The sequence below is a fragment of the Mya arenaria genome, chromosome 2 (genome assembly GCF_026914265.1).
Source record: "Mya arenaria isolate MELC-2E11 chromosome 2, ASM2691426v1".
Taxonomy (NCBI): Eukaryota; Metazoa; Mollusca; class Bivalvia; order Myida; family Myidae; genus Mya; species Mya arenaria.
The window spans coordinates 50,399,913-50,543,520 of record NC_069123.1 but is presented as its reverse complement, the minus strand read 5'-3'; the positions used below and the strand labels follow the sequence as shown (position 1 = coordinate 50,543,520).

Sequence of the window (143,608 nt, the reverse complement as noted above, 5' to 3'; positions counted from 1 at the left end):
TACTTGTTTAACACCGTTACAACATTGAAAATAATTTGTGGCGTTGTTATTCAGCAGTAAACATGATTTAATATCACCATACATATTTTTATATCATTTAACAATTTCCCATTGATTTTATTTGTAGTTATATCCAAAGACCGGCTGCCATATATAATCGAATGCCTTTCTTAAGTCAATATATACACAGAATAGTTTGGTTTTATTGTGTTAACATTAAACTGACTATAACTGCATCTATGATAAAAAAATATCATGTTTTTTTTTTGTACGGAAACCAGCTTGATTTTTAACAGCAATTTATTCAAAAGTTGTAAATCTATCAATATTGTAGTAAATAGTTTACCAAGACAGCTAGAGCTATTTTCTGGGGACAACATTTCTCCTTTATTTTTTAGACTGTCACGAGTTTGGATTTCAGCAAACCATTTTTTTTTAATATTTCTTCACAGGTTTCTTAACATTTTTGTCATAAGTTCCATAAGTAGTGTTTGTGGGTGCACTAAGAATATCTCCTTTTTAAAAACAACAATGTTTTTTTTCTTTCTTTATGAAATACAATGAGACCACTGTCAAGAAGCTTTTCAATATCATTCATTTTCTGCATATCTAAATAAGTTAAAAATGCATTACACTCGCTTTTTTGCTAATGTCTAATCATTTATGAGTTCATATACAGATCTTTTTTTTCTTCCACCAGAACTGACTTACAATAAAAGTTAATAGAACAGTAAACATATGAAAGCAATGGACAAAAGTCAGCAATTTCAAAGTGACCAAACAGTTTTAAACAGTCCTTCAAGATCACCATGTAATCTGTCACAGAAGCATTTTTACATGTATAACTATCAACATATTTGCATGAAAATGATGCCCATTTCTGATTACAAATTCATTGCTTTTACAAAATTCTATAAGGTAAAAACCTTAGATGTAAACAACTATGTCGTTAGAAGAGCCGTTTAATACAATATTGGAAGAAATTAACAACTGTGCACTATTTTCATCGAATTCCTCATTTTGATTAATATCAAGTTACATAAACATACATTGAATGTGGATATTGTGATGATAAAAACACAATCGGTTTAGAAAAACAGGGAAAGACAATTCTAAGAGAACACGCGATTCCTCAACACCGACTGGGTAAGTACATAAATCGGAAAACTTTCGGCACTATTTTTGAAATACTTTTAGTTAGACTTGCCCCACAACAACACAATTTTCCATCAGCAAACTAGGAATCAAGACCAATTGGTTGATGTAAATGGTATTTTTCAAGACTACCAATCTGCATGAAAAGTACGTTATTAACCAAGGCTCAAGGACTGCCATTTTTGTCATCGGAGTACCTAAATATGGAAAAGTTTTAATCCATTATTTATTTAAATGTATTCTTTTAATATTTTTGCTACATACTTTGTTTCAGTAAATTAATAATTTATTTTATTTCCAGCTAGGTTTTTGTCAGTTAAATTTGACAATTTATGTAAAAAAAATACAGACCGTACCAGTAGGCTGTATTTGTGGCAGGCATGAAGTCATTCCCCCGCGTGCCATGTAATGTCATTTGAACATGAAAATCTTTGAATGATAGCAGCACTTGGAATTCTTACCGGAGTATCGTGTTCTTTGGAACTTGTATATAAGGCAAGCGTCTATATTGATTAAAATCGTAAATAAACTGATCACTATCGGAAAAAACGCTTTTATAACGGGCGTTCCATATTTAGGTACTGTTCCGATTTAGATACTCACCCAGGACAGGGAAAACTGCGAGACAAGAGAAAAAGTCGTGTGCACTAGAAGTAAGTTCCTTCCATTTATCCGGCCATTATTCATCGATATGATTAAAAAAAATAATGTGTATTCCATTATAAAATACTATAAGGAATGTGCCACTGTGTTTTACATATAGGGTCATAATAAAGATACATTTATAGTTCAATTTTTGTAGTTTAATAAACCTTTTTGTACTTTTAATAAGGATTGTGAAATTATAGGTGTATTCGTATGTATATTTGACAGTTTACTAACATTTGCTCAGTGACCAGCGTTTGACAAGAAGAGAGCCCGGGAGTGCAAGACTTAAGATCTGGTTTGGGTCCCCAAATTTTGTATCTTGTAAGTAATTAAACAATTTTTCATTTTATAGCCGTATGAAAGTTCGGTCTGAGTTTTGCACACATTTTTTTCTCATTTCTGTATGACAATGAACTGTGAGATTCATTGATATTGACGCATACTCCTAAAACTGAAATCTGACAAATTTCTGACAGAAACAGAACGGGTCTAAGTCTGATGACCCTAAGTATGTTTCTGATCAATGATAATTGTTCATTTTTAAACAGAGAGGGAAACGTCAAATTCGATGGTCGCTTGAGGAAAAGCAATTCCTTCAGAGGTGAGTGACAGGGAATGGCAATTTACAAGAGTCAGTCTTGCGGTTATGGAAGAAGTTTGCAAAATTGTTACATGATAAATTTCCTTGGCAGAACAGAAATGGTATATGTTGTTTTCAATAAAAAAATGATAATAGTAGCCATTTGAACATTCACTTCTTCCGTCTACTGAAATTATATTACCACAGACACAGGCTTTTAAGCGACCAATAACAAAAATGTAGGGATAAAAGTAGGAGTATTTAAAAAAAGATGAAGAAGAAAAAAAGAAGGGTAACGAGTGTTAAGAGCAACATGTAGGGATAGTAGGGCTCTCTTCTTACCTTTTCGAATGCAAATAAAGGACTACTAAAACTATTCATCAATCGTGATGTACACGTAATTGTCTTTGTTTAGAAACCAGTGCTTCAAGAGGGATTCAGCCACAGAATAAAGAGACGAACCTGTAATTGGTAAAGTTTTATTAGATCTTATTACTGAACACAAACAAAAACAATGAATATGATTGATCCGTACTGTTGATGCATCTTAGTGAGCGGACGTATATTTGTGCTCTAGTATGATTCTAGATTATAATGGAAGTTATATATACAAGTGAGAATTCTTATATTTGGTGGATATATGGATATATTAAAGGATTTTCAAATGGCGTAAGAATTTATGTGACATTTATAAGGGAAATGTGTTTAATTATGAAAACATTCATAAACAATGGGAACAATAGAGCAGTGGTAATATTGTTTTTTTCATCATGGTCAATTACATGTAGATATATAGCTCTGGGCACTAAAACAGTGATATCAGTGATAGATAATTGAAAGCGGATTAGTTTTCAGTACCTGCCTAAAGCCAATACCAATCAAGTTGTATGATTGTATGGTGGGCAATTGTGGGTACATTTTCTGTAACATCCAAGCTATTGCACATATTTTGGTGTTTGATCATGGGTGTTGAACTCGCTACATACAGAGCGCGGATAGGGGTATTCAGCATGCCTGCTATGAAGATTAAATCTGCAAGAGAGAAGTATTACCCGTTTGTGACAGGTACTTATGCTAACAGTTTCCCTGATTACAGTTCAAACTGTGTACATTTGCCGTCAAACTTTACATGGCTATGCATCATCTAACGTACAGTTACACTGTGATATACAAGGGACAGTACTCCACCTCACAAGTACATCATCAACTGGCGTCTATTACATGTGGTACCCGAAGTTGATTATTATGCTATCCGGCGATGTAGAACTCAACCCAGGCCCTATTAACGACAGATCCCCGTCCGCAGGAGGAGCAACACCACCAGGATATTTTCAGCCACCAAGCCCTTATGTGAACCCTGACACGCAGTATATCCTTACCTCAATGTCCACATACCACGAAAGCCCGACGGAAACCTTACCGGTCGACTAGGAATTCGGCCGAGGCCCTAGTTTTCATTCGCATATTTCGTATTTAGTATGGAATATTGTTGGCAATGTTAAGCTTTATACACGACCTATATTTTTGCTTATATTACTTGTTTTGACATTGTTGCTCTTTTAGAAACGTGGGATTGTGAATCATTATGTTTAAATGAGTTTTCTTGTTATACTCCCTTTGAATGTCATGCAAGGAAATCTGAAAACAAAGGTCGTAATATGGGCGGCGTTGTGATATTTGTAAAAAACACCATCGTGAAATATGTTTCAAGACTTAATAATGATTTTCGACACGGAATTATCTTAAAATATAGTCGTGAACTATTTAATACATCGAAAGACATATTATCGCTGACGCTTTATATCCCTACTGAAAGTCCGCCCGCATATAAAAAGGATAATGTAAAAGGAATAGAAATTATTGAAGAAATTATTAGCATATATTCTACTAACGATTATGAAATACTCATATCGGGAGATTTAAACGCTCGTGTTGGTAATGAACAAGAAAAGGTTAACTTAGATAGAAATGTTCCATTGTTTAAGGAATATTATCGTATTTTTGATGATGATAAAATAGCAGATCGACCCTCCAGTGACACGTATACCAATGCTTTTGGAAGACGTCTAATAGAAATGTGTAAAAGCTATGCATTATATATATATATATATATATATAATGGCCGTGTAGGTTCGGATAAGGATAAAGGCATAATTACGTTTATAAACCATTTGGGAAAGAGTGTAATTGACTGGTCGGTAATATTAACATTTTTGAAAATGTCGAGACTTTTCAATTGAGGATATAGCGGAGTGTGATCATTTTCCAATTTTACTAAAACTTAAAAGTAAAATAGCTAACGTTAAAAATGTCGATAATATTGTACCAACCCCTAAACCTCATTATACATTTACAGACAATAACATTGTATTATTTCAAAGAAAACATGATGAAAATATCAATGAAGGAAACTTTGAATATATTGACAATATGATCATTAATGAAAGTTGTCCCATTACCGATATCATCAATAAATTAGAATATAAGTATAGCAAATTAGAATATAGCATTGATGCGAGAAAGATCATGCCATTAAGAGGTAAGAATAATAATGTTAATAAAAAGTGGTTTGAAATTAAATTTACATTTTACTGACCGTTCCAAGGCGGTACCTAACAATTCTTGATAAACATACCAATTATATATATATATATATATATATATATATATATATATATATATATATATATATATATATATATATATATATATATATATATATATATATAGTATGTATGCACTGTGCTGTTTGTAGAGTTGTGTGCTGTTCTATGTTTCTTGTTTGTGAATTTGTGCTCTATGTCTTTGGCGTTTGCCCATTGCCACTTAACCGGGTTTATGTTTAAACCTTTTGCTACTGAGCATGTTTCTGTAGCTTTTTGCATATATATTGATAAGGAATGTAAAACTTTGAAAACGAAAGTCTCGATGAGTCTTCGACGTTTTCGTGAATCAAAAAAAAATACATGACCTCAATAATTATTTAAAAGCGAAAACGCGATATTAAAATACATGTAAAACCAAAAGGAAATCTTACAATGAATTATGTGTGCAAAAACTGGTCGATGTTTCAAAAAGTCAAAGCGACTTTTGGAAAACACTTAAAGGCTTAACACAAAGTAATAGTACTTATAAATCACAAATGTCCACAGAGCAGTGGTTTAATCATTTTAACGAGTTGTTTAATCCAGAATTGCCGGACGTAGAATTAACAGGAACAACTGAACAATTAGCCATAAAAGTGATGTCGAATCATCAATATTGAACATGGAAATTACAGACGATGATATATTTGATGCCATCAGATCGTTAAAATCTTTAAACACAGTATTAATCGTATAGTAGTATATGTATGTAGAATTTTTAATCGTATATACTCATCAGGCGACTTTCCTGAACAATGGACATCAACACTGATGATACCCATACACAGGAAAGGAGCTAGAGATGTAACCGATAACTATAGGGGAATATCCTTAATTGACGTATTTAGTAAAATATACATTTACATTTTAAACAAGCGTTTGACTTTTGATTGTGACGCGTTTAACTGAATCACAGGCGGGTTTTAGAGCAAATTACTCGACAATGGATAATGCATTTATTTTAAATGCTGTTATATCGAAATACCTATGTAAAAACGTGGTAAATTGTTTGTTGCCTTTGTCGATTTTAAAAAGGCGTTTGACTATGTTAACCGTAGTAAGTTATATATGTCATTGCTTAATCGCAGAATTAAAGGTAAACTATTCAATGCAATAAAAAGTATATATATATGTGTCTGTTAAAAGTCGAATCAAAAATGGTTATGAACTAAGTGAGAGTATAAATTGCCCTCTAGGATTGCGTCAATGATGTAATTTAAGTCCCATTTTATTTAGTCTGTATATTAATGAATTGTATGACTTTCTACATCAAAATGGGATACGCGGAATACAGATTTCACCTGATTTCATTGAAATATTCATGATTTTATTTGCTGATGATGTAGCGCTTATGTCTGTTACTATTGTAGGTCAACAATCGCAACTTAACCTGTTGTATGAATATTGTGAAAATTGGAAACTAACTGTTAATGTTAACAAAACAAAGATTGTTCTTTTTTTAAAAATGGCGGCTGTCTTTATAGATACGAACATTGGTATTATAACAATGAAAACAAATGAATGAATCATTGCATTTAATGAAGCGTGAAGAGTGAAGACATGGAATGTTTTTCTCCGGGGAATATTAGTGATTTAAATTAAATAAAACTGGATTATTAAACTTATTTTGACATCAGTGTATTGTGTAAACATCAGGCTTCATGTCAGATAACGAAAAAAACAAAAACAAAAAAATCTAGCAAGAGGAAAAAGAGTGGAAAGAGAAAGGCGAGTAATTCACTATCGAGTAGCCATCTTGAAAACAGTGGCCATGCCGCTGCGGGTAACACGTGCATAAATTTTGATCCGGATTTTGCCAATAATTCACAAGCATATGTAACAAGTGTTATGAATTCCAATCAATCACCAGTGCTTAACTATGGACAACCATTTCAATATGGATTCAACCCTCAGTCACCGGGTGTATTCGCGGCGTCAACACAGAGTAACGCCCCACCCCCATGGGCTCTAGAAATTATGTCGGACATTAAATCAATTAAAACAGTTATACCTAAAATTGACCAAATTGAACAGGCCCTAGGAAGTATCAAATTAAAGTTGTCGGCTTTTGATGAGAGAATGAGTTCGGTCGAAAGGAAAGTCAACGACATTGAAAAGGCATGCAGCTTTGTAAGTGAAGAAAATGACTCACGAAAAACAGAGGTAAACTCAATTCAAAAACAAGTGAAACAAATAGACACATTTTGTAAAAGTGCCGATTCTGCGATACATTCATTTCAACAGGAAGCAGAAAGGGCCAACGAGGCAAACGCTGTGACCATAGAACCAATAGTGCATAGGACAGTCAAGAGGAACCAGAATTAAGACTTATATCATGGAACATTAATGGTCTTTCGAGAAATTTTTTAGACACTGACTTTTTAGACATTGTTAATAAGTATGATGTTATATTTTTATCAGAAACTTGGATTGTTAAACACACTTGTTTAAATCTAAATATTAAAGATTATTTTTGTGAGCATTTAATTGGAAATAAGTCGTACAATACAAAGAAAGGCCGTTTTAGCGGTGGCCTATCAATTTATTATCACCAATCATTAAGCAAGTATTTTGAAATTGCAGATAAAACCAACATGATATAATTTGGATAAAGTAAAGTAAAGATTTATTTAATTTTGAAGAAGATGTATATATTTGCAACACATACATTCCTCCAAGTAACTAATATACTAAGAAATGATCAATTCGATTTTTTCGAAGAAATAGAACTTGGTTTTGAAAAGTATTCTCAACTTGGTAAATGTTTTGTTGTATGGGATCTTACTAGCAGAAGCTCTAATGTTATGGATTACCTTACATTTGACAGGTATATTGACAATGATAATCAGCTGTCAGATTATGTTCACATTTCACCACGTGATTCAAAAGATCACGTGCTAGATACACACGGTAAACGCCTGATCGAGCTATGTCAGTCCACATCTTATATCATTGGTAATGGTCGGCTGCACAGCGATCACGGTGTTGGCGAATATACATTTCATTCAATGAATGGATCAAGCGTAGTGGATTATTTAATACTTAAGCCTCAGGATATCATACATGTCTCGGACTTTCAAATACTTGATCCAAACGAATTTTCCGATCATTCAGGGATCGTTTTTAATAAGCGGGTTGAGAAAAATAATACCAATGATAATATTATTAATAATAAAATCAAATGGAATCCATCAAAAATGAGGAATTTAAAAGAAATTGTTACTAAAAATGATCAATTGTCTTTACTAGTAGAACAATTAAACACTAATATAAATATTGACGGAATTTAAATGCGTCAGACTTATATGACCATTTCAAAACATTATATAGTACCTCAGACTATAATGAAAACCAAGAATTAAGAACAAACATTAGCGATGAGTATCTTGACAAAGAAATAACATTGGCAGAAATTAAAGTAGCTGTTTTTTCCCAAAACAATAATAAAAGTAGCGGTTTGGGTGGAATAGTCGCGGAAATTTATAAAACTATATTTACAGATATATCACCATTTCTATCGAAACTATTCAATCGCATCTTTTTTACAGGAGAATACCCCAGATCCTTTGGGGATGGTATAATAGTACCTGTTTTGAAGGGCGGGAATGTAGACGAGCCAAAGAATTATAGAGGAATAACTCTCATTAATATTCTTTCGAAAATATATTCTCAAATATTACTTAATAGACTAACAACGTGGAGTAGTATTAATAATAAAATTATCGAAAATCAATTTGGATTTCAAAAAGGAAAGTCTACGATTGATTGTGTGTATATTTTACATTCAATTATAGCAAAAACAAAGATGAAACTGTATTGTTGTTTTGTTGACTATGAGAAGTGTTTTGATAAAATCACAAGATCACATCTATTCTATAAGTTAATAACTGAAAATATAAGCACCCGTTTCGTAAAGGCCATCAATGCGATGTATAGTGCCGTCAAGGCATGTGTACGATATAAAACAAACCTATCTCCATTCTTTACATCAAATATCGGCGTGAAACAGGGAGACCCAAGTTCAAGTTTGATATTTTTATTTTTCGTTAACGATATTTTATCAAATATTAATCATAATATAGAAGGAATTTGCACCATAAACGATGTCAAATTATATCTGCTTTTATTTGCCGATGACGCTGTTATTTTTGCTCAGACTCCTCAGGCCCTACAATCAATGCTTGATGATTTACAAGTCTACTGTGGAATATGGATCTTAAAGTTAATACATTAAAAACTAAAATTATGATATTCGAAAGCACAACATTTCCTTTATGCCTTACATAATTTATTTATCGTTTATAATCAACTAGACATTAACATCAAAGAAAAAACTAATCTTTTTGACAGTCTCATTGGGTCAATTCTTAATTATGGTTCAGTAATCATTGGATTCCATCCAGCAAAAAAAACATTGAACTAATTCATTGCAAATTCATGAGAAAAGTTTTAAACGTCAGGAAAAGTACGAATCTCACCGCCTTATATGGTGAACTAGGAAGGCACCCAATGATAACTGAACGAAAAATAAGAATGTTTAAGTATTGGATACGAATTTTAAAATCTAATAATACATCATTAATCAAAAATACATATAGAATGTTAAGAAATGACGTTGACAACAATAATACATACAGTGGAATGAATTGGGCATATCAAAAAAAGAAAATATTAGATGAAATTGGAATGTCAGAAATATGGTTAAATAAGATATACAACCGATTTCGATCGAAATAATACGACAAAGAATGATTGATATTTATAAACAGTCGTGGAATACAGATATTAATGATTCAAACAGACTAGAAACATATCGCTGGTATTAAAATGAACTCAAGCAAAAAAAAATATCTAGATAGTATACACATAAATAAATATAGAATTGCCCTTACAAAATTTCGAGTTTCCTCACATGACCTATTAATCGAAACGGGAAGACATCATAACATCCCAAGAACAGATAGAATATGTACTTTTTGTAATATGAATACCATCGAAAATGAATACCATTTTCTTTTAGTATGTCCAAAATATCACAATCTACGAAAATAATTCTTTAAACCATACTTTTGCCATTGGCCAACAAAACAAAAAAATATTACCCTTTTGTCCTCAGACAGCGGAAAAAACTATGCACTGTGTTAGTAAATATCTATATCATGCATTTTTGTTACGATCGAGAACCTAATTATGTTGAGAATTGATATGATATATAGTATACTTCTCTATTGACTATGTCTTTGCTCTTCACGATGATTTGTTTCATATGATTTATTTCATATGTTTTGCATTTTGGCTATAGATGATATGTCATTTAATGCTGAATAAATATTATGTTATGTTATGTTATGTTATGAATGTGTAAACTGTTTTAACTATGTTGGGGTCCATTTTACTTCTACCCTGTCACTGAATAAAATGGCCGACAGCATGGCTATTAAAGGCAAACGGGTTCTTGTATCATTATGAAATTCTCTGTATGATTTAATGCCTTTACAAAAACATAGTTATTTCAAAATTGTTGACGCAAAAGTTGTACCTATATTACTGTACGGGTCCGAAATTTGGGGATTACATAGACATGAAGGTGACGAAAGAGTGCACAACTATGCCTGTAAAAGGTTTCTTTCTGTACCTCTATTTTCATGTAATGTTCCAATTTTAGAAGACTGTGGTCGATTCCCGTTGTATATTTTTTTTCTTGTAAGCGTGTTATATGCTATTGGTTAAAAAATTTAAGTATGCCAAAACATAGATATGCGTCCAAATGTTATGCGATGTTGAAATCTTTGGATACTGTTGGTTATGTGAATTGGGTAACCCACTTAAGAAAACATTTATTTTCAAATGGCTTTGGTCATGTTTGGGAAGCCCAGTGTATTACCAATAAAAATGCTTTATGGCAACATACTTACAACGACTTAAAGATCAATATGTTCAGTCATGGCGTAGCAGTTTTATAAATAGTGCCAAATTGCAAGCTTATATCGGCTTTAAATCCAATTTTGAGACTGAAGCGTATGTAAATTTTATCTGTGTTAGGAAATTTCGGAACGTATATGCTGTTTTCGAGCTTCAGCTCATACGCTGGCAATTGAACGTGGCCGTTATACGTAAGTTGAAAGACAGTTAAGGGTTTGTTCCCATTGTAAAGATGTTTTAGAGACAGAATATCATTTTACTTTGGTGTGTCCTTTATATGATACAATGAGACAAGAATATATAGAAAGAAAATATTATGAGAACCCAAATATAATTAAGTTTAATATATTGATGTCTTGTAATATTGAAAATGTTGTGAAAAAAACTGCAAACTATTTATACTCAGCTTTTGAAAAGAGAAATTCACTTTTCCAGGAATAAACATTACATATTTGTTACAATTTTTGACTGTTAGTATATGGTATTGTATATTTAAGTTGTCAATGTCATTGTATCAAAATGTACTTTATCTATGTTATGACAGATACTATTATTTTATCCATGCTCACTAATTTGCACAAGTAGTTTCCATGTATGTATTGTGCGATGTTTGCATGGGCTGGTGGCCTTCTAGCAAATAAACTGTTTGTTTGTTGTTATGTCGGAAGATGGTAAGTATCATAAAATAATAACAAACTTACATCAAGCCTTTACATTTAGAGCATTATATCCAGTTGGCAACATTACAAAGTTGAATAAGTAAGCATTAAACAAGACCAGACTTTTGTACACAGAGAATGTTAAGTATGATAACAATGTCAATGGCATGCAAGTAATACTTGCACCACTAGGTTATGGTTTATATTCATGAGTATTTAAAAGAAGCAACAATCTGAACTGCATTTACATCGCGATCGATTTTTGGTCCCCTATGTACTATTGAATTGTGTGCATCCATTTGGCATTTTTTACAGTAATGGTAGCTTATTAGACTAACTGATACCCAAGAGATAACATCTCATCCAAGTTCAAGTTATTATTACCCATTTCAAAAAGAACACCCAAGATTACAGACACTATGACACAAATCTTCCAGAACAATTTTTTTTGCAATCTTCAAGAGAGTTTTAACAAATCTACTAAACTGCAGTCACTGCTATATCACATGTATCATGTATGAATAGTTTCTCTTAAATGAATGAATAATTCAGTTCTGAAATAAAGTATTAATTTCAAACGTTTACAATATAGTCAAGCAATGGGTAAGTGTGTATTATAAAGACAGAATGAAAATGATGGCTGTTCATAATATGTGTGGCTATCTAAACTATAAGTTGATTGTTAGCAACTACTAGGTCAGCATTAAGCAAGCATAGCGGTGCACAGCGACTAGTATTAAGAATTATTTTGCTTACAAATAATAAATGAAGGTATGTTTTTTGCATTTTTTTCTCGTATATTCGCTAGTCTATGTCCGACTGGCGAATATACGAGAAAAAGGTATTTAAATAGTATTTGTCGCAAAGATACATATGTGTACATGCATAAACAAACATTTGTCGGTCGAATTTTTCTTATGTGACCTTTAAAACCACATATATAGACATAATCTGAATCCCCAACTACTGACTGGTTAGCAGTTGAATATTCGCGAATAATCGACGGGTAATGGTCGAATATCCGACTGGCGAATATACGAGAAAAAGTTATTTAAAACAGTGTTTGTCGCAAAGATATATATGACAAATGCATAAACAAACATTTGGCGGTCGAATTTTTAAATGTTACCTTTAAAGCCATATATATAGACATAATCTGAATCCCCAACTACTGACTGGTTAGTAGTTGGATATTCGCGAATAATCGACTGGAAATGGTCGAATATCCGACTGGCGAATATACGAGAAAAAGTTATTTAAAACAGTGTTTGTCGCAAAGATACATATGTGTACATGCATAAACAAACATTTGTCGGTCGAATTTTTCTTATGTGACCTTTTTAACCATATATATAGACATAATCTGAATCCCCAACTACTGACTGGTTAGTACTTGAATATTCGCGAATAATCGACTGGAAATTGCCGAATGTCCGACTGGCGAATACACAAATAAGTGAATTAAAACAGTGTTTGTTACGAAGATACATATGTGTACATGCATAAAGAAACATTTGGCGGTCGAATTTTCCATATGTGACCTTTAAAGCCCTATAAATAGACACAATCTGAATCCCCAACTACTGACTGGTTAGCAGTTGGATATTCGCGAATAATCGACTAGAAATGATCGAATATCAGACTGGCGAATATACGAGAAAAAAGATATTTAAAACAGTGTTGGTCGTAAAGAGATATATGTGAAAATGCATTAACAAACATTTGGCGGTCGAATTTTCCATATGTGACCTTTAAACCCGTATATATAGACAAAATCTGAATCCCCAACTACTGACTGGTCTGTAGTTGAATATTCGCGATTAATCGACTGGAAATGGTCGAATATCAGACTGGCGAATATACGAGAAAAAGTGAATCAAAACCGTGTTTGTTACGAAGATACATAGGTGTACATCGATAAACAAACATTTATATATATATATATATATATATATATATATAGAGAGAGAGAGAGAGAGAGAGAGAGAGAGAGAGAGAGAGAGAGAATCTGAATCACCAACTACCGACTGGTTGGTTGTTGGATATTCTAGATTAACCGACTGGAAATAGTCGAGTAGCTTAATATCAACATCAACATCTAACTCTGATTTTTCGCATCCCCAACTGGCAACTAGCAGGTGGTTGAATATTCGAATCCCCAACTGGCAACTGGTAGATAGTTGAATATTCGAATCACCAACTACCAACTACCTTCCAACTTAACCGTCATAAAATACGACAGTACGACGATGATAATGCGATCAACTTTCGTGTTTTCACCATCGTACATCGCCATGGCAAAAGTTTCAGCGTTGCGTTGTTTTACAAAATTTCGTCAAATAAAAATGTCGGCCAAATATTTTAGCATTTAAATACACGCAATTAAACATTTCACACGTGTAGAAGCAGAAAATTGCAAAGTCTTAAATAGGCTAAGAAATATTTTCTGTCAAAAAGTTATTTAGAAATTTGCGTCACTAATTTGTTTGTTTACATCGGCTTTGACCCATGTGAGAACCCTTTTAAGTCACGTGATTCCCCACCCTTCACTCGTCATGCCAGATTTTTTACGCAATAATCATGAAACTTTGCCATATTGTGCCGGTGTCGATAATACATGTACATAATCATCAGGCGAGTTACTATCCTAGTGATCAAATATTCTTAACAGTTAATTTTTATGAACATGAGGTTCATAACAAAAAAACTAAATGAATACAACTAGATACCATCAGACAAGTCGAGCCCGTGGAAAGTGTCTTTGAATGGTCAAGATACAACTGGGGGAAGGTTTAGTTCAGACGGACGGGCGCTATGGCACACATACACAGAATTGTCATTATGTAGGTTATCTCAAAATCGGCAATTTTACCACTATGACACCAGAACTTTAAACAAAAGTGAGGGATTTCTTGACCTTTTAACAATACGTTGATAACATCACGTGCTAGTGCCATTCAACCAATCACGCAACAACGTCTTTAGCGTAACGCTCATGAAAATAGCGGTCTTCAAACAAGATATATATATGTATAAAATTAATTATGAACATTTGCTCAAGGGCTAAAGCTTTTGTTATCTTCGTATGGACAGTCCTTGTTAATTTGCCACACTTTCTTTCGACATACATTTTTTTGCAAAAACATGAGCGAGTCCGTTTAAGCGTAACCTAGACCCTAGAGTTACAGACCTTGGTATTGCGCGCAACACGCCACCTTATGAAAACTCGAGGCTAAATTCTGGAAAATCATATAATGCATGGTAAAAATACAGCCCGGACAAGGTTCAGTTCGGACCCGATAACCAGAAATTTAACAAAATGCATGGTCATGATACAGTTCGGACAAGGATCGAGACCGTTGAACTCGAATGGTGACCTTAACCTGGGTCTTGTACGCAACACGTCACCTCATCATAGTTTAACTTCATGGCAAATGTTTTATAACTAATGCATGGTCAAAATACTGCCCAGACATGGATCACTTAAACTCGGAAGCGTGACATTGACCTTTTGAGGTACAGACGTGGGACTACACGCCACATTATAATGGTGAAGCTTTATTGGAAATCGTTTATATAGCCAGGACATGGCTCAGTCTGAACTACCGCACATGGAACCGCCATTGTGACAACTATGTCTCTCTCCGCACGCAGGATCGACAAAGTCTTTTCTCATTATAGGTCTATATAAACTTATTTACGGTAAAGTTTTTGCATTAATATATTCAAAAAATAAAACAAAAACACCAGTAGAAATAACATCTTTATTGTTGTTTCTTCTGTAACAGTTATTATAATTTACAGCCAAATTAGAAAAAAACTTGTCTATATATCAACATCAGATGAAAGCATGGTATGTTATCACAATTAGGGTTAACTTTCAAAAGTTTTTTTTTTTTAGATTTAATACAATTAAAACATTGTTACAATAAATCTTAAACATCAGCCAACGCTTTAAATGAAAACTACTATCATTCAAGTATAAGAAAGTGATATATTTAGCAAATGCATTTTTTACAACTTATGTTTTTCCGCTTAAAACTGCATTGTTAGCTTTTTCTTAATGCAAATCAAGTTAAAAAGAGGATTAAATCCATCCATAATAATAAGATGGTATTCAGGCAGACAAGAATGTAAAATGATGACACAATCCAGTGGCATTCCAAAAGTGCTGCCATTTAATAGTGAAACTATGTTTCCTGCAAAGGTATACATAAATTATAACTTGAAATAAACAACAGTATAAGGTTTCAGTACAACAGCCCCATTAGTAGTGCCATTAATGAAATACAGTGATCAGGGGCCCTCTCATCAGAACTCCCTAGAAGCAATCACATCAAGAGATTTTCAACAGAAGTTGTCACTGTTGAAGTGTTCCTTGGTTCGAAATTTTGCTCCTTTGATCTTGGATGAAACAAACCGATCTAGGATGGAACAAACCGATACTATAATAATCATTGATACTAGAAACACACACACAAACATGATGCTTTTAATAAAATGTGTCCCTTTTCCAGCAAGTGTGCAGAAATGGTATCAGGCTGCACAAACGTCTAGTTTTGCATTATCAGAGCTGTTATTTGTTTTGCAAAACTAAATAAAAATTTCAGATCAAACAGTTAGTTATGCAATGTGTAAAGTTGTTATCTCTCAAGAGAAACACCTTTTTGATTTAAAACTAAACACACATAAATACTTATCACAATAAATGGGAAATAATTGAACAAGAAACAGAAATGGCACCAATACCGCAATGTGTGAGCATTCCATTAACAACTCTTACACCTTCACACCAGACATACACCTGAACACTAGACATCTCACAAGACATACACCTCAACACTAGACATCTCACAAGAGCTACTTGCATTGTTCATTCAGCACAGTATTCGGTACCTGTAACACTGCTCAAGGATTGTTATTGGATAGCAAAAAAATATTGAACTTCAAAGAGAATATAAGAGATCAATCTACAATATGATAGAAACTACATCTTAACTGGTGTACTGGACTTGTTTTCTACTGATCAACCCTTTATTGGAGCAAAATGCAGCAAGACACAAGCTATCACACGTTGCAAAGCCGAGAAAACAGTAACCAGTGATAAATTTCAGTGATGGAAACAGCCCTAAGACGAGACAAAAATGTTCATAATTGAACTTTACAAATGGGTTAATCATTATTACCCTCCCGAATTTTAGATGCATTCAGATGAATGGGTATCTTAGCCATGTTAATGGAAATATGCCACAAACTGTGACAAAGATGTGTACAAAAAACACAAATGCATAAATGTACAAACTCCCTTAGTACCCTTTTGTTTGATCATTGGAACTCTACTGATAAACTAATTCGAGCAATTCAAAACAGGTTTATCGATATTCAACACAGCAGGAATGTTCAAACATGAACATTTCTCCAGGAGACCGGGTATATAACACAGTGAACATGCGCACTCAATTGCAAACTAATACATTGTCATTTCAACTCCTGCCTTCAACACTTAATATGTAAAAATAATGCTCTCTATTCCTAATTAGATTTTAACTGATATTACCTTCTAATGAAACCATTAATCAGCCTTTACCAAGTACTTCGCTTAATCGTATAGACTTTACAATTTAACTCATGTGACTATAATATTTGGTTCCCGCCTGGTGAAAACATAATCTTGGTCAGTTAGAACATATAATGTAAAATCTTATTGACTAAGCAGGACTGGCTTGCTTTTCCTGCTCCCACCATCCCATCTCTATCAAGAAAATTTTACACAATAGGTTCAAATTATTACATAATCAGTTATTATAAATGCAGTTTTGTGTGCACAATTTAAATACTCTAAGTCTTAATCCTACACTGAACAATGGTGATGGACAAATATTTATATTTCCAGTGTGTCTCTGTAGAAATCGATCAGACAATTGTATATAAATATAACTGTTCTGTAACCAATTTAAATAAAAATGGAACAGTTTCTGGTCGAAGCTAAGTGAACGACTCTTGCATAGTAATGAAACAATTGTTATTCAAAGAGTTCCTGCTAACTAGAGTTAGGGTAACTAAGTAGGAAAGAACATGAAAACAGTGTACTACCAGCAATACTCACACACAGTCATGATATGATAAACAATTATGATGTAGCCAACAAGATGAGGTTACATCCAACTATTTGTGATTGGGTTCAGTGCATATCCGCTAGGCAGAAAAAAAAACATACCGATGTGAAACACTGAACTTGATTTACTTTAAAATAACTATATATATTTTGGATTTTACTTGCACTCTTAGTCTCTAGAACTTCATATGAAAAAAGACCCATAATTCAAGAGACAATGCACAGACAAACTCTGCATTTCAAATTCACAGTGAACATATCACTATGTAGGCCAATGTTAATGGCCAGAATGGAGCAACTTTCAAACTGACTTCCCTGAGAATACAAGGAATCTACCAACAATGTTAAGAATGCTTCGACATATACTGTATAATTACATATAATAATAGTCCAATAGATACTTTACACCATGTAAAATTGACTTATTTCTAGTTCATCAAGTGTAATATTCTCAACCTATACTAAATGTCGATGGAAAATCAAGTATGTATAATTTGCCTTGCGCTGGAGAGACATTACTCACAAGGATAAGCATATACAAAATAATCGAACAACCAAACACTTCTTTTACAATATGGATTTCAAAACTGACTACATTATTCTTCTTCTGTCCAACTAACATCTTGCTTGTATCAGCGTTTGAACCATTTCATAAGCTCCAGCATAAAACACCTTAATACTTCCTATGCCCACAAACATAACACACATACAGATGATACAGTATAATATAAACACAGCTTTTTTATAGCAAGTTATACAATGAAGTCTTAATTCCAATCGACACAATAATTTAAAAAACTTAGCTATTGGGAGTAATAGTCTTAATAAGTTATCTACGATGATCCTTGGCTTCAATTATACGAAAGAAAATTTTAATAAAAAAAAAATCAAAATAAAGTGATTGGCACTAGCTAGCATTACAAAGTCATCAATTACAATCCATGTTTGGCTAACTGCTGATGGAGTAAAAAAAGAGAACATGAGTATTAAACTGCAACCATTATTCAAATTTTGTTACAACTTTGTAAGAAAGTAGGCATATTTGAAAACAAAACAAAAATGTAGGTAAAAACAACTGTCAAACACCCCTATTGTTATAAAAATGTGAACATGATAAATACAGAAACGAGTGTCAGAAGTCTAATATTTATACAAGATGTTTGACTGTTTTTTGTTCTTTTCTCAAACATAAAACATTTAAGATTATCTGATATGAATAGCATTTTTTTTCCTTTGGTTTATTTTATATTTTAATTTTAAGAAAAACACATGATTGAAAATATGCAATTCTGTCATACATGTACATCTAGCTCATAAACCTCTGAAACCACAAGTTTGCATTACTAACATAAATATACTGAACAATAGATGAAGTCTTTGACAGATGAAATGATCGAATCAGAATGCTTGTGTAATGAACAAAATAGTATTTACAATGTTCATGAAACAGTAGATACAAATTATTACTTTTTAGCAAATACATAGCACATTGTAAAAAAAGTTTCATGTAAACACATGTAAGTTTTATGATCATGGTAACTCCTAGTCCTTACATCAGTCAAGTCACTAAGTTGGCAACAAGTTGAAACAATAAATAAGGTTATAAATATTTGTTTTACTGATCACAGGCAAAACCAGGGTGTTAACATGTTTCAACAACACTGAACACTTTGTTGCGCAATCAAAAATATACAAGTCATCTGTGAACAGCGGGTGACAGTGATGATAATGTGTCCTCTCATAACTCAGAATTGCATACTTTCCACATTAACGTAACACAAAGCACCATCATCCATGTGTCCGTCTCCTGGCTGACTTGAGATCAGCGTCGTGGGCCAGACATGCCACCTCCACCGCCCCTTGGCCCCATGTTCCCAGACCCACCCCCTCGTCCCCCTTCTCTCATCCCAGAGGAACCCCCTCTCGGACCCATGCCACGCCCAGCACTACCGCCCCGGCTGTTGAATCCCCCACCCCCCATACCACCGGCACTCCCTGACCTGGGGGGTGGGCCACGTCCCATAGTGCGATCCCCACCACGGGGCTTCTTCTCCTCAACATTAAGGCGGTGATCATGTAGTTTGATAGCCTACAACATAATAGCAATGTTTTGAATTGTGCAAGTGGCACAAAGTCTTAAATAAACATATTTCAAGGACTGGTACTTAAAATTCCTCCAATTATCTAAAATAGCCGTTTTAAATATGGAACATTACACAATGTAAATAGATGCAAATGCTCATATGCTTTTCTCAGTTTGTTAAGGAACATCGAGGTATATTTTTACAGTTTAGAGGCACTTGCCAGGCAAATGCAACTTGTCATTGCTAGTATGCTTGCCAAGTTCCAAGCATGTTAATAACTAGAACCATTTTTGAGGTATGGCCAATCTAAAAGTAACCCACCTCAAGTTACCTTAATAACTTTGAGGCTTCCCAGGCTTAGGTTTAACCCTTTGATATTAAGAAGTTGGATAGGTATTATTATTTTGCATGTCTTCCAAGAATATTATACATTAGTGGACAAAATTGGTATAAATCTTTCAAATGATGAGTGTATCAAATATGTGTCAGATGTGTTAAATTAAAATGGCATTTAATGGGGGCAATAATGAAATTGAACGTGAATACTTACCACACCTAATGCAGACTTTTTCAGGATGGCATCGACAGGATCATTGCTTTCAAAAACCACAAAACCAAAGTTCTGAAAATAAATAAGAGCAATTACTGAAAATCACTATATAACACATGTTATTCTCTTGATCACACATGTCATTCTCTATATTACACATGCCATTCTCTATATAACACACATCATTCTCCATATCACACATGTACTCATTATCACTCAAGTAGTTCTCCTTAGTTGTGTCTGTTTTAGGTTTGCTTTAAAATCCAAATAAATATGACATCAAAATAAACATGAAGCTCCAAGTGCATCTGCCATGTGGCCTGTTTGAAGCAGCTACCAGTTTTTTAGTCCAGGTCACCATACCCTTGACCTTTGAGGCAAAAGGGGTCAACTACTGACCATTACCAATGCACATACTAAGTTAAAAGACTCTACAATAAGTCATTTAAAAGTATAGATTGGAAACAAAATGTGACAATAACAATATGACAGACAAAAAAATCCCAATGCTCATGGCTAGACATTAACAACTTTGATGTGACAAAGAAATCCCTATGGTCATGTCATGACATTAACAACTATGAAGTGACACGGTGACAGACAAAGAAATCCCTATGTACATGACTTATGACATGATAGACAAAGAATTGACTATGTACATGGCTTATGATGTGACAGACAAAGAAATCCATATGTACATGGCTTATGATGTGACAGACAAGGAAATTCCTATGTTCATGGCTTAACATTAACTCACATCTGATTATCAATGGTAATAAAAGTTTGTTTCAGACAACCTTGTTTTAATACTGAATACTGCATTGATTAGGCAAAAACACAAATCAGTATTGATTTGAATATAAGCAAATATTTTTTAAGAAAATGTCAAAGCAAAAAATACCGTACTAATTGCATTGTTTTATTTAACACAGAATTCTCATAATGCTCCAATGCAAAGCTGAAAGTTGTCTATTAGCTATTACAAGAGGAATTTTGTGTTTATTTCAAGATATTTTAAAGAATGTCGAGACCTCCCTCAAATTTCTAAAAAAACATCCTTAGCAAAACAAGCTTAAGCATCTTTTTTAACCCTTTAGCGCATGTATACGAGATTGGCCGACATAGCTCATTACCAGATGTATACGCATTTGGCCGACCGTATCCATTACTGGATGTAAACGCATGGCCCGCATATTTCAATAGGGTCATTTCAATATTTCAATTTTGCATCTTTCTTTTTGTAAACAATATCCCGGATGTTTATAAAATTAAAGTTTAACCTTTTGTGTATTGATTTTCCCTTGAAAATATCGTCTGCTAAATTGAGAAGGTGTTTATACTCCCAATCGCAGGTGTGATATCCCATTGTGACGTAATAAGACCACGAGCTAAGTACTGTATGGAATTTCCCCCAAATTCATTGATGCGTAAATCATTAAATATATGTCGTCAGTTCAGTTTACCATTAAAATCAATTGAGATTATATTTACTTAAAGGTAATATTTTGTTTACAAACAAAAGAAACAATTAGTAAATGAGAAAATGATGGGTAAATTTTCTGTGAAGCTTATATAATGTCCATCATAGTTTTGGCTGTAAAATAGGTCATGTGCAAGCGTTTTGTTTGATCTAGATCTTTTTATTCATACCGGAAAATCATTTATCGGCTTTCTTTTTTTGTAAACAATTTTATGAGGGGGTAATAAAGTTAAACAGACACCTTGGACTGGATCTCTCAGCTGGATGACACTGGATATTCCTGACATATTTCTGTGTATTAATACACAAGAACATAAATTGTCGGCTTTTTAATCCAGATGGGTCTTTTTTATGATAGGGGTAATAAAAATTAGATCGATCCCAGCATTTTATTACCCTTTGATTTAATGCAATTATGACATTTCAAAGAAATGTTACAAATCCATCTTGAAAATACATTCACAGCTGAAATAAAATAATTTAATATTTCATCATTGACACCATTTATTAGATAATTTAATTATCTATAAAAAATGAATTCACATAAAAAAGATTTGGACACAATTATTTGGAGTAACATTGATTTTAAGGTCATACTGCTGTATTCATTTTCTCATTTTCAAATATCCAGAAAAGTACCTATGCAGATAAGGACTGCTTATCAGTAAGATGGCTATTGACTGGGAGGTGTAATCTGGCCACTTGTCTATGTGCTAAAGGGTTAATCGCCAAATTACTTATAACTTGTTTACAAAATATGAAATAATTTCAAGTGAATATCATCAAAATATTTCCTTCAATGGAAACTCTTCACAATGAGAACACTAAAGAAACTTTACTAAAACAATTTTATTGAGCTCTGCTTGATCCTGTTAAAATGGACTATGGATGTTGTTCCGAGAAATTGGGACTCAATGTGTCTGCCATGCTATATTAGATGTCATCTATTTTTAAACAAGAGATGTTAGTGAAACATTTATGCCCCCTTGGGAGCCAAATTGTTAGTAGGATTTGGACACTTAAATAAAATATGGACAATCAGAAAACCTTTTTTCAGCTTACAGTCACACTGACCTTGACCTTTGACCCACAGACCTCAAAATCAATAGGGTTCATCTGCTGGTCATGACCAATAAGCCTACCTAGTATGAGGTCCCTGGGTCAAAGCGTTCTCAAGTTATTGATCGGAAACCGTTTTTCATGTTAAGGTCACACTGACCTTGACCTTTGACCCACTGACCTCAAAATCAATAGGGTTCATCTGCTGGTCATGACCAATACACCTACCAAGTATGAGGTTCCTGGGTCAAAGCGTTCTCAAGTTATTGATCGGAAACCGTTTTTCATGTAAAGGTCACACTGACCTTGACCTTTGACCCACTGACCTCAAAATCAATAGGGTTCATCTGCTGGTGATGACCAATACACATACCAAGTATGAGGTCCCTCGGTCAAAGCGTTCTCAAGTTATTGATCGGAAACCATTTGGTATTCCGACCGACCGACAGACAGACCGACCGACATGTGCAAAACAATATACCCCACTTTTTTCAAAAGGGGGCATAAATATACAAAAAACCTAAAAATGACTTACTGGGACCTTTCCACTTCCACTCTTTGTATTGATTCTCAGCTCAACCACTGATCCATACTCTGTAAATAAGACGGAACATGTTAACAGATTTGTAACTAAAATACACCAGGTGTTTTAAGAACGCTAGTACACTGAAGAAACAGAAGTGATGCCAAGCGAAGAGTTTTAATTGTCTGTTGATGTTTATTCCACTTATACAATGGGCATTATTGGACAGTAATAAATGCTAGAAATACAGGCATTGTTTCATATTAGTATCTTAAATTTTTGAGTAATAGCCAAGGTTAAACTTTTTGCAAGACAACAACATCAAGACTTCAGAAAACACCTAGACATAGATTTGTCACTGGGTACTAAAATCATGCTATGTCATTATAACATTTTATGAGAAAGTGTCCACCAACCTTCAAAGAATGCTTTCAACTCCTTCTCAGAGACATTATGTGGAAGGTTTCCTACAAATAGTTGGTGACTGTCTGGATAACGTGTGCCCCGCCTGTCTCCCACCTCGCCATCTTCCCGCCCCATACTCATCCTGTCACGGTCACGACCTCGGTCAGGACGATCACGACCACCCCTATATAGAGAAGTAAATTTAATGGCCGCACAATTATTTTTTATTTCAATTAATTTAATTGACATTAAAAAACACAATAATATACTAAACACATTGGGACACCTACATTAAAATAAAAGCTCTGTTTAAGTTGTCATCAGTTAGTCAAGCTGGCATAAGACAGTAGGCAACCATCACCAAACTTGACATCTGACGCAAATTACATGCATCACTGCCCCAATATTGTATTGATTGCGTTTGGTAAACACTTGACCTCTTGCTTATGACTAAATTGTCAATAATACAGCAAGTTGGCACAATCTCACAAAATATGTTTGTTTACATTTCACATAAAGGGACGCTACTCACATCAATTAATAGATTTAAATAAAATGGCAGTAGAAAATCAGCTACAATTAGCATCAGCAGACGACAGTAAAATATAAGTGGTTAATTATTTTTCGTTGCAAAAACTGTACAAGCTTTTATGAAGTATGAATTTGTATTTAAAACAAATAGACAAGCACCATGTGAAGCGGCATCATTGTCAACCGTGGATATGTGAAGGTTTGAAAAACTCCCTCTTTAACAACTTACCGCCACAAGCTTACACCAAATAGTACAAACTGTTGCAATGAAATTGTTGTTCAACCCATTTTAAGAAGTGTTTAACTAACTTGGGTTTTGAGAACATTACAGGGATACAATATATGGCAAATCTTTACACAATTTGTGTAAAAGACAAATTATTTGAGGGCTTGGCAGAGAGCGAAATCGGGATAACTGTTTTAAATTTCTGTTCATTGGCAACTTAATACAGTATTGCAATAAACTATTTATGTGTTGTGTACCATTGTTATTTCAATATATTACATGTGTTGTACTATTTTATAACCTTTGCCATTTTAGATGAAATGTTTTCCCCCCCGAATTTCCACGCATTTTTTGCCTGTGTCCTATGTACATAACTCTCCTTCTTTATTCAATGATTTACAGTATGCCTTTTCAAAAAACGACCTATATTTGAATTGAAGCTCAGTTCAAGTTATCATCAGTTAGACAAGCTGGCATATGACAGTAGGCAACCGTCACCAAACATGACATCTGACGCAAATTACACGCATCACTGCCCCAATATTGTTTTACCTGATTTTAGTTTACACTTTAATACTTGCTCAGACTTAATGGTCAACAGTACAGCAAGCTGGCACATTAACAGTAGGCAACTGTCACCAACCTTGCATTCTGACGCAAATTACACCATCATTGCATAGGCATCTTTTCACAACAATCAACAGTCAATTATTAAGTCCCAACATGACTAAAATACTAATTTTATATTAATTTTCATAAAAATGGATCTACATTTAAATTGAAGCTCAGTTCAAGTTATCATCAGTTAGTCAAGCTGGCATAAGACAGTAGGCAACCATCACCAAACTTGACATCTGACGCAAATTACACGCATCACTGCCCCAATATTGTATTATTTGAGTTTTATTAACACTTTGACTTTTTGCTCAGTCTTAATGGTCAACAGTACAGCAAGTTGGCACACTAACAGTAGGCAACTGTCACCAACCTTGCATTCTGACGCAAATTACACCATCATTGCATAGACATCTTTTAACAACAATCAACCGTCAATTATTTAAGCCAACTTAAGTAAAATCATTCTCTTACATACCTTTTTAAAAAATGGCCCTATAGTTGAATTGAAGCTCAGTTAAAGATATCATCAGTTAGTCAAGCTGGCATAAGACAGTAGGCAACCATCACCAAACATGACATCTGACGCAAATTACACGCATCACTGCCTCAATATTGATTTATTCCAGTTTTATTAACACTTGACTACTTGCTCAGACTTAATGGTCAACAGTACAGCAAGCTGGCACACTAACAGTAGGCAACTGTCACCAACCTTGCATTCTGACGCAAATTATACCATCATTGCATAATAACTTCTTTAAAATATCAAAACTCCAGTGTTAATTTAAGCTTAATTCGACTACAATTTTTAAAATGCAAGTAAATAATTTATGCCCCTATTTATATATACATAATTTTGATAAAACTCGTCTCAGACATGCTAAGAGTACCGTGGTGCCCGCTGTTCCTTTGGAGCTGTGGGGCTGGTGTCTTGTTTCATGTCCTGTCTGGTGCCAAATCCAGGGGCAGGTTTGGGTGGAGCCTGGGTCTGCACTGGCATCTGAGACACTGGGGCAGGTGCTCCCATTGTATTTTTGCTGGCCATGGCTGCCCAGGAGAAAGGTTTGTTTTGCCGGGGCTCTTCTGCAAAAGCAAGGCATGCGTTGCATATTTAAATCATCTTTACATGTTTCTGCATTGTTAAAGTGATCATAAGCAATTAAACCAACGCGGAAGTTTCAAACTTGATTAATTCTGCTCAGTCAAAGCTATCATCAGTTCCAGACATTAACATTTACCAAATGACTATAATAAGAGCCGTCGTAAGACAGCGCTCTCGACTACGCCGCTTTGACTTAGAATACAATAACGATGTAATAATACCAAGTTTGGTCTCTTTATGTCAAAACCTTACTAAAATTATTCGATACATAAGGTGACGTTGATGCTGCCCTCCCACCAGCCCGCCCAAACAATGACGCAAGTCATTCAAATAACTGGATTTCCCATTATGAAAATGTGGTTAAGAATATACAAATATGCCTTTAGTATTTAGTCAATTGAATGAAGGGTATAGAAGTTATTAAACAATATCCCAACCTGCCCTAAAACTTTAACCTAAGTTCCATAGTCAATCAGGGGCCATAATTTGTAAAAAAATAATATGGAGTTATTTAACCTCATTTTGTGATGGCTCGGAACATCTGTGTGAAGTATTAAGTCAATTAAATGAATGGTATTGGAGTTTTAAGTGAAAATCCCAAATTGCCCTAAAACTTTAACCTGCCCTAAAACTTTAACCTAAGTCAATCAGGGGCCATAACTTGTATTTAGGATAATATGGAGTTATGTATCCTCATTGTGTGATGGTCCTGAACAACTGTGTGAAGTATTAAGTCAATTGAACAAAGGATATAGAAGTTATTAATAAATATTCAAACTTGCCCTTAAACTTTAACCTACGTTCCATAGTCAATCAGGGGCCATAATCTGTGTAAAGAATAATATGGAGTTATCTAACCTCATCATGTGATGGCCATGAACAACTGCGTGAAGTATTAAGTCAATTGAATGTAGGGTATTGGACTTATAAGTGAAAATCCCAACTTGCCCTAAAACTTAAACCAGACGCTGGGGCGACTAGTATAGCACATCTATTCTTCGAATAGTCGAGCTAAAAATGGTACGGTCAGGTAATCGGAACCAAAAACTTTTTTTCCCAGGCCTACTGCAGGGTTCCCCCTGGGTTCTAAAAAGTTGTCGCCACTTTTTCGCGGGGGGTTAAGGGGGCCGCGATAGGCCCCCTTACGGGTCCAGGGCAGCGCCCTTGTGGGGGCCAAGGGGGCGAAGCCCCCTGAAGCTCATGGGGTTTAAGCATTTTGAGAGCCTTAAATTGCATTTAATTAGCACATTGTCGTGCAAATAATAACATTTTGTTGTACATGAAGCACAAGATATTAATAGCAAATTGTTATTCTGTTGACAAAATTCATTGTATATGGACTAGTATATAAATAAAAAAATATTGCAAAAAATGTGACATAAACATCAATATGTTGATTTCAGTCTAATGCCTGCATACAATTAAAGAATACATTTGTGAAATTATGAGATAAATTAAAAATAAACGGAAACTCAAAGAAATATACATTGTCAAACTAGGGCCATAACTTTCCTAATAGAAAATTGTCTACCTACTCTTTACTCCAGCCAACCTATTAGAAGCCTTATCAAATGGGGTTTAATCCTATTTATTTGATTTCTGTTAATCTTTTTGACACTTTTTGAACTCTTAGAATGCTGCATTTATAGCAATTACAAATTGCGACAAAACCGAAAGCAAGTCTATTTTTAGCGCGTAAACGTCATTACGAAATTTGCATATCACGTGACTTTCTGACAACATAAAATTCTACGATTTGCATATTTAAAACTAACACGATAATTACGCAACAACAAGGCTGTTGAGCTAAATATTAAAATTGTTTGCTAATAAGAGACATAACAGTTAAAGGATGTCATTGTTTATCCGTGAAAGCAATAAAATTCTGCAATAATTAGCGAGGTGTTGACTGGGCCGTGACTGCTTGCCCTAATTATCGGATTAATTTTTGTTGTCGCACCAGCAGATGCGCTTGATTTATGACAGTGACAGAATCGATTATCATGCAGGCCGCATGGTCACCACTTACGTCATTTTAAGAAAATATTTTAGAAAAAAATCGTTGTCGCCATAAATTCGCCAAATTTGAAAAGTTGTCGCCACTTTTGCGATTTTGTCGCAAATGGCGACAATGGCGATCGCCAGCGGGAACCCTGCTACTGGATATGGCTAATAAAATAGATCTTTTCAAAACCCAGCATACTATTCAAATAGACGAAAATATTCTTAAAGCAATTTGACAACATAAAACAAATTCATGTCATGAAAAGCAATTCATTTTGAAGAGGCTGTTTAGAACCGTATTGACTAATATACTTTTAAGCACTACTAATTTTTGAAATCTGACTTGTTTGTAGGTTATTTTTAAATGCTAGTACTATGATAATAAAAATCATAAAACTACTGATTTTTACATCAATTTCAAACAACGAACTATATCAAAATTGGTTACAATCTCCGAATCTCAAAAATATTTGGATGGGTAAAATTTGGTTCGGTTGGTAAAAAAAATCGATTTTACCAGAAGCATGGCCTGAATTTTTTTTGAGGAATTAGTCTGTCAGTTCAGACAGCATCGATTGGCCAATTACACAAACATTGCAGTTGCGAACTATAATCATTCTTGAGTATTGTAATTTCTTCTGAAAGTCTATCAGCTACTATGAACCAATGGCAACCCACCCTGTATTTGCTGGGGCTCCTCAGGCTGCTCTACTTTTGGCTCCTCCTTAACAGGCTCAAAAGCCTCCATCTGGACAGGCTCCTTGCTCTCCAGGGGCTCCTCAGGCTCTGATTTTGGTGATGGGGGCATTTCCACAGGCTCCTCCTCAAGGAGACCAGTCCCATTGCTGCAATAAGAAACAGCAACTTATTTAATTGGTCAATACCAGTAAATGTCAGATGGACAAAGTCTTTCATTGTACATTATCAAATATTGACAATCAAGTATCCAACTTTATATACATAAGAGAGGTCCCTATGGGTTTAAAGTTAAAGCCACGTTAGACCCCTTTGCCAGTCCAGCGCCAAAGTAGGGCTCAGAAGAGGCAAGCCCCCCTGAAGCACTTAATTTGCATTTCAACATACCTATATATGTAAATGAAATTAGACAGATATTTTGGAACTATACTGAACAAAAAGTGAGGGATGTGATTGTCCTGGCATGTAATTTGTTGATGCACCCTGTACAGCGGCAAACTGGCTTTTCAAAACCCCTTAAGAGGGCTATCCTTGCTTTAGATTTGAAGTAAACTTTTTTTTCAGTTTTTATTTTCTTTATTTTTAGGTGGGGTATTTACAACACCTTTTTTGGAGCCATTAGGACAATTTAATTGTATACAGAGTGTGTATACCACGTAATAAATTGCGTCGCGTCATACATTCTACATCAGAAGTCAACATTTGGCTTAAAATGAAGACTTGAATCATAGATAACTTTTCTTTTACAACACCTTTTTAAATGAAACAAAGGGCAGTCTATGACGCTTAAAGAGCCCCGCCTTCGATTTATAACCGGAGTTTGATAAGGTGATTAGGTTTCATCAACCACCTCGACAAACCCGTTCCCAAAAAATGTGTTTTGACAGTGCTCCGTCATCCGGCGTATTGTGAAAAGGTTTGTCGAGGTGTTTTAAGAAAATAAACTCTTATTCAGACTCTAGTGAAAGACCGAAGGCGGGGCTCCGTAAGCAGCGTAGACTGCCCTATATTTCATTTAAAATGGCGAAAAAATAGGAAAGTTATCTTTGTTGTTTAAAGTCGAAGCAACGTGCCTTCCAACGTAGCATTTATGACGCAATTCATCACATGGTATAAACAAACTGGTATATATAGCACATTTAAATTCATCAAATTATGGCCATTTTTGCAATTTGGTCACAAATGGCAACAAAGGCAGGAACACTTCACTATCTTTATCTAATCTGATATTTATCTATATTCAATATAGAAATCTAATTTGCAACAAAAAATAAGCAAAAAGAATCACAAGTCCAAATGACTATCAGTGGATTTCATAGCCACACATGAATACAGTTATATTCTTAAGTTTTGTAAGTGTTTGTTTACCTGAGAGGCTGGGCATGGGGCTCATAGAACTGCTGGTTGTCTGCTATCAGGTCTGCAGTCTGTCCTACATCGACCGGCTCCACAATCTCACCCTCAGAATCTGCACACACAACACACAGTGAACAAACAACCATTTAACAACAATGCAAAAGCATTTTTCTCATTTCCACATTATATTACGTCTTTTTGCTTGGAACTCACTTGTTTCATAATATTCTGTGTATCAAAGAAGGATGGACTCATTTAAAATTGTTGTTAAAAGAACAACCATTTCTCATTATCAGTGTTTTAATACTAAGGCCACTCCTTTTTTATTTTTTGGTTTACAAGAATTTTTGGAAAAAATGTCCACTGGGTGGTCGGAAAAAAAAAAAAAAGAAGGAAAAAAGTCACAAAACATACTCTTAAAGGGTGAAAATAAGAGAGCAACATAACAACGTTGAAAATTTATATCATTCACTTGACATTTAATAATTTTAAACTGCTATTTATGCATGTTTTAATACACTCAAAAGTTTCAAAGTTCTTATTAAACACACAGTTTAAATCTTACATACTGTGCATATAAAACATCAATGAAATTGACTATAAAACATGTTTACATGTATACACTACACTTTTTATCAAAGATACATTGAATATCACTCAGCAAGACATTTGTTTAGCTTTAAGGGTATGCTAAAGCAAAAGTGAATGCAGAACACTTAAAAACTGACACATACTAAATTGAAAAAGGGAGAATTTTACGCATTAAAATTGCACTGTATTAAAACAATACATTACATTTTCTAAACATTGTTTCAGTTATTTTAATATTGGAAAATGTCAATAAAGTGAAATAATTACCAGTTTTGTAAATAAGGAAGTAACATTTTAAGAAGACATTTGAGGTTTTCATATTGTGAAAACAATTCCTGAAAAACTAAAAACCAAACTAGACCTAGATTTGAGTTTTAATAACCTTTGCAGGGTCCTAGTTGTGTGTAAACCGATCCATGCTTAGTCCGAATATTTAACATGGGATGTTCAGCAAATTACAACATCAGTACATGAAAATCACATAGCAAATTAATAAATCTAGCATGTGACTTAACTTTATGTACCAATGATAGTAACAGAGAAATCCATAATTATGTATCGGATATTTTCATATTCTCCCAACTCCGCCATTTTGTGTATACATGCTTTCACAGGGCATCTATATTTCATGCTTGTTTATTTTTCACTTTAAAGAGTATTCCTTGGTTTCAACAACAAACTTTATTTATAGTGAAATATCAAGTTCATTACAAATTGAAATGGACTTATTCAAAATAGTTTTCCGTGTTGTTTTATCTTAATGTTTTGCACACAACTCCTGGCATAAGTATATGTCATTGACACATGTGCTCTACTCTTTCATTGTTTTTACTCTACTATTAACCCAAACATGAATAAACATGTAATCTAGAATAAACACAAGCTTTACACTGACTCAATGACAAGTATTTCCAAACCATTTTGTGATTTAAAATCCATTAACACCACCGACCAAACTTGTGAAACTAGTTCACCGGTGTCAACTTAAAAAATTTACTTTCGATTTCACCACTCACACTTAGTGCACTGTTATTTGATATTTAACCATAAAATGTTATAAAATGTTTTTCTCACACATAATTTACAGATATTTGTGTCTATTAAAATGATGGCAGCCGCAGACACTTTTATTTTTTATCTATTAACAACAATATTTTTATAACCTAAATCGGCGGGGAAAAACAACAATCACGTGACAGTTATTGTTTGTGTCGGCTGTCCAATTTGCCAATGTTTTTATTGCTATTGTTTTTTTAACAACTCCTGCATATTTTAATTAATTATTTCATACAAAGAATGACTGCTATCGTCAATTCCGCCATTGCCACCGGCGCTGCCATAACAGTTGACTGGCTCACATGCTATTACTATAAATGGGCGAATACGCCTCGGAACAACAAACCAGTCAAGATCTGCTGCATTCATACTCTTAAATGGTCGTTTTTCTTTTGTTTCGCACCAAAATCAATACGGTCGGGAAAATAATTTTGCAAAAAAAAGTGAAATTCATTTTTTTTTTTTTTGTACTTTTCGGAAAATTGGACCCGCCGGTTTTGTAAACCAATTTATATAAAAGTAGTGGCCTAATGAGTTTACAAAACTGCAAAATTTCTCATTGCCAAGATGTTATTTAGTATCATACTCAAAACACATAATGGAATTTCAAACAAAAAGTCAATGGCAATATAGTTTTGTAGCTCACCAAGACAAAAAGAATTCTTCATCTTAAAACTATATAGCAAGTATTTCTAAAAGGAAGACATACCCTGGGCATCCTCCAGAATTTCTGTGTCTGTGTCATTGTCATGGAACACCTCGTCCTGATAGCGGAAGATATCATTGTGTACGTAGTACTTCTTTGGAGACTGTGGTGCCAGGACAAAGGTCTGCATGAACCGTCTCATCGGCTGACCATTGTTGGACAGCTCACCTGTCACCTAATATAGTAAATCAGTTAAAACATTTAAGCTGCATGACTAAAGATATTTTTTAGCAAAGCAGTACTGTACATATTAAAGGTGTTTTTTTTAATAAACGAGGCAATAAACACCCACACTTCCACAATCAATCTGCTTCAGAAATATCCCTACCTCCTAATATCTTTATTAATGGACATATTTTAACCGAAGCAGAACAGAGATCCTGAAATACTGCCATTTGGGTTTAAATCACTCTTATTTTCCAATATCATAGTTATATATTTTCAGTGGTCAGTATGCTAACTGGTGCATACTAAGCTTGTATTTATAGATTGATTTGCTGGTTGTCCTCGGACAAAAGTCTTGTAATCTTGTGTATCATAAAGCAGAATCCTCTGCTTTGGTCTACCTAAGGCTTACCTGCACTACAACAGCATTGCCCACCGTTGCTTGGCTGTCCACCTGACGAATCTTAGCATGGCAGTCACGGAAATCCAGACACATGATCTTTTTATGGATCTCCTGGTGTAAGACAAGATCGAATATTCAATTTGAATAAATTTCAACTTCCTTATAAAATTTTAAGTTTATTTAAAACATCTTTACTTTAAAATAAAAAAAATAACTTTATTCTTTTTAAATGAGCTATTTTTTAGAGCGCCTTGTTCATGGTTTATAAAATGCACTTTTTGTTATGTTTTTTTATGAAATAAAGTGTGACAAATCAATATGAGTGATAAAACTAAGATACTGATGGCCGGAACCCTTCAACATGTAATTATAGGCTCAAATATTGTCTTTCAAGTCCACCATTTTGAAATGTGTAAATGCAATGCAACAAAAAAGCTATAGCATGATTGGTTACTTGACATAACCTTGATGCTACTAACGTTTTCAATAATTTTTTATGTCCAGCTGAATTTGAGTTACTGTGGTCAAGTGGACAAGGAATCAGTTTTCTTGACTGTGTCAGCGTATGTTCACCCCCAACTAAAACCAGTAGTTTTCAGTACTTTCAGTATGAAAGAGCAAAATAATTATAATTAAGTGTTTTCAGTTGCATTACTAGGAAAATGATTTTTGATGCAAAAACATGATCGAGTCCCTTTAATAATTGACAATATTTTTGCTACATTATCAATAGAAACTGAAGCTCATTATTTCAGTCCAAATTTTGAGTTTTATTTCTGTGAAATTAAAATGCGTTCATTTTCCAATGGCACACACAAATACTGCAGAACCCTTACTGGCTGTCCAATAACTGGTGGCTGCTCCTCACCTGGTTTCTCTACACCACCATGAACAAAACTGGAGTTATGACTGTAAAATCTACAACAACAACACAGCATTGAAATTCATGGACTTCTTCTTTCTTCACAATATGACCTTCTCACAAAAATAGACAATAACATTTATATAGAAAAATTAGAGTTGTTAACTTCAACAGTGGAAATGTCTAATGAGATTTCTTAAAACATTTTTTTTTCCATATAAATATGAACTTAAAAGACAACTAGACTAGGTTTACAATGCAACATTGCTTACCTGTGTAAATGCAGTGGGGCCTCATGCAGCAGGGTATAATACTGCCTCACAAATTCACGGCCAACACACTGAGGACTAGGAGTTTCCATGACCATGACGTTCTTCAAAAGGGAGCAAGAGTCTAAAAAGGGACAAACAACATTGACTTATTTATTAAAATGTCACTTGTTTCTCTTTCACATGCATTAATCTGTGGTGAATTAAAGACATGGAGTAGTGTGCAGTCTTCATAACTGTCGGTCCAAAATTTTAATTCTTAAATGTTCAAATTGAGACTCTAACACTTAAATTCAATGCATGACCTAGTGCAACAAGAATACCAATTCTATGAGTTGCTCTGTAGGGTTGGCATCAAGTTGCGCAGGCTGAGTGAAATGAGGGAGAATCACAAAACCTGAATACAATTTTTTAAAAAAGCTTGCATCTCCATAGTATTAAGCTTCTGACATTTTTTAGAGTCCATTTTTAGCAGAAATTGCTTTGATAGAGAAAAAAATGGATATTTCCGTTCGAAAATTAATGTTTAATGGATAAAACACCATTTTTTAAAATTAATTATATACATCCAGGGCTCTCACTAGGCTGAAATTTTTGGGAGAAGTGACTTCTCTCTTCAGTCAATTTAGGGAGAAGTGGGAGACTTTAGGGAGAAGTGATACTTTTCGTAACACCTGATACAAAAACTATGCCATACCACACACTTAAGTTTATATTCACATTCAAATTAATTGCTATAAGTATAACTATATAAAATGTTCACAAATAATGTATCATTTTTGGCTCAGCAAAACTGTATTTGTCAATGTCACATAGTTTATCTCCAAATAGCATCTAAAATGAATCAAAAACCAAGACAGCTAAGGATTTGAAACAATCAAAATGACCTTATAAATGAACTGTCAATATAGTAGGGGGACGAATCTTATTTGGTACGTTCGGGATGGGTACGAATGTCACATTCAGCTATGCTGTTATATACTTGTCTCTGGCTAAATAATTTTCAATATGCTGACATTTAAGAACCAAATGACATATAAATCACTGTTCTTGATGAATTTTTTACCAATACATAATGGGAGGTTGAGAAATTTACTCGGAAAATTGTTTTGACAAAATGGCGATCTGGCCGATTTTTTAAAGTCATAAACAGGAGGAAAATACTGTAAGTAAACACTACATAAAGCAAAAAAAGAAGATATTTTTGTGTTTTCAAATCATTTTTTTATCATTTCATTTTATCATGAACATTTCACTAAAACCAATCAAATATTTGTTGATACGTCATGTTATTGATTTTCTTAGCGCCACCTTGCCGATGGCCCGAGATGGCTATGACCGTCTGCTTCAAAACAACAATGTTTAAAATGTCTTGCATTGTTTGATCAATACATATATCAATTACTTTTTAACTTCTTTAATGCTTGACAATATTTTTTATGATTATGTTGCCTTTTCAATCCGATTAAGACGAACTTATATCATTTGATCAGGGACTTCTCAATGTACATTCTGATTGGTTGACCATCAATAGCTCCGCCTACTGGCGATGTTTTGGTAATTGGATGGCACGGCCCAATTATCGACTTAGGAGAATACCTAATTTTATGAATGGCTAATTGCGGTGTTTTGACTAATGTGACAGTGGTCAAATATTCGCTGATTGACAGATTTACAATGTGCTAATTTTTTCGGCGAAGTCAATGTCGCTTTGATGATACAAATGGGCGAAGTCTGGGAATTTTAGGCGACCACTTCGCCCAAGTCGCCCCCTCGCGAGAGCCCTGACATCTGTTATCTTATTTATGTCAACAGACTGGTTTCCAAAGATTTTCACAAAAATTGGCTCGTTCTAGGACAAAATATAGTCTTTGGATGATTTTTTTTTTCTATGGCAGTTGTGACGTCCACCATCCAAGCAAAAAGTAGCGAACGGTCCTCATGCAGAGAATCCTCGCAGCAACAATTTTGAAATTATCTCCCGTTATAAATTCAAAATTCTACGAAAATTTTATTGCCTACAATTAAACACATATTTATTTATGTCATTATGGCAAAAAACATATTCAGATATCATTAAACACTTATATGTGTCGATTGTTTATCCAGTATTACGATATCTGAAAATCTAGGTCAAATCCGACAGGTTGTGTACATGTATAAAAGGGAATTCGTGACCCAGAATATATTTAAGTTCAAATAACGACTCTAATGACGAACATTGTGAACAATTTTGTCGTTATTATTCAACATCTATGCATGATATTACTATGTATTATTTCAGGAAGGGAATTGTAGTGTTACAGGGATACATAAGAAATGTCAAAATAATAAAAAAAAGTATCCCCCGAGCGCTTATTATTGTAGCTAACAAGCTAAATCCAAGATAGATCTTCACACTACAGCAGGAAAAAATAGCACTTCCTTTGATGTTGAAACATATCCTGGAATAATAACCAAGCACCTCCATATCATGTACAGGTGCAAAGGAGTCTGCACTACGACTTAAAACGGGTAACCTGGTCATTAAAAAACGTCTCAAGTCAGTTTTGCTTTCCTACCTCTGATTGATAATTGGTTTCAGAAAAAAACATGCCTTAATTTCTCTGTAAATAAATCTGACGAGGTTTTCGAATAAATTTAATAAATTCTCAACACAGCCCTTAACTGTAAAAGAAAAAGAAACGGCGCGATTCTCGCAAGCGAATATCACAGATTCAAGAATGGTGGGGAACCGGCGAGGACATGAAAAAGTAAAAATTACAAACAATATCTTACGGAAACAATAATTATACCTACTGCAACTGATCTGTTCAATCAATCACGAATATATATTTAAAGATACATTAGAAAATAAAGACTAAAATGATTAACGAATAAACAATTTATGTTTTTTTCTTTCTTTTCTGTTCTGCAAGCATGCGTGTGCGCAGCAAAATTTCTTCTCTCTGCAACGCGCATGCGCACACAAATGTACGCCCCTTTAGATTAAACTGCGTAGAAAAAATCAAAAATGAAAAATATTTTCTGGAAGGAAAATTCAACACGTATACATACTTCTAACATCAGAAAATATTTATTCAAATGTAATTCCTGTCATACCAACACATTAATCGATGTTGTTAAAGAAAGAAATTCAATTTATTATAGAATATTTTTAATATCCATTCATCAAAGACCGGTCCGCAGAGCAAAGCATAAGTTCGTATTTAAGGAAATAATTCTTTAGATATTTCTCTTCAAATTATAAGGCATATCAAATGAATTTTAGATCATTCAAAACTGATATTGAGAATAATTACGATGACAGCTTTAAATTAATTCGAAAATAACACACATAAAAATCGCTGTTGTGCGCATGTCAGTTGCTCCTGGAAACGGGTAATCAATATCGTTTACAAGATTGAGAAATTCATTTAAACAAACTGTATTTTTCTTTAAGGTAGCAACGCAAATAAAGTTTCGGAATGGCTGGCACTGCCTACCACATGGAAGCCTTGCGGAAGACAAGAGCTATTGAAAGGAAGACTGAAGCAATGAAACGATTGAGGGATAGTGTTGGACAGGTATGAAAATTGAAGTGACTCAATCATAAGTTAATTAGATATATAATGAGAGTACTGAAAAACCTTGTACTGGTAGAACTTTTGAATAACTAACTTACCCAGTCATGAGCCAAATGGAATTAGTGTAAATCAAATGGATGTAGTGCAGTCCCATAAACACTTGGTTCCTTAGACTCTGTTAGGAATCCCTGTATCATGTTCGGCCTGATCCAAATTTCTTTGATATTTCATTAACATTGATATTGTTTGTATTTTAATGTTCATATGAATCATGTCTGTTTGGTGATTGCTTTTACAGTTGGATTTTGCGTTTAAAATTTAATAAATTAAAAGATAATTAGAGTATCAGTTTCTTCCTATTCGCTGCACACAGCGAATGTCTTTGCCAATAAAAAAAGAGCGAGTGAGCGATTTATTTTCCATTTGATTCAAGAAAGGAGCAGTTGAAGGTGAAACCATTTTTTCCTCCACAATTATAATGATAATCCTGAGCATCTTTTTTCTTGCCCTTCTGGGTGTAATTTAACCACATAATCATTTAATTTAATCATATATACGCCATTTTTCATTAATTTAATTTAACCAAAGAAAGGAAGGTGTTTATTATTAATTCATTTGGTAATAACTAGATGCGGTCACATAAAATTTAAATAAAATTGTTTTGAGCATTATCTAAAAAGTAGGTGTGGTTAATATGAAACATCAATTTGATGGGGCATTACAAACATAATGAACATATATTTTTATACATATAACCGTCTCCGTGGCCTAGTGGTTAAGCATTCGCTTACGGAGCGGGAGGTCGTGGGTTCAATCCCTGGCCGCGTCATACCAAAAGACGTTAAAAATTGGTACAAGTAGCTCCCTTGCCTGGCGCTTGGCATTTAAAGGGTAGTGCTTGGAAAAGTGGTGTACTCAGTACTGGTTTAACCCAGGAAAGTTGTACCCCGTGTATCGGTGCTTTACACCGAGCACGTAAAAGAACCAAGGGGTCTCTTCGAAAAAGAGCTAGGGTATCGCACCCGGACTTCCTTGTATCCCACCACTGTCTCTTCAGCGTGCTGTCCCTTCAGCAAAAACAAAGGACCCCATTGGAAATAAGTGCTTGCACTTTCATGGGTTATCCTTGACCGCAAGGTCTGAAGAAATACACATACATATACTAAATGCTAATGCATGTATATATGGGAATTATAATTCTCAGGAAGTATTCAATCTATTTATGAATAGTATACATATAAAATCTCACAAACATTTATTGTTTTTATGTATATTATATATTTCTTCATAAAAGAATAGTCCTACATATTAAGATATGTTTTTTTTAACCAAGTTGCCAAGATATTATTTAAAGCCTAGTTTTATATAACACTTCATACCCCAAAAAATAGTTCAATAAAACAATAATAGTCCGAAAATGATCAGACTGAATTGACCCAATACCTCCATGTGTGTGGCCCAATGAGTTATTCAATCTTGTAAAAGGGACTCCTGGGTTATCATTCATTCCACGTTAACTCAGCAACTTTGCATGTGTATATTAAGTAAAAATGACACATCAAGAAGGTTATTTTTCTTTATTTTATTGGAAAGAACTAGGTTTCAACTTAATATATCTGAATGCAGTGGGTCCAACCAGGCCCTAATTAACAAACAACACTACATTTTATAGATACTCGATCTCAGTTATTATATAGCAACAAATACAACACTTAGCAACCAATTTGTCTCAAAAGCTACAACCTACACTTCCTATATTACCTATGGTGACAAAACCCATATAGACCAGTGGTTACAAGTGCAGTCGGTCTTGGGATGTGATATTAAAGATGTTAAAATATGTACCTGTAGGTGCCTTGTCTTGCCCTCAGCATCAAAGGGTTATACTTGGAAGTTTTGAGTACTGGTTAAAACCAGGAAAATTTTATTTTGTGTATTGATGCTGTATACAGCTTATTTTAATATTTCTCTGTTATGCCATACTGACAACAAGCTTTGTATTGTAAATTATATAATTTTTAGTGTCTTGATATAAAAGTAAACACCAAATCTGTTTTACATTCAAACATAAGGATGTTTTGAGGGAAGAAATGCAAGCCCTCTGTACAAAAGTATATGACCCAGGCAATTCAGTTATTAGGTGGTGATGACATATTACTTTTGTGATCTTGTTGTACTTCCCTGAATTTCAACAATAAATTATCATTGTAGTGCTTTAGAATATATTTGATTTTCTTTTGTACAGCAAACCTATAACCCTTCAGGAAGTGGGGACACAGATGGAGCACCATTGGTTTTTTCTGAGCCAGGCCATTATGCGCAAAATAGGTATGTTTCATCAATTGCTGTGCATTTAGTATTAATGATGACTTACATGTTAAATTCATTTATCAGATTTAAAAATACTTCTTCATGATGGAATATATCTCTTTTTTAATCACCAATGTATAAAAAGCTTTTGAAAGCATGAGCAGTATGTGCAGTAATCAGGCAATTTATTGTTTATTTTAAGTTACTTAATAAGAATTTTACATGTATTAAACATAATAAGTAGTGTGTATTGTCTGTGTTGTGCCTCTCATTTCAACTAATCAATAGATGTTTCTTACTCACAAATTAGTAAAACTAGTTTACTAAATCATTAGTAAATGATTAAAGTGACACTCTTATTCAAAATCGATACATACACATGTATAACAAACATAAATTTTGACTGATAAACCTAACTACTTACTAAATAATGCATTTATGGAAAATATGAATTACTGATAACAAGATTGTTACCGTGTATTTGATAGCAGAAATCACAAAAATATTAAATGATTGGTGAATGCTAAAAGGTTTACTGTGGTCTACTATAGCCTCATAAGGTAGAAATACCATGTTTTATGCTCATTTCTTTCAAATTAAACTCAGTATCCTTCATAAGAACCATTGTTTTCGACATTAATTTATCCTTTTTGAAATATTAAAACAATATTATTCATTGTGGTAAATTGTATTTTGGAGTAAGAGTGGATCTTTGAGACAATTCACAAAAAAATAATCTTTTATTGTTTATAGGACACAGTTTTTAAACTCCCATCATTTAAAAGGACAAATATATAGCCAGTATTTTGGCAGTATCTATGAAGCTGTATCTGACTAAAGAGCATTTCATAGTCAATATTTACCAAACTTTGTTATCATGTTAACAGTATTACATAATTTCTGGAACAAGTTTACCATTAACATATCTCCAAGGTTACGACCCTCAAATTTTATAAAAAATTGGACCAGATTAAACTTGTCTGCTCATGTAACTTTAGCAACATTAACCCTATTACAACAAACTAAAGTCTTGTTTACATGTGTATTTTGACTTAATTTCTGGAATTGTGTTGATTAGCAGCCCATTGAATAGTCGAAATAGGACTAATTTTACTAACTTGAGCAACATTTTGTCCATGGTACCAAACTTGATAACAATGTATCTGTTAGAGCTCAAAATCAGCACTTAGCTACATCCCCAAACACTGAAGCATAAAAAGTTGAATTTAAAAATTTTACCAATTAAACTCTTTTTGCTCCATAACTTTAAATGTCTATTCCAGTCTCTTACACACTTAGTCCTAGTGTATTTTGCAACATGTTAAGCAGAATTTAAATCCACATTGAAGTAATTGTGACTTTTCCAATCTTTACCAAATTTGTATTTATTTTGTATGGATATAAAATATCTGAAGACCAGTTTAATCTATTCAGACGGTCGCAGACTTGTCTAAAGTTGCTCGGAGTGACTTGTCTAAAGTTGCTCGGAGTACTGATGGTTCCTTTCCCACTATAGGCATGAAGAACATCCAATTCCATTCCTTCGGAAAAAAAGTACCAATCCTATGTAAAAAAATCAATGTGTGTGTGTGTGTGTGTGTGTCCGAATGGTGTGGCTGTTTGCATATGTGTGGAAGCAAATATTGAAAGATATTTAATATGCAAATGAGTTAATAGATTATAGGATGAAAATCCATGTCAAGACATCCTTTTTTTATCATTGCCATTTTACCGTCTTGCACTCATACCCAAGCCGTGTTTCATTTCCATAAAACTAATCATGGAGCGTTTGTTTTTGTTTCCCCTTTTAGATCCAGCCACATAGCTCCACCCATTGCCCATTGTAAAGACGAAGTGGTTTTTGAGGAGGTGGTGCATGACCCAAATTTTAAATATAGAATGCTAAAGGCGTCTGGATTTCTTCCAAGTCATGTTGATCCCATTTATAAAATCATGTATCCTGGAGGGACCTCTCGAAAATAGACTACCTGCATTTCTGTCTATGTAGGTTGACTTTCATATTTTTCTTACTCTATAATTATTTTAACTGATCTGCTTTCCTTTATGCAATAAACACTTATTAAATTTGAAAAGGTATTGTTCTTTCTATTTCGAAGCTATTTAGACTTCTTAAAAATCAATTACACAAAAACCAAAAAAAAAAATCATTCTGAGCTTGCAACTTGCTTTCATTTTGATACAGCCTCATTATAAATAGTATTATTACAAAATTGTACCAAACTCCTTTTGCCTATGACACTGCAATCAACATGTGAAGTTGCAAATAACTGTGTTATTGGAATGCACCCCTCCTCAACTTTAATTGGCAATTTGCAAGTACAAGCTCAGCTTTATTGGTTAACACATCATTCTGTAGGAAGAGTACACCAGAAAATAGTTACCAGTTACCTCTCTGAAAAGGGCATTTATGTTAACTATCTTTAGTTACCATCCTGAATTGCATTTGAAATAAAGCTTTTTTTATTAAATGGACTTGGTTACATGTTTTAAAATTTGCAGTGAGAAGTTGTCTGAATAACTGTTTCATCATTTACGTGTCAAAATGACCAAGTTTAAAATGCTGTAATAACTGCTCAGTTCTGTACAAAATCAGAAACGATTATTGCGATCCAAATCTTAATTACCTTTAAATAAATTATTTTTTGCTTCCAGCGTTGATAACAGAGTAATAGACTTTTGATACAATAGATTCTTAGTAGGTTTGTCTGTGATCAAGTCCCTTTAACATCATTGCTTAAGTGGTTTAACAACAGGACTTGTTTGAGGCATTATGGCTTACACTTGTCAAGTGTCTCAATTTCTATTTCCAATTTTCAGGAATGAATTGGAAAAATTTCGTGTAAATTCAGCGGGCTTTAACAACCGATATCGTCAAAGACAGAGCTTAAATCCACACTGTGATCTTGCCTATGCTGTTGTTTATCCTGGAAAAGTGAATTCTGATTATACTCAAGATGAAAATAAAAACAACAGAAGATATAATCTAAATGTTGGTCGTTTTGAAATGGCTAGTAAACATGATGGTGTCAATATAGACAAAAGTTTCATTTCCGGTCAACTTGATTAGGCGTTTGTTGCATCTTTATTGACTATTAAGGTATCCGAAGTACTAATGTTTATGTCTTTTTATCGAGCCATTGGTGATAATGTTAAAGTGTTGATGCTAGTGACTGCATATAATTTTGGTACCATTTGATTCGGAATAGCCTGCTGATTACTGATATATAAAATAATCACCCCAAATAAGAGACCATGGAGAAGTGATTGCACTTTCTGTTTTTGTTATTTATATTAACAGAAATTGGACCTGAAATGCCATATATCAACGCCAAGATAATGTTTTTTCATAATTTTAGTGTATGTTTAACAAATTCCTTCTCACACACATAACAACCTTTCAAATGATACCGGAGTTATTATGGGGTCACCAGGCATCTAAAATTCACACAGTCGTGCATGGGATACCTTAAAAGTCTGTTCACCTTTAATACACATACTATAACCTCCTAATTACGTGTTGGAGCACAACATTAAAATGCACACTTTCTTGTATGCTTGATCAACAGATTAAGTTGCCCTGATGCATGATCAGTCATTCTTATATTAAGTTGAAATGCATTTTGTGATGTCCTTAAATGCTTGTTATAGTTCCTTACCTTGTGGTAGGGACGCAATTATTTATGCTATACATGTAGCATTAAATGCATTTTCTACCAATAACAAAGTATTATAATTATCATGCTTATTAACACTTTGCATGGCAATGTCTGCTTGCAGGGAATGTTCTTTAAACCCTCCACAGAAAACTAAGAAATTTGTTCGGCGCCCTAAAGAAGATATCATCCGAAAAAAGACCCCTGAGTCACTGAAAAAAATTCAGCGAGATCAAATATATGACATTCTTCACCCAAGCAAGTGAATCACCTTCTGTTTCAAAAGCATAGTGTTTTATTGTTGACACTCACCAGTCAGTATTATTGTTACACCATTTTACTTAATTTCTACTTTGTCATACATATATATTGCTTTGCTGTGCATGTTATCCCAAGTTTGGTGCTTTTTTTGCCAAATTTATGAGTGCAATTCATGACTTCCCTTGTACATATTGTTTGCCTAACTGATGCACTTGCTCATGTTTTCTTTGGCTGCATCATTCACTTCTGCATGTTAAAAAGTACATGATTTTCCCCTTGTTGGTGCTGGGAGATAAAACTTTGTTATTGGTGTTGTAGGTGGACCATTTCTTGTAAAATATTCTTTTTGCTCTTTCAGTAACATTGACAGAATACGGCATAGGCGGTGTCGGGCCTTAAATGAAGGGGAAGATAATGTTAATCCATTAATGAATCCGCCAGAACGTAGCTTTATAGTTCCTTTAAATGAGCTGCCTCCTCGAAAACCACACTTCAAAGTCTGATATTTCATGAACATAATAATGTTCAAGTATCATTTGCTTGCACTTGTAATGAATCATGCACTCATAGCTCCCTAATATGGTGTTTTTTCTCATATGTATACTTAGAAATAGTAATAACTTCACTTCAAGTCATCTGTCATTAAGCATAGATAATAGGCTTGGGTAACAAGTTAAAATCATAACATTTGCGTGTCAGTGCACAGAAAAATATCTGGAATTTTTAAACTCAGGCTAACGTACTACAAAACTGGGCGTGAGCGTGAGCAGCGTCAATACGATCACAGTCGAAATGGTCCCGTGGTGGACAAGAGCAACTATGCGTTAAGGCGGGAGTTCAACTTTCTTGGAAATAGCCTGAGTATGCTGAAGGCCGATATAGTGCCAGCTCATAAGCCTATCCCTGTGTGCCGTAGGTACTGATCAAGGATCAGTGATTCCAACTGCACCAAGTCTCTAGTACTAGAATGTTTAATGAAGTGTTTTTATTTAGTTATTTACTGTTAATATTAGCTTGACTGATACTAGTCCTGTTTTCTTTGACACAAAGTGGTTTTTATTACATTTTGGCGCATTTTGCATTTCTATTGTTATTTTTTATTATAAGACTTTGTTAAGTTTTTCTTGTTTCATAAACTGATTTGTTTTAACAATAATGTTGAGCAAACCGTAGATGCAGCCAAAGACCATGAGGGTTTATCTGATTTTTTGTATGCAGCACAATGGTATTACATTGCATGATGTATTTCTGTATTACATTAACAGCATGTTGGTTTTATAACACTAATCTATTGTGTACCTGTAAATGCACATTCTAGTTTTTATAGAATTTGTTAGGAATTTTAGCATAGCTAAATGAAAATAGTTTTTTTTAGGATTTTTAACACTGCTGAAAAGCCTACTCTTGTGTTTCATTATATTTTTGACATAATGGCATTTGTGTAATGGTTAGCAAAAAGGGTATGGTTCAGATACTTTGTATGTGTAATTGTTTCATGCAATGAATATTTTTAGATCCATATATTCGTGTGTTTCACCGAACAGTTTTTTTATATTCTTATCAGTATTACTGTTGAGGTTTTATTCCTTTGTATAAATAAACTCACCTTTATTTGAAATTATGCTCTTGTCATATTCATTCCCAGGATTTACGACAATTGAGTTTAATGTTCCCTGAGCGCAGCTGTGTCAAATCATGCGAAAGATTGAATTGCGGATAAAGTTTATATAAGACTTTCGAACGTGACCTTGATCTTAGATCTGCTCCCCTACATAGGGATCAGTCTAGTAAAGGACAAGCTACCATGTTTCAAGGTCATAGGTTCTTCCGTTCTTGAGTTACTTCGAAGACAAAAGATTTCACAAGACTGATGTGAGTGATCTTGACCTTTGACCTACTAAACGCATAAACAATAGGGTTCATCAGCTGCTCAATGAAAACCTAATCTGTTAAACTTAATAGTCCTAGGTGAAACCATTCTCTAGTTATTGCGTAGATATTCCTTTCTTAAAAATGTTGACCTTCAATTTTGATCTTTTAACCTCAAGATCAATAGGGGTCATGTTTTGGTCAAGGACAGCCTACCACTGAATTTTCGTGTGGACAAAATTGTCACAAGACCTCAAAAAGCGAGAATAAATATGCAGATATATGGTAATGGTCGTAACTATTATTTAAGCCAAAGAACAGTCACTGGAAACATTACATTATTTTTAGTGATGGACAAGTTTAAAGTTTTTGAATGATACAATGCTATGACAAATGTCAGTATCTTCAATTTTGATCAAAATATTGGCCAACGTGTTATAAACATGATTTCTCAATGAGTAAACACGAATGGCAATTGTGTGATTTTATATGCATTTTCACTGGATGATGGAAATATCTGAGGCTGTCGTACCATAACGTAATCTTCAGTATGCAATTACAGCTGTGTATTGATAAATGTTATTATTAGAAGTGTCAATGACAAGGGATTAGTGGCCGCTAATTAGTGTTAATATGTGGCCGCATTAGACAGTTGGCGGCTTTATGCACATACTTTATACAGATACAACGTAAGGGGGGTATTTGGAGTGGTCTGATAAGGCAGAAGGCCTTTAAAAAGCAGGTGACCATTCAACCAGGTTTGACTGTACTGTAAAGTAAATTCTGTTGAGTTATACACTAGATCAAAACATTATTTTCAATCACTGTTGTTTTTTTAAGTTACCATCTTTGTTACACATATTATCACAGGTAACAATGTTGCACAAGGATATTCTGTATGGTTATTGAGTTGTGGCCATAGTTATGTAACCATAATGATGACTCTGACAGTGACACAAAGCCTTTATTTTTATGAACTTATGACAATATATTGTCTGTATCCTCTTTGGGAAAAAAGTCAAGTAGAAATGAGGTAAAAAATGATAGTAATGCTTCAAACTTAAAATGGCACTGAAAAACTTCAGGGTGTAAGTTTAACTCTGTCATGAAATTTTCAATTTTATTAACACACAATAACTATTAAATAATAGTAACAATTTGCTTCAATCAATCAAATAAAATAAAAGCACCAAAAAACATTCCTCACTTTCCTGAAGGTTGCATAAATTTTTGTTGCTCATTATTATTTTCATGAACATTAAGTCAAAACACGAGTTAAATATTTTAAATACTCATACAATGGTGTAACTTGCCCTAGCACTTTGACAGAGTAAATTGAACATGATCTGCTATATATAATTGTACAATGACAACATTAAACAATACATATTACATACTTTTAAAAAGTATATTTCACTGATATCAATGACTTTCCATTTAAATGTTTGATAACAATCATGGCTTTGATAAAGTATTATGAAGTCCATTTTGTAAATATTATTCTACAGAACACCACACAAAAGTTAAATATTGTGTTGTAACATGGAAGCATCACTGTTAAGGGCCTGCAGCATGTTGTCACTGAATGATAAACCACCAAATATCGCCCTGTACAGATTGCTAAACCACCAAATATCGCCCTGTACAGTTTGCTGAACCACCAAATATTGCCCTGTACAGATTGCTGAACCACCAAATATCACCCTGTACAGATTGCTGAACCACCAATTATCACCCTGTACAGATTGCTGAACCACCAAATACTGCCCTGTACAGATTGCTGAACCACCAAATATTGCCTTGTACAGATGGCTGAACCACCAAATAGCACCCTGTACAGATTGTTGAACCACCAATTATCACCCTGTACAGATTGCTGAACCACCAAATACTGCCCTGTACAGATTGCTGAACCACCAAATATCGCCTTGTACAGATGGCTGAACCACCAAATATCGCCCTGTACAGATTGCTAAACCACCAAATATCGCCCTGTACAGATTGCTGAACCACCAAATCTCACTCTGTAAAGATTACTGAACCATCTAATATCACTTTGTACGGAAAGCTGAACCGTCCTCTTTCTTGTCACTGAATGCTGAACCACCAAATATCACCCTGTATAAGTGGCTGAACCACATAATATCACCCTGTATAAGTGGCTGAACCACCAAATATCACCCTCTTCAGCTGGATGAACTGTCCTCTTTCTTGTCGCTGAATGCTGAACCACCAAATATCACCCTGTACAGGTGGCTGAACCGTGTCTGAACCTACAAATAAAATAGTTTGTTAACTTATATGCTGATATATGAAAATCCTTTAGTAAGACTCGTACTTCAAGCCTATCAGTCAAGTGACAGTAAGCTCACAAGAAAAGAACCTCTTAAAATATCCTTAGAGTATGTACCGATAGCATGTTTTTTAATTATATTCCTCTAAGGTCCTTGAAAAGTATAGTGGCAATCATATCATTAACATAAGTATGGCATTTTATTCCATTTATCACAAAACAGCAATTTTCATCATGTTTAAGAAAGTATCGTCCTAATTATTACAGTATGTTATAACAGCACAGTTAAGCATTCACTTAAAAGTAAAGAGCCTGTCCAACTTATGAATTAATTTTTATTATTCAATTAGCCAGAGGCTCTCAGAAAAATAGTGAAAAACATACCTGTTTAGCTGTTACAGTGCCAAGGGTTTTTGCGATCTTATGGAAGGTTTTATCCTTGATCCCATGAACCTTGCATGTCTCTAAAATTGTCCTGTCTGTCTCCCTGAAGGTACAGTATCATTCATAAAGCCCTATATGCTACATTTTTGTTGTAAACATATTTTAAACTATTTTTTTTGTAAAGTTCTAACACAATAGTAAGCAATGAAATTAGATGGATATAATTTAATGTAAGAATGACAAGGAAAGACACTGGTGGTATTGTGTACCAAGTTTCAGAGTTATATCTGAAACCTTATGGAGTAGTTTGCTGCACAAACTCCAATAGCCATAAGTGTAAAAAAATCATATTCAATGACTAGTAACTATAAGAAAAGATAGGTAGGTCACAAAAATACGCCAGACAGTACTTCACATTGTAAGGTTATTGTGTGATGCCTCATTGATACCTTTAAAGGTGTGGGAGTAATTTGCTCAACAAACTTTTACCAATAGACAGACCAAAGGATTGTATGGTGAATCCAATATACTCCCCTTCTGCATTTGCAGGAGTATAATACAAAAATTTGTAAATTCATAATGTGTTGTCATGTTTGTACAAGTTATCATTTACCATAAAGAACAGGCTTTAAAAGAAAAGCTACATTATTAATTAATCAAGTGGACTATCATACTTGGACCAGTTGGGTTCCTCTGGTGAACCTCCTGCTTCCGGTGATGACACAGCAGAACTGGCAGCCTTCTGTGTAAACAAATGTATGTTTTCAGTGGACTTTACTTTTTTGTCTTCCTAACATCCTCAACCAAGAAATGTAGATGGCATTGCCAGTCTAGTTTAAGATAGAATTCTGAACAATGTTAGCTTTTATCTTAAAATAATACATCTGTCAATGGGGTGGTTAGAGAGTCAACCATTTTCTATTAATAATGTACAAATAATTTGACATGTGCATTATCTTATGAACACAAATCTAATTTATCAAACACTTCAAAAACTTAAGAATGGAATATAGATATGGCAAAAAAGCAAACAAGAGCTGTCACTGTAAATAAAGAATGTTCCCAAAGTGCCAAGCAAATCAAAGGCCTCCATTCATCAAGAGACAATATAAATGTTAAGCATATAAGCAGGACCCCATGATTAGAGATAGAGACCTGCATCTTGTAACTGACACACCTTCATGTGAGGCATGATTATTTCAATTATCCCCTCTCTCATGACAAATACAACCCTGACATGACCACATATACTCTGATTTATCTCTATGTGTGACCTTGTCTTTCCAGGTTGTGACATGCAAAACCCACGCAACACATCATTGTATGCCAAACAGCTGAAGCATATCATTTCAAAATCCCTCCTTTCATGACAAAGTTAAAGCCCAAACATATACATAAATCAACTATACTCTGTGCATATATGCAGCCGTCCAAATTGATTAACCTCTTACTGTGACCTTGAGGTAAGGTTAGCCCTATCTGTGACATGTTGTTTTTATGAGTCAAACATCTGTTGAATATTATTTTAAAAGTTACAGCCCGGACACGACCATCTTTTAATCTATACTCAGTGAGTCAGTGTATATATGTAACATTCCATAATGATTTACCTCTACATGTGACCATGAACTTTTAAGTAGTGATGTGGGTCTTTATGTGTGACAAAAAAATCTTACGAAAGGAAGGATGGATGGACGCAATTTTAATATTCCCAATTTCAGGGCATAAAAAATACCGTTACTATTGGTACTTTTATATTACTACCTGGGAGATAACATTGACAGGGCTGTCATTTGGTTCCTCAACCCGCTTCCTCTTGGATTTCTTTTCCCTAGGCATATCTGCATCCCTGTCTTTTCTCTTCCTCTTTTTCCTGTGCTCCTTGTCTGACTTGTGTTTCTTGTGCTTGGATTTCTTCTTGCCCCTGCTAGATGCATCACTTTCACACATGCTGGTCATGTCTGTGTCAGTCTCTGTCTTCACTGTAAACTCTTCACTGTCGGCAATGCTTACCTGACATGACCCTTGTTCTTCACTAGTAACAGGTACAATTGCAGTGCCTTCTTCAAGATCCTGCTCTATTTTAATCATAGCACTATTTTCTGGAGTATCAATGTGTTCTACATTTTTAGTATCATCCCTCTCATTGTCTTCAATCTTTTCTTCCAAAACACCAGCACTTCCCTCACTTCCACCACACTGCAATGACTTATGTAGCTCTCTTCTGGTCATTTTTGGTCTTTTCTCAGGTGACTTTGTGACAGGTACGGGTTTAATGACCTGTTCCTTATTGCCTTCCATGTTTGTTCCACTGGTGATCTTCGTGACACTGGTTGAGGGTGTTGTGACACAGCTGGAGTCTGTGTCTGACAGACTGGACACGGCAAATAGGCCTCTGTGGATCCTCTCCATGTTCTCAATGCTTTGAACACTCTGAGGAAAGTAGGCACCCTGGGGATTCTTGCTACCTTCTTCACTGGAATTACTAGAGCCAGTACTTTGACTGTCACTTGTCAATGTCTGTTTTTCACTATTATAAACATCAATAGCACATTGATTTCCTTCTTCCTGGGAATTTGTGCTTTGTTGACTATTGTCTGCGGCATCTTTTGCTTGTGTTAAACTTGACTTTGTATTAGGCTCAAGAGAGCTGTTACTACTTGATTTGCTGGGCGTGCTTGCACCATGTTGGGAAGTCCCATCCAATGCGTAAAGGATGTTTGTCAGATTAGACACACTGTGTAAAGTATCTGACAAATGTGGTGGTTTAGAAAAACAGTGAAATAAGCTTTCCTCAGACAAAAGAACAGAATTAGACAATGTTGTTGGTAGTTTAGGAAATGCCACATTGGCATCTTCAGAATGCACTACTGGAACACTGAGACTAATAGGGACGGATTCTTGTGAACACAGCTCTGTCAACTGGGTTCCGTCCTTGGACACAGAGCTTGAACCTGCATCAGTAGACCTGGCAGACTTCAGGGCTGCACTTAAAGACATAGGTTCAGGTGAATCTGGTTTCTTTTCACTTGTACCAAAGTGTTGATTAGATCTCTCTCCTTGGCTATTAGGGCTGTGAACTATGGGCACATCTGGCAGAACTGGTGAGTTCGCTACTGCAGTTTGAAATGAGGAGGAAGTCTCAGACAGAAAAGAACCTATCACTGGTATTGGTGTGATACGTCTCACACCCTTTGACGCTGGTGGTACTGTGACGTTAGTTCCCTGACAGGCACCTTGCAATGTGGAGCTGCTCATAATGCTCTGGATTTCCTGACCAAACGGGGAAAATGGGGAAAATGGTGGCGATTTACTTAAATCACATGCTTCACTTGACTGATTGTCAGTTACTTGAATGGTAGCATCATTACCAACATTTGTTTTTGCAACTTCGGTCTTTTTCCTTATTTTTGCTTCATCTAAAGTTGTAGCTTCTTCTACTTTTGACTCACTTAAATTGCTTTCCGGTTTTGAATCTTCTGAAAAACTGTTTCCATTTTTTTGATCAGGCAACAAATGGCTAAAGCTGATTGAATCTAAGGATATTTCTGAAGCTAATGCAGTATTAAAGGCAGCAGCTAGGATGTCATTAGCAAGCGAAGTGTCACTTATGATATGAGAAGGTACACTATTCTCGGAAGTTTGAATCACTGGACCAGTTGTTCTTGATAATGGTACATGGGGCTCATTTCCTTCAGACTGCATATCATCAATTGGCAAGTTAACATCACTTTCTGACTTCTTAATTGCATTTTCAATACTCTGATTGTTTAAAGATTTCGGAATTTCTGTCGCAGCAGAAATCTGGGAGACCTCTTTATCTTCCTGGTTATATTCTGACGCAATATCATCAGCTGTTTCCATAGCTTCTTCTAGGCTGCCATCCATTGGTAACTGTGAATGTAAATTATAAATAAAGGTTATTCTTTCAAGTGTTGTCAGTTAAACTATTTCATTATCTTTAATAATAATTATCTGTTCTCTTTAAAAAAGGTGGTCAGGTTAACAAGTTAAAGAGGTTGTTAAGTTCTGATAAAGATATATGCTGATATAACATACCTGTTCAGTGGATTGAGTAGCCATTGCAGGAGTGGTGTCCATCTTCTCATCATTGTCTCCATTCATCTCCTCAACATCCAGGCCAGACTCTGGTGTATTCATACTCATCGAAGGTTTCATTTCACTCAATGTTTTATCAGACTTTCCTGCAAAAGCGTCAGACTGCCCTGTGGTTTTGTCTAGCTGGTCAGTTGAAGGGTTTGCCAGGGCTGCCATGTCAATGCCCTCAGGCTGGTTGTTAGCAGAGCCGGGTAGTAGGCTGCTGGCTGATATGGCAGGGCCATACACCACATTCACCTTCTTAATAGTGGACTTGTTAACTTTGTAAACCAGCTCTCCATCTATCACCTGAATCAGAAAAGCAGCTTCAGTTATAAAGTCTCAGCTTCATTGAAAGCAAGATCAAATATGATACATGTCTTTGCAACATCTCACTCATAAACTCCAGTACATATGCTTAAGATAACATTTTTTACATCTATAAAAAGGTTAGTAAAAATACTGTGTAACAAGAAATACAACCATTTACATATGTATCTGATGCAGTTTCATTTAAACCATTATTGACAGTAGCTTTAGGTTATACTTTACCATTACAATTTTCTATAATTTATATTTCTATGCAAAACTAGGGCATGATTAATACTCTCACCAAACAATCTTCTTGTAATAAGAAGTATCACTGGGAGCGATTTATGCTCCTTGAATACCCTGTCATGAGCAGGCATCACTTAACTTGATGGTCCTTAGTTCTTGGGAACAAGGAAGTCCTAGACATTGGGACTTTAACATTTGAGAAATAAAGCGTGAAATGTTCTTTTTAGTTTTTGAAAGCATACGGTAGTCCAATCTTTAACTTCAATTACAGTTTTTTTGAGAGAATAAAAAACAATGAGAATAAAAAATAATCAAAGGGCATAAACTCAAAAATGAAATACAGAATATGTTTCTTGTTTCTAAAGCACAGCACTTCTCCACAACACAGTCAATATGTGTGTATGAAGTTTGAAGTCAATCCCTCAAAAACATATGGGGTTATGGAGAAAAGTCGACTTAAACCGATGTCCCTGGACAGATGGACCTATGGATGGATGGGCAGACCAACAGAACAAGGTAATTCCAATATATTATGCCTCCAACATGAATGATGCAACACCATTGGTTCAGGACTGATCATGCGGTGACCTCATAATTTTCAATATTTGGACTCTAATCTTTAGATCATACCTTAATGGCATCTATATTCAGACTCTGATGTATAAAAAAAAAAAATGAAACATTTCCCAGATAGTGTTGGTGTCTTATCAATGTTAACAAGTTGCTGAAGTGTTATATGCATTACAGGGTTAGTTGGTGACTCGATATGGGATATATGGGGCGCAGGAAACTGTTTTACAAAAGACATCTTTGACCATCATTTAAGATATTTTTGAGTGAATGCAGTATATGACAAACATACATATTCTTAAGATACAAAACCTTACCTACATTTAAAGCCAATAAAAAGGGTGACCATGTGATTCCTGGGAATTATCTCTCCATTTGAAAAAATAAACTAAAAATTTCATATTGTCAAACTTGAAATCTATTAAAAATGACAAACTTGGGCAGCAATCAATGTTTTAATCTCAGAAAGTTCACAAGTCAATGTATCAACGATAAAGAGTAAAGGAACACTTCTTACAAGAATAATGAGATTCACAGTGTGTAGTTTATTTGGCAACAACTTTTTTTATATAAAGATTTTTGGCAACAATGGAAGAAGCTATGACATATTGCTGACATCATTTTTTAAAATACTATTTTCCTGTATTAAAATATACAGCCCAACTTTAAAGACTCAAAACTATCCCCAACCCAGGTCTATTCCAGTATTTCCAGGGACTTACAGTGAGGCAGCATGAGTAACAGTGTTTTTTTCTCATTTTGTACACGTCGTCTCCAGTTGAGTGGCATTTGCAAGTACACCGTTTGGTTCCTAGTGTTTCCTCGAGCTCGAGCAGGGAGATCTCCTCACAGCTGGACGCCTGTGGTGACTCCCCGCCACTCCCAGACAGCTGAATCTCCTCAAACTCATCCAGCATGCTGCAAGGTGGAAACCAGTATGTGTTTATACAAATTCAAGGATATATACAAGCTGATCATTTTTCATCCATCTTTTACATTATCATAAAAGCACTTTCTTTAAATTTGCATAAGCTGCTGAAAACATGTAAAATATTTCTACTTAAAACAGTCATAAACTACTAAGCACAAAAGCTTTACTAAGCTTGTATTGAATGTATTATTATTATTAGACTACTCTGTTAAGTTGGATCAGTGACAAAATTCTTTACACAGTCTTTATCTACAAAAGCCATATGTGGAGAAAGAATTTACAAGCTGTCATAGATATAAGAATGCTATTTAACTGCAGTGAGAAGACTACTCATATCTGAAAATAAGAAACAACATTTGACCCTGTGTACCTCTCCGAGGGCCGATCATGCGGGAAGAATCTTGAGAACTCGTCCAGCAGGTGCCTGTTGCCCTTGAGAAGGGGCTCCACTGTATCACGTAGCTCCGCCTCCCGACCCCCAGGCTTCCTCTGCCATCGAGATATCACTCTCATCACACGCTGGTACTGGCCCATATTCTTACTGAAGTAAATCTGAAACACACAGAGTAAAGATCAATGAGGTGAAAACAACTCATATTATTGTGAAATTTTGAGTGATGAACCTTTAACTACTTACTAAATAATGCATTTATGGAAAATATTAATTACTGATAACAAGACTGTAACCATGCATTTAAAAGCTTAAAACACAATATCTTTTTAAATGATTAGTGGTTGCTAAAAGATTTACTGTGGTCTACTATTGTCTCATAAGGTAAAATACCGTGTTGTCTGCACCTTTCTTTTAAATTAAACTTGGTATTCTTCATAAGAACCATTGTTTTTGACATTTATTCTTCCTTTTTGGTATATAAAGACAATTGTTTTAATTATAGTAAATCTTATTTGGGAGTAAGAGTGCATCTTTAACAGAAAGAAATAGAATGTATTAATTTCTAACACAATTTTGAAATAAAAGATGTTAGAATACTGTACATATATAAATAATTTATTTCCATCCTTCAAATTTTACATAAATATAAGCAGACACACATCATTAAACCAGCTTTTAATTCATAAGCCAGAGAATCTGTTCTACCTCCAGTTTCCTGAGGAAAGTTCTGGCCTGCTTAAACTCCATACACGCCTGGTAGCAATCACACTGGAGAGCCTGCTCGGGCTGCAGGAAGCTGGCAAAGTCTGCAAGCAGCTCCGGATAGCTGGAGAACACCACCTTCAACTCCTGGTACAGCTGGGGGACAGAAAAACTTCAAAGTACTGAAAAGCTCTTTTTTACGACAATTATCAATCAATCTAACAAACAAACACTCCTTGCATGACAAATAAGGCAAAGTTTTTTCAGAAAGTTAAGAAGGGAGGGCTGGAAATAAGAATCTAATCTTTCATGGTGATAAATTGAATAATATAAGTATAAGCTCAATCAAGGCCATCAGCCTAAGGCCGGTACATACCCCTACAGGAGTGGCGTCCGTCTTGGTGAAGCTGGCCATGAGTGTAAGGAATTTCTCAAGTGTGTCCACATCCCCTCGCAGGGCCTTCTTTACACGGGCCAGATAAGACTGCACAAACAATGTATCACGCAGGTCTCCCTTAAATGAATTAACAGTATCCATCTTACATTACTGATAAATGTAAAATAGAGTGGATAACATTGGGAGCTAATTTGAAATCTTATTTTCACTTTTACAGCGTTTATTGCAAAATTCAATTTTTATAAGTGACTTAACATTTGACAGTTGCCATCTATCGCGTGGTCTGAAATTGACCCGCTTTGCATTTTCTTCTAAAAATAATGCTAGGAATTATTTCCTTTTTCTATGGTCATCCATTTACAAGAGTTAAAGTAGGTAGGGAGGAGTCACAGAGAATGCAAACACATATCTATCACAAGCCCATACCTGTGGGTCTGCCTCTACAATGTCTGGTGCCAGAAGGGCGAGGGTGAGATCCCTGTCCCGGCTCTTTTTCCCTAGTCTGGCTCGCGTCAGGTCCTCATCACGCACCGGCTCATATCTGGGAGAGGTCAGAAATAGGTCAATAAATACCCCTTTACAACTTTATTGTGTGTAGAGTACAATAGTATTGGTTAAACTTGTCCGATAATTATTCCCAAACAGAGAAAAGATACTCCTTACATTGAGTGATCATGTACCTGAGAGTGGAGCTAGCGGCCATGAGGTGAGCGAGGTGGGCATCGTCTTCCTCCTGGCTCTCATCCTGGCTATCTTCTTCTGTCCCCTGTGTATCGTCACCATCACTGCCCTAAAAAAACATATTATACTTAAGTAAAGGTAACCAGACATAATTCACGAAATATTTGCATTTGCTATCAGACTTGCTTCTGTTAAACTGACTACTACAAAATGAAAATTGTCCTCACCCTGTAAATTTGAAAGTAGTTAGAAAATGGAGATTAATTAAGATTCTCATGAACAATTCACTGGTTCAATCATGTAAAAGAAGTTTTGCCCCATTTATAATCAAGCCTTTCATCCACAAACACTCTTTATTGCCACATTGTAACCATGGCCATCTTTACCTGTGTGTCAATAGCCTCATCCGATCCCTGTGTGTCCATGTCCTCATCACTGCCGCTAAAGTCCTCACTCTCTGAATCGAAACCCCCCTCCTCGTACCCACCTCCGTCTCCTGTTAACATAATTTCAATGCAAATTAATAAGCATTAAAATAGAGATTTGGTGCATTATCAGGCAGCGAATAATTAAAATACATGTACATGTTAAAAGAAATAATGTTATTGGAGAAAAACTTCTCACCATCCTCTGCAGGAAGTTTGTTAGTGCTGGTTCTGAATGATGCATCTTTCTGAAGGTTCTTCCTGGCTGATGACATGGTCTGCTTCTTTACTGGTGATGACATGGTTTGGCCTGAGGATTTCACCTGATGTTTTGCTTTATCAACAAGGTTAGAGGCAGCTTTCTTAGCAGGTGATGTGTCAAATGTACTTATCACAAAGTTCTTAGGAAGAATAGCTCTTGCCTGTTGTTTCAGTTGTATTCTAAATTTTGCCGATTTTCCTGATTTTGGAGTTTTAACTGATATCAGATCAACAGAAGCCATTTCTGATCCTGGTGGCAGTGGTTTGGGGGCAAGCATCCTTGGCAAAGACTTTGGAGATTTTACAGGGACTGGTTTAGGAGCTATCTTTCTGGGAGTTGACTTGGGGGAGCGCTGAGTTCTAGGGCGCCCTCGTGGAGTTTGTGTAGATTTTGGTGACTTCTGCAGACCTGAGAGGTTAGATTTGCTCCCTGAGCCTGTGTGTGGATCTACTTGAACATACCTGTCACCACATTTGGTGGGTGTTGTTTCAAGAGCCAGCTGGTGACTGGTGAGCATGGCCGGGGAGGTCTGCATGAACACTGGGGCAAAGGAGGCAAGCATCTCCAAGGCTGTTCGGGCCCCTGGCTGATTGGCTGGGGAGGACAGACCTGTATGACCACTTTCCAGCTCTCTGGTTGGCGTACACAGGCACCTAGGGGCTCCTCCAAGATCACTGGCACTAGCTCCACCTGGCTGCTCTGGAGTGGTGGATGTGATGATCTCTGACTGAATCTCACTTGGAAGTGCTGAACTATTGGAGTTACTGTTCTGATTATGTTCAACCTGAACTGTAGCTGCAGTTGTCCTAGAATTATTGGCAGCACCTTCAGTGTTATCCACAGTATTGTTATGTCCTGTTTCTACACCATTCATCATAGACACAATAATAGATCTGTAAGGGTTAACCAATGGTAACCCATTTATTGCCTGTTTAGTGCAATGCTTAAATATGGTTTTAGAATTTTCCACAAAACATTTCTCAATATCATCACTAACTAAACTGTCATCCTTGGTAGAGCTTATCTCAGGAACCGAGGGAAAAGAATCTGATTTACTGGCGTGTATCACAGGGGCACTTTCTGTCTTTTTCCCAATCTGAATAGATGGCACAGGTACTGTACATGGTACCATTTTAACATCTGTCATTGGCATTAAATTGTCTGGCAATGTCAGTTTGTCTTTAATACTTTCGACTACACTTGCTGTATTTTCACTTGTCTGAATTTCTGTCCCTGAAGTGATTGGAACATTGTTTAAAGATCCTACTTCTGTTCGTGGCATAAACTTGTCCAAATGCTCCAGGACATCAATCTCTGAGGCCATTTCAGCTTCCATTATTGGTTTGAACAGCTGTTCTAGTGTTACAAGGGAATCCTTCTTATCTTGTGTATCATGAGTTGTCACAGGAGCAGGGTCTTGGATTAAATTAGAATTAAAGGAGTTTGGTGCATTGTTAGAGAAGTTTAGCACATTTGAAAAATGTGGAATTTGTTGCATTGCATTTAAAGTTGAAGGCTGAGTGACAGTGTTTGTAGCATTGACTGCTGATGTTGAGGCAACATTCTGCTGCATAGTGTTGAAGTTCTGTACGTGCACAGAGTTGTCATGCTGAATCACAATGATGGTTGGTCTGGCACACGACACAAGTGTGGGTATCCCTGGTTGCCCGTTACTATTGGCACGGCCTGGTATATATGTGAGGGGGGTGCTGCTTTGGAACGAGTATACCTTGATAGGGCTCTGGCTAACAGCTGGGGCAGGGACAGTCTGGTTCACTGGGGTGGAAATTGATATATGCATTGGTGCACCAGGTGTCTGAGACATGTTGCTGGTCTGCACTGAGGTATTCTGTCCATTGAATACCGACAGAGGGGTGTTAAATAGCTTGACCGGGCTTGATCCAATGATCAGAGGCATAGAAAGGAAAGATGAGCCAGGCATGGGTGATGAAATAGATGCCTCAGGAGCAGCAGGGGTTGTAGCAAATTGACTGGTCACAGGGGTTGAGTCTGGCATGTTGACATTTACTGGATGAGTCTGATCGCAAGGCGTCCGGTTAGTGAGAGTTGCCGGTAGGCTAACCTTTGTGCTTCTACTTCTTGGATGTCGTCGTTGTCTTGGCCTGAAATTTTAAATATCAACTTACAATTCAGTAATAACTTGTGACAAATTTAAAAAAAAATAACCAATCAGAAATATCCATATTTCTAACAAAAAAGAAACGAATAACAATTATGACTATTAAATAGTCAGTTTGCACCCACCTGGCAGGTCGAGAGCGTTCATCAGTAGACAGGCAACTTGACGAGGAGGTAAACTGACTACTCCCAGACAGCTCATTTACTGGAGTTAAACAGCCTGATCTTGCCAGCTGAACAGTAAAAATTAACATGAACTATTTTATGAACCATGATATATTTTAATAAACAATGAAGAGAGCACTTATGTCTATAATAAAAGCTGAAAAGTTGCATAAGAATAAATACTTAATTTATTTAACAGTTTTCAATGTATACAATGTATGTAAAAATGACATTCAGCTTCCTCACACATAACTAATCAATGTGTGTTAAAGTAGAAATCCCGCTTCCTCCAACATTACAATTATCATCAGGAGCTTACCATAGATTCATCAGGCTTCTCTAAGCTGGCATTCAGCCTAGCCCTCCTCTTCCTGCGCTTGATCTTCTGTATCTCCCGGAGGTCCCGACCCAGATATGGCTCCTCCTCCTCTCCACTGAAGAACTGAAAAATTGCAGAGAATGGATCACTGTATAACATTATAAAGCTGAATCAATGAGTTTTAACACAGTATTATATTTGTTGCATTACTCATTATCTGATTCTCTTAAATAATTATCAGCAAATTACAATGGATGTTGGTTTATTAAGTATATCTATAAATCATTAACATCAAAGGACTGAAGGACAATGAAAAGCCTCCAGCATTAAGATGCAGACAGGAAGAACAATTCGCTTTGAATAGATATGGCCTGACCTTGCACCATGCAGGCATTTCCTGCAGGTTGAGCCCACTGTCACAGGGAGCCTTCATCATGTCTGGTGTAAACTCTGGGGCACACTGAGGGAACCTGGGCAGCACCTTGAACTTGCACCAGTACTGAAATACAACATGATGGTTTAGTTATCTTTAAATAATAAAATGTTCATGACCGCATTGCATTCTAATAACATTTGAAATCAATGCAATTCTGGTATTCTGGTACCAGCAAACATTTAAACTCATCAAGTGTTTTGAAGACAAATACATTTGTCTCTCCCAAAGCTTGTCTCATTCTGTTCCACAACATTTGGCCTAGGGAGATATGAAGCAAATTGAGGGTGTGTCTATGAGGTGAACATTGGACATACTATTTATGAAAACCGTCATGGGGTTTAGAAGATATGGAGTCAGCATTAAATGTATGGCTTCAACCTTTGACCTTGAACTGAGACCATAGCCTTGAGTCACCACACTTGTTATGTGGCTTGTGCACACCTCATCTTTGTGGTGAACATTTGACACACGTTTGATGAAAATCCTTGAACGGGTAAAAACATTAAGAGTGGACAGGTATGACAGATTCATAGCATGAGGGGAGACATAAGTACTGTGTGTTACACTAAGTCTTGGTCATCTACCTTGACAGCATTGTCCTTAGCAGCATTCGCACGGAGGTTTTTGATGCGTATTTGTATCTGTTTGAGTGACTTGCAGGGCAGCATGAAGCGCTGGATGTACTCCCGACTGTCACTAAGATGGTGGAACTGGGCAAGACCCATTGCCAGCAGACTAGAACAAAGAGGTGATACAAACATACTCATAAAATGCCAATGACAGCAGCATATCTAATAGATCTTTTTACAATAATTATCATCTACATGTACCTATCAACAGGTGAAAGCATTTCAGCTAATAATCAAGACTAGTAAGATCAATTGTCATCATGAACATATTAAAATGCTTGAACAGTGATAAACCTACTTGTCTTCAGAGTCTAGGAACTTGACCCTTGATCTGTCCCGCTTGATTTCACACTGCCTGAAGAACGCCCCAGCAGGCAACAGGTCAGGAAACATGAATACCTTGTTTGTCCACATCACAAACATCTGTCTGTGTGTAAGACTGGGCAGGACCTGGTTGTCTGCAAATGTATACACTGTGTATTGTGATGTCAAATGTTTAAGTTGCTCAATATTTTAAGTAACTCACATGTTTATACTTCTTGATTGTTGACTCCTCATCATGACCAAATTTAGACTAATAGTATATTGGATAGGAGTATTTACTCATATTATGCCGATTCGTAAAATTTAAAGATAGACATAAAACTGGTTTATGAAATGTTGTGTGCCCTAGGGTTAAACATGTTTTCTCATGCAGTGTAACCTTGCAAAAAAAGTAAAAAAGAGACTGTTTCGCCAATCATCCAAAGTCGCTTTAACCTGCCAAAGTTCTTTACCGTTACCCCAATGTAATAAAAACTTGACCCAAGAAACACTTATCAGTTTATTGATGTTTTCCTTCATTTCCAACGACAACAGATAAGAAGCATATAATGTGTTTAAAGTAATAACAATGATCATTGGAAATTGAGGAGCTAAGCAGTTGATAAAGTATGATTAAAACGTGGATGACAATGTTCTAATGAAAGCCTGTTGCAATATCCAAGAAACGATAAGGTGAGTCAACACTAGCATATGCTGTGTTAACAAACTAGAACTGTGTTACACCAATGTAACTGTTAGAACTTGACTGTTAAAATGTTTTGTAGAAATGTATTAAAAGCATGCCTGGATTTAATGTTCAGCTTTATATTATCTAGTAGATAATGAATTTAAACAACTTAAAATGTAGAAGTTGACAAATTTGGATGCTTTTTGGAAATAAATTATCCGAAAACAGTACCCTCAACTGTCAGTACCCTGGACTGTTTTCTGCCAGCAAATGGAATGGGAAATAAATGTGTAGGAAATGATCATACCAAAAAATGTTAAGTGCAAAAAAGGGACATAAAGGTTCATATCAATTTTCATATGCTAGGAACAAGTACCAGGTGTAAACCATACTAACCATGCCTAAAGTCCAGGAGGTCTAGCCTGTCCCTGTCTTCCTCTGTGAGGGCCGGTATGGGGACAGAGCGGTATGTGTTCAGCAGCTCCAGGGACCCCGGCAAGTTACATGCCCAGAAATGGCTCCTCTGCTGCGTGTCAGCCGCAGATCCAGACCCAAAATGGTGCAGCTCCCTCTATTTATATATAATAATGCATATAAAATCAAATTTTCTGATTCTAAGCATTCTAAGCTTAAGCATGACAATTGACAGTCTCATTAATGCTTCCTCCATAACATTACCAAATTGAGTATAAATGCTCTAACATACGCAAGCAGGACATACCAGGTACATTGCTGCAGTATCTGCTACAGGCTGGAGCTCAGTACTTCCCTCAGCCAGCACAAACGTCTGAGTCAACAGTTGAACATGCTGCAACAGTTAAATAGCTTTGTAAATATTTCAAAATGATTAACAACATACACACATGGTTTGATAAAAACAATTCATGGAAATAAACTGTCACGAAATTAAGTATCAAAATAAGATAAAAACAAAATTTATGAAAGAAAAAATTAATAAGCAAAACAACAAGTTAAAATAATTCCCGCTTTTTATATGTGTTGCAGTATGACAGTAAATAAACTATTTTTTATATCACCTACCTTCCTCATTTGATCGTGTATCTGTCGTCGTTCACCATCCCCAATCTCCAGAATTAGCCTCTGCTCATAGCGCTTCCTCGTGTCACTGTGAAGCCTGCACACATTTATAATAACAATATCAGATCATTTAGTGGGGGAAATCTGATGAAACTTGTTTAATCCATATTCTTGTGTTTTTTTTGCACAATGAAGAAAATGCTTTAACCTTAAGACATAAAGATCAATCAAAAATTAAACAAGAGGCCCAAGAGGGCCTATGCTCTACTGGCATGGCTCTTGTGGTCATTTTCAATCCAGAGCATGTACGTATGAGTAATAGGCAACAAATATATAGTTCACTTTTTATGTTTGGGTAAGCTGAAAACGCTGCACGTTCAACATCTGAGGACAGAAAGTGTTGTAAGCAGATTAGTTGCATGAACTATTTTAATATGTGCCAAGTAAAGGTAATCTGAGGGTAAAAAATATTTGCTTTCAAAACTGTACTCATGGTCAACATTTTATTTCTGTTGCTTTACAAATAAAAAAAGTTGGTCAAACGGTCAAAGTCAAGGACATCCAAGGCCAACATTGATGCTCATTTGCAAAACAGTACACATGGTCAAAATCTCATTGCTGTAGCTTTAAAAATTAAAAAGTAAGTCAAAAGGGGTGGGGCCAGATTTTGCCCAAGGGGCATAATTTCAAATGTCTTGCTAGACGGTTATCATATGATGCTACACAACAAATATCAAAGGTATGGGCCTTGTGGATTTTGAAAATATTTCTTAAATAAGTCCCTAGGAAGCTTGTGAACCCCGGGGCAATGCCAGTTTTGACCCAAGGGGTATAATTTGAACAACCATGGTAGTGGACCACTCAATTAAGCCTAGTTCAAAATAGCAAGGATTTGCATAGCTGTTTCAGACAAAAAGGTTTTTAACAACTCCCAATTTAAGTATACCAAACCTGTGAACCCAGGGGCATGGCCAGTAATGACCCCAGGGGCATAATTTGAACAAACATTCACAAGCAATTGTGACTTTACATGTAAACTTGGCTAAAAATAGACATTGCTCATGTAGACTTGGCTAAGAATAGACACAGCTAAAAATAGCATTTTTTTAATACTTTCAAGACCCATAATCTAGGCATGCATGGGCGGATCTGGCTGGTTTTAAATAGGAACCAAGCTTTAATGGATATCTAAATATTGTACAAGTTTCATCAAGATACAATCAAAACTGAAGACGGTATTGTGTTCACAAGCAATTGTTTACAGACGCACAGATATTTTTTATACTTTCAAGGCCCATAATCTAGGCATGCAAAGGCGGATCTGGCTGGTTTGCAATAGAAACCGAGCTCTAATGGATATCTAGATACTGTACAAGTTTCATCGAGATACAATCAAAACTGAAGACTGTATCGTGTTCAAAAGCAATTGTTTACAGATGCACTGATTTTTTAATACTTTCAAGGCCCATAATCTAGGCATGCTTAGGCGGATCTGGCTGGTTTTCGAAAGGAATCGAGCTCTAATGTATATCTAAATACTGTACAAGTTTCATCGAGATACAATCTAAACTGAAGACTGTATCGTGTTCACAAGCAATTGTTTACAGACAAACAGACGCACATACTACATACACATTACCATCACATAAGCTCTTCTGGCCTTTGGCCAGTAGAGCTAAAAACCAACACAAGAAAAGCATTATTTGAAAGCATCAAAGCAATGTGTACATACACAATTTTCTCTGACTGTACTTTGATGGACTGCCTGACATCCTCATTGAGAGGGTCATTGTCGCCGAGAGAGGAGTACAGCTCATCCAGCAGCTGGTTCACCTCACGCTCTGGAGTATGAGAAATAAATGTTGGCAAAATATGATGTATTCAACATAGCTTACTTAACACTGCAATCACTGCTAATAAGACGAATTCAGAATTCATTTTCAGAATAATTTTTTCATTCATGTTGTTAAAATGAATAAACCATACCATGTTTTAGAGAACCTAATATTCTTTTCATTGCATAATACACTGTATATTTAAATATCATGTAAAATGCCATCTCAGGAGACCAAGATAGTTCTTGTATGGCATTATGAAAATAACTGATATAAAGAGTTTGTGAGATCAAACAAATGTGAAAAGAAGTAATTCCACTTATACATGTACACAATAGTGACTTGCACTGTTGTTGCTGAATACACTATATGTAGAATAAATTCAACACACAAATTAACATACTTGAGACCTTGACGGCCCTGTCATTGCGGAAGTCTTCATGGTCAAACTCCTCCTGCTCCTCTAGGAAGTTGTACTCCGGGTCTGCCTCCTCATCATCCTCATCCAACCAAGCACCCATCGACCCTGTCAATGTTGCTGAAACACAAACATGATACAAGTATGGAAGGGAGAATATGTGACACATCATACAGTCAAGATGATCAGTTGTTTTTAAAAAAAATAAAATTGTTTCATACTTGTTAAGTCATTAATGTATCTGTATTAATCTAGGATACATTAACTCACTTTCTAGATATTTTAAGAATATTTAAACTCAACAAAAAACAGAACTTAAATGTCACATCATCAGACTTTGATATTTCATCTTATTAGATCAATCCTATGACATGGCTATTATGACTGTACATTTTGCTCAAATTTTACTCACTGTCTGGCTGGAGTCTGGAGAAGTCCACTAGGAAGGTTTTCCAGTCATTGTCATCACATGATGTGTCATACAAATCTTCTGAGATGTCAGGTGCAACAAAGTTTGCCTCAAGGTCGAAGATCGTCTGGTCCTTTAGAGGACACTTGGACCGAGTTCTCAGAGCTATGATTTCCTCTGATTCCTGGCGGGGTGAAAGTCATCAGAGTTTGATTAATAAAAACAATAGCTGTCGTAAGACAGCTTGCTTGACTATAGAGCGCTTTGTCTATTAGATACCTAACTGAACACCATGCATTATTGAAATATATGAAATATGTGCATGATGATGTTGAAAATAGGGGCTATAACTTAAGGATCATACGGCTTTAACTAACATAATTGTCTTGAGGCCTTGAATACTTAGGTAAAATATTATGTCTGTTGCGTAATTTTTGTGATATTATCAAAAGTCACAACATGCCGAAAATCTTCAACCCAACTTATTAAGTTAAACAGGGGCAAAACCTTGTTTTTAGGATTATAAAGAGTTGTCTAACTTAATTGTCTGATGGCCCTTAACACTTGTGTGAAGTATCGTGAACTGATTGAATATTTATGCGATATGGTCCTAATGTGCGGAAAAACTTGAACAAAACTTCTTAAGTCAATCATAATTTGTATTAAGGGTCATAAAGGGTCATCTATCTTAATTGTCTGATTGCCCTGAACAAATGCAAAGTGAAGCATTACATCAATTCATCAAACAGCATTCAAGATATGAGTAAAAAACAACAACTTGCCCTTTAACTTAACCAAACACAGATGCTAACGTCCATACAGGCCCTTCCTATTTGTTGAATAAGCAAGCCAATAATCTCATTTACTCCAATTTCAACAGAATCTCCTATCAACAGCAAAATAGTCATTGAATGGCCAGTTTTACCCTGATATATGTTTTTTTAATCTATTATCTAAAGGTATGTACCTTGAACCTTTGTTGTAGGCAGCTGGGTTTCTTGTTGGATCTGGGTACATTCACAACCAGGGGAGGCCCCATAGGACTCAGAAGACTCTGAAACAGTGATACATAAGGAAAACTAAGATATTTACAATGTAAACAATACAAAAAAACAACAGTCAGCTATTTGATATAATTAGCATAAAATAAAAAGGTTTATAAAATACACAACAATTCATTATAGTAGATTGAAATATACCATTTTCCTTTGACAAACACTAGTCAACTTCACTGTTCCATTTTCCATAATCTATTGCTGCCGCTTATGTTATTTCTATATATACCCACACATACCTGCTGACTGATGTCTGAGTCAAGGTTAGTGGGTGTGATATCTGCCCGGGTAGTCGAATCATTTAGCCCAGGGGTGACAGGGGCAGACAAGGGAGTGGAGGGGGCAGGTGAGCCAATGTCGCTCACATACGAGGACGACACCACACTTTCACTGTCCTCATCACTCTCTGGAACCACCTGCAACATTTATTCAGTAGACAAAAAATTAAGAAACATATAGATATCAAACTTTGCTGTATTTCTTTGTATATTATGTAATTTTGTCTATAAAATTAAAATTAATAAGAGCCATGCAGAGTCAACTTTCAGTAAAGAGCTATGCACATGTGTTATGGTATTTCTAACAAGGACCTATTGCCAATTTTACTGAAGCTCAAATTATGAGCCTTGCTATCAATGTGCGTTGAGTCTCCAGCAACATCTGTAGCCAGTTTCATTTAAATATCTATTTGTATTTGAGTTATGTCCATGGTTAAAGTGTTTGCACAATAATACAAATGCCAAGTCTATGACAATAACTAGGGTTTAAAAAACAACAACACTATTTCACCATATCATTTAAAGCATAAAATCACACTTTTATCAGCAAATATATGCATTTCATAAAATATTTAATCAAGATTCCACCAACTATTCATAAAGTGAATCCAGCATCAACCTACACAAACAGACATTTCCCATACCTTGTCAGGGTTAAAGTCCTCATCGTCATCCTCCTCCTCTGGCAGCTCCATTTCCAGGAAGTTTGGAGACTCCGCCTTTGGACGCTTCACTGGTGACAGACCCCAGTTCACAGGCACCTGACAACACATTATGCCTGCGTGTAACACCTGCTGCTTTCAGAAGTCATAGAAAACTTGTTTTCTTTTCTCATTTTAGAACTGAGTCGGTCCATTTTCTTAACAGTTATAATTATATAAGAATTGTTTAATCCATTAAGTCTTTGAATGAATTTCAGTATTTCTTTAGTATAAAATATTTAAGGTAATTTAAACAATGTTGACAAAAAGATTTATAGTCCTACATAGCTTAAAACAAAGCTTTGAAAACCAATATGTACCTGTCCCTGTGCCTCAAACTGCTTCAGCTTGGCGCGGGTGAGTTTAGGTTCATACTCAAACTCCTTCCCAGCCATTTCCTCCTGCACAGCTTTCCGAACCATCTCAACTACACTCTCATTTGTGATGATTTTCTACAGAAAAAAAATCAATCATATATGTATTAAAGTGTTCTCTTATTAAATGTTGATTTTTTTTCATTGAAGTAAGGGCTGTTCCAGTAAAACATATAACGCATGGGGGGAAGGCAATTAGTAGTGTATATGGATGGGTGTCTTTTTTCACTAATTTCAACCCCAAATGGGTAAATTTGCTTCTGTGGGGGGGGGGGGGTAATTTTTTAAAGGGACCATTTCCCACGGGGGTTATATTTTTAAATGGGAACATAGATAAAAAAATAACAATTAACATTTTTTCTGTACAAGATTTTAGTCAAATGACTGGTAAAATTTAAATGCTTTGATGACAAGTTTTATAATTCATCAGTTTAAATAAAATATAATATTCCATTTTTAATAATTAACCTTTGAGCTAGCTTGTAGGTATTATTTTTCACTAATTGATAGTCACATATTTGGAATCAGTAGATTCTGTCAGCTGTCAGAAATAAAAGTTAAGGCAACAAGCATTAACTTAGTACCAAGTCTGTTATGTAAAAGTATACATATATATATATACATATATATTTGATCAAGCCCTGAACAGTGACAGGGGATTTTTAAAATGTTCACTACTGTACTGTAAAAGTGTAGCACTTTAATTCTAGACTTACATGTATAATTGACTTGACGTTGATGGCGGAGAGGGCAAACTTGTTAGACTTGCCGTCCAGTTTACCGTCCATATCCTGGTCAGACTCATCGATCTGCAGGCCCTCCCCCTCCGAACTCTCGTCTCCACTTACAACACCTAAACAAATGCAGAACGAACATTGTATGAAACACAACTCTTACATTAAAATCAAATCAGGTACAAGCAGAAAAAAATACAAAAAGGTTACCTTTTTTATACCATTTAAAATAAAACAGTCAGTGCCAGTAGTTAGATCCCTGATATCAATTGCTGAAACCTCATTCAGAACACGAAATCTAAACTTTCATATTTTAAAACAAAGACCTCAAGACATAACCACATTTTTTTTTTTAAATAATGCTTTGCAGAAAGTACAACAAGATTAACAAATACAACAATAAACTAAATAAAAAAAAACATAAGAATATCTCCCTAGTATACCCATCATACCTTGCTGTTCTATCAGTTGCTGATCGCTGGTGTCACCTGGTTCCTCATCACTGCTGTCTCCTTCCTCGACACTCAAGTTCCCATCATGATCATCCTCTACCACAAACAGTCGTGCTCGCTTCCGTGGTGGTGAAGTCAATTTCCTGGCAGACAAAGTTTTCAGTTTATTATATGCTTTCCTGTGGTTTATAGAGATATCTCAGTGAAATAAAATTGATATTTATATATTAGCCCGCTCTCAGTTACAAATCAAAGGTCAGCGCACACAGGGCTGGGACAAATTTCAATGATGTCGTTTCCAAAATGACTTTACTTGCAATTAGTATATCATTTGGTATTAAGTCGGTGGAATATATTGCGATCTTACACTGAAACAAACAATTATCTTCTTTATAATAAATTGATAGCTGGTTCTATGTAATGAATTGACAAACTAATTGTATTGCCTATAAAATTTGAATCCAAGCAATTTGATTTACTGGTAAATAGGTGAACTTCTATGATCTATAATGTGATACAAGTCATCAGAATCAAATATTAAATCAAGTAACCCGTAACCTTACCTGAACATCAGTAACTACTTTAAACAGCTTTAATATCGAGCCAAATTATTACAAACAACTCAACAATTGATATCAACATCCAATGATGCATCGTCGAAAACCAAAAATTTTCAAGACAGCAAAAGCAAAGCAAACAGTAGATGAAACCAGTGAAGGAGTAAAAAGGGATGAGCGAAATTAAATGTTGTAATATTAATCAATCAAATTGTGAAGAAATCACATGGCACATGAAAAGTAGTTATGAGTAATGGAAATTAATAACCATTGGAGGCAAGCACATGTTTTAAAGGCAAGTAATAATAACTCCTTGATCTTTAGAAAGAATAATGAATATTTCAAATATGAACCACAAAGTTAAGATTATTCCCTTTAATTTCAAAGAAAAATGGCACACTTCAATGCAGTGAACTGCTTCATAACATTGCTTAAACAGCAGCACTCAGCACTTTACTGCAGTTGTACATGAGTTCAATTAAATAAACCATCAGAATTAATGTTACACAGAAAAAATGACTTGGGTTTACAACTTTATATATTAATTAAAGGGCAACAGCTCTTTAGACAAATACCCAATCAAAAGAAAAAATGCTCAAGCATTACCTTGTGCCCCCAATTAAGTTTTTATTACACATTTTTAGTTTGTGTTATTGAACTCAATAAAAAGATACACACAATGCTTCCTGAAAGGACTATTTTTTTTAATAATTTAAGAATAATAATTAATTATTCATATGTTACCTACCCAATCTAGACAAATTTTGCATGTGCACCAATGCACTATAGTTATACATACATCATATAAGTTTCATAAGTATCTTTTTATAAGTTAGTTAGTTATGACTTTTAGCTTTGATCATTCTGATCATTAATTAAAGGGCAATAACTCTTGCATTAATTCCCTCATCCAAAAGAATCGTTACTATTACATGCGCAAGTACACTATGATAATGCACACTTGACATAAGTTTCATAAATTCATCTAGAAATGGCTCCAGACATATAAATTTAAGGGTTCTTAACTAATTCAAGAGAAGTTTCTGTGTTACTGAAAAGATCCAGATAATGCATGTGCAAGTGCCAGTGCACTTTGGTTACACATTTGTACACACTTCGACAAAAGTTTCATGATTTCATTCATGTCTGTCAAGAAGTTACATAGTAATGGCTGTTGATGGATGGACAGAGAGACAAACTGACAATGCCAAAAATATATCACTCAGCAGGAATAATATACACTTACAGTATAAATCAACATTTTGTTGGAGCATAATCTACCTTTGAGTTTCCTTGCATTGCTTTGAGTATGTCTGCAGTGATGAGACCTTCTTAAATGGCGACCTTATCTTGCCGTATGGCCCCATGTACAGTTGAGTTGGTCGATCTGGAGAATCATCAGCTGAGTCAGTCTTGTCTCCAGCAACAGCATCAACAGCACATTTCAGTTCATTGACCAATAGCTCTTTCAACATTGCCTTTTGGTCCTGCGAGAGAAGGTCAGGTATCCCGCTGGACACAGATTCCTCCGTCAACTTCTGACTGGCTGAGCATTCTTCTTTAATGGGATTCATTTTGTTCTTCCTTTTGTCTTCTACTGATTCAGTATTTTCACTTTCTTCTTTTGAATTTTCTTTGATTTCATTTTTCACTTCCAGTTTACCTGTCTGTGGTGAGAACTCATCGTCAGAATCTAAACTGCTACTGCTGCTACTTGATTCAGAACTTGAGTCTGATTGTGGCCCAAATATGGACTTGTACACTCTTTTTCTTTCTGCCTTGACTGATGGGGATTTTTCCTCATCCATTTTCTCTATTACATTTAACAATGCTTTATGCATTCAATCAAACCATTTCAATGAAGAATTATTTCCTTGCAATTGATCAACCTGAAAAGGATAAAGAATGAATTTGTTTAAACGGCATACACTTAATGGCCCCATGTATAAATAGTTATGAAAAAACATTATTTTCAGTGTCAAATCAAAGGGTAATGTTAAAGCGCAGTAAGTCATTAAGGTTGTTTCAAGTGCCAGTAAAGGGTATTTGTTAAAAGCACAGCAAATTTTCTCTAAGTCCAACTTCAATTTTGACATCAATTTAAGATGCACTATTACTCCCAAATAACATTTAACACATTTGATACAATTGTTTTAATATACCATATACCAGGACAAACAAATGTCGAAAACAGTTGTTGTTATGAAGGATACCAAGTTTAATTTAAAAGAAAATTAATGTGCAGAAAACACAGTATTGCTACCTTATGAGCCCATAGTAGATCGCAGTAAATCTTTTAGCATTCACCAATCATTTAATATTTTTGCGTTTTCAGCTATAAAATACACGGTTATAATAATGGTAATAGTACCAGTAATTAATATTTTCCATAAATGCATTATTTAGTAAGTAGTTGAGGGTGTATCGCTCAAATTGATGTTTGTTTTACATGTGTATTGATTTTTTTAATAAGAGTGTCACTTTAAATGTCAAGACTAACAAAAAATGAATGAAATAATAGCATAATTTTTCTCAACAAGAGATTCATCAAAGAGAGAAAACCGTCAATCAAAATCCCAGCCAATCAAAACTATGATTATATTTAATGCAAATTGAAAGTAGTTTTTACAATGTATAATCAGTGGCGCCGGAAGATATTTTGTAATTGGGGAGGTGAGGATTGGTCCAACCCCTCCTGCTTGTGTGGATATTTTTGTAAATCACATTGCATAAAACACATTTTAACCCATTTTCAGGACTCACATCAATCGTTTGAAACAGCTTAAAAATAACAAACACTGTAGGTTATACCTAATTATTTCAATATTATTTGTTTTTTAAATACATTAAAAAAAAAATGTACATGTATATAAGTTTACTGTTTATTAGGTTGATACATAAAATGATGTTAACATCAGCATTTGAATTAGTGTTAAAATCATGAAATTCATCATATCAAAGATATTAATATCATAGATACAGTGACTAATAATGATTTATTTATTTTTAATTTAACCATCTGTAATTCATTTATATTCAGTAAATGAATATTTAGTTTGACTTCATTTATATATTACGCTTATACATAAATATATTTATACCTCTACATTGTGCAACCAAGAGAGCCTAGCCTTTTCATTTTGTGAAATTGAAGCGCGAAAAATTCCACAAACTGGGAAATCTAAGTGTGAAAAATTAGATATGCAAGTATTGAAGACAACTATTGAATGTAATCATTTATTGTGGGTTTATATCTTCAAGCAAGCTGGATGGCTGTTTTGGGACTGTGGCAGGTGGCTGGGGGTCAATTCTATATCCAAGTGACCCTGACAGGTCTGCATTTGTCTATCCATGACAAGTTTTTAAAAGAAAATTTCACAAATTATATGTATAAACAAATGTAGGTTGCCTGAACCCTTCAAAAAAAAAAAAAAAGACAAAACAAATAATATATAAACAATATAATTTCATTTTTTTTCTAATATATATGCATAGGTTTGAGTTATAGCCATAAATTAATACTAACATTTTTTTATTTCGGAAAGGCGATTCTCTTTCCTGTTTTATGCAAATCAAGTCACAACTAACAATCATTTACACTGCAAAATCTACACTAGAACTCTGCGAGTCGGATGTGTCCCCTCACATATTATTTACTGTGGACATTATAGCTGTTAGATTGGCATTTTATTCATTTATAGACAATGATGTTGCCATTTAACTTTCAAGTCTAGGTGGCATTTGAAATGAAGGTAACAATGTTAAGCCGGACAAAAATTAACAACGAAAATTGCATCTATATGTTTAGAGTTATTGCCCTTTGTTAATTTAACTCTTAACATATAGATGCAAGAGTTATGGTTCTTGTGCACTGCACTTGCCCTCAATGAGATCTATCAAGTTTCAAGTTAATACCTCTTATATTCTTCAAGATATGCCCCGGACAAAACTTTAAGCATGAAAATTAACAAAGTGCAATTACTCTAAAACTAAGAAAGCAATAGTTACTGTTATTGTGCACTGCAATTTTCCTCCATGAGATCTATCTACTTATGAAGTTTTAAGTTGATAACTCTTTTATTCTATAAAATATGCCCCCAACAAAACTTTAAGCACCACCGCCACCGCCGCCAAAAGTAACCCCTATATGTCGCCTAGTCAGGTGACACAATAAATGATGTATCTTTCAACATCTACAACGTTTTCAATCATATAAAGTTGGTAATATAACATTCATACAAGTATTTCGTTGAGAAGAGGAATTTTACCTTGAGTTTTTACACTTCACTACAATCAGACAATGATTGTAATTAAAGTGCCTTTCCTTTAAGTAATTTCATGTGATATGTAGTTCAAGTAATTTCATGTGATATGTACCATTTCCAGACGGCATTCCGTAAACAAGGTCTAGGCGAATGTAAAAAACAATGCCCTAATGCATGTTTACTAGCGTGTGGGTTAAAAGAACATTATCTAGTAATATTTCTTGTTTTATGTTATTTTATGGCGCAATTTTTAAACCTGGAATCCCAATCAGAACAACTTCAAACTTTCCGTACAAAACAATTTGTACATGTATGATTTGCCATATCAAAAAACGTAAAAAAAATCTGCCAACGTACAATTATTTGGACTAGCAGTGACCAAAACTATGTCAATGCGCAGTCAAATATGATCAATGCCATAAATTATTTTAGTCTTTTGACAGTTTTTTTTCTTGACAGAACATATGTTTTAATGTCAAAATGATTAAAAATTATCCCTGAACGCTCTGCAAAGTGACAAGGATCGGCCTATAATGGCTATTAGTGAGGTGGAGGTGTGCAGTTTTTGTTATTAAACAGATCAAAACAAGCTGCATTTTTTTCAGCTAAAATCCGTCGCTGTAATAAATAAAATAGACTGCCTTTGAATATTGAATTACAAGTAATTACCTAGTGAAAATGAGGGAATGTGTGAAAGGATAAATTACATGTAGATATGCAAACAAAGAAATAGCCGACAACATTGTTTACATTTTTATGTCAAACCCGCCATTTTAAATTTAAGCGCCTCAAAGAAATAATAACCAAAAGAAAAAAACTAAAACCCGGCTCAAGGTTCGTTTTCGATAAGGCCCAGTCAAGCAAAAAAAAAACTACAGTGATGTTTTACATTCATTCTGTGTGTGTTTTATTGTAAAATAAGAATTAGATGTATATTTCTTTTTATTGTGTTCTACAAAGTAATAACCTACATGAAATGCACGAAACTCGCTGTAATTATGTAATCTGTCTTTGTTTTAAATTGTTTGTATTTTTATACATAATTTTTTACGATTTCATCATTTTATTATAACTATGTAATAATGTTTTTTTCAGGGCTTGAAATAAGCTCATCTCGTATATGCTAAAACTCTTATATTTACAAATAAAAAATAAAGAACAAAAGCAACTTACGCCTTTATCTTTTTGGTTTCCGATATGAGAATCGATATAACAATGGTTTATCAAAATAGCCTCAAATCGGCTCAACAGTAACTTTACATGTTTTATCAAGATTGTTAGTATGTACTTTTACAAATTAAAGCTAGTGTGTATATCATTCTACAGGACCCTGCAGTTTTTAACGTATTATATTAAAGAAAATAGTGCTTAATCACATAAGATTAATATAATAATTATTTGGACTAATGTAGTTCTGGTTTCCATAACTTTAATGTTGATATTTATTTTTTTGATGTTTACAACACATCCAAAAAGGTAATATATAACGTGTTCGCTGAAGTTCTTTAGCTAGGACTAATGACGAGTTACTTAAAAATAAATTATATAGCAAAGATCACAATATTCATGTATTCTCAATGTCAGAGTAATTATTTCAAGCTCCTATTCCTGATGTATTACTATTCATGAACCAAATCAACTTTTATTTTCAGTCGGTATAGATCATGACGTAACAGAGAAAACATTGGCTATATCATGGACCTACATAGGTCCGTGGCTATATTGACGGTGTATATTGACCGACTAATTGTTGTTGTTTGTCGAAATATGGCGTCTTCGTCGCCTATGGTCTCGATGTACTTTATCGAATATTTTTGCCGATATCATCTATGTGCCTTATTCTATGTACTTGCACTCTTGTTACTTTTTTGACACTTCGAATTTTGGAAAGTTGTGTGTTTTTTTAAAAAGAAAAAAAGTAATTAAATGAAATATTTATAGCCTGCTTGTTTCCGACAGATATAAGCTTTAATGAATCCATCAGTTCTTCTTTCGCACTTTTCGTTATTTCTTCTATTTCTACCGGTAGTAATTAACCCCAACGTAATTGCTGCATTGGGTGTTCAATGTCTGTATAGTATTTGCAATGTTCTTTCTCCCAGTCCTCTTCTAGCTTTATCGTACTTTTTGCAGTAGAATATGAAGTGGTCTACGGTTTCAGGAACTTGGCAGACACTACAACAGTTGTCTGTTTGGTCTGGTGTCTGTTTTGACCAGTGATCTTTTAGCCGGGTGTGACCGCTAAGGAGTTGGTTGATTTGGCTGAAACTTTTTCTTTTCTTTTCACCACCGCAGTTTCTGACCCCTGGTGTGACAAAGATGTTATGTATGGCGAAAGACCTCTCAGAGTAACGGTATTGTGCTAACCATTTTTCATTAATGGCTTTTCTTTTCATCATTTGCATGACATCACTGGCATCTTTCTTTTCATCATTGAATTCTGCTTCATCAAATTCTGCTGCCTTCTTAGCCCCTTCTTTTGCCTGCTTGTCAGCCAGCTCATTTCCCTCTATGTTTTTATGTCCCGGTATCCAGTGCACATGGAGTGTATTACCATTGTCCTCTAAACTTGTTACATATGTTTTTATGTTAAAAACGGTTTCAATTTTATTCTTGGGAATCTCTCTTGAAAATGCTGTTGATATTGCTCCCTGGCAGTCTGTGAATATGTGACCGTCGCGACGACTTCGTGCACATTAATGAAAACATGTGGATCGAAAACCTAAGGCTGACAAGTAAAGATAAGAATATCATAACTGACCATAACGGTAAACTTCACTCACAACATATGGAAGCAGTAAACAAACTTTTACGAAAACAGTTCGGACACTCAGTTGGGGGGTTACAATTAACGGAAAAAGTTCCACAGTTAGATAAATCTAAAAACATATGGGCTACTCACATTTCATTTGAACCATCAAGCAAGGACATCTCCGTTCAAATACATCATACACACAAAGACCATTGGGTAACATCCATGGAACATAACAACAAGATATATCTCATCGATAGCTTAGGAAACAACCGGCCGAATGAAAGAATTGTCCCAGATGGGCTTAAAATACAATTATCACAAATTTATGGAGCTACGGAAGATTGTATTAATGTCGTCGTACCTACTGTTCAAAAACAAGACAATGCAGTAGACTGTGGATTATATGCCATTGCACACGCTACATCTTTCTGTTTCCAAAAAAAGCCTTGTTTTAATTTAATATTTAATTCACTAAAGCTCAGAGAACATTTAGTATTCTGTTTAGAAAATCAAGAGATGTCCGAATTCCCAATAACAACAAAAACGATCAGTGGAAGGCGGAAAAAAGAAAAAATCATTTCAATAGAAAATTATTGTGTGTGTAATTTACCTGCATGCTTAGGTGATCAAGTACAGTGTAACAAGTGTTCCAAATGGTTTCATAAACATTGCGTAAAAGCACCAGTCGATATATCACATGTAGATGTTGAATTCTTATGCCCAAATTGTTCTAAATGATTTCAAAAACATCAAGCAGCCAGTCAGTCAGTCAATCAATCAATCAATCAATCAATCAGTCAACAAATCACTCACTCACTCAATCAATCAATCAATCAATCACTACTCACTAGCTCAATCCCTCAAAAAATAAATGGGCCATGGTAAGAGCGCCTCCACGTGGTGTGGCCTGGATGTAGACAGTTTTCTTTCTATCTTTACTGATAAAAAGACATCTATCTGCAACGAAACGCTCTTGGAATAACAAAAAAGAATATTCGTCAATTCAATTAATTCTTTCATATAACATTAACACATTTAAAACACTGAAAACAAACATAACAAACAGAAAAACTTAAAACATAAAAATCCTTCTTTGTTTATATGGTCAGCAATTGGTCAGCAACTCTCTTCTATTTCTATATGGTCAGCTAATCGGTCAGCAGTTTAGCACGACCCTTTTTGCTTTGTGGTTTTGTAGCTGTTAGGAAGTCCAGTGAAAGTTCTATACCCACTTAACCACTGAGAAGCCGAATTTTACATATCATTATTTTCTTTTGGATCAATAAATAAATAATATCGAGGGGTGAATGCGAAAAGGTTCTAAGTGACATTAAATAAAGAACAAGATAGAACCTTTTCGCTTTCACCCCTCGTTACATTCGGAACTCCTCGGCCATTTTTTCAAAAACAACCTCGGATGTATATGGACGGTTTACATACTTAAAAAGTGGTACGTTTAAGTCCGCTGCAAATAGATCGCGTAGTAATCTTATTTAGTAGTTAAAATTTATGACTTAACTCTTGGGAATCGTAATTATGTTTGCAATAATACACTTCACTGTCAATCAATTTAAACTGAGAGCAATGAATACAACTCTTAAACACTACATTTAATTAATGCTTTTATTCAAAAAAATACGGACTACTTCAACAGATGTACCGGCATACATCCGAGGTTGTTTTTGAAAAAAATGGCCGAGGAGCTCCGAATGCCCTCGTTATTGAATATCAAACGTTTACGCGTCGAACTAAGCGTTTAGGTAACACTGATTGTGTTGGAGGGAAATTTGTATAGATTTTCGCGCAATATCAATTGTTTCTTTGTTATTCACTTTTTGTAAAGTGGTCAAAATGATGTCATCTTCCCCAGCTATATCTTCTCCGATCATAAGTCATGCAAAGAAAATGGGTAATATTCAGGTAAGCTGTATTAAAATAAAATACCTGAATATTATCAGTTTCCAATAAACTTTATTATATAATAAAGCAATTTTGCAAACTCCTTCATTTAAGATAGGTTAAAGAGGGTACAGGGTGATACAGGAATCGAGCGTGAAATCCACTCAAAACTTGAAATCCACTCAGAACTCATTAATTTTAATCAATATTTTTTTATTTTTTGTATACATATATGAAGGGTTTATATTCTACAAATAATTGTTATTTAGGTAGTTTATTGACCAAATGAATTAAAATCTTTGTATTTGTGTATGAACTTGTTGGTAAAAACTTAAAATATTATTTAGCCATATATTAAAGTAATTTAAGACAGGCATCAGTTTTATCAGGGTTTTTGTCCTGGACCCGCGGGGGACCCCCAGCAAAATATTTCAGGTTTTTCATAATTTCCAACTTTCACCCATGCACTTCCTCTACTGATAGAAATTGAGAAACAAGCAGATGTCCTAAGACTATAAAATCATCAGAAACAACTGACAGCACTGTTACTTCTTTATTAAAATCTGTAAAAAAAATGGATGAATGGCCTGAACATCGATCTTGCATACTCTGTCAATACGCTGAACATTGTGAACAAAATAAATTGCAAAGTTTGCAAGGAACATGCACCCCCTGGCATGTCATCAAATGTAAATATTTATAAGCATTTTACACCATAACTTTAATCTCCAATATTGAATCTACAAAAAATAAAATAACACTGACACTGCTATATATTAAGACCAACAGAAGTTTTATTTAGACTTGTTAAATCATGTGAAATGTAAAAATGTCCATTGTTACATTGAATAAAACCTGGTACTGTGTTAACAACATATTTTCCATAAAGAATTTTTATATATATATATATATATATATATATATATATATATATATATATATATATATATATATATATATATAAATTTTCTTTTTAATTTGAAGGTATAGAGGATATGATTTGTTATAACCATTTTTGAATTAGACAAATCACTCCCTAAATTGAATTCCTACAATCTCTTTCAAACTTCACTTGAAATTATTATTTTATTTCAATTTTGCAGGTTATCTTTGGACCCATGTTTTCTGGTAAAACGTAAGTATAATATTTCAAATACGCCATTCTAAGCCTGGTTGTAAGACCAGTACAAAGATCAAATTAAGGTTTATTTTTAAACGTCAGGAAGCTGTAACTTTTTAAATGAAAATATCAGTAAATAGATATTTATTGTTGTTTTTTTGCATGCAGGTATTCTATGGAAAAATCTTAATAACTTCATTTAAATATTTTCTTCAAAATTCTTCACATCTTTTATAAAATTGTGTTCAACAGAACAGAGTTGATGAGGAGAATGAAGCGCTACCAGATTGCCAACTACAGCTGTCTAGTGGTTAAGTATGCGAAAGATATCCGCTATGATAAGGAAAACATTGCAACACATGACAGGTCAGTTTTGTAACTTGCTTGAAATAATAAATTACCCTATGCAGTATTGCAAGTGATTGAATGAAAATCAAATTTTCGAGAACAAATTTGATGTTTTAATTTATTATCTGGTGAGAATATTAAGCAAAAAGACACTAAAAGTGCAATAGGAAAAACATGAAATTATTTTTTTATCACAGCCTGCTGGGCTTGATATGCTTTAAATAAGGACTTGTACTATTTGTGTAACCTTGCAACGGTTATATTGCCATTAAAGACTTGTCATGTCTACTTTGCTGTAGTCAAAATCTTTTTCAAAATTAAACTAGTCGGTAGACTCCATTGGTTTGCAAACCCCAAAAATGATTTGTCACCTGTTTAAATATTAGAGTGTCCTGCACAGTTTAAAAAGAACAAGCTGTTTATGTGTTTAAATATTATATTTATTGTTATCCCCCGCCTTGAAAAGGGGAGGGGATATAGTAATGGTAGGCGCGCTTCCGTGCATGTGTATGCGTCCGTCCGTCCCACATTCATTTCTTTGCATCTCCTCTTACATTTCTCATGCGATTTCTACTAAACTTTCACAGATTGATGATCATAAAGTGAAGCAGCGCATATTGTCGGGCTTTCCCGATTCGACCATTTATGAAAGAGTTATTGCCCTTTGCTTATTTTACATTTAAAATTGGTTTCTTCACAACTCCTCTTACGTTTTTCATGCGATTTCTACCAAACTTTCACAGATTGATGATCATAAAGTGTAGCAGGGAATATTGACGGGCTTACCTGATTTGACCATTTTTGAAAGGGCAATTGCCCTTTGCTTATTTTACATTTAAAATTGGTTTCTTCGCAACTCCTCTTACGTTTTTCATGCGATTTCTACCAAACTTTCACAGATTGATGATCATAAAGTGAAGCCGCGCATATTGTCGGGCTTTCCCGATTCGACCATTTTTACCTCGACTATTTGAAGAGTAAGGAGAGCTATACTACTCACCCAAGTGTCGGCGTCACCCCTTGGTTAAGGTTTTGCGTGCAAGCACACATAGGTTAATATCTCAGCAACTACTTGAGGTATTGCATTGAGACTTTATACAATGGTGCTCAGCCATCCAACCTACATAATTAACCAAGTTTGATAACTCTACTTTGCATTTAATGCCAATAATAGGCCTTTATTATTTGACTTAGAAATTCTGGTTAAGGTTTTGCGTGCAAGCACACATAGGTTTATATCTCAGCAACTACTTGAGGTATTGCATTGAGAATTGATACAATGGTACTCAACCATCCAACCTACTCAATTAACCACGTTAGATAACTCTAGTTTGCATTTAATGCAAATAATAGGCCTTTATTATTTGACTTAGAAATTCTGGTTAAGGTTATGCGTGCAATTCTGCAAGAGTTATTGCCCCTTTTTTACATTTAAAATTGGTTTCTTCGCAACTCCTCTTACGTTTATGACTATATAGTGACGCAGCGCATATTGTCAGGCTTTTGCAATTTGACCTTTTTTGAAAGAGTTATTGCCCTTTCTTAATTTTACACATTTCCATGGGTGAAAGTTTTCAGTATTGATACTGAATTCAGTATTTTGGAAAATATTTATCCTATATATTGTATTGTAAAAATGGCATTTCCCTATGTAAACACCCTATTTTCAGTATTTTGAAAAATTCAAACTTTCACCCATGCATTTCTTATGTTCCTTAGAAACTACCCTTACCATTGATTGGCTGTCGTTTCAAAAAATGCCCCATGAGGCGGGGGATATAGCTGTCTGTGACTGCTCTTGTTTGACATTACATTTAGATGCATTTATAGGTTTTGTTCTTAAGGCCTTTCCTCATCAAGTTTTTCTTTTGGGGGAAATGGGTCTGAAGCACTGTTCACGACTCGCCACATTGCGAAAATAAAATTAGTTCTTATTGCAACTAAACTAACAATTAGAGGCCAAATTCACATTGTGAAAATAATTCCCACCCTGTGTTGTGAACTTGTGCTATATTCTGACTGCTGCATTTGCTATTTGTAGTATGCAGCATGTTGCAATGATTAACAACTTGAAGGGGAAGAAACATGATTTCTTCTCTATTGTAGTATTCAGTTGAGACAAAGCAGCATATTCAGTATGTGGTTGTTGCTTTCAGACAAACACTTCCAGCAGTAGCAGCTACAAAACTAGCAGACCTGGAGGAAGAGGCTCTACAGTACGAAATCATTGGCATCGACGAAGGACAGTTTGTATGTGCAGGTTTTTAGCTCGACTATTCGAAGAATATGGAGAGCTATACTACTCACCCAAGCGTCGGCGTCACCCCTTGGTTAAGGTTTTGCGTGCAAGCACACATAGGTTAATATCTCAGCAACTACTTGAGGTATTGCATTGAGACTTGATACAATGGTACTCAACCATCCAACCTACTTAATTAACCAAGTTTGATAACTTTACTTTGCATTTAATGCCAATAATAGGCCTTTAATATTTGACTTAGAAATTCTGGTTAAGGTTTTGCATGCAAGCACACATAGGTTAATATCTCAGCTATTACTTGATGTATTGCATTGAGACTTGATACAATGGTACTCAATGATCCAACCTACTCAATTAACCAAGTTAGATAACTCTAGTTTGCATTTAATGCAAATAATAGGCCTTTATTATTTGACTTAGAAATTCTGGTTAAGGTTTTGCGTGCAAGCACACATAGGTTAATATCTCAGCAACTGCTTGAGGTATTGCATTGAGACTTGATACAATGGTACTCAACCATCCAACCTACTTAATTTTTGCAAGTTAGATAACTCTAGTTTGCATTTAATGCAAATACTTGCCTTTATTATTTCACTCAGAAATTCTGGTTAAGGTTTTGCATGTAAGCACACATAGGTTAATATCTCAGCAACTACTGGATGAATTGCATTGAGAATTTATACAACCACCCAACCTAATTGAATAATCAAGTTAGATAACTGTGTTTTGCAAATAATGGCCCTTTATTATTACACTTAAAAATTCTGGTTAGAATTTTGCATGTAACCATATTTATGTTAATATCTCAGCAAATACATCATGTATTGCATTGAAATCTAATCTAACAGTGATCCATGCATGTTTGGTCAATCCTTACACTGAAAAGCGGCGGAATAGTCGAGCTCTATGACAGCTCGTTTTCTTAATGATAAATTACATACTAGTTAATAAATAACCATACTGACATAAGTCTAGCAAAGTGTTGATAATTCCAGTAGTTGATATGATAATTGTGTGCAGTGCTACAGATAAGAAGTCATTTTTTCCGTTATTTGAATGAGGCTAGGATCGTTTGAATTGTAAAAATTGCGCCAAATGCCTAAAATTGTAACTTAACCATTGTTTCAAGAAAAGAAAGCAAAGCCTGCTTTTTAAAGAAAATATGACCACTTTAAAACATCAGTACTAGTAGACTTATTAATAGTTATGTCTTCATAAAAAAAAAATATTAAAAGTTTTGGGAAAAGCATACTGTTTCTAGTACTTGATGGTGTGTTTTTTTGTGAGTGGTGCCGAATTTTAGTCCCATTTTTAGTCAGAAAAAGAACACTGTCCTTATTACCAAAACTTTTTCTTTCAGAGTTAAGTGAAAATGTATCAGTTAAGAAAAAAGTGCTGTATCATTCTAATTGAGTAAATTAAACAAATACATCCATTATGTAGAGACTTGTATGTTACTCCTTCTGACTACTTCAGTTCCCAGATGTTGTGTCGTTCTGTGATGAGATGGCAGACAAAGGCAAGGTGGTCATTGTTGCAGCATTAGATGGAACATTCCAGAGAAAGGTAGGCTCTTAACTGATTTCAATAGTAATGGCTAACAGTCATGGAAATTCATCTTTTGGTTGAACATGCCCGACTTCTTAAGACTGATGCTTAGCAGCGCTTGGTGCTATATAAAATTCAGGATTAGGAAGCCCAGAAAGCATTTGACCAGTGCATCGCTTGCAGGCTTGTGCTTATTTCGACCACTGGGCTAAGAAAGGATTTTGTTATTGTTTATCTTTTATTCTTTGCCTATCATATGGTACCGATTTGACTAAACTCTTCGATAGGGAACCTATTTTATATTTAAAAGCTTGATAGAGTGTCATCTTTTTTAAGAATAAATGCGAAGATTTATCTTCTTTGATAGTGTCTAATCTTGATATATCTAAATGGTATATGTACATATTTTAACCAACATTTCAATTCTATGATAATATCTTTTAACAAGATAAGATAAAAGTATACAATCAAGCTCTTTATTTTAGTTTTTAGAGTGCATTTTAGCCATTCTGCATGTATTTAAATTTTAATGTAAGGCGTTGTTATTAAATAAACATAAACATAAAAAGATTGCTTCTATGGTAAAAATGAACTTTTTTTAATAACTACTTTTCATTGTGATTCAATAGAAATTAAAAAAAACAATACACTGGTGTGTCAAGTATTGTTACTATCATTAACTGGACACTTATTTCAGGGATTTGGAAACATCTTGAATCTGGTTCCACTGGCAGAAAATGTAATCAAGCTGTCTGCAGTGTGCATGACATGTAATTCTGATGGTTACTTCACAAAAAGAATGACCACTGACCAGTCGGTGAGAATCTAAATGATCTAAGGATATGGTTATGGATAGATAATTGAACATTTAAATACATACACATGAAGTACATTTAGTAAAAAAAGAGTTGGTTTAATTAATAATGAAAACCGCGCACAGATAAAAATGACCACACTTTAAGAGAATTCCATTTTTGCATATATCAAATGGAACTTTGTACTACATTTAATATGGAGCTCAGCTGAACAGTTATCTTTTTTATTTTTTATATGCATTCTGATTTTTTTCCCGTTCATGTGTATTTTTTTTGTTAAAATCTGCAGGTAGAAGTGATAGGAGGGGCTGACATGTATCGGGCAGTTTGTAGAGACTGCTTCAAATCTCCTACCAAAAAATCTCCACGGAAGTCCCCAATGGTCTCCCCATACAAGTTGAAATCCCCAGTCAAGTCTGCGACCTCTTTACAGCGAGGTACCCCCACCCTCCAGGAAGAACGATCCCTCAAAGACCTGACTGGAAGCATCAACCGCCAGCTCACATTTACCGCACCACCAAGAATCTAACCAGACTTGACAGTATTACCATTTATCTATGCATCGACACTCTTCAGTGATATTTTCATTATTTTATCACTTCTATTTCAAATATTGTTCCATATTTTCATAATTCGCAAATATACCTCTCAGCTCAATTTGTATTAACTATGTTAACTGTTGACCAATTTTTAAAGCTTTTTATATTTTACATTAATTGAAAATCAACTTTTTTCTGATAGAATTAGTTTAAATTTTAGCCCCGTCTTTAGCAAGCTATTCCTTTTATTAACTAATTTAGCATAGATTTTATAGGTATGGATTATTACATAGAATTTTTATTTACCTGTGTAGATAATATACTACATTATTTGTAGTGTCATAGTGTCTGTTACATTCAAAATCAGTTACAATTCCAACTTCATTGATGAAAATGTAGAAAAACAACCTGAATATGTTTACTTTTATCTCAATATTTATTGAAACTAGAACACTTAAGCAACAGAAAACTGATAGTGGGTCATTTGTAATCACATACACAATGTCTGAACTGGTCAAGTTAAGGAAGGTTTAGTTTTAATGCATCAGATACGTTAAATAATGATAATTGTTTAGTCAAAAGTGGACTTTGTTATTTAATACCAAGTTTTAATTGAAATTTAGAAACATTAATTTATTATAATCAAAATCGGATATGTTTTGTTTAGGTTTGAGGCATGTCATTATGCTTTCAATTAAAACATAACTTATATTTCGACAACTTTAAAATTTCAATTTATATAACATATCTGTCATTCCTCATATATCCTAATATAATCCACATAATATAAAGTCATTTTTGTAAGTATTACATGTTAACTTTCTCAGTTGATTTGTATAAATTGATTAATGTTTCTTAGATATCTAAAAATATATTTTACGTGAATCTTAGGTCACTAAAATTTTAACGTATCTGATGGAAAACATCATTGACTTAATAACATAGTAAACTGACAACAAAGTTAAAATTGACAGCGTAAACCAACATCATCAACTGTATCCATAATTGTTAAATCATTTTTATACCACAACTACATACATCGCAGTTTAAGGTGCATATAACTATATGAGAATATTTTAATATAGTGATAATTCTCATATAATTGTGAAAATAATAGGATCATTGGTATTTCTATAGTATTGTTTGTTAGTGATATGCTCTAATACACCACAAAGCATATGAATAGAGCATTAAAACACTTTTGTTAATGCAATTCTGATAATTAAGTCGTGACAACCAAAACACATCAGATACGTTAACACATCATGTAACTCTTAGCTGTCATATAAAACAAACACTGTTACTTTAAACATCGAAACAACAATTATTAATCATCAGCAATTAAGGCGACATCATCATTGTTCAATCGGTATTGCCTCTTGGTCTTGCCATAGGGGGAAGGTTCTTCTATTGTAGATATGATGTCTTCGAAGTTAACCCACAAGTCATCAGCTCTTGAGGGCCATCCGAAAAGCAGCATCGGACCTTTGCCTCGGGTCTTTTCCATAAATGAAACATGGCATCCTTAGAATTGCAGTCAACCTCTAAGACTTTTCCCACGTAAATTTTTCTGTCATATTTGGCCAGAACAAACGTTCCAACTGCAGGGACATGCTTCTGACCATTAGATGTTTCGTTTTCAGGTTTGTTGTTTTGAACTGTTTCCCAGTGCATGCATGGGTCATTTGCCAAACACCGAGCGCAATGGTAAGATGTAGTAGCTGTGTAAAACTGATTTCTTACATGAATGATCGCATGGAGCTTCATTGTTCCAGGGATTGCTTTCGATTTGTCTTCGTTAAGTTCAGTTGCACTGTTATCGTACTCAGTTTGTGAGTAGAATTTGTACTCAATGCTTTTTTGGTTTGCCTTTGCCCAGTTAAAAAAGTCTAGCATTTTGTATTGTCGCCCTTCCTTGTTTGCAGGCATTGCCAGCTTGTTTTTTTGCAACACCCCCTAGTCCATCACATGGCCCTTTGCCATGTCCGCATTAGTAATAGTTCCATCGAGCTTCAGTGCCAAATAGTTCTTTGTGCTTTGTCAGGAGGTTGAATATATACCTATTTTGGTACTGTGACGATGGACTATCAGTCCAGTAGTGGACCATTGTTGTGGAGGGTAACATCTCTTTAATGCAGGGAACGAGACCTTTCAGGATAGTGTACACAGCTGTAGCATTATGGTTGCCATCATCGGAAATAAAGATGTAATTCGTATGCTTTAGTTCATCGGAGTCGTCTTTGTAATATACGACTACTGGATGAAGTGTCACAGATGCAGCGTTCCAGTAGGCGCTTTGAATCTCATCCATGTTCCCACATGTAAAATTTTCAGCAAAATCCATGTTTACTATTACATGATTCGGTGGCAAGTTTGCTTTCAATTGTTTCAGTGCTTCATACTGAGATCTTATCCTCCCAACATGGCCCAGAAAATCGTCATATTCATTTCTCATCATACTTGAAATTCTACTTTTTCCATTTCCACCTTTACAATCTTCATCCTCTTCTTGCCGTCATCATCATCATTCACCCTTTGCCACTTTTCAAATGTAACCTTTTCTGAATGGTCTAGTTTGGACAAAATATCCATAATTCCATCCATGTTTATAGTTTTCCCTACTGTTTCAGGGTTGGGCAATATTTCTAGTTTTGCCGATCTCATCGCTTTTAACTTCATTGCAAAGTTTTGGTGTTTGCTACAGAGGCAAGTATTTCTAGAAATCAAGTTTGTCAACAGTATATATGTTGGTCTGAACCTGCTAAATACTGACTTTGACAGCTTCTCTGTTGGATTTTCAGCTTTGTATATCTCATATATGTTTCCTAGATAATCATTTAGGATGCGCACTTGTCTCTGTTCACCTTCATAAGTTTTGCAGTCTTTCTTCCCTGGCATCTGGATACTAACATCGTCTCTTTCCATGAACTGAATGACTTTTGTCTTGATCATGTTTCTCTCTTTTTCAAGGCGCTTTCGTACTATAGGGTTGACCTGTTTGGTGTTTGTCTTACTCATGCCCTTTCTACCAAGACCAGTCTGTTTTCGGACAGTGTCTAGACACTTGTACTTTTTCAATATTTTGCCACTTATCACTCTCATAATCACTCCTCTCTCTGACTGAGATTTCGTCTTCTGTACTGCATCTCTTACTTCAGCAAGAATAGCATTTGACATCTCAAGTTTTTTCACTACTTTTCTCGAACGACTCTTTATTCAAAGGATATTTAAGTCATGCTTCGTTTGTGATCTAGGCGTCATTTGATTTCCTTTATCATCAGACCGTACTGATGACATACCAGCTGATGTATTGGGCTTTCTTTTTTATTCTTTCAATCTCTGAAATCTTTTCTGCAGTGTTTTCTTTTCTCTCTTTAGCTCATTTACCTTGTTCATAAGTGAACATACCTTGTAGCTTGCTTGTCGCAAACATTTAGACCTTTTTCTTCTGGCCTGATTTTTTCTTTTGAAATTGAGCTTTACTGTCATTTTCTGTAGTAACGTTGTCTGACTTTGATTTTCTTGGCATTGTTCTACCGTAATACAAGTATCAGTCGAACTTGATACTGTTGGAACTTGTTCTGAGATCAATTCCTGGCTTGATTGGTTTATTCAATGTGGATTTAATCTTTAATTTGGCTCTATATCTTTTACTGTACTCTTTATTTCTATGCCTTATTGCTGATTGTTCTCTCTTACTCGTTTTGGATATCGACACTCTGTTTCCTTTAGCTCTTATACGCTCTGAGTTCAGATAGTTAGGATCCTTCTTCTTTTTTCTTTCTCTATATTCTCTCTGATACTCGGCTCTACTTTTGGTCATCTTTGACCTAGACAAATATCAAAAGTAAAGGTTAAAGAATAAAATTGTACTTGCGACATACAACACTAGGAATTCCAACGGCATTGTAACATTTTGGAGACGATACAACACTATTATTTTCCTCAGTTCGCTCGAACAAGAACAATCATCAGATACGTTAACAAAATCATCAAATACGTTAACAACATGTATGTACAACGGAGTACGATTATTATTATTTACTACACTTCCAATGAAAATAGGTCACAAATACATGTGTTTCAACACCAAAATTGTTAGGCACTGCTATACGTTCATTATCAAAAACAAACTAAAGTGCAATCAGATACGTTAACAATTCATCAAATACGTTAACATTGTTTGAGAGGCTTTTTCATAGGAACGACAGTGATTATTTTATTAATAACCCACTAGATGTAGTAAATTATAGTTTAACAATAAATAATAATGTCAAAGTATGTGAAATTCAATAAAAGCTTGTTTCACTTACCTCTGTATAAAGACGAATTCACCAAAATGACCTGTTCAGCGAGTATGTTTTAATATTCAGACATCTTGTTGATTACGTCATCATTTGGGATACGTATGACATTTAAAAAAACAGTTGAAATAATTCACGAATGCTAAAAAAACGAAAAATCGATGAGATAAGATGATCTGTGTTTTGTTGTTAACGTATTTGATGAAAACGTATCTGATGCGCATAATTTGTATAATGCTTATTTTTTTCTAATTTTTCTATATCATTTTTACTTCTTATATGTTTTCAAAGGTATACATATATACTTACAAATCGCCGACATTTAGGACTGGTGACAGTCAAGTTGTTGTCGCAAATAGCATTAACAGCTTAACATATCTGATGCGTTTTGACTGTCTGACTGGCACTTTTATGGATTTGGCATCATCGTGTGAACAAAACATAAATCATGCCATGTATTTTAACTTTTATTATGTTAGTTCATACCTTCAGTACTATAATACGCCATATCATAATATTCTATGTTTATATTGTGCAATAAATTTTGTATTGTGAAAAGCGTTAACGTATCTGATGTAAATATTGGCGACACGCAACTTTTTGCAATTTTGAATGTATCGGTAATGTGTTTTGAACGAGGGTTTGAGAATTGATAAATTAAAACAGTTATGTATAAAATACACCACAGAAATAACATTTTTCATACATTTTGTCAATACTAACGCTACTTGAATAATAGGACTATCAATGGCGACACACCCAAAATGGCCAACATGGCATGCTTTAAGCAAGAAAACTCAATAACTAGCAAACACTTTATCATTTTTTTTTACTTTCCGAGGGAGCTTGACCCTAAAGTTAATAAATTAACACCAATAAGTAGTATATGGTTAGAATAAAATGCCGGACAGGACTGGCGACAGCTATTTTTTAAAGTTGGAATTTTAACTGATTTTTAATGTGTTAATGTATTGTATCCATTCTTGTAATATACCCATTATTGTGCTGTTTTGCATACTGTTCATGATTTTATCACCTGCATGTGTTCATTAGTGTGATCTGATGTCACACATAACTTTTTGTTAATATCCAATTATTTCACATGTTAAATGTTTGTTTTCGCTATCTAAAGCGTGTGGCTCTTACCCTGTTTTACAACTATCAAATGGACCAGAAGACCAGGACTTTTCCGTATTTTGATAATTTTCTGTTTTTGAAATTACCAAATGTGTGATTTTATAGTGAAGAACTGGTACCAAATAAAGTACATTAAGTTGATGGATTAATGTTTACTCTTGAACTGCAATATCATTTGGATAAAAATCATGAATAAATGGTATTATTTTGCTCTTCCAGCACTGCAAATCTTTATTCTATAGACTGGCATAACATGGAGGAATTCACTAGCATTTATTATTAAAGCATTTCTTTTGATAATTGCCATGTTTCGTCAAACCATAGTTTGTGTCATGTGCAGTGATAATTTATTTTACTATTAATGTATAATGTTCAGTCTTTTAGGCACAGTAAGTCACATTTATGCCTGTTTTATGTGTTGATACAATTAAATGTGCTTAATTTTACAAATTTAAGGGTATCTATTATGAATGACTTATGTATTTGTATATTATTTTACTTTGTTATAAAGGTATCCAATGTCCGTCTTCCTCTTGTATAAACCCTGTCTTGGCAGATTGTAAATTCGCCACACTTGAGATTGTCTCTGTAAGAAGACACTGCTCATGGTCTTCACTGGGACGAATAATATGGTAATCTTCCCAGGTCTTCAGTAATGTATATCTGGGTCAAGTAGCTCAAGTTGAGTTTGGTGAGCTTTTGTCACAATAGGGCAGCACTAAAATATTGCTTGCTTAAATAATTTGCCTTAAAGTAATGAATCGCTGACACATTTTGCAACTGGTGCAACTTGCCACAAAGTTCAAACCAGGTGCAGTGCATATAATTTTTTGTGAATGGTCAAGGTCCTTGCAGAAGTTGACACAATGGGTTCAACTATTAGACTAATTTATTAAAGCTATACATATGATAGATATGAAGTAATAATGTTGAATACATTACAGTACTCTCAGGAAGCAATATTTATGTTTTGTCCCCGATAGTCTTAACTTAGGGTTTTATAACAACATTAAGCCATAGTTTTGTTTCCATTAAGTATTTCTATGGTGGTAGATCTCACCTGGAACACTCACATTTCAAGAATTACCACCAATGGAAATAATACTCTCAACTTCATTAAAAGAAATATAAAAACAAAAACAGAAAGTGTTAGGACTTAAGCTTACAAAACCCTTGTCCGTCCGCAGTTAGAATATGCAAGCACAATTTGGCACCCACACACAAAATCAAACACCAATAAAATTGAAATGGTTCAATGTCGGGCTATTCGTTGGGTTAAACATGACTTCTCTCTCCAGTGTTACAAACATGCAGGAAAGTCTTGGTTGGCGCTCACTTGAACAACGTAGACTGGATTCCCGACTTGTAATGTTTTACAACGTATACCATCATCATATTGCTATTACGCTGCCATCTTATATTCAAACACCAATAAGATTTACCAGACTAATGCACCCACTATGTTTCAGACAAATTCAAGTAAAAACTGACTATCGCAAATTTTCATTCTATCCTCACTAGGTTTTACTTTGGAAGAGTTTGCCAAATCATATTGTCACTATCCCCACCCCTGACACATTCAAAGTGGCTGTGGCAACCATTAAGCATTAGATAAGCGAGCAGTGTTTTTATCCTTTTACCAGTTCACCAGTCACTTTTTAGCATGTTACCTAAATTGTGTTCTCTTTTATACCCTAGTTCTCACTTTTCTGATGTTATTTGCCTCATCAGTGTTTTATTTTTTTCACTAACAAGCTCATTGTATGGGAACGGACACCGGATATAGCTCAAAAAGTGATAAGTAAACAGACAATTATGCAGTTGTTTTTCTTTACCAGAGGTAAGACCTTGCTGTGTTAACGCATATCTACCGTATCCACAAATGAAACAAGTGTTTGCACTAATAGCTGAATGCCAAATTTGGCCTATGGTATACTTTAAAGTGCTTACGATTTAGCAGACCCCATAATATGTTTCTTCAAATCTGAGATGATCACCTCGAAACTTACAGAATTTCGACAAGTATTGTTATTTTTAGGAAATATATCGAATGAATAAAAAATCTTAATCGAAGGATTTCACAAGCATAAGCTCAACTATTTTTAATGTAAGAACTGGCAATGGAACTTTTAAACTGTTAAAGATATGCCCTTAGAAATGTTCACCGTACTGTACTGGGGATAGCCGTATTATGTACTGAGGATAGTTTCAAAGTTGAGATATGTGGGCTGGTGATAACATGTAAAATGGGACAAAAATTGAAGGGTAACACTGCTAATATACAATATACATGTATGTCTGTTTCAAATAATCTGCAAAAAGTGGGAGTACAATTTGATAAGAAATTAATGAGCAAACTTTAGTTAACAATGAGTTTGATCCATGCTCACCTAAATGAACGTACATATGCAAGCTGCTTAATTGTCAGGGTTGGTCACAATACATACTTTCTCACTGAAGTGAACGAGCAGAGACCATTATTCTGTTCTAAGTAATAGCAACATCGACCCAAGCTTAGAAAAAAGCTTCACGTGTTCCAAATTTGATCACAATATCTCATTCCCTACTGATGACTTTCTGTGTGCAAAAACGTACCTACTTGATTTACAAAGCAATACTGTATACATGAATGGCAAACACCACATACATTATACGGTCAAATGTTTTGTGTTCCTAAATAAATCAGATTACTGGCGTATTTCAAATATTTAGATATTTGCGACTCGAACGTTGATGCTTGTGAAAAACACATCATGGTAAACTAATCTGTATGAATGAAACAGTTCTAAGTGCATACAGATACAAAAAACAGCAACATTTTTTTGCTGTCATCCCTCGATTTGGACAACATCGAACAATTTCCCTCGAGCTCGCGTATAGGTAAAAGGCCGTAATCATTATCACAGTCTCTTTATTCTAAATACATCGTTACTATCCCCAGTCCACTTAATAGCTTTCCCCTGTGCATTTATTTATTTGCTTCATCTATACCCAGTACACCGCCAAGGCATCAAAAGGTATGAATATCTCCGTAACAACAAAACATCGTATTGATAACTTACACATTACTAGATAATGTTATTACAAAGAAATCGCTCGATTCAGTTTTTATTTTGATTTTCACTTTGTTGATTTATGTTTGAAATCGTACCACATAAATGAACATTTGTGAGCGATCATGCTACTTTCGGCGAGAATTGGGCTATTATACAAAAGAGGAGACACATTTCCATCATAGTCGTATATTGCACATGATCAATTAATTCGAAACACATCGAGTTTGATAATATATAACCATAAAATACAAAGAAATTATAGAAAACTTTCCATGAGTCAAAATCAAACACTTATCGATTTATCACTTTTTGAGCTATATCCGGTGTCCATTCCCCCACAGTGAAGCCGGCGCGCACCGTTCATGTCAGGAACACTCGGAAGAGGAGTTGACATTAAACAGAGATAGATAGTAATCAAACTCAGAATTGATGAGCACAATATTGGAAGAAGTGTTTAGTGCTTAACGGTTTACGACACAATCGGCTTTCTAAGTGGTCAAGTGCAACCCGATGATAACTTTATTTAAAATTTCTTGACAGAATTGCCTCAGTTGTATTTCTGCACGGGGAATTCTCAGCTGTTCCCAAAACTGTTGTGTGCTCCGTCCGTTTCATGTGCGAGATGACATTTGGTTCGATAAAGAAGAGTACGCCATGCACAATTCATGACAACAGGTATAAACACATTTATTTCAGCCGATTTTACCACAAAAGATACCAATTAAACCACATACTGGCGTTTCTTGTTTTTCTTTTTTTTTAACGAAATAAAATTACGTTTTATTACGGTGTGTTTTTAGTGGTGTTTGCTTTCCGAATAAATTAAAGTTTTCTAGTTTCGGACGAAGATTTTCGGATGACAGTCTGTAACATATAGTGTGTTTTTGCATGTGTTTTTTTTTGCAGTTGAATCTGGCCCGGACGATTTGACTGAGAATTTCCAACAATGCTGAGAAGAAATATTTCGTTTTCTGTTGACACCTCGAAGTAAGTTAGTACAGTTACGAGTGATTTACTGTGATATTGATACTGAATCAGATTAAATGCTGATAGCATAGTCTTACTCAAATGTGTCAATCACATTAACTAATTTGGTGGTAGATTTCAAAAAAGAATATTTTGTGTTATAGACTGCACAAATTGCTGTATGCATCTGGTGGGGATCACAGCGGCTTGATGACAAAGGCTCATTAAAGTCACAATAAATAATTTCAACTAGCCAAAATTATATTTTATTCATACTTGAACATGTATATTATCAATATAATACATTGCCATAAACATAAAATGAGATTTGACAAAATTCAAAAATACCATATACTGTAATATGAAACATGTGAAGAATGTTTGCCGGGGGAAAATGTAAACAAAGACCAATTCTCGTTGAAAATTATAACTTCTTCATAAGCTACAAACAAAATACCTGGCTCATATATGCAGTGGCCCGTTATATACACGTTAAAACCGGTATTCTTGTCGAGAGAAACAGTATACGACGAAAATGCTTCAAAATGCGAATTATCACAAGCGCTAGCCAGACATTATTCTGTCAAAATGACGCAGTACCCGGCTCGCCTTAATCGATTAGCGAAAGCAGCCGAAGGACGGGAACCATCGGAAAAGAGTTGAGTGTTTGGGTGGTTCCAGCCCTTCGTTCACTTTCGCTAATCGATTAAGGCGAGTCGGGTACTATGTCATTTTGACAGAACAATGTCTGGCTAGCGCTTGTGATAATTCGCATTTTCGTCGTATACTGTTTGTCTCGACAAGAATACCGGTTTTAACGTGTATATTACGGGCCACTGCATCTATGAGCCAGGTATTTTGTTTGTAGCTTACGAAGTTATAATTTTCAACAAGAATTGGTCTTTGTTTACATTTTCGCCCGGCGATCATTCTTCACTTGTTTCATATTACAGTATAGGGTATTTTTGAATTTTGTCAAACCTCATTTTATGTTTATGGCAATGTATTATTTTGATGATATACATGTTCAAGTATGTATAAAATATAATTTTGGCTGGTTGAAATTATTTATTGTGACTTTAATGAGCCTTTGTCATCAAGCCACTGTGGTGGGGATTGAACCGACTTCCCCTCAATCTGCGGGCAGACTTACCACATTGACAGCTAGCTCCAGAGTAGACAGTTTATATGCTTCTATATGCCTGGTTATACTTTCTGCCCCCAATTGTCCTGGAATTTTGGAGACCAAGTTCGCTATTAAATAACCTTGATTCTTATCATCCAATGTGATTTTTTTTTACATTGAACCTAAATATAATACACTGCACAAACGGATATTTGCATCTGATGGTGATCAACCCACTTCTTTCGCTCTGCATGCAGACACTACCAAATCGCTATTTTGTGTATAACTCCCTATCTTTCATTGCCCGTAACGTGTACTATATATTCATGTTCACTGTTGACCAATCTAATTTGTCCTCATGGATCGGTTATCTTAAGAGATATCATTTTCCAAATAAGTTGTACGGTATGGTGTATAGATTTTTAAAATAACAAAGGATGTAATTCTTTATCTCAAAAGTTCACAACACCAAAGCTTTTGAGTTTAAAGAAATTACTTTTTATTGGTGAAAAAGTTACAGTAAGTTATGCTTACGTGGAATCACGTTCACTGTATTATCTTTAGATGTGTTTATTATAAAGGTTTAAATAGTGTTTAAACAAAAAAATTGTCACTGTTATTTATCAGGATCATTGAAGTGCTTCTCAACTTAGAATCTGTTTTTAATGAATTGTCAGCAGAAAAGATTCAATTTAAATGCTTCCAGACTCACAATTAAAAGTCTGAAATTTTTAGCAATTGTAACCAACTTGAAGTAAAAAAAAAAGTGGATCAATGCATATATTACCCTTTGGGTAAACCGGGCTAACTCCATCAATGTTTTCTACTTCTCAATGTTGATATCTAATATGGAAGAAATCTGTCTTAAGCTGATTTAGTGAGAAATGTACTCACAAATCAATCAAGACATTTTTTCTACTGTCTCTGTTTAATTATGCCCCCCTATAAAGAAGAGGGGTATATTGCTTTGCACATGTTGGTCGGTAGGTCCGTCTGTCCGTCGGTAGACCAAAGCTTGTCCGTGTGATAACTAAAAAATTCCTAGACGTATGGTCATCAAACTTGACATGAAAGTTAGGCCTGCCTAGTAGATGACCCCTATAGATTTTAGGGCTCATCGGATTAAAGGTCAAGGTCAGAGTGACCTTTAATGGTAAAATATTTTAAAGCTTGTCCAAGTGATAACTCAACAATGCCTAACCCTTTAGTCATCAAACTTGATATGGAAGGTGGGTCTGACCAGTAGATGACCCCTATTGTTTTTGGGATTCATCGGGCCAAAGGTCAAGGTCACAGTAACCTTGCATGGTAAAAGGTTGTCCAATTGATAACTCGACAATGCCCGCACCCATGGCCCTCATACTTGTGACTTGGTGGTTGTGCCTGACCAGTAGATGACCCCTATTGATTTGGAGATCATCAGGCCAAAGGTCCAGGTCACAGTGACCTTGAATGGTAAAAGGTTGTTCGGAGTGTTAACTCGACAATGCCTGCACCCATGGCCCTCATACTTGACTTGGAGGTTGGGCCTGACCAGTAGATGACTCCCTATTGTTTTGGGGGGTCATCATGCCAAAGGTTAAGTCACAGTGACCTTGAATGGTAAAAGGTTGTCTGAGTGATAACGCGACAATGCCTGCACCCATGGCCCTCAAACTTGAATTGGAGGGCCTGACCAGTAGATGAACCCTATTGTTTTTGGGGGTCATCGGGCCAAAGGTCAAGGTCACAGTGACCTTGAATGGTAAAAGTTTGTCCGAGTGATAACTCAACAATGCCTGCACCCATGGCCCTTAAACTTGACTTGGAGGTTGGGCCTGACAAGTAGATGACTCCTATTGTTTTGGGGGGTCATCGGGCCAAAGGTTAAGATCGCAGTGACCTTGAATGGTAAAAGGTTGTCCGAGTGATAACTCGACAATGCTTGCACCCATGACCCTCAATCTTGACTTGGAGGTTGGGCCTGACAAGTAGATGACCCCTATTGTTTTGGGGGGTTATCGGGCCAAAGGTCAAGGTCACAGTGACCTTAAATGGTTAAAGGTTGTCCGAGTGATAACTCGACAATGCCTGCACCCATGGCCCTCAATCTTGACTTTGAGGTTAAGCCTGACACGTAGATGACCCCTTTTTGATTTTAGGGGTCAAAGGTCAAGGTCACAGTGATCTTGAAAGCAAACTCGACAACTCCTGGACCTATGGTCATCAAACTTGACATGAAGGTTGGGCCTGAACAGTAGATGAACCCTCTTGACTTTGGGGGTCATCGGGCCAAGGTCAAGGTCACAGTAACCTTAAACGCAAAAAAGTTAACAAGTCTTCTCCCAGTGATATCTCAACAATGCCTGAACCTATGATCATCAATCTTGACATGGAAGTTGGGCCTGACTAGGAGATGACCCTTATTGATTTTAGGAGTCATTGGGTCAAAGGTCAAGTTCACAGTGACCTTGAATGCGAAAATGTTTCGAGTGATAACTCGGCAATGCCTGCACCCATGGCACTCAAACCTGACTTGGAGTTGTGTCTGACCTGTAGATGACCCCTCATGATTTTAATGGGTCATTGGGTCAAAGGTCAAGGTGACCTTGAAAAAAGCTTGTCTGTGTGATAACTTGTCAATGCCTGCACCCTTGGCCCTCAGGCTTGATATTTAGATTTTTGTTGACCAGCTGATGACTCCTATGGATTTTGAGGTCAAAGGTCATGGTCATAACACACTCTATCCTCACACTTTGAATGGTCATAATCTTAAAACTGCCTCAAAGGCATCCAATGTCAGTGACAAATCAGCTGTCATTTCGGTCCATGCATATTTCATTCAATTGTCCATATAATCCTGACAACATGGCCCTCAAGGGATGGGGGGCATAATGTTTGACAAACAACTCTTGTTTAATATTTGTGTCAGGTGCAAAGGATGGCAGACACTGAGAGATTACTGTTTGCTATTGAATTACTTGTTGTTAAGTCTTTAACTTTAGTATGCACATTAGCCTTGGTCAGTAGACGACCCCTTTTGATATTGTGGTCAAAGGTCATGGTCATGGTAACCACTACTAGAGTAATTTTCAGCGCTTCCAACAGGCTACACATCTGGTTCATGGAATTCTAGTGTTTTGTCTCCTTCTGGTTTCACTGGCAGAGACTATAGGTTTACTGTGTCTCCATCCATCTGTCCTGGAGCACCATCTGATGCTCACTGGTTTGATTGTTATAGGGTTAGGACTTTTCTTGTGTCGTTAACTGTATGAAATACTGATAAAAACATCTGCTTATGTTTGAGCTATTTTTTTAAGAAGAAATTTTAAAGCCACAAATGTTGGTAAGTCTGTCCTGAAAAACTAGAAGTTGTAATTACTCAAACAAGAAGTATGCAATACATGTTAATGGAACTTTTAAACTAGAAAGTGGGCAATTAGGAAGCTATGCACACCCTTTTAATCTTTTTGTCAAACAAAAAATGTGGTTGCTATGACAAGCAATAGAGTGAAAATAACTCTCTTTTGTCAGGATGAGTCTGGATCTTGCAATAAAAATGCAAGCTATTTGGATGGAGGGCCATAAGGCAACTATCCTTTGTTTAAGTTTGTAATGATCAGGAAGGCTATTACCACCTACATCTACATAAATAACTTTCCTGTTTTGTAATTGTTATTTCATAAAAGTATTATTTTGCTTTGAAAATTACATAATGGCCTTCTTGTGATCTAGAAAATGAATTTAAAAATTATGAAAATTGAAGCAAGAAGCAAGAAAAGAGTTAGTGTTTACCATCAGTAAATACATAAAAGGTTAATCGAGGACACAAGTAACAACACAATGTAATGTCAAGTGTACCTAAAACAAACAAAATCTATAGAAATTGTGGAATAAGCACATTATGTAAAATCTTCCTCTTTGGACCAAAATCTTTCTCTCTAGGGATTCAAATCTACCTTCACATGTCCGACAAGTTTAGATGATCGCCAATAATATGTAGCTAATAGCAATATTTATTTACCAAGTATACTTGAATTTTTCAAATTTGTTTGATATAGCTTGTCAATGTAAAATATCTATGCTGATTGTAGATTAAAGAATGAGAGAGCTAGTCATGGGGAGCACTACAAGCCAACAGACTTGGAGCATCTAGCCAACATGTTCACTCATGGGGTATGTATACCTTTATTCTTAAATATACATTTGCAGAGCTGTTTATTCTGTGAAAGCTTTTTTATGCCCCCTTTTGAAAAAAGTGGGGTATATTGTTTTGCACATGTCGGTCGGTCGGTCGGTCGGTCGGTCTGTCTGTCTGTCGGTCGGTCGGTCGGAATACCAAATGGTTTCCGATCAATAACTTGAGAACGCTTTGACCGAGGGACCTCATACTTGGTATGTGTATTGGTCATCACCAGCAGATGAACCCTATTGATTTTGAGGTCAGTGGGTCAAAGGTCAAGGTCAGTGTGACCTTTACATGAAAAACGGTTTCCGATCAATAACTTGAGAACGCTTTGACCCAGGAACCTCATACTTGGTAGGTGTATTGGTCATGACCAGCAGATGAACCCTATTGATTTTGAGGTCAGTGGGTCAAAGGTCAAGGTCAGTGTGACCTTAACATGAAAAACGGTTTCCGATCAATAACTTGAGAACGCTTTGACCCAGGGACCTCATACTAGGTAGGCTTATTGGTCATGACCAGCAGATGAACCCTATTGATTTTGAGGTCAGTGGGTCAAAGGTCAAGGTCAGTGTGACCTTTACATGAAAAACGGTTTCCGATCAATAACTTGAGAACGCTTTGACCCAGGAACCTCATACTTGGTAGGTGTATTGGTCATGACCAGCAGATGAACCCTATTGATTTTGAGGTCAAAGGTCAAGGTCAGTGTGACCTTAACATGAAAAACGGTTTCCGATCAATAACTTGAGAACGCTTTGACCCAGGGACCTCATACTAGGTAGGCTTATTGGTCATGACCAGCAGATGAACCCTATTGATTTTGAGGTCAGTGGGTCAAAGGTCAAGGTCAGTGTGACTGTAAGCTGAAAAAAGGTTTTCTGATTGTCCATATTTTATTTTCTTATATAGTAGACAGTAGAAATTTATATGTCACTAAATGCATGAGTTGAAGTATCAGTTTTCAGTGAACATCTAGTTTAATTATGCCCCCCTTCGAAGCAGAGGGGTTATATAATTGCTTTGCACATGTCGGTCGGTCTGTTGGAAGACCAAAGCTTGTCCGAGTGATAACTCAACAATTCCCGGACCTATGGTCATCAAACTTGACATGAAGATTAGGTATGACCAGTAGATGACCTGCCTCATATGCATCCAATGACAAATCAGCTGTCATTTCAGTCCATGCATATTTCATTCAATTGTCCAAATATTTCTGGCAACTTGGCGCTCAGGGGGCATAATGTTTGACAAACATCTCTTGTTTGTTTTTGTTTTTCATGTGTATTATTTTGATATTTAAGTTGGTCATATTGATAGTGTAATTAACCTGTAAGCCATTCCAGACAGATACACATGCTTATCGGACACCAAATTGGACAGTATGGAAATACATTGCAGATTTTTCTTTTATTTGCATAATAATCATTTTCTATACTTTCATATTTTTTACTGTATTTTGATACCTTTTAAGGGTGGCATATAGTAATCGCACTGTCTGTCTTGACGTCTGAATTTCAATGTCCCGGTTTTAACTTTCTCATGCATGGGACAAATATAAATTAAATAAGGCTCAAATGTTCACCACATGACGATGATGAGTCATGAGCAAGACACAGGTTTTGCCTCAAAGGTCAAGGTCACACTTAAATCTTACTCGGCACAAGTATGCAATTACTTAACATATAGTCCTGCCTGGAGTGTGATTTCCTCATGCATTCGATGAATTTAAAATAACTAGCTGCATTGCAAATGTTGACCACTTGAAGATGATGTGTCACACTCAAAACCTAGGTTCCTACCTTAAAGATCAATGTCACACTTTGGTATTACATTACATAAAAAAGTTATGGTAATGTCTAGTATGTATCTGGAACAAATTTAACTTAAATAGGAATGATGAGAGGCAGGCTTGAACCAGGTTGCACCTCAAAGATCACAATTAGAGGTTACAACTACAAAACATTTGATAATGTCCGATATGTAACTTTTTCATCCATGCGACAAAGCAGAACAAATGTTTACCATGTGGAAACGTACATAAGACCCAGTCAACAGGTCCCTGCCTCAAATGTCGTGTTCACACTTCAGGTTATTTGGTGAAATTATGCAATTGTATTTCATATGCTCATGTCTAGACTGTTTCCTTTTCATCCAAGGACATTTAAAATCAATAGGCAAAAATGTTAATCTCTAAAAGATAAAGTGTCTTTTGCAAGACGCAGATCTTCTTTTAAAAGATCAAGTCACGCTTATTGGTTTCGTGTACATTGTATTGGCTATCACTTTGAGGGCATTTGAAGTTGTTTTTTGAAATCATGCTATAATTACTGTATATTTATTGATGTAATTTTCTTCACATGAATAATGCTTGTTCACAGATCTGTATATTTCCGAGCCTCTATGGTTTGAAGATAATGCAGGAGCGAGCCTCATCCCCAACCGAGGTCGCCGCTCTCCTTATTTACGGCATGGCACTGTTCTTTTTGTTCACTACGTCCACCATGTATCACTCACTCTCATTTGCTAGGACTAAAAGGTAAGCAGTAGCTTGTAACTCATTTTGGGCATACTTTACATTAAATAATTATGCAAAATTGAAGTTTGCTCATTGAAGACAGTGTTATTGGTCAGGATTGATTGAAGTTATTTAAAATTTGGATATAATTATTTATGTAAAGTTAAGCATTAAAGAATAAAGTAAATGTCAACCCATGTAAGCCTAAGTGATTTGTTGTGTTTGCAGCAAGCTAAAGCACTGTTTGCACATTGGTGACCGAGCAGTGATCTATATCTTCATTGCTGCTTCTTACACTCCTTGGTAAGTTAAATGAATTCCGCTTCTTACACTCCTTTGTAAGTTCAATGAATTCCGCGTCTTACACTCCTTGCTAAGTTCGATGAACTCTGCTTCCTTCACTCCTTGGTAAGTTCAGTGAATTCTGCGTCTTACACTCCTTGGTAATTTCGATGAACTCTACTTCCTCCACTCCTTGGTAAGTTCAGTGAATTCTGCGTCTTACACTCCTTGGTAATTTCGATGAACTCTGCTTCCTTCACTCCTTGGTAAGTTCAGTGAATTCTGCGTCTTACACTCCTTGGTAATTTCGATGAACTCTACTTCCTTCACTCCTTGGTAAGTTGAATGAATTAAGCTTCTTACACTCCTTGGTATGTTCAATGAATTTTGCGTTTTACACTCCTTGGTAAGTTTGATGAACTCTGCTTCCTTCACTCCTTGGTAAGTTCAATGAATTCTGCGTCTTACACTCCTTGGTTAGTTCGATGAACTCCGCTTCATTTACTTCTTGGTAAGTTGAATGAACTCCTCGTCTTTCACTCCTTGGAAAGTTCAATGAATTCCACGTCTTACACTCCTTCGTAAGTTCAATGAATTACACGATTTACACTCCTAGGTAAGTTAAATGAACTCCAGTTCAATGAATTACACGATTTACACTCCTAGGTAAGTTAAACGAACTCCCCTTCTTTCACTCCTTAGTAAATTCAATGAATTTCACGTCTTACACTCCTTCGTAAGTTCGTTTAATTCCACTTCTTTCACTCCTTCGTAAGTTCAATGAATTTCACGTCTTACACTCCTCGTAAGTTCGTTTAAATCCACTTCTTTCACTCCTTGGTAAGTTAAATGAATTCCACTTCTTTCACTCCTTCGTAAGTTCAATGAATTCCACTTCTTTCTCTCCTTGGTAAGTTCAATAAATTCCGCTTCTTTCACTCCTTGGTAAGTTTAATGAGTTCCGTGTCTTACACTCCTAGGTAAGTGAAATCAGTTCCATGTCTTACACTCCTAGTTAAGTTAAATGAGTTCCGTGTCTTACACTCCTAGGTAAGTTAAATGAGTTCCGTTTCTTACACTCCCAGGTAAGTTAAATGAATTCCGCATCTTACTCATCTTGGTAAATTCGATGAAATCCGCTTCTTTCACTCCTTGGTAAGTTTAATGAATTCCGTGTCTTACACTCCTTGGTAAGTTCAGTGAATTCCGCTTCCTACACTCCTTGGTAAGTTTAATGAAATTTGCTTTATTGACATCATGGTAAGTTGAATGAATTCATCACAAATTTTAGTTCTTGTTTGGCATGGACATATGGTTAAACTTGCAAAATAGATATGCAAAGTCATGCAGATAGTATATTCAATCTCATTGGTGTAGGCATTAAAGGTTGTTTGTTTCAGTTTTGCAGTTGAGTTTGATTTTCATGTTGGTTTATGAATACAATTTCATGTTTTAAACATAGTTAAACATTTCCCATGTCCATGGCAGGCTGCTGCTGAAGGACTTCGGAGGTGTGGACAATTTCTTCATGTGGGTGGTCTGGGTCGGGGCTGTACTTGGCATTATCTACCAGTTCCTCTTCCACAGCAAGTATGTCACCTTACATGCTTTGAGCTTCATTGAAGACATGTGTTATGCTTCTTAGATGTTGCCTCTGATTGTTGAAATAGAGTGCAAGTAGTCTAGTCTAGTCTAGAGGTTATATGACCATGTCTCTTGGGTACACTCTCATGGTTTATCAAAAGGAAAAACCTGTACTGTTGTGATTTTTTTACATAAGGAACACACTCAAGGCTGATTCTTACCTGCATTCAGCTGTCTTCATGATTGAGCTAAAATAAATCGGTATAAACTAAACTTAAACATTGCAAACTGTGGCTAATGTCCGCTCTATAGTGATACACTGTGCTAATCTCACTCTGGAACATGAATGTTATTGAATGACTTTGGGGTGTACAACTCAACTTATACATGTTCTTGCTTCAGAAATGTTCTTTATCTAGCACATTATTTCTGAGAAACTTATGCTCAGATGAATTAGATTACTTATAATCGATAAATTTATTGTAAATAAACATGACACACTATTTTTATTACACATGAATATATTTTTACTATTGTCTACTTATCTTGTTTTTCAGATACAAGTCGCTAGAGGTAGTGTTTTACCTTATTATAGGAATTTGTCCAGCTTATGCAGTCACACACATGGTAAGCTTGAAATTATTCATTTCAAACCAGCTTCATGCACTTAAGACTTTGAAAAACCTTCAAAGAATGGCAGACACAGGGATCACTTTGTTCGGCAGTGTGAACATCATCGGTATCACACATTATTTTCTGATCAATGTATTTTTATAATTGGTGAAGAGTCCGTTCAACATTGTATACATGGTCAGTGTTTATATCATAAAATAGTTTCCAGTCAAAGTGAGAATGATCTGTTGTTTAATCTTCAAATTTTATATACACCTTTTATATTAACCATCTCTGTGGCCTAGTAATTAAGCATCCGCCTATGTAGCGGGAGGTGGTGGGTTGGATCCCTGGTTGCGTCATACCAAAAGATGTTAAAAGTTGGTACAAGTAGCTTCCTTGCCTGGCGCTCGGCATTTAAAGGGTAGTGCTTGGAAAAGTGGTATACTCAGTACTGGTTTAACCCCAGAAAGTTGTACCCCGCTTATCGGTGCTTTACACCGAGCACGTAAAAGAACCTAGGGGTCTCTTCGAAAAAGAGCTAGGGTATAGCACCCGGACTTCCTTGTATCCCACCGCTGTCTCTTCAGCTAGTGTCCCTTCAGCAAAAACAAAGGACCCTGTTGGAAATAAGTGCTTGCACTTTCACAGGTTATCCTTGACCGCAAGGTCTAAAGAAATGCATACAGACATACATACATACATACATTGGTCATGACCAGGAGATTACCCCTTTCATGATCAGTAGATGACCCCTATCATGGTCAGTAGATGACCCCTAACATGATCAGTAGACTACTCCTTTCGTGATCAGAAGATGACCCTTATCATGATCAGTAGATGACCCCTATCATGATCAGTAGATGACCCCTAACATGATCAGTAGATGACCCCTATCATGATCAGTAGATAACCCCTATCATGATCAGTAGATGACCCCTAACATGATCATCAGATGACTCCTTTCATGATCAGCAGATGACCTGTATCATGATTAGAAGATGACCCCTTTCCTGATCAGAAGATGACTTATATCATGATCAGTAGATGACCCCTATCATGATCAGTAGATGACCCCTAACATGATCAGTAGATGACCCCTTTCCTGATCAATAGATGACCCCTATCATGATCATCAGATGACTCCTTTCATGATCAGCAGATGACCTGTATCATGATTAGAAGATGACCCCTTTCCTGATCAGAAGATGACTTATATCATGATCAGTAGATGACCCCTATCATGATCAGTAGATGACCCCTAACATGATCAGTAGATAACCCCTATCATGATCAGTAGATGACCCCTAACATGATCATCAGATGACTCCTTTCATGATCAGCAGATGACCTGTATCATGATTAGAAGATGACCCCTTTCCTGATCAGAAGATGACTTATATCATGATCAGTAGATGACCCCTATCATGTTCAGTAGATGACCCCTAACATGATCAGTAGATGACCCCTATCATGTTCAGTAGATGACCCCTAACATGATCAGTAGATGACCCCTTTCCTGATCAGTAGATGACCCCTAACATGATCAGTAGATGACCCCTTTCCTGATCAGTAGATGACCCCTAACATGTTCAGTAGATGACCCCTTTCCTGATCAGTAGATGACCCCTTTCCTGATCAGTAGATGACCCTATTGATTTTGTGGTTAGTTGCTCATGCACCAAGGTCATACAATGTAAATAGTTTGATTTCCTGATATTCTTTGTATAACAGTCATGTAAATAAAGGAATTTTGTTAGTAAATAAAATGCATAGGTTTTGACCCATAACTAACTAATTAAATTTAAATTGGCATGGAGAGTTGTAAATATTTTTCACGGTCATAATTCATCATTTTTGTACTATTTTCAGACAGATCCATCAGGTGTGCATGAGCTTGCTGTGGGGGGAGTGATATATGTGGCTGGGGTCCTGTTCTTCAAGTGTGATGGCATTATTCCATTTGCCCACGCCATCTGGCACTGCTTCGTGTTCCTTGGCGCATTCGTTCACTTCTACGCCATAAATACATATCTGGTCGGCCAGCATGGGAAAACTGAAAACATTGTTGACAGAATGGTTTGATGATGTGTTTAGCTAGATTTTAAATTCCTTTTTGTCCTTTACATCTGTTTTTCTGAATAATTCCAATAAGATAACAGCATTGCTTTTGACTAAAAGAGCCAATGACTTTCATTTATTTTTAATATATAATTAATTTGTGTTTTTGCTGCAATGATAAAATTTTGACTCCACTGTTAAACATTTTAATACAGAAGTACACTATTTGGTTGAAAGGAAAATCCAAAATTTCTTCTCACTGTTGTCATTCTGTATCTGTGATTTTAGGGTATTTTTTATTTTTGTCATCGTAAAGATAACATTGATGAGTATTTGGATGGATATTGCAGGGACAAAACAAACAAAACTATTTATTATTTATATTCACTTAGCTTAACATTATTCCATTTTATTGTCGAGCCTGCTTGAAGTGAGCGAGGCATCGTTGTCACAATGGCTGTTCTGAGTATGTGCGTATGAAAGTGCTTCACCCGTCGGGACTAAAATTGTTCGCTAGGTATCTTGACCATGCATTTTAGGATTTACAAAAAAATTGCCATGAGGGTTCACCATGATGAGGCGGTCCGTCGCAAACAATACCAAGTTCTGTACTCAAAAGGTCAAAGGTTGAATTGATCCTTATACGGTCTGTAACTTGACCATGCATTATAGGATTTCAAAAAAACTTGCAATGAAGGTTCACCATGATGAGGTGGCGTGTTGTGCATAAGACCATGTTAAGGTGAAAGGTTGAAATGATCCTTGTCCGGGCTGTATCTTGACCATGCATTAAAGGATTTTAAAAATTGCCCTAAATGTTCACAATGACGATGCAGCCTGTCGCACTCAAGACCCAGGCCTGTACCTCAAAGGTCAAGGTCAAAGTTAGAGGTCATAAGTTAAAATGATCTTTGTCCAGACTGTATCTTGACCATGCCTTAAAAGATTTTCAAAAAACATGCAGTGAAGGTTTACCATGTTGACCGGGCGTGTTGCACACAAGACCCAGGTTTGTGCCTCAAGGATCAGATTTAGGTTAGAGGTCTAATGTTGAAATGATCCTTGTCAGGGCTGTATATTGACCATGCATTATAGGATTTTCAAAACACTTGCAATAAATGTTCATCATAAGGAGGCCGCTTGTTGGTAACATGGCCAAGGTCTGCACCTCATGGGTCAAGGTCACACCTAGTGGTCAAAGGTTGATCTCAAAATCAAGGTTACAGGTCAAAGGTTGAAAGGATCCTTCCAGGTATTGTTCAACTTCACTTTGCTCTGTATTGCAATCGCATTGAAGAGCATCATGTCTGTTACCAAGGCTTTTTCAACGGGCTCGACATATTGCCATTTTGCATCTTCTTTATTGATATTTGAACAGTTGTGGATCATTTTTTAAATTTTCTGAAATAGTCCTGTTATATTTCATATATTTTGCATATTTATAATGGACACACCATTTTGGACTGTCATACAATTTTTTGCTTTTTGTAAATATTTCATATTCAGTGACATTTCAGTAAGCAATCCTGAAAATGTGATGTTGATATCTTTAAAATTGCTGAAAATCTATGTTTATAAGCATAATTATGCAGTGTAAATTTGGACTGCTAACTTTGACATTGCTGACATGATGTTCACACAATAAGACTGTGGTTAAAAAGGACAGTATGAACTTTGTCCTGATAGAACATGGCAAAGAACGTGATTGTTATGGTAACATGGGTAAAGGAATAGTTATAAATCCTTTTAATAATGATCTAACAATATCTTACAATTTAACTAAAAAAGTTTTCAAAGTATTTAAACATTTCAGTATCTTTTTCACCCATGATAATTTCATTTGCTAGAATTATGTCCGAAGGCCCAAAATTGGGTAGAGCACCTCATATCAAAGATGAATAGAGGATATTTGTTGAATTTCAGCATAAAATCAAAATTGATTTCACATAATGATCACAAAAAATCAATCTTTTCATGAGTGGCTTAATATTCTGTCATCACAAGTGATTTCTTTTATGAATTTTCTCCATACAGAATATTCTGTTTCTTTAAGGCTAACATTTAAGAAGAAAACTGTCAAATTAATATGTGTTTATGAAAAATAACATTGTGATGTCAATTTGAAGACATAATTTGAAACAATTCATCCCACTATGTTTTTTTTTTTTTTTTATTAAACATTGGGAAATCCATTAGAGATGTGGAAAAAAAGTTGATATTTTACTGCAGTAAAATGAAACTGTGGAAATAATACATGATAATTCAACGAACAGCATAATAAGATCTGTTGTATTTCTATAAAAATGGCATTATCTGCCTGTTGTGATTTGTGGTTAGTTTGATTGATTGTCATTTTGTAGTGTGCAATAAACTGTGTCTTTAGTATTGATATAAAAATGATCAAAATAAACCACATCCATAAAACTATAGTTTCATAAAATGTCATGTCAATCTATTTTTCTATATCTGCCGAGTATTGATAATGGAAACTGGATGCTTCTTTGAAAGATCTCCTACGTACTTAACCAAAGGTGTTACAAATACTTTATTTTGTGATAGCATACATATTTATTTCCATATTTTTTGTTTTATTAACAAATGTCCCATCAGATACACCACCATACTTTACCTTGTAGTAAGATGTTGTTCTGATCAAATATATTCATATGCATGTTAGATAGATAGATAGATTCATTTGTGTAGGCTTTATACATTTATACAGGTTATTTACATATTGTTGTTAAGACTTTTACCTGGTACTGGTTGTTTTTGTATCTTGTTTATTATTATTATGATAGTTAGTTAGTGTATGTAAGGCGTATTATGTCCTATGACCTACATCATATCTCTATACGTCTGTAAAATCATATAACGCTCTATGACTTTATTTGTTACTCTCTATACATCTGTAAGGCCGTATTACATCCCATGACCTACATCCTATTTCTATACATCTGTAAAGCCGTATTACATCCCATGACCTACATCCTATTTCTATACATCTGTAAGGCTGTATTATGTCCCATGACCTACATCCTATTTAAATACATCTGTAAGGCCGTATTGCGTCCCATGACCTACATCCTATTTCTATACATCTGTAAGGCCGTATTGCGTCCCATGACCTACATCCTATTTCTATACATCTGTAAGGCCGTATTACGTCCCATGACCTACATCCTATTTCTATACATCTGTAAGGCCGTATTACGTCCCATGACCTACATCCTATTTCTATACATCTGTAAGGCCGTATTACGTCCCATGACCTACATCCTATTTCTATACATCTGTAAGGCCGTATTACGTCCCATGACCTACATCCTATTTCTATACATCTGTAGAGGCCGTATTACGTCCCATGACCTACATCCTATTTCTATACATCTGTGAGGCCCCATTCTGTCCCATGACCTATATCATATCCGTCTATACATCTGTGAGGCCCCATTCTGTCCCATGACCTATATCATATCCGTCTATACATCTGTTAAGCTGTATTACGTTCCATGACCTATATCATATCTGTTTTTATATCTATAAGGTCATATTAAGTCCATTGACCTACCTCATATCTCTCTATACATTTGTACCATAGTATTACATCCCATGAGTGATGACCTAAATCTTTTTTCTTTTTTTTTCTGTAATTTCAACAAAGAAATTTACTTTCTTCAATATTTCTATTTTATCAGCTCTCAGATGGTTCATGCACATGTAGTAAGACTTTGTTACATCAAATATCATATGTTCTTTAAAGCATGGAAATTATGACGTTTGTATTTAGCAAATGATCAGATTTTAAATATGAAAACCATTATTTAAAGAAGGCTTTTGCTTTTGGTGCTGACTTAACTGTTTAACTCCTGAAGGTCTCGAGATGTAAGGCAATCTGTAAAAACCAGGCTTTGAGATTAATGTTATGCAAGATCACGTTTTTTCAACAAGTAAATTTTTCGAGGGTGACATATATCAATATTAACTGTCTCTTTGTTAATTGAAAGTAAAAACAAAACCACTGTCATGCTTTCGAAAAAAACCACTTGCTTTTACATGAAACGTCATTTTCCCCTAAGCCCTGGCTTTCGCAGATTGCGTCACATGTATTATATGTGCCATGATAAGTTTATACCTCAGATATTTAATTTCAATGTAACTGTACAATCAACTTGTTTTTAACTGGCAAAAAAACAATTAAATCCTCATTACCTTTCGTTCACCTGAGCTAAACTATTTACAGGTATTGCAATTGTTTATGAAAATAGTAAAAATGATAAGTATTACTTTCAATGAAACAATTTGCTAGTTTGCTTTTATTCTCTGTTTTGATAACATCGTTATATTGCTTGACATCGCTGACATTGAGTAATCAATTTTTTCTGTTTGCGTCATGGACCTTTTTTTCATGAGCATCATTTTTAAAAGTCTGGAGATTGTTTGAAATGTTGCTATGCTTGTTGGATTTTATAAAAAAACAATGATTGCTACTTAGTTGAGATAGGTAAGTTATTTACAAGATCCAAAAGCATCTGTTGAAGATCAAAGCAAGTATGTACTTAATTGTTTTTTGGCTTTTGTGATCAATTTGCTCATTATTTCAGCACTTTGAGAGCATGACCATGTGAAAGGTCACACACAGAAAGCAAACCATGCATGCACTTATGTATGTGGACTATCTTTGTTCTGCTTGGGAACACTATAAAACAAGCTGGCATAAATGTTCACCAATATGAGATGTAGTGTTGTACATGATACCTCTCTCCCTGACATTGTGGTCAGTCTATGAAATTAAACCATATGCAACCATGCATGAGTATACAACTTTAAATTTTTCATTGCATGCACAATTTTTGGTTATAATCTAAACACCCAAAAGGTAATGCTTTAGCTGATCATAATAGGTTGTACAATGAAATCTGGGTGTCAGTTTGTTCAAGGGCTTTGTTTACTATCTAGTGGCATTCATTAATATAAGCACAAGATGTTAATTGGTATCTACTGCTGATGAGAAGTTAAAAGTTGATGGCCATCAATTACATTTGTAACACATGTGTTGTCAGCATGCACAGTATGTTTTTCCATATTAAAATTGCACTGTCCGTCAGTCTGTCTGTGCATCTAGCTAAATTGTTTCATGTCTGAATTGTAACTTTCTTTTGTATTGACAGATTTTTAAATAATTTGCCAAATGTGTTCGATATACCAAGACGATGTGTCATGTGCAAGAAGCCTGTCCCTGCTTTTAAGGTCAAGGTCACACTTAGTGTTTGTTTACTATGGAATACTGCATAAAGGGACATAGAGCGTAGGTGGTCGTGTCAGGGCTGATACTTTATCTGGTATGGACAGATTTTAAAATAACTTGCCAGTATGTTCCACATACCAAGACAATGTGTCGCACACAAGACCCGTGTCCCTACCTGTAAGGTCAAGGTCACACATAATTATACCCCCAAAAACGAAGTTTGAGGGGGTATATAGGAGTGAGCTTGTCGGTTGGTCGGTCTGTCTGTCGGTCAGTCTGTCGGTTTTCATGGTTTCCGGACGATAACTCATGAAAGGCTAGACAGATTTGAAAATTTTTTGGTACACAGCTGTAACATCAGAAGATACAGGTCAAGTTCGATATTGGGGCTGGTGGGGTCAAGGTCACTGTTATTAAAAATAGAAAAATGGTTTCTGGACGATAACTCATGAAAGGCTTGACAGATTTGAACATTTTTTGGCAGTAACCTTGGGAGTTATGGCCTCTTTTCAAAGGAATGGTTTGCCATTCCTGTGTCCAGGCGGCATTTGGGGGTATTCGTCACTCCTGTGACAGCTCTAGTGTTTATTTACTATGGCATAGTGCATATATGAACATAGAACATAGGTGGTCATGTGCAGGCTGTAACTATCTCTTGTATGGACAGGTTTTATAACAACTTGCCGCATGTGTTCGGAATACCAAGAGGACGTGTCGCACACAAGACAGGTTCCCTACCTCTAAGGTTAAGATCAAACTAGTGTTTGGAATGCTGCATATATAAATATTCTCACACACCAACCCAACTGGTTCTAGTCTCGACCATATGTATCTCTCTGGTTTGGATGGAATAAGCCCAACAACAACGTCATGTTGTTCATCAACATCTCTTCATTCACAAACTTCATTGCTATGTTTCAATTTCTAATGACCTTTGAATCACACTTGCGTTCCATTTCGGGTGCATTAAACATTTACAGTGACAACTCTTGTTTAGAACTTTTATTAAAGCTTTCCTTTAAATAACAGTATTGAAAATAATTAAAACAATTAATCAATATCAAAATGCTACATGAAAAGGGCATCAACCTTTCAAATTGTAATTTCTACTAATCTGTCTTTGAAATCATGTTATATAATTAGGAATATTTAATGTATCATTACTTTATTATTAGTCAGTTAACATTATAACCAGTACATTAACATTGTTACTGGTCAGTTATCATTGTTACCAGTCATTTTACATTGTAACCAGTTCGTTAATATTATTAAAAATCATTGAACGTTATTACCAGTCAGATTTTGGTTTTACCAGTCAGTAAACATTGCTATCAGTCAGTTAACGTTTTTACCAGTAACATTACATTTTTACCACTTACTAATTCTTATCTTTCAGGCATTATAATTATAAAAATTGAATTTTTACTTCTACTTAGTATACTGTTTGAAACAAAGGCAATCATCATTTCTTGTGTGCCAAATACTTCTGTATAGTCTATATTCGAAATTTTTGTTAACATTGCTTTCTTATATTTCTTTCCCTAAATGCATTTTAGAAAATAATTAGAATTTAACATATTTTCATTATTTTGCAATATTGTTTTGCTACAAAATAAAAATTCGTAAAAGTATCCCTGACTTTGACATAGTTGTTTTAAACTGTAGGGTTGAATGTTGAAATGCCCGGCTTGTTGTTTTAAACTGTAGGGTTGAATGTTGATATACCCGGCTTGTCTGTCCACTTTTAGATCTAGAGTTAGCTAAGTAGACTCACCCAAGCAAGAAATCAATGTTAAAGCTATTAGTATTATTAACGCTGAAGCACAATTTTAGTTCATTTTTTTATTCAGTATTTCTTTTGTCTGTATGTGATACGAGGAACTTTGAAGTTCTCAATATACCATGTCTAGTAGAATTCTCTATATTTTGTATATGTTGTCTTGTTATTTTTAGAATAAAACTAAAATTGATTAACTTGTTAAAGTACTCATACCTATATGTCTACACTACATCTTGTACATGCCCTGGAGTAGATGTACATATGCCAATACCCAAGAAAGAAATACCCTTAGAAGATATTGTAGAGCTTGGCATGTAACTTGCATAAATTATGTTGAGCCAAAACCTACAGGCAGAGTCTGACCACTTGGTAAATGAATTACAGAGAATGAACATCTCGATTTACTTTCAAAAACCACCTGGACTCTGAGCTCAAGAAGTCCAGGTTTTATGCAACTGTACTACAAAGCAGAAGAAGAGTATCCGGGAAAGAAACCGGAATAGCATTCATGCCAATGATAGTAGTGTGGTAAAGGGGGGGGGGGGGGGGGAGCCACTTGGGGCCGAAAGCCACTTGGGGCCAAAAGCCACCTGGGGCCAAAATCCACCTGAGGGCTAAAAGCCACCCGGGGCCAAAAGCCACCTGGGGGAAAGAGCCACTTAAACCATGGTATACGTGTGACGTAGTCGAGCTAACCCTTACTGGAGTCCTTCACCTCGACCTTAACCCTAGAGGTGGGGTGTATATTGTCATACATTACGAGCGCTATACCAGGGTAAACTGCATACTCCGGTTTCGCTTAACACCTATTAGAGTAGCTTATGTTAGATACATACCTTACGAGCTCTGCTGGTCATTGACTCCGTATATAACTGGGATATAAGTCAGCAATATCATCATTGTACCGTTAAACATGGCTGACACAGAAAGGGGTGATATTTTACGACGGTATTATTTTAACAGTGGAAACCCTGTCGCATTTGCTGGACCTCAGAAGCTGTTTGACGCGGTTGAGCAAAAGCATCCTGGAATTTTTACGAAGAAGTACGTTAAACAATGGTTAAATGATCAGGACGCCTGTTCTCTCCAGAGGCTGAGACGTCATAAATTTAAGACAGCAAATGTACGTGTGTCAGCCATCGGTGAGCAATTGGATATAGATCTTTTGTCGGTGTTTAACCTAGCCGAGCAGAATGATGACGTTCGAAATCTGCTTTGTGCAATTGATATACTATCGAGAAGGCTTTGGGTGCAACCGCTAAAAAGGAAGACTGCAAAAGAGGTCTTAAGCGCTATGAAGAAACTATTTTAAGGGGCAACGAGGGCGATGATGCGATACTTTTTTCATACGAAGTCATACAATAGGGTTTAAGAATATGAGATAGTATTTTGAGTATTAGTCATACTTTGTAAAATGTGTATTGACGCAGTTTTCATGTTATCTATTCATACTACTTTCTGCGGTTACGTTTACCTTGGTTTTAAACACTAAACAGTGTTAAGTTTCTTTACTCATTGATAAAACAGATTCGGTTGAAAGGTATTGAACGAGTTATTATAAATTAATGTTCGTTGCCCCTTAAAATAGTTTCTTCATAGCGCTTAAAACCTCTTTTGCAGTCTTCCTTTTTAGCGGTTGCACCCAAAGCCTTCTTTGTAATCTGTTCTATCAATGAGTAAAGAAACTTAACACTGTAAAATTGACTTTTAGCCCCGGGTGGCTTTTGGCCCCAGGTGGCTTTTGGCCCCAAGTGGCTTTCGGCCCCAAGTGCCCCCCCCCCCCCCATTACCACACTACTAATGATAAATTTGAACCCAAGTGATGAGACATGCTCAGGTTCTCCAAAGAAACTAGTTCCCAGATTGGGTGCTTTTCATAAACACGGGGAAATGAGCCGTGTTTTACCTTCCAGGTGACCCCGCAGTGCCGGTGCATGCAGTGGTTTTGTTTTCGCGCCAAAAATAGCGGGGAATGGGCCTTACCTAGGGTCCCTGGAGTGCGGGGCCATTTGGCGGCGATTTTACCAGCAGGTCGGGGATTTTACCCGAGCTTGGCTGGACCGAAAGTCAAAGTTCACGCTGTTCCCCCGACCTGGGGGGGGGGGGCGTGGTCACAATTGACTGGTGCAAAAAAAAAAAAATACCAGACGCCAAAAACGGACGCCAAAAAATCGCTTATATCTGCATACAAACCATATGCTTTTTTTATCACTTAGGTCAAATGAGCCGGACATAATAATAATGCATTTTAAATATAAAAAAATCATACATCAACAAGTGTTATATAAAAATTAAATAAAAAAAAATAAATATTAATAACACTGATTTGTAATATGAATATTGAGGTTTATGATGCATGGGTTTTTAAAGGTCTGGTTTGATATTTAAAGTTAAAAGAAGTGCTGTATTCAAAAAGCTAGAAACTACCATAGAAAATTAATAAATTGCGCCTAAAATGCCCCATTTATGACTTAACATTGTTTTCTTTGGGAAGCTCCCGGGACCAAGGGACCAAACCCCCCTTCCAACACCTTAAACCAGATAGATCCCGAGGGAGGGCGCAAGTCAAAAGATAATGCCCCTAATATACGGGCCCTCCAACGTCAAATCCTGGATCCGCTCCTGGATATTCCGCCGTCAGCTGTTTTCATATATTTACATTAATATTTGCCCATAAATAAATCCTTTATTTTTTAAAGATATGCTTTACATCCCTTATCAAATATTTACTTGTTTTTTGTTGTTGTTTTTTTCCAATTTCTTTTTTAAAACACGATCACAAACCATGGCCTTTTTTTGCAAACCTGTTGCATGAGGAGCAATTCTATTTGACAGCCGAATAGGTTCATCTCCTCATTTTGTTCGCGCGAGCTTAAAAGGTTGATCGCATTCGCGCCAGTCTATAAATAAACGCAAGCGGTTGGAAAACATCCACGACTGGATGAGAAGCCTTCAACATAACATCAATTTGTCATCAACTTGTCCTGGTATAACACTGACTTCAAAAACTGAGGTGTGTGTGTGACCTCAGATCTAGCATCAACAAACGTTTACGATTATTTTAATGTGAATGGACTCGGCATCATAATTATGTTCGTATAACGTGTGTCTTAAATAGTAGAAACGGAATATATTGGAACGTGCGATAGGGCGATCACACTTGTGACAGCTTAACAGCCATATTGGCGATCCGAGAAATCTGATACACGCAGCGATGCCGTCCGAGGGCTACAGCTACGAGACCGGGAAGATCCCCACCTTTCACGCCGCCGACTACGCCGTGTTTGGCTGCACGCTCGGCATCTCCGCCGCCATCGGCGTCTTCTATGCTATCAAAGACCGGAACAAGCAGACAACTGACGATTACTTATTAGCGGGCCGGTCCATGCACCCGATTCCGGTGGCGATGTCGCTTTTGTCTAGCTTCATCTCGGCGATCACGATCCTAGGCACGCCGGCGGAAGTGTACGTGTACAGCACGATGTACTGGTGGATTTCCGTCGCCTTCATCATCACGGCCATCGGCGCCGGCCACATCTTCATCCCTATTTTCTACAACCTCGGCATCACGAGCGTATTTCAGGTAGGACTCGAATCATTTGACGCCCACAGCAGACAAACACAGTCCGTCGAGCTGAAACACACAACATCTGCCATGGACTTCCTTGTTTCTGGTATTCAGACCGTTAATGCATGATAAATATAATGGAGATACTTTTCCATACAATATCAGCGCATATATGACCATACTATAGGTTTGCCATACTTTTATTTTGCTTTAATTAAATGCAGTCGTACTTAGCCAACACAAATCGGTTTTACTATTTAAACTGTTCAATCATAGTTTTGACATCAACCGATGTTTAACTGTAATTATTCTGCACAGAAATGCCTTAGGATAATGTCACTGCATCTACTGTCACAACATCCTGCGCCATGGTAGATTCCACTTCTCCCGTCTCAGTTGACCAATTATTGTAAAAATGTATTTCAATTCATTTTTACATACGGGTATTTTTTTTTCTTTTCCCGTGGGTAAGATAAGAATTTCCAGCATGACCAAATATTTTAATGTACTTATTTGGACTGGGACATAATAATGAAATTCACTTCAACGTGTATTTGCAAATGCAAATAAAGACATGCCTCTCTATCATTCATCCGTGCTCGTTACTAATTTGAATTTATATATTTAGCAAAGCCTGCATAAACGTAGATTAAATATTTGCCTAGCGCGTTGACAATAGCGGATCCTGACGAAACCCACTTAAATTGTCCGTGTCAATATGGTGAAAAAGATATGCGTGCATTACATCAGTACGCACAAATTTAGATTAACTTGAGTCAAAATTGTTACCATGTACCACGATTTTATTTCCGAGTGTTCAGCTCTTTGCTATGTTTTGACATACATATTACATGTGTGTTATTCATGCCGGAAAATAACTCTTTGAGCTATTTCTTGTTAGAATATACCCAACTTTAAAGAGAGATTCTTGTTTCATGTATGTTCCGGTGGTTTGTATTCCAAATTGATAAAAGGGATGCCACAAAGCGGTGCACATTTTATTATGATTTCAGTACGCAGAGATGCGGTTTGGTCATCCAACTCGGGTCCTAGCTAGCATCACTTACCTTGTTTGGATGGTACGTCTAGAATTTTGTCAAGATATACTTTCCGTTTCCCCTTCCTCTGTTTTCTCTACACCTGTTTTCTCTTCCTCTGTCTTTTCTACCCCTGTCTTCACGTCCTCCGTCTTCTCTACCTCTACCTTCTCTTTCCCGGCCTATTCTACTTCGGTATTCTTTACCTCTCTCTCCTTTACCTTTGGCTTCCCTTACTCCGTCTTTTCTACTTCCGTCTTCTGTATGTCTCTCTTCTTCTACACATGTTTTCCCTTTCTCTGATTTCTTTACATATGTCTTCCCTTACTCTGTTTTCTCTACCGATCACATCCCTTCCTCTGTCTTCACTATCTCTGTCTGCTCTACGTCTGTCTTATCTTCCTCTGTCTTCTCTACTTCTGCCATCTCTTCATCTTGTCTTTTTTACCCTGTTTTCTCTATCCCTGTCTTATTACCTTCTTTATCCACGTCGTCTCTTCCTCTGTCGTATCTAACAATGTCTTTTGTACATCTGTCTTCTCTACCGCTGTCTTTATACCTCAGTTTTCTCTACCTCTGCCTTCTCTACCTATGTCTTCAATCACTCTGTATTATCTTACTCTGTATTTTTTCACCTCTGTCTTCTCTACCTTTGTCTTCTATGACTCGGTTTTCTCTCCCTCTGTCTTCTCTACCTCTGTCTTCGCTTTCCCCGCCCTCTCCTCCCTTTATTCTCTTCCTCTGTCTTCTCTTTCTCTGTCTTTTTAACCTCTATTTTCTCTTCCTCTGTCTTCTCTTCCTCTGTCTTCTCTCCCTCTGTCTTCTCTTACTCCGTTTTCACTTCCTCAGTCTTCTCAACCTCTCTCTTCTCTTCCTCTGTCTTCGCTTACTACGTTTTCACTTCCTCAGTCTTCTCAACCTCTCTCTTCTCTCCCTCTGTCTTCTCTTACTCCGTTTTCACTTCCTCTGTCTTCTCAACCTCTCTCTTCTCTTCCCCTGTCTTCGCTTCCTTTGTCTTCTCTACGTCTGTCTTCTCTTGCGCTGTTTTGCATTACTCTGTCTTCGTTTTCATGCAGTATATATTTAAAAATCAATATTCGGCTAGATCATAAAATAATGGCTTTATCGTTTTCACAAATTCAAGGTATTCCGTTAGAGTCAAAAGCAAAAGTAAATATTCGTAATGAATAGCTATGTATGATCCAATATATTTGGTTGTTTATGTTGTATGATTTCAGATGTTTTATATGGCGATAGTCTTGTATGCTCCGTCATTAGCGTTGAATGCAGGTAAGCAATTCTAATAGCAGCAGCAGCGACCACAACATCATCTACCTGTTTTGGAGAAGAAAAAAAAATCCAAATCGCATTTTATTTGTAATTATTTGCAGTTGCACACCCATTCCCTAAGAATATTTTATTTAGAGTATTAACATTAAATTCAGTTTCAGTGTCTTCTTATACAGATTCATTTGAGATATAACTGTCATTTTCAGAATTTTGTTAATATGATTTCCTTTCTGAAGTAAATACATGTTGTTGTTAATTAAGTTTTCCGTCTTTGATGAATTCATACTCGTCCATGACTTTTCAACAGAATAAGAATGAAAGGTGTAACCACATACTCTACTTGTGTATATAACGTCGAAATTGTCTTACTTTGTGATATTTTACGTTCTATTTTATCAATGAAGTATTCTATCTTCTTAAATGTTAACTTGTCAAAATAGTATGCTATCATGTCTATTTCATATTCTTAATTTGCTTAATTGTGTCAACCGTATACGCTTTCCGCCTTAAAAGAATCCGACCCACATCTACGCTCGTTCTCTAAAAACCCTGTTAACAAATATGTTTATGGCGAACATGCATTAAAATATACTTTTAAATTTACAGTTGATTTATTTACTCTGTATTTACACTGAAATTGGACGCCAGACATTTGCACTATTTCCCAATTGTTCAAGGACAAAAAAGCTTTTTATGCTATTTAAGAAATAATCATTTTTATTCCTATTTGCACACGACCCCCTTTCAAATGATACCTTCAGTAAATATGGGGCAACCAGGCGTCGAAACTCCACATATTTGTGAATCGGATACGTAAAAACTGACTTCTCATTTTTTTCAAAAGTGACTGGGCTGAGCCTGTGGGGGTCCATTTGCGCTGTGAGTCTCGTCTGCACCTTCTACACCGCCCTGGTAAGTGAACAGGGCTTATAAGTAAATATGGCATATATATATAGAAATATACATGTATAATTTTTTAGTCTTAAGTTCTATTCATCTTAAATATGGAACTTACTTACACATTTGATAGAGAGAATCAGTTCAAAGTTTACAATCATTGTACTCGATTATGCACTCAGTGGTTACAAGTGTCCGTTTCCACTTACAGCAGATAGGTCACAGGTTCCATCTGGCATCAATTAGGACCCGGGTTCGAACGGATATAAAATAGATACCAGCTTTGACCTGACAGCATATAGGTCACAGGTTCGACCTGACAGCAAAAGGGTCACATGTTTAACCTGAATGCAAATAGGTCAGAGGTTCTTCCTGGCAGCAAATAGGTCACAGACTCCACCCGGCAGTAAATAGATCACACTTTCCAACTGACAGCAAATAGGTCACACTTTCCACCTGACAGCAACAATATCACACTTTCTATCAGGCAGCAAATTTGTTACAGCTTCCACCTGGCAGCAAAGAGGTCACATGCTTTACCTCGCTGCAAATAGGTCACAGGTTCCCTCTGGCATTAAATGGGTCACATGACACATGTTCCACCGGACAGGAGATAGGTCACAGGTTCCATCTGAGAGCAGATAGGTCACAGGTTTCACCGGACAGCAGATAGGTCACAGGTTTCACCTTACAGCAAATAGGTCACAGGTTTCACCTGACAGCAGATAGGTCAAAGGGTTCACCTGTCAGCAGATATGTCACAGGTTTCACCAGATATAAGATAGGTCACAGGTTTCACCTAACAGAAAAATAGGTCACAGGTTTCACCTGACAGCAGATAGGTCACAGGTTTCACCAGATATAAGATAGGTCACAGGTTTCACCTGACAGCAGATATGTCACAGGTTCCATCTGACAGCAGATAGGTCACATGTTCCATCTGACAGCAGATAGGTCACAGGTTTCACCTGACAGCAGATAGGTCACAGGTTTCACATGACAGCAGATAGGTCACAGGTTTCACCTGACAGCAGATAGGTCACAGGTTTTACCTGACAGAAAAATAGGTCACAGGTTTCACCTGAAAGCAGATATATCAAAAGCTCCATCTGACAGCAGATATGTTACAGGTTTCACCAGACAGCAGATAGGTCACAGGTTTCACCTGACAGAAAAATAGGTCACAGGTTTCACCTGACAGCAGATAAGTCACAGGTTTTACCTGACAGAAAAATAGGTCACAGGTTTCACCTGACAGCAGATAGGTCACAGGTTTTACCTGACAGATAAATAGGTCACAGGTTTCACCTGACAGCAGATATGTCACAGGTTTCACCTGACAGCAAATTGGTCACAGGTTCCGCCTGACAGCAGATAGGTCTCAAGTTTCACCTGACAGCAAATAGGTTACAGGTTTTTCATGTGTTCTAATAGTATACTCCTGGTTTGTACCATGAAAGCAAACATTAACTATCGGCTAAGTTGAATCTTATGATCGAGCTAAATTACTATCGACATTTAACTACATCTACGCTGTCTGTTTCCCGTAGGGCGGTATGAAGGCGGTGTTGTGGGCGGACACATTACAGATGGTGATCGTGTACGGGGGGATGATCACCATGGTAGCCATGGGGGCTAACCTACTGGGCGGCATAGACGAGGTCTGGAGGACCGCGGACGAGCACGGCAGGATCGTTTTCTTCGAGTACAGATCAGTTTCATTAAAACTTATTAGTTTTGTAACAGTTGCGAAACATAGAGTATGGAATCACCATTGATAAAAAAATGTTACGTGGATATCTAGTGGGCATTTGTTGTTAACAGTTTGTATAACGTCCAACTGCTGGCATTGTCCGAGCATTTGGTCGTCGTCCTACTGTTAAGTGAATGAGCCAATGACGGTCAAGAAAAAAATACATCTTTTTTGTCTGTTTGAAGACTACTGTCCGTTTCGGTGTATGGCTGATGAAACGGTTGGATATTTGTTTAATCGCCATATAGGCCCATGTCAATGTCTCGCGTCCACATGATCGACACAATTTTTTGGCGTGTTAAGTTTTAGCAATGAAATTTACGTTGGTAGTTCGCACAAAGTAGGTAGTTACCAATTTTCATTGCGGCGTGTATTTCAGACTTTGAAATTTTGTTTAAAAATGGTAGGGCCTATAACTGAACAAAGGTAGAAAGGTTTTTATTTTTTTACATCTGCAAAAGAAGTGTATTTGAGTCCAAAAATAACTTATCTTCTCTTCTCTACAGTAAAAAAAAACCACACACACAATTCACACACTGCGTACCAATCACGTACGTAAAAGGATGTTAAGATATTGTAAACATGAAAACAATGCCTTGTTTTTCAAGATGGAATTGGTGATATTCTTAAGCATATCCTTAATTGTAACTAATTGTAGTAACGTCCTTCCCCTCTCTCTCTCTCTCTCTCTCTCTCTCTCTCTCTCTCTCTCTCATATGTGTGTGTTTTATGTTTGCCCAGGTTCAATACGGACCCCCGGATGCGTCACTCGGTTTGGACGGTGGTGTTTGGAGGGGCCGTGTTCTGGTGCTGCGTGTTCGGCACAAACCAGGCACAGGTACAGCGGGCCATATCCGTCTCCAGCATCACCAGGGCCAAACTGTGAGTATTTGTATTGATACATATTGAAATAATATGTGTATATCATTTTTCCTACAGGTCTTAAGTGTGTTTATTCGAAAGGATAGTTATGTCACGTACAGTGCGTCACAGCTCCAGTGTAAGTGGTTGTACGACAAAGGCCAATGGGTGTGCGTGCGTGCGTGCGTGCGTGCGCGTGTGCATGCATGTTAAATGTGAGCACGTTTTGCCCACATTTAAAGTGTGAGTGTGTGTTTTCCCAGATCTAAAGTACGAATATGTTTTCAACATCTTAAGTATAAGTATGTGTTTGCCCAGATCCAAAGTGCGGGTAAACGTTTGCCCATATCCAAAGGGTAAGTATGCCCAGAGCCAATGTCTGAGCATTTGTTTGTTCAGACCCGACGTTTCAGTATGCGTCCGAGGTATGAGTGTGTCTTTCCCCAGATTTAGTGTGGGTGTATACGTCTGATCAGGTCCTAAGAGTGAGAATATGTACTGATGGAGTGTTGATTTGATAATAAAACATGATAAAGACAGCGTATGGATTTTGAAACAAAACTCGAGCTCTAGGTGCTCATGAATAAATACATATACCGCAAACCGATTCATATCATCTGGTTTTTGCGCTTTTCCATATATACTGCATGTAAACTGCAATGATCATAAAACTAGTTGTATCGAGCAAGTTTTAAGCTTAATAGACTTGACCTACTTTTACAAGTTTGAAATAAATAATTGGTATTCATATTAATCAATCGCATACTTCATTAATATTGAGGGAGATGGCGTTTGGAGCAACTCTGAAGTTGTAGGACAAGCTTTGATTATTGACACCGCATGCCATTGGTGTCGTAGAATTGATGGACAGCTTGAACCAAAACTTTCTGTCCTTCACCTCTCTGCTGCCTTCTATCATTGAAGAGACCTTATCGTAGAGGCGTCTGGGAAGTGTTGTTTTGTTCTCATCTTTTTTCTTCAGCTCATTGATTAGAGTGGTATATAATGTCAACAGCGAGCTCTTCTTTTGTCAGACAGCAATTTCCTGACCCGCATGGACCTTGGTTTAATCCTTTGACTCTGTTTGCCCCTTCCCAGGAACATAAAAACAAAACAGTGTTGATAGTCGCTTCAGAGTGATAATTTGTTCATAAAAACAGTCAATGTATCTTTGTTTTAGAAGAAAAGGCATGTGTACATGTTTTGAAATAAGATACCATTTTAGGCCCGCCAGGCCGTTGAAGTGCTTGATCGACTTTTGGAAAAAAAGTTTAAATCACTTCAGGGTGATAATTTGTGCATAAAAACAGTAAATATATCATTGTTTTAGAGACGGGCATGTTTACATGCTTTGAAATAGCTGACTGATTGATCGTCGTTTTTTTGATAATCGCTTCACAGTGATCATTTGGGCATAAAACAGTAAATATATCATTGTTTTATAAGAAAGGGCCTGTATACCTGCTTTGAAATAGGATACCATTTTGGGCCGCTAGGCCGCTAACTTCACGCCGCTAGGCCGCTGAACTGCTTGATCGACTTTTTGGGATTTTTTTTATGATTGCTTCTGATTGATAATTTTTGCACTAAAACAGTTAATTTATCATTGTTTTAGAAGACAACGCATATTAAAATGCTCTGAAAAGAAAACAATTTAAGGCTGCTGTGTTACTGTATGAATAAAAAAATGATTTATCATTGTTTTCCAAGAAAACGCATGAACAATTGCTTTGAAATAGAGAAAAAAATAGGCCGCTAGGCTGCCAACTTCACGCCGCTATGCCGCTAACTTCACACCTTTTGGGCCGCTAGGCCGCTAACTTCAAGTACGTGAGGAGGTGCTTGGCCTGTAAGAGGTGCATCAAAAAGCATTTTTTTTTCCTGGTTGTCTCATCATCAAAGAATGTCAGTTTACATGAACTGAATTGAGATAAAGTATAATAGCTGAAGCATTGGGAGTTACACACACCGCTGCCCTGTAGAGTTGCTCAAGGATAAGGAAGGAAGATGTTTGTTCGATTATTTGAATTCATTTAGGTCTGCCCGTGGCTATTGGCTGCATTATGGTTTGATCCATCCAGTACACGGGATACAACTTTTCTGGTTTGAACCAGTACACCATTTATCCAGTACTGCCCTTTTGCTGCCGAGCGCTAGCAAACGAGCTACAAGTACTGGTACCGGCTTTCGGTTTGACGGACTGAGGAAGATGATCTGAAGCTGGCATATATGCCCACGTTACCATTAAACATGGGAAACGCTTGAGTTACTCAAAATCTGTTTTCGCAGACACCGAGATCCCATCCCGATGTCAGCGTACTATATCACGCCTCCAACATAAACGTCGCAACGCAATTGGTCCAGGACTGGTCACGCGGTGACCCCATATTTTTCCATATTGGGTCACCAAATTTATATCGTACCAAAATGGCGTCTATTTTCCGATCCCGATGAATAAATGAAACATTTGAACATGTAAACAGGATTTCGACGTGATATATACGTTACGGGGTTAGTAGATGACCCGACATGGGATATACGGAAAACCATGTGGTTTCTTTGCCCCGTATATCCCATATCGGTACACCTACTAACCCCGTAACTTATAATAACACGATGGATACATGACGTCTACACGACGGCATTGAGAGGGCTTCAAGTAGAGAAGTTCTGCTTTGTGTTGCCTTCCTTAGATAGTTTGGCCGCTTTTTGTTTACGTCGTATTGTGTTCGTGAGACGAAAATGCCCGATGACACCGATGACCACACGTGGTAATGACGAAGATGACACGATTTGACCAGATGCCCTCACGATGGCCTTACGAAGGGGAACATTGACACATGAATTCAACACGAAAATGAACCTTCGCAAAGTCGGTCACCTGGGAATGTTTTGGCATGCTTAATATTTTTCAACCGCTCATGAAGTTGCTGCCGGAGCTTGAGAAACTCCACCGACAGTCATACGATGGCTTAAGATGCCCTCACGAATAGCCCGATGGTTTTACGGTCAGAGCCGAATTTTAACATTTTCTTTTTCGAGAGTCCATCTGATGTCAATTTCGGGACAGTTTGACGCCTGCATTAATGAGTACTGACTCATTGGTGGCCGAACAATAACATAGCGATAGGCTAACATTTAGGCCAATATAAAGTAATTGCTTGATTTTTCATCCATTCTTTTCGGGTGACATTATTTTATTTTATTTTTTTATTTTCTTAGATGACTGTTTCACCGTTGAATTTGTATTAAAAATTCATGTTCTTTCTTATTGCATAAAGGACTATTTACACTGTTTTAGACAAACCACGAACACGATCGTAACACATCGACACCGTAGGTATGAATAAACGCCGTTCCCGGACATAACCAGACCGATATGTAATAATAAAGAACCTACGTAGTTCAACATTTTTATTTGAGTCTTTGAGTCAATAAATCTAAGGGGCGGCGGACAAAAGAGGGGGCGGGCGGGGGTGCAAATCTATCAATCAATTTATAGTCGCCTTAGTCTATCATCTCCGTAACTTTAAAACATATAACAAGTAAAACGGCTACACACATATTCGTTTTAACGTTGTGCAGGAAATATATATCCAAATCCATTCCTGCAGTTACCATGAGTGTCTTTTTCCACAGGGCGATCTGGTTGAACCTGCCTGGAATGGCGTCCATCATCACGATCAGCTGTCTGGTCGGGCTTGTCATCTTCTCCTTCTACGCCAAGGCCCGTTGTGACCCGGTCTCTTTCGGCATTATCTCAAAGGCAGACCAGGTGAGCAAAAACCACGCTACTAATGAACTGCTCTAGCGTGGTCAAATGTGCTGCTTTAAACTCAGACACGCGTAAATGCTTCTATAAACTTGATAAAATACAAATAGTGATACACGTCTTGTACTGTTCAGTACATTACTTTAAATAGCCTAATCAGTGGAAATTTAGAATTGAAATGATTTCAAGCCATGGTCGTGTTATTGCTAAAGTAATACGGTGTCATTCAAAGCTCATCCAAACTTCTGTAGACACAGATGATCATGTGAGTGTTAACGTTGGCTGTCACATGACTATTAACTGTGTTACAGCTGGTTCCTCTGTACACGATGGACATCATGAATGAGTACCATGGTCTGCCTGGCCTTCTCCTCTCTACCATCTTCAGTGGCAGTTTAAGGTGAGACTCATTGCAGTTTTACGTTCTCCGTTTCGCAGGATGGACCAGTCAATCGTTAAATCGTTTATGCATGGTTTGGTGAAGAAATTGTAATGGTATATGTTTTACGGCATAAATCTTTGTTGTTCAGTATGACCCGATACAACTTGTCTCTCAGTTACATAGGTGGTGGATTATTTAAGTTGTATGCAATTACTCATTGGAAATGATTTCTTGCATAATTATTTCGGGAATAAATAAAACAAATGATATGAATATATATTTTATTTTGGCCGAAAAAAGGCTGCATAATTATTTCACACATATGATACAGAACAATAGCAGCCAAATCACCCTTAAATCGGGGAAATATTAATTAAAACACAATACATTTAATTACAAATAAAAGATAAAATTACAATATAAAACAGTGCATGAAGGACGGGAGGGAGGGTAAAAATATTCGACGACCGTTTCCGCGACTTAAATTCTAACAATGAATGAGAGCGAAATTAAGGAAATAAAGCGAAGAATTACCGAAAAGGAATTAAAGGTACTAGAGGTACAAGAGTTATTTCTCTTATAATTATGATTTTTGAAGCAAAAAATGCAAATTATTTCGGGAATAAATACAACAAATGAATATATATCTTATTTTGGCCGAAAAAAGGCTGCATAATTATTACACACATATGATACAGAACAATAGCAGCCAAATCCCCCAAAACAAAAACTCGGCCAAAACAATAAATAAATTGACAGAGCTACATGTCTAGCGGCCTGAATCAAACATTCGTTAGATAAATGTTAATAACGTAAATAGCAGTCTGACTCCCAGTTGCCAAATAAATGAACAAGTTCACCTGGAACTTCACACTTAACGAATAAGATTCACCTCCTCTTGTAAAAGAATGTGAAGTATACTCAGAGGCTCCATATACAGAAGTAAGTTTCATGATGCATTTAAAAGTTCTGTCAAGCTTCAAGCGGATCTAAAGAATGAGACTTTTCGACACTAAACCGAGGATCTAATGAGTTTGCTGGATTAGATTACACATATTACTATATGCGACAACTGGACATAGCGGAGATGTGTCATTCTTATACATAGGTAAAACAACATTATTGTCTCCAAATTGATTTGTCTACGCGTATTTAAGGTTAACAAAATTACCAAAATCGGACAAGGTCACATCATTGCGACATAAATATTTAGTGTCATCAAAAGACAATTTCGTAGGAGGCACAATAGTCGATTTTCTACACATCATATACAAAGCAAATACAAGAACATACCAAACAGTGACGTAAAAAAGAATTTCTATATCAATAACGTCTCTGATATTTAGCAATATCCCAGGCGTAATCGGAGGTGTCTGAAGCGGAGAATGAAACAAAACCTTAGCTAGGCCTCTAAAAGTCATCTGCAAAGAAATACTAGTATTAGAAATGACGGGAAATACAACTCCTCTGAAAATGTGATATAAACGTACACCATTGTTATAGTTATTGATAGATTGAACAGACTTCATACTTCTACTTAAAAACTGAGCGTACAAACACAATGTTTTACAGAAACAGGACGGTCTTTTTGGTCGTAGTGTTCACAAAATAATAAAAAGGAACAAATTTGCGTCTCAAGATATTTGTAAGTTACAAGAGAAGGCTGATTTCTGAGTAAGTTATAACTGACAACGGAGACAATAAAGCCCACTAGAATCTTCGTTAGCAACATCTAATAGTGAAAGAAAACACACACAAAAACTTTTAATGAAACTTAATACTGTGTGGTATTCAAACGGAACAAAATAAAACAAACATTTTTTTTAATTATACGCAGAAAACTAGAAGCGAGAAATGAATTAAGTCTATCAAAAGAAATACAGCTGATATTAACAAATATAAGTTTTCAAATAGAAATAAGCATTACTGATAATGTAAACAGACTAAAATCAATAGTTGCCTCAAACACCTGTACAAGTGAAAAGTGTCTAAAAATGAAGATACGCGCATCACCATTTATTCTTAAACATGAACAATGATTCATCCACGTTAATCTCCTGTGTATTCAATGTTGAAGTTACTTTAATAAAATGACTCTATAGAGCATCACTATGCCAACGGGTTAGTAGATCCGCGAGTCTGTTGTCCGCGGAAGTCAGGTGGATGGCGCGAATCTCGAACTCGCGAGTACACGCGAGGAAAACCACCTCGCAAACATTGAAGTAACACCACATCTTTGGTTTTAGCAGAAGTTAGCCCACAACACACTGCTTCATTATCACAAAAGATAGAAATCTTTCTACCTATCAATTTATTCGACCACAATTAAAGAAATTTATCCAACACACTATTTCCTTTCTGAATTCCGAATTTAATCTCACTATATGATTTTTCATGTTGAGACTACGTCTCAAGAAGCATCAAAATACGTGAAATAAACACAAGACTAGGCATGACACTTTTACCGACGAATTGTAATTATCCTAACAAAGATTGTAGTTGGCACTTAGAGACGTATTTAAGTTGCACCAAACCGGAAGTAGGTTGCGGATCTCGTATATCCTTTCTTGGGTGATGCGAAGCTCCATGAGCTCAGAATCCAGCAAGATTCCAAGAAAAAAACAACTTCACGCCGCTAGGCCGCCAACTTCACGCCGCTAGGCCGCTAACTTCAATGCAAAGTCACTTGTCAAATAATAAATCTAATGTAAATTGTATGGCGGTTCATGTTGTTTCAGCACGATATCCTCTGGTCTAAACGCGGTGGCGGCAGTGATGCTTGAAGACTTCGTCAAGCCTATGTGCTGCAAGGGCATCTCACCTTTCAGGGCAACCATTATGTCCAAGATATTCGGTAAGCAAAAAAAAGAACAAATATCATTTTCTGTGTTTGGCTTTAGGATTATGTCCCCAGGTCGGCATCTACGTTTTGGTCATCATCTCTATTGCAATTCATGGCGCAATGGAAACTTGGGGGAGGGGTGTACACATAAAGATAAGATACACATAAAAACTGACTTACAGTAACTCAACATGCGAACATAAATTGATGTTGCAACTTATGTTTTGTTCGAAATGTATGTTATTATACACATTAAAAACAACATCAGAGTAAAAAATATTACCTACTAACATAATTATACTAATATAACATCTAAAGAAGTTGGATTCTCCGAGAAAAAACTGAACCAATACTGTCATCTGTGTGTGATTTTCAGTGATCGTGTTCGGATTTGTGTCACTGGCATTCGCATTCCTCGTGTCCCAGCTCGGCACCATGATTCTCACGGTGTGTACACCGATACAATATACTGAAACTATTCAGGATTTAAGTTGGCTTTCCTTTCTCATGATTGCTTTTTGAACATCTTGCTTATGCGTACTTTTTGGTCATCTCGCTTGAATAAAATGATGGTTCGCCATCCGCCTTATAGGTAATGTCACAAAAGCGTTCAGGCTTGTCGCCTTATTTTCCGACACATTGCTTAAAATGGTCAGTACTGTCGCTTAATGAACGGACCCCTTGCTCATATTGTTCGGTCCTGTCTCCTACTAATCCAACCTTATGTCCATATTGTGCAGTCCTGTCTCCTATTAATCCGACCTTATGCTCATATTGTTCAGTCCTGTCTCCTACTAATCCGACCTTATGCTCATATTGTTCAGTCCTGTCTCCTACTAATCCGACCTTATGCTCATATTGTTCAGTGCTGTCTCCTACTAATCCGACCTTATGCTCATATTGTTCAGTGCTGTCTCCTACTAATCCGACCTTATGCTCATATTGTTCAGTGCTGTCTCCTACTAATCCGACCTTATGATCATATTATTCAGTGCTGTCTCCTACTAATCCGACCTTAGGCTCATATTGTTCAGTCCTGTCTCCTACTAATCCGACCTTATGCTCATATTGTTCAGTGCTGTCTCCTACTAATCCGACCTTATGCTCATATTGTTCAGTGCTGTCTCCTACTAATCCGACCTTATGTCCATATTGTTCAGTGCTGTCTCCTACTAATCCGACCGTAGGCTCATATTGTTCAGTCCTGTCTCCTACTAATCCGACCTTATGCTCATATTGTTCAGTCCTGTCTCCTACTAATCCGACCTTATGCTCATATTGTTCAGTGCTGTCTCCTACTAATCCGACCTTATGCTCATATTGTTCAGTGCTGTCTCCTACTAATCCGACCTTATGCTCATATTGTTCAGTGCTGTCTCCTACTAATCCGACCTTATGCTCATATTGTTCAGTGCTGTCTCCTACTAATCCGACCTAATGCTCATATTATTCAGTGCTGTCTCCTACTAATCCGACCTTAGGCTCATATTGTTCAGTCCTGTCTCCTACTAATCCGACCTTATGTCCATATTGTTCAGTGCTGTCTCCTACTAATCCGACCTTATGCTCATATTGTTCAGTCCTGTCTCCTACTAATCCGACCTTATGCTCATATTGTTCAGTCCTGTCTCCTACTAATCCGACCTTATGCTCATATTGTTCAGTGCTGTCTCCTACTTATCCGACCTTATGCTCATATTGTTCAGTGCTGTCTCCTACTAATCCGACCTTATGCTCATATTGTTCAGTCCTGTCTCCTACTAATCCGACCTTATGTCCATATTGTTCAGTGCTGTCTCCTACTAATCCGACCGTAGGCTCATATTGTTCAGTGCTGTCTCCTAATACTCCGTCCTCATGCTTAAAATATTATGTCATGTTGCCTTATATTCCGACATTTTGCTTAAAATGTCCAGTCCTTTCGCTTAATAGTCCATCATGTTGCCTAAAATGTTCAGTCCTGTCGCCTAGCATTCCGTCCTCTAATTGCTTAAAAATGCTAAGTCCTGTCGCCTTATGTTTAGATCTCTTGCTTTAAGATGCACTCTTACTCTGAAATAAGATTTACCACCATTAAAACAAATGTGTTAATTTACCAAAAAGGATGAATAAATGTCGAAAATAATGATTCTTATGAAAGATACCGAGTTTTATTTGAAAGAAAGGTGCTGAAAACACAGTATTTTACCTTATGAGACGATTGTTAATCACAATAAATCTTTTAGCATTCACCAATCATTTAATATTTTTGCGTGATCAGCTATTACAATTGTGTTATCAGTAAAGAATATTTTCCATAAATGCATTATTTAGTAAGTAATTAAATATTTATCTCTAAATTTTATGTTGGTTATACATGTGTATGTACTGATTTTGAATAAGAGTGTCACTTTAAAATGTTCAGTCAGTTTGCTTCAAATGTTAGTATATCGCTTAATGCTCGTCTTTACTGTTGGGTCTTCGCACAGAGATTAAGAGCTGAGGCTTGGTCTTATTGTGCGGCATTTTCTGACATGTATAGGTCACTGTTTCTACCCGAGGTGTATCGTCGAGCGTCAAAGAGCTTTCGCGTCTTGATATAAGTCGGTCTTATTCAATTTTTAACCTTCAAACGATACATACAAGTAATACTATTATATGACACTGTATAGGACAATATGATCCTATTCATTATGATAGTCAGGAATCTAAGTCGCATTTTAAACCAATACATTCCGTATACCGTGTGCATGTTCAACTATTCTTAACCAGACAAGAAGCTGTGTCAAACGTTAGTACATGTAATTTGATGATGACAAGGACCGGTCGTGTGTTTTTTTCAGCTCGCGTATGTGTTGTTTGGAGTGCTTGGCGGCCCTTTGCTGGGGATGTTCTCACTGGGCATGCTTTTCCCCTGGGCCAACAAGTGGGTGAGTATGAGCGGTTCCCTCTTATTTAAGTGGCAATGTGGGTATTGTGTATAGGCTTCTTTGTACGCGACCATGATAACTTAAGTTTTGATAGCAAGCTGTTTCAACCATCGGCGCTACACCTATATGATTCTCTTACCTGCAGGGCGGCGGAATCGGCCTTGCCACGAGCTTAGCGCTGTTGTTATGGATCGGGCTTGGCCAGTCCATCACTGGAACCAGTGTTGTTATTAAGCCGCCCGTTGAGACCGTTGGCTGTAACTGGAACGCCACCGGCTTCTCCAGGGCAGAGACTCCCATCAACGTCACCGCAGCCCCCGGCCCCACTACAACCATTGACTTCGCCCATCCCGTCACCTCTGCTTTTGACAAATACACGTACGTTATCGACGCAGGCATACGATTTCCTTCTATGTTTGTGTCTGTGATTTTATATCCCGTTTTGCTCTTTCAACTGATGGTGGCGTTTAGCATGTAATTCATATCAGTGTTTCCAAAAATGAAATTCAGGCATTAACTGTACGCGTGTGTTACACTGTATTGTCCGCATTTCTTGCAGCGGTATAGAGCGGCTATATACGGTATCGTACTTGTGGTACAGCCCTATTGCCGTTCTCGTGTGCGTCGTTGTAGGCCTCTTCGTCAGCTTAATCACAGGTAACTCCTTGCCTCAAGCATTGGACTGAAATAAGTCCAAGATTTTTTTCTTGAATTCTAAATGAACTAACATTCTGTTGAAAAGTTCGTGATGCTTGGAGTAGCACTGTACTTATTAAGCATTTACTTTTTCAAAAAAGCCTACAAATGTATTAGCGAAACTTGAAAATCCTTGTTCCAGGTATTGAAGATACAAAGAAGCTAAATCCAAAACTAATATGTCCGGCGTTTGACATATTCTTTCCGTATTTACCCGAGAAGATCCGGAAACCGCTAAGGTTTGGAGTGCGACATGGGGAGGTAACTAAATCAGATCGTTTCCAATATATATTTTTTACGCAAGAAAATGAATGTTGGACCAAGCAGTATTTTGTTGTTGGTAATTCGGAAGTAAAATTGATTCTTATTTTATGCATTTGAAACTATGACACTAGGTGATCTTATCATGTGTGTCGGTTGTTTCCAGTATCTGCCGGAGTTCGACAGCCTGGCCGAGCGGAAGGAGCGGATCAACAGCCTCACCGTGAACGAGGCTATCCCCGTTGTCACTGCCAACGGCTCCAAAGCGGCCGGAGTGGACAACAGAGCCTACGACCCGCCTCAACAGACACATCTGTAGCCCCTGGTGGATAAAACTGCATGTGTTTGACTTCGTATTATCAGGAGTTTTAATGTCTGTCGAATTATGAATTGACGACATGACGACATTTTAGCATTGGTATAACTACTTTTTTTAAATGGTAAAGTTGCAGTACCAGGAGTGGCCTTACTTTGGATGGTCGTCTATACAACACCTGTTATAAATGTCCCGAATATTGTGAATGTCCAGATTCCAGAATGTTGTGATAGTCGCAAATTCTGTGAAGATCCTGAATGTTATGATTATTTTGAATGGGTCAAATGTCGTGAATGTTGCGAATCTTGGGAATCGTGAAAGTGTCGATTGTCGCAAATGTTGTGAATACGGTAAATGTTTCGAATGCCATCAATGTTGTACAAGCGGTGAATATTGCTTATGTCGTGAATGTTGCGAATTTCGCGAATGTTGTGAATGTCCTGAATTACCTTGAATGTGTCGAATGTTGTAAATATCGCAAATGTTGTGAATACGGTAAATGTTTTGAATGTTTCGAATGTTGTACATACGATGAATATAGAGAATGTTGTGAATGTCGCTAATGTTGGAAATGATGTGAATACCGGGTATGTTGCGAATGATGGGAATGTCGCGAAGGTTGGGAATGCCGCGAATGTTGCGAATGTTGCGAAAGGTAAGTATGTCGCGAATGTTAGGAATGTCGCGAATGTCGGGATTGTCGCGATTGTTGGGAATGTCGTGAATGTTGCGAATCTTGGGAATCGTGAAAGTGTCGATTGTCGCAAATGTTGTGAATACGGTAAATGTTTCGAATGCCATCAATGTTGTACAAGCGGTGAATATTGCTTATGTCGTGAATGTTGCGAATTTCGCGAATGTTGTGAATGTCCTGAATTACCTTGAATGTGTCGAATGTTGTAAATATCGCAAATGTTGTGAATACGGTAAATGTTTTGAATGTTTCGAATGTTGTACATACGATGAATATAGAGAATGTTGTGAATGTCGCTAATGTTGGAAATGATGTGAATACCGGGTATGTTGCGAATGATGGGAATGTCGCGAAGGTTGGGAATGCCGCGAATGTTGCGAATGTTGCGAAAGGTAAGTATGTCGCGAATGTTAGGAATGTCGCGAATGTCGGGATTGTCGCGATTGTTGGGAATGTCGCGAATGTTGGGAATGTCGGGAATGCCATTACGAATGTTGGGAATTTTGCGAATGTTGGGAATGTCGCGAATGTTGTGAGTGTCGCGAATAATGTGACTGTCGGGAATAATGTGAATGTCGCGAATGTTGCAAATGTCGCAAATATTGGAAATGTCGCGAATGTTGCAAATATGGGAATTGTCGCGTATGTTGCGAATGTTGCGAATGTAGCAAAAGTCGCTGAATTTGTACATGTCGTTCTTTTTGTGAGCGTTACAAACAACGTAATCATCAAATGTTAAATGTTTGTAAATGGAGAAATATGAACATGTTTGTTAAATGGTAACATATCGGACATATTTGTTTAATGCTAACATATCGGACATGCTTGTTTAATGGTAGCATATCGGACATGTTTGTTTAATGGAAATAAGTCGGACATGTTTGTTGAATAGTAACATGTCGGACATGTTTGTTATATAGTAACATATCGGATATGTTTATTTTATGGTGTCACATCGGACATGTGTGTGTAATGGTAACATATCGGACATGTTTGTTTAATGGTAAGATATCGAACATTTTGGTTCAATGGTAAAATATTGGACATGTTTGTTTAATTGTAACATTTCGGACATATTTGTTTTATGGTAACATAATGGACATGTTTGTTTAATGGTAACATATTGGACATGTTTGTTTAATGGTAACATATCGGACATATTTGTTTTATGATAACATATTGGACATGTTAATATTTTACATGTTTGTGTAATGGTAACATATTGGACATGTTTGCTTAATTGTAACATATCGGACATGTTTGTTTTATGGTAACATATTGGACATGCGTGTTTAATTGTAACATATTGGACATGTTTGTTTGATGGTAACACATCGAACATGTTGGTTCAATGGTAACATATTGGACATGTTTGTTTAATGGTCACATGTCGGACATATTTGTTTGATGGTAACTTATCGAACATGTTGGTTCAATGGAAACATATTAGACATGTTTGTTTAATGGTAACATATCGGACATATTTGTTTTATGGTAACATATTGGACATGTTTGTTTAATGGTAACATATTGGACATGTTTGTTTAATGGTAACAAGTCGGACATGTTTGTTTAATGGTAACATATCGGACATATTTGTTTTATGGTAACGTATTGGACATGGTAATATGTTACATGTTTGTTTAATGGTAACATATTGGACATGTTTGCTGAAAGGTAACATATTGGACATGCTTGTTTTATGGTAACATATTGGAAATGTTTGTTTAATGGTAACATATCGGACATGCGTGTTTAATGGTAACATATCGGACGTGTTTGTTTAATGATAACATAATGGACATGTTTGTTTAATGGTAACATATCGGACATGTTTGTTTAATGGTAACATATTGGACAGGTTTGTTTTATGGTAACATATCGGACATGTTTGTTTTATGGTAACAAGTTTTATGGTGACATGTTGGACATGTTTGTTTTATGGTAACATATCGGGCATGCTTGTTTAATGGTGTAAAATCGGACATGTTTGTTAAATGGTTACACATCGGACATGTGTGTGTAATGGTAACATATCGGAAATGTTTGTTCAATGGTCACATGTCGGACATGTATGTTTAATGGTAATGTATCGGACGTGTTTTTTCAATGGCAACATGTAGGACTTGTTTGATTAAAAGTAACAAATCGGACATGATGGTTTAATGGTAACATATCGGACACGTTTGTTTAATAGTAACATATCGGACATGTTTGGTAAAATGTAACATATTGGACATGATTGTTTAATAGTAACACATCGGACATGTTTGTTTAATGGTAACATATCGGGCATGCTTGTTTAATTGTGACATATCGGACATGTTTGTTTAATGGTGACATATCGGATTGGTTTGTTTAATGGTTTGATGTCGGACATGTTTGTTAAATGGATACATGTGTTTAATGGTTACATATCGGACATGCGTGTTTAATGGTAATATATCGGAAATGTTTGCTTAATGGTGACATATCGGGCATGTTTGTTTAATTGAAACATATCGGACGTTTTTTTAAATGGTAACATATCGGACACGTTTGTTTAATGGTATCATTTCGTCGTGCTACACAGGGATAGAAAGACAAGGAAGGACTTGGTTTTGTTTTTAACGTTATTGTTTTTATCCGCATTACTATTATCCACTATTTAGGTTAGTTTTTTTGTTATATTACTATGTGCATGTATATATATGACACTATTGACACTATTATTATTAAGTGTGACTAGGAACTAAATTGTATACGGTCACCTTATTATTAATCAGATATTTTAATGATTTTAAAGATTATACTCGTTTACTGTTTATATACATTTACATTATATTTTGCTACACAATAAAATATTTTACCACAAACAAGAGTCTGTGTTCTGGTACACTATAAAGTAAAAAAATGTGAAATTGCATACATACATACAATTTAAATTCATGTTCTTTCAAATAAATTGTATACATGACAATATAATACAAATGTCACTCTTTTGAAAATATTGATATTTCAAAAGAAAAAGTACCGTATTTTCGAGCTAAACAGCATCGTACAAGTTATTGATTGATTTGTTGATTGGTTGGTTGGTTGGTTGATTGATTGGTTGGTTGATTGATTGGAAAAGTTCGCACCAGTCCCCTGACCAATACTCGGAATATAATCTGTACAGTAGTTTAGTACAATATTACAAAACAAAATTTCAGGCGTGACCATTTGTTTTCATAGCAGACTTCGTATCAGATACAATAGTTCTATTTTAGCTTTCGAAAAGTTAGTTTCATATAACATTAATATTCAAAAGCTATAAATATGGAGAAAAAAATGGCGCAAAAAATATTTCACTGTATTTGATTAATTCCTCATTCATATTCATAAACCAACAAAAAACGAATTATATACATAATTTATGTATTTAAAATCCGACCCAAAGTGCGTTGATCAATATCGATGCATATCTTATAATCCAAATACTAGTATCAGACTGGTAATTTGTTAAGAACTATGTAATCGACTTAAATAATTTGTTATTCCTTTTCATTTAAGGACGAAACTTGTCCGACATTTGCAACTAAATGGTCCTTTGAAAGTGTATACATTCTACTAGTCTAACATATAATAAGCTTACAAGATTGGCTTTATGTAAATACGCAGTGTAAATAACAAACACTGTGCTTTGCTAGGTGTATGACGCAACACCGGCTGGAGCGATTACCTATCTACCATTCATAGGAGGAACAATGCCAAAACACATTGGCGCTTACCTGTATAGTTTGAACGCAATACCTATACATACTATCAGGCTCGCGTATTGGCCCAGATAAAGCAGTGTGCACATTGATAGCTGATAGGTTCATGATTAAGCGTTTGTAATAATAATAATGGACAATCTTTGACAGTACATGTATATCTAGGTAAGTGGATCAGGAGACTTTTAGAAAATATGACCTTCCACTTATGGCGTTTGAAAGCAGTTAACCTTAAGAGAACAGTCAAGCATTAATACTTAAAACACCGCGTGAAGAAGGAATTAAATATACCAGGGACAGAAATGCATATACAAGCAAAATATCAGAAGTGTTTCGATGTATCAACGCGTTCATATAGATGAGGATGTGATGTGATTTTTCTGTGATTCGCTACGTGGATTTTTTACCCGGCAAACTGGCCGGTTGGGGCGAAGTTGAGCTGCACAGCTTTTCTGCCTTCCAACCTCCTGAGTCCCGGGCTTCTAGACCTGTGACGTCCCACCAGAATCCCTTACCTGTCCCAGAACAAGAGCAAGCGACACCAGCGACCATGTCTGCATCATTATTCACAATCAGCTCGAGCGAAGCTGCAAAACTTGTGCGAAACCAGCGCAAACGTGACGATGACAAGTACTGTTTTCTACTACAAGTGTCTTTCCAGTCAGTGTACAGTGACTCTGCGATCCCAAACACGTGCCTGAAGAAGATCCCCCGGCTTCTAAACGGCATTCCGCTGGGTCCCGGCGTAATGGCTCGGGACCAGATAGACAGTATCCGGTGGAGGTACATCGAAGGCGGCACCCGGCTGCACACGTTCATCTCCGTGCCTATGTACGAGGAGGACGCTGAGGAGAGCAAGCGGGCGCTGCGGGACAGCCTTATGAAGCAGTCCCAAGCAGTGTTTGGCGACATCACTGTCAAAGCGTCCATGATCCTTTCCCATTGCGTCAACTACGACGATGACATCATCATCAACGACATCGCCGTCCCGTTTGAGGAAGGACTTCATTTCAGAGACTAACTATAGGGCGGTCTTAGCGTCACCCATCGCCATCATGTCACGTTCAGAATATATGTACACAACCGCCTACACATTGACGTACCTAGATGAGTTTATAATAATATTGGCAGCAGTTATGTTATTGTGGGTGTTAGTTTTTATACATATTTCTCTGTTTCTCGTCCAGAGACGCCAGGTAAATCCGATTCATGAAAATGTGCCAAACAACTTTCGTGTATGAATTGTAACTAATGTAGTGACATTGCGATCTCTCCTACACTAGAAACAGTTCAGAGCAATTCCAGAGATGCTATTAAAAGTTTAAGATTGGCTGATACAACAGGTGCTTCACGAAAATATTTGCTGAATTTCTGTAGACAGCCAACAAACTTCAGAACGCGAGCTGTGCGACCACGTATACATTTAAATACAGCACACATAATCAATTCAACGTACCGATTTCTTTGGAATAAGTACGAACATGACTTTGTGTGTTCATTGAAACTAATTGATCGTTTCAAGATCTTATCAGTAACAAATCTTTTTCATACGATAAGAAATATTGAGACATTAATGTTTAAATGACACCGAACTTACAATGTCAACTGGTATTTGCCAATAACGAATATATTATATCGTTTTGTTTGTTCTTGATACATAGTGATGTACATTTGAAACAAGTATACGGAAGTTTACCATAGTGTCTTTCATTTACATACAAAAGGTTACATAATTAATATTTATACATGCATATTTGAAGTAAAAAGCGTATAAATATTTTACCTCAAATGGTTAATGCCAATTGTTAGTTAAAACCTGTTTGTTTTCTTATGTTTTGTTAATTTATTTTTAATGATTTTACCACATTGTTACATGTTTGTGAATGATCATGTTTTGCTGTGTTTAACTAATGTTTGAATTTTAATAAATATTCCAAGTTTAGTTTATGTGCGATTTATATGGCAAACAAGAGGACCAGTAGAAGTTGTTTAACGACTTACAAAATTTAAGCGATATTTTTTAAGCTTGATTGTGATAACGTCCGAATATTAAAAAACTTTCCACTAGCGCGCATTATTTTGGCTAGTCTGTGATAAGATCTTTGATACAAAGATACCCAAGAGTGGATACTTTGGATAAGTTTCTTGATAGAAAGTGTACATCGGAAAAGAAGTTAGTTTCCAGGTCCCTTGTGTGCCAATGTTGAAAAAACGGTTTCCAGTCTTAAGTTCAGACCGCAAATCTTTTTTTCCCCATAACTTTCCTTCTGACCCCTTTCGGACATCCTACAACGTGCAGCGTTGACCGTGCGCAACAAGAACAATTAACCCATAATTAGTTGTTAATTAACCTAATAATTACCAAGGCCGCTCAATGCTAATTGATATCACCCGGCGTGTCCGGCAGAACGCTTCCATATGCTGAGAGGAAAGCTTGATTCGAACACCAGAACATGCTTATCACTGCAGATCTGCCAAGGTCGTACATCCAATCTTTTCTGTTCGGGTACGTAACAAGTACGAAAGGATTATTTTCAGATTATCGTTCATGCACCTATTTGCATAACTTTCGCAATGACGACAATGAATAAACCTAATAGGCTTTGGAAATAATCTTAGGTTGTCAAACGTGCAAAACAAAAGGTAGGCGAAATGATAGCCTGATTTGTATAGCCTTTACGGTTGTTCTATTTTACATGATAAAGGAATGATAGAAGAAAATTACATGCAATGTTTGCAGAATTTCTTGCACAAATTGTTTGAGTGGAGTGCAAATCATGTAAGAAGTGCAAAGAGACCAATACCGTGATATAATCAATGAGTTTTAAGTTGAATAGAGAACATGTCTCTGATGCGGCTTGATCCCTGACCCCTTGAGGTAACAACTAACTGATTAAGGGCGAATGTGGGGGGGGGGGGGTGTAATCTAACATTTTATGACAAAGATGTATATGGACCGGACACGAAGTATTATCAGTAAGTCAGGCGTCCGGGATCTACCAAATTGAGCGGAGGGCACCTTTACCGCAATACCACTCTCACCCTCAGAATGCATTCACTAGTTATACAAACTAGAACTTTCGCAAAATGTCATTAATATCCCCGCGCGCCCAAGTGTCGGAAACATTGCATGGATCGAACTATTAAAGAAATCAGGTTGTACGTGAATTGTGATTTATGTAGAGATATGAGGAAGATGGGAAAATATTGGTACTGTTATATGACACAACCCATCACTAGTAGGGCTTATATAGAAAAACATACTTAGTAAAAATGATTGCTTTGACCTTCACCTCGAAGGTAGGGACACGGTTCTTGTGCACGACACGTCCTCATACAATTGAAGTTACTTTTGCCAAATAATTTGAAATCCGACCATGAATGAGAAAGATATGGACCGGACAAAAACGGGTCGGACTAACGGATCATACCCGGTCCAGAAGGTTGCTGTGACCTTGACCTTAAAGGTAGGGACGTGTGTCTTGTGCGTAACACATCCTCATGCTCATTGCTATGGTGGCCACCTATACCTTTATTATTTTAAAATTCAACCATGAATGAAAAAGATATGGATGGGCAAATAACATGAAGGACGGACGGACGTGACGACGAGCGTGATTAGGATATAGCCCCACTTTGTGAAACCGAGGTACAGTAACGGTGGGTAATTTTTATCCACCAATACACCAGAACGTTATTATAACATATGACTTTTTTCAATTTCGGTTTCTATACAATACTGTTTTCAGGTATTTTCTAAACAAATCATACAGGAATTTCAATGGAGCATGATGCTGGTAGAAACAAGCGGCCCATGAGGACCTTTTACTTGCATGACTTTTTAGTACAACCCAAGGGAAGCAATCAGCGAACCGTGTGTTTTACAAAGGGAGGGA

The 143,608-nt window shown here is 36.0% G+C and overlaps 7 protein-coding genes and 7 non-coding genes across 22 annotated transcripts; 5 read left to right on the top strand and 9 right to left on the bottom strand.

Moving 5' to 3' along the window:
- Positions 1 to 15,359: 15,359 nt before the first annotated feature.
- Positions 15,360 to 37,360, bottom strand: LOC128206114 (ras GTPase-activating protein-binding protein 2-like). 2 transcript variants are annotated; one of them, XM_052908336.1, is made up of 12 exons: positions 37,206 to 37,360; positions 34,414 to 34,534; positions 34,116 to 34,197; positions 33,289 to 33,390; positions 32,715 to 32,886; positions 30,371 to 30,470; positions 28,985 to 29,151; positions 26,091 to 26,283; positions 23,837 to 24,009; positions 23,433 to 23,491; positions 20,359 to 20,430; positions 15,360 to 19,813 (listed from the first exon to the last, which is right to left on the bottom strand). In XM_052908336.1, the coding sequence occupies exons 2-12, from the start codon at positions 34,506 to 34,508 to the stop codon at positions 19,547 to 19,549; spliced, it is 1,482 nt and encodes a 493-aa protein (XP_052764296.1). In that variant the 5' UTR covers positions 34,509 to 34,534; positions 37,206 to 37,360; the 3' UTR covers positions 15,360 to 19,546. The 2 variants fall into 2 exon arrangements, with proteins under 2 accessions (XP_052764296.1, XP_052764285.1); XM_052908325.1 differs by having other exon boundaries at positions 37,210 to 37,360.
- LOC128225299 (small nucleolar RNA SNORD16) lies at positions 24,127 to 24,225 on the bottom strand. Its single transcript, XR_008259651.1, has one exon. It is a non-coding gene; the product is annotated as a small nucleolar RNA SNORD16 (small nucleolar RNA).
- On the bottom strand, positions 25,021 to 25,119 carry LOC128225294 (small nucleolar RNA SNORD16). Its single transcript, XR_008259646.1, has one exon. It is a non-coding gene; the product is annotated as a small nucleolar RNA SNORD16 (small nucleolar RNA).
- On the bottom strand, positions 25,161 to 25,259 carry LOC128225284 (small nucleolar RNA SNORD16). The gene has a single exon (XR_008259638.1). It is a non-coding gene; the product is annotated as a small nucleolar RNA SNORD16 (small nucleolar RNA).
- Positions 25,365 to 25,463, bottom strand: LOC128225292 (small nucleolar RNA SNORD16). Its single transcript, XR_008259644.1, has one exon. It is a non-coding gene; the product is annotated as a small nucleolar RNA SNORD16 (small nucleolar RNA).
- LOC128225288 (small nucleolar RNA SNORD16) lies at positions 25,506 to 25,604 on the bottom strand. Its single transcript, XR_008259640.1, has one exon. It is a non-coding gene; the product is annotated as a small nucleolar RNA SNORD16 (small nucleolar RNA).
- Positions 25,708 to 25,806, bottom strand: LOC128225297 (small nucleolar RNA SNORD16). Its single transcript, XR_008259649.1, has one exon. It is a non-coding gene; the product is annotated as a small nucleolar RNA SNORD16 (small nucleolar RNA).
- LOC128225290 (small nucleolar RNA SNORD16) lies at positions 25,848 to 25,946 on the bottom strand. The gene has a single exon (XR_008259642.1). It is a non-coding gene; the product is annotated as a small nucleolar RNA SNORD16 (small nucleolar RNA).
- Positions 37,361 to 37,776: 416 nt separating the features above from the next.
- On the top strand, positions 37,777 to 45,839 carry LOC128225142 (uncharacterized). Of its 3 annotated transcripts, XM_052935185.1 has the most exons (4): positions 37,777 to 37,976; positions 40,222 to 40,304; positions 42,098 to 42,290; positions 43,125 to 43,289. In XM_052935185.1, exons 1-3 carry the CDS (start codon positions 37,878 to 37,880, stop codon positions 42,267 to 42,269), a joined length of 354 nt encoding a protein of 117 aa, XP_052791145.1. In that variant the 5' UTR covers positions 37,777 to 37,877; the 3' UTR covers positions 42,270 to 42,290; positions 43,125 to 43,289. The 3 variants fall into 3 exon arrangements, with proteins under 3 accessions (XP_052791145.1, XP_052791144.1, XP_052791143.1); XM_052935184.1 differs by lacking the exons at positions 42,098 to 42,290; positions 43,125 to 43,289 and adding an exon at positions 44,955 to 45,839; XM_052935183.1 differs by lacking the exon at positions 42,098 to 42,290 and having other exon boundaries at positions 43,125 to 44,718.
- Positions 45,840 to 47,196: 1,357 nt separating this feature from the next.
- On the bottom strand, positions 47,197 to 76,330 carry LOC128213320 (uncharacterized). 4 transcript variants are annotated; one of them, XM_052918935.1, is made up of 33 exons: positions 75,250 to 75,359; positions 74,584 to 74,836; positions 71,597 to 72,204; positions 69,759 to 69,901; positions 69,289 to 69,425; positions 68,519 to 68,650; positions 68,142 to 68,258; positions 67,459 to 67,635; positions 67,132 to 67,218; positions 66,168 to 66,348; positions 65,741 to 65,875; positions 65,235 to 65,343; positions 63,506 to 63,599; positions 63,186 to 63,272; positions 62,861 to 63,035; positions 61,772 to 61,931; positions 61,429 to 61,579; positions 60,785 to 60,907; positions 60,409 to 60,531; positions 60,051 to 60,157; positions 57,723 to 59,908; positions 57,485 to 57,594; positions 57,098 to 57,207; positions 56,844 to 56,958; positions 56,397 to 56,534; positions 56,024 to 56,176; positions 55,295 to 55,476; positions 54,716 to 54,911; positions 52,827 to 53,174; positions 50,532 to 52,661; positions 49,442 to 49,509; positions 48,768 to 48,870; positions 47,197 to 48,363 (listed from the first exon to the last, which is right to left on the bottom strand). In XM_052918935.1, the coding sequence occupies exons 3-33, from the start codon at positions 72,154 to 72,156 to the stop codon at positions 48,277 to 48,279; spliced, it is 8,724 nt and encodes a 2,907-aa protein (XP_052774895.1). In that variant the 5' UTR covers positions 72,157 to 72,204; positions 74,584 to 74,836; positions 75,250 to 75,359; the 3' UTR covers positions 47,197 to 48,276. The 4 variants fall into 4 exon arrangements, with proteins under 4 accessions (XP_052774895.1, XP_052774904.1, XP_052774909.1 ...); XM_052918944.1 differs by having other exon boundaries at positions 74,584 to 74,722; positions 75,250 to 75,322; XM_052918949.1 differs by lacking the exons at positions 74,584 to 74,836; positions 75,250 to 75,359 and adding an exon at positions 76,286 to 76,330.
- A 2,753-nt stretch (positions 76,331 to 79,083) lies between these two features.
- On the top strand, positions 79,084 to 91,822 carry LOC128224037 (thymidine kinase, cytosolic-like). Its single transcript, XM_052933656.1, has 7 exons — positions 79,084 to 79,255; positions 80,338 to 80,369; positions 80,607 to 80,720; positions 82,859 to 82,952; positions 84,439 to 84,528; positions 85,208 to 85,327; positions 85,615 to 91,822. The coding sequence occupies exons 1-7, from the start codon at positions 79,187 to 79,189 to the stop codon at positions 85,852 to 85,854; spliced, it is 759 nt and encodes a 252-aa protein (XP_052789616.1). The 5' UTR covers positions 79,084 to 79,186; the 3' UTR covers positions 85,855 to 91,822.
- Positions 91,823 to 94,934: 3,112 nt separating this feature from the next.
- Positions 94,935 to 114,890, top strand: LOC128210722 (monocyte to macrophage differentiation factor-like). Its single transcript, XM_052915079.1, has 8 exons — positions 94,935 to 95,036; positions 95,268 to 95,348; positions 100,527 to 100,608; positions 103,000 to 103,157; positions 103,365 to 103,439; positions 104,907 to 105,008; positions 105,560 to 105,629; positions 107,487 to 114,890. The coding sequence occupies exons 2-8, from the start codon at positions 95,308 to 95,310 to the stop codon at positions 107,697 to 107,699; spliced, it is 741 nt and encodes a 246-aa protein (XP_052771039.1). The 5' UTR covers positions 94,935 to 95,036; positions 95,268 to 95,307; the 3' UTR covers positions 107,700 to 114,890.
- LOC128210700 (sodium-coupled monocarboxylate transporter 1-like) lies at positions 112,024 to 138,830 on the top strand. Of its 3 annotated transcripts, none has more exons than XM_052915068.1 (15): positions 112,024 to 112,040; positions 119,282 to 119,347; positions 120,544 to 120,595; positions 121,440 to 121,507; positions 123,043 to 123,197; positions 123,987 to 124,127; positions 127,746 to 127,881; positions 128,190 to 128,278; positions 130,999 to 131,114; positions 131,479 to 131,549; positions 133,925 to 134,011; positions 134,157 to 134,389; positions 134,571 to 134,668; positions 134,850 to 134,968; positions 135,135 to 138,830. In XM_052915068.1, exons 2-15 carry the CDS (start codon positions 119,291 to 119,293, stop codon positions 135,285 to 135,287), a joined length of 1,575 nt encoding a protein of 524 aa, XP_052771028.1. In that variant the 5' UTR covers positions 112,024 to 112,040; positions 119,282 to 119,290; the 3' UTR covers positions 135,288 to 138,830. The 3 variants fall into 3 exon arrangements, with proteins under 3 accessions (XP_052771028.1, XP_052771014.1, XP_052771020.1); XM_052915054.1 differs by lacking the exon at positions 112,024 to 112,040 and adding an exon at positions 117,639 to 118,283; XM_052915060.1 differs by lacking the exons at positions 112,024 to 112,040; positions 133,925 to 134,011 and adding an exon at positions 117,639 to 118,283.
- Positions 138,831 to 139,656: 826 nt separating this feature from the next.
- On the top strand, positions 139,657 to 141,648 carry LOC128219095 (uncharacterized). Its single transcript, XM_052926920.1, has one exon. It carries the CDS (start codon positions 140,263 to 140,265, stop codon positions 140,731 to 140,733), a length of 471 nt encoding a protein of 156 aa, XP_052782880.1. The 5' UTR covers positions 139,657 to 140,262; the 3' UTR covers positions 140,734 to 141,648.
- The last annotated feature ends 1,960 nt before the right edge of the window (positions 141,649 to 143,608 follow it).

Bases quoted from the DNA above. Each gene is read 5' to 3' on its own strand.
- LOC128206114 (XM_052908336.1), bottom strand. From the start codon at position 34,508: ATGGTCATGGAAACTCCTAGTCCTCAGTGTGTTGGCCGTGAATTTGTG. The intron at 30,471-32,714 runs GTATGTCTTCCT...TTGTGTGTGCAG, and splicing joins AATTCTGGAGGATGCCCAGG to ATTCTGAGGGTGAGATTGTG. The intron at 19,814-20,358 runs GTAAGTATTCAC...ATTATGTTGTAG, and splicing joins AAAAGTCTGCATTAGGTGTG to GCTATCAAACTACATGATCA.
- LOC128225142 (XM_052935183.1), top strand. From the start codon at position 37,878: ATGGCTGGCACTGCCTACCACATGGAAGCCTTGCGGAAGACAAGAGCT. The intron at 37,977-40,221 runs GTATGAAAATTG...TCTTTTGTACAG, and splicing joins TGAGGGATAGTGTTGGACAG to CAAACCTATAACCCTTCAGG. The intron at 40,305-43,124 runs GTATGTTTCATC...TCCAATTTTCAG, and splicing joins GGCCATTATGCGCAAAATAG to GAATGAATTGGAAAAATTTC.
- LOC128213320 (XM_052918949.1), bottom strand. From the start codon at position 72,156: ATGCATAAAGCATTGTTAAATGTAATAGAGAAAATGGATGAGGAAAAA. The intron at 69,902-71,596 runs GTAGATTATGCT...TTTGTCTGCCAG, and splicing joins CAATGCAAGGAAACTCAAAG to GAAATTGACTTCACCACCAC. The intron at 60,908-61,428 runs GTAGATGACCAA...GTTGTATTTCAG, and splicing joins CTAAGGACAATGCTGTCAAG to TACTGGTGCAAGTTCAAGGT.
- LOC128224037 (XM_052933656.1), top strand. From the start codon at position 79,187: ATGATGTCATCTTCCCCAGCTATATCTTCTCCGATCATAAGTCATGCA. The intron at 82,953-84,438 runs GTATGTGCAGGT...TGACTACTTCAG, and splicing joins GCATCGACGAAGGACAGTTT to TTCCCAGATGTTGTGTCGTT. The intron at 85,328-85,614 runs GTGAGAATCTAA...TAAAATCTGCAG, and splicing joins GAATGACCACTGACCAGTCG to GTAGAAGTGATAGGAGGGGC.
- LOC128210722 (XM_052915079.1), top strand. From the start codon at position 95,308: ATGCTGAGAAGAAATATTTCGTTTTCTGTTGACACCTCGAA. The intron at 95,349-100,526 runs GTAAGTTAGTAC...TGCTGATTGTAG, and splicing joins TTTTCTGTTGACACCTCGAA to ATTAAAGAATGAGAGAGCTA. The intron at 103,158-103,364 runs GTAAGCAGTAGC...TTGTGTTTGCAG, and splicing joins TCATTTGCTAGGACTAAAAG to CAAGCTAAAGCACTGTTTGC.
- LOC128210700 (XM_052915054.1), top strand. From the start codon at position 117,915: ATGCCGTCCGAGGGCTACAGCTACGAGACCGGGAAGATCCCCACCTTT. The intron at 134,390-134,570 runs GTACGTTATCGA...CATTTCTTGCAG, and splicing joins TCTGCTTTTGACAAATACAC to CGGTATAGAGCGGCTATATA. The intron at 134,669-134,849 runs GTAACTCCTTGC...TCCTTGTTCCAG, and splicing joins CTTCGTCAGCTTAATCACAG to GTATTGAAGATACAAAGAAG.
- LOC128219095 (XM_052926920.1), top strand. From the start codon at position 140,263: ATGTCTGCATCATTATTCACAATCAGCTCGAGCGAAGCTGCAAAACTT.